The sequence below is a fragment of the Venturia canescens genome, chromosome 11, assembly GCF_019457755.1.
Source record: "Venturia canescens isolate UGA chromosome 11, ASM1945775v1, whole genome shotgun sequence".
Lineage (NCBI taxonomy): Eukaryota > Metazoa > Arthropoda > Insecta > Hymenoptera > Ichneumonidae > Venturia > Venturia canescens.
The window spans coordinates 3,429,175-3,573,353 of NC_057431.1; the positions used below are offsets into that span (position 1 = coordinate 3,429,175).

The 144,179-nt window shown below is 36.8% G+C and overlaps 9 protein-coding genes, 3 long non-coding RNA genes and 2 pseudogenes across 29 annotated transcripts; 4 read left to right on the forward strand and 10 right to left on the reverse strand.

The window, feature by feature from the left end:
* Positions 1–22,861: 22,861 nt before the first annotated feature.
* LOC122418362 (uncharacterized protein K02A2.6-like) lies at positions 22,862–30,019 on the reverse strand. Its single transcript, XM_043432521.1, has 3 exons — positions 29,803–30,019; positions 28,809–29,364; positions 22,862–23,117 (listed from the first exon to the last, which is right to left on the reverse strand). The coding sequence occupies exons 1-3, from the start codon at positions 30,017–30,019 to the stop codon at positions 22,862–22,864; spliced, it is 1,029 nt and encodes a 342-aa protein (XP_043288456.1).
* LOC122418364 (uncharacterized) lies at positions 27,956–32,076 on the reverse strand. Its single transcript, XM_043432524.1, has one exon. It carries the CDS (start codon positions 32,074–32,076, stop codon positions 30,604–30,606), a length of 1,473 nt encoding a protein of 490 aa, XP_043288459.1. The 3' UTR covers positions 27,956–30,603.
* LOC122418363 (uncharacterized protein K02A2.6-like) lies at positions 30,024–30,473 on the reverse strand. Its single transcript, XM_043432522.1, has one exon. It carries the CDS (start codon positions 30,471–30,473, stop codon positions 30,024–30,026), a length of 450 nt encoding a protein of 149 aa, XP_043288457.1.
* Positions 32,077–33,215: 1,139 nt separating the features above from the next.
* On the reverse strand, positions 33,216–35,274 carry LOC122417886 (uncharacterized). Its single transcript, XM_043431760.1, has 2 exons — positions 34,695–35,274; positions 33,216–34,554 (listed from the first exon to the last, which is right to left on the reverse strand). The coding sequence occupies exons 1-2, from the start codon at positions 34,749–34,751 to the stop codon at positions 34,237–34,239; spliced, it is 375 nt and encodes a 124-aa protein (XP_043287695.1). The 5' UTR covers positions 34,752–35,274; the 3' UTR covers positions 33,216–34,236.
* A 21,307-nt stretch (positions 35,275–56,581) lies between these two features.
* LOC122418001 (uncharacterized) lies at positions 56,582–59,440 on the forward strand. Its single transcript, XM_043431972.1, has 4 exons — positions 56,582–57,045; positions 57,838–58,231; positions 58,409–59,116; positions 59,238–59,440. Exons 1-4 carry the CDS (start codon positions 56,972–56,974, stop codon positions 59,418–59,420), a joined length of 1,359 nt encoding a protein of 452 aa, XP_043287907.1. The 5' UTR covers positions 56,582–56,971; the 3' UTR covers positions 59,421–59,440.
* A 55-nt stretch (positions 59,441–59,495) lies between these two features.
* On the reverse strand, positions 59,496–65,361 carry LOC122418000 (uncharacterized). 2 transcript variants are annotated; one of them, XM_043431970.1, is made up of 3 exons: positions 65,080–65,361; positions 63,785–64,727; positions 59,496–60,756 (listed from the first exon to the last, which is right to left on the reverse strand). In XM_043431970.1, the coding sequence occupies exons 1-3, from the start codon at positions 65,197–65,199 to the stop codon at positions 59,549–59,551; spliced, it is 2,271 nt and encodes a 756-aa protein (XP_043287905.1). In that variant the 5' UTR covers positions 65,200–65,361; the 3' UTR covers positions 59,496–59,548. The 2 variants fall into 2 exon arrangements, with proteins under 2 accessions (XP_043287905.1, XP_043287906.1); XM_043431971.1 differs by having other exon boundaries at positions 64,277–64,727; positions 65,080–65,360.
* Positions 65,362–65,775: 414 nt separating this feature from the next.
* LOC122418365 (uncharacterized) lies at positions 65,776–72,878 on the forward strand (annotated as a pseudogene).
* A 20,017-nt stretch (positions 72,879–92,895) lies between these two features.
* LOC122417820 (uncharacterized) lies at positions 92,896–95,758 on the reverse strand. Of its 8 annotated transcripts, XR_006262375.1 has the most exons (5): positions 94,779–95,457; positions 94,603–94,701; positions 94,447–94,496; positions 94,220–94,377; positions 92,896–94,079 (listed from the first exon to the last, which is right to left on the reverse strand). It is a non-coding gene; the product is annotated as an uncharacterized lncRNA (long non-coding RNA). The 8 variants fall into 8 exon arrangements; XR_006262370.1 differs by adding an exon at positions 95,622–95,758 and having other exon boundaries at positions 94,220–94,903; positions 95,122–95,162; XR_006262373.1 differs by adding an exon at positions 95,622–95,758 and having other exon boundaries at positions 94,220–95,032; positions 95,122–95,162.
* Positions 95,759–98,349: 2,591 nt separating this feature from the next.
* LOC122417819 (uncharacterized) lies at positions 98,350–100,343 on the forward strand. Its single transcript, XR_006262368.1, has 5 exons — positions 98,350–98,559; positions 98,699–99,036; positions 99,153–99,326; positions 99,631–99,888; positions 100,063–100,343. It is a non-coding gene; the product is annotated as an uncharacterized lncRNA (long non-coding RNA).
* Positions 100,344–101,353: 1,010 nt separating this feature from the next.
* Positions 101,354–109,436, forward strand: LOC122418366 (cobalamin trafficking protein CblD-like; annotated as a pseudogene).
* LOC122417813 (uncharacterized) lies at positions 104,896–105,982 on the reverse strand. The gene is made up of 2 exons (XM_043431616.1): positions 105,155–105,982; positions 104,896–105,058 (listed from the first exon to the last, which is right to left on the reverse strand). The coding sequence occupies exons 1-2, from the start codon at positions 105,847–105,849 to the stop codon at positions 104,896–104,898; spliced, it is 858 nt and encodes a 285-aa protein (XP_043287551.1). The 5' UTR covers positions 105,850–105,982.
* A 2,099-nt stretch (positions 109,437–111,535) lies between the features above and the next one.
* On the reverse strand, positions 111,536–119,091 carry LOC122417818 (uncharacterized). Of its 10 annotated transcripts, XR_006262361.1 has the most exons (16): positions 118,882–119,091; positions 118,405–118,742; positions 118,115–118,288; positions 117,552–117,809; positions 117,098–117,377; positions 116,895–116,978; positions 116,480–116,828; positions 115,597–115,963; positions 115,306–115,516; positions 115,071–115,228; positions 114,396–114,595; positions 114,022–114,280; positions 113,128–113,335; positions 112,648–112,764; positions 112,257–112,546; positions 111,536–112,021 (listed from the first exon to the last, which is right to left on the reverse strand). It is a non-coding gene; the product is annotated as an uncharacterized lncRNA (long non-coding RNA). The 10 variants fall into 10 exon arrangements; XR_006262360.1 differs by having other exon boundaries at positions 116,480–116,978; XR_006262362.1 differs by lacking the exon at positions 116,895–116,978 and having other exon boundaries at positions 118,882–119,090.
* Positions 119,092–126,956: 7,865 nt separating this feature from the next.
* LOC122417809 (uncharacterized) lies at positions 126,957–129,209 on the reverse strand. Its single transcript, XM_043431611.1, has 2 exons — positions 128,260–129,209; positions 126,957–127,911 (listed from the first exon to the last, which is right to left on the reverse strand). Exons 1-2 carry the CDS (start codon positions 128,993–128,995, stop codon positions 127,367–127,369), a joined length of 1,281 nt encoding a protein of 426 aa, XP_043287546.1. The 5' UTR covers positions 128,996–129,209; the 3' UTR covers positions 126,957–127,366.
* Positions 129,210–140,441: 11,232 nt separating this feature from the next.
* Positions 140,442–142,314, reverse strand: LOC122418369 (golgin subfamily A member 6-like protein 22). Its single transcript, XM_043432525.1, has 3 exons — positions 141,550–142,314; positions 140,835–141,331; positions 140,442–140,505 (listed from the first exon to the last, which is right to left on the reverse strand). Exons 1-3 carry the CDS (start codon positions 142,312–142,314, stop codon positions 140,442–140,444), a joined length of 1,326 nt encoding a protein of 441 aa, XP_043288460.1.
* Positions 142,315–144,179: the final 1,865 nt, after the last annotated feature.

A 144,179-nucleotide genomic window follows, 5' to 3' on the forward strand; every position in this document is an offset into this window, starting at 1 on the left:
AATACTAGAAACGAATTGACCCTCTGTATGGCAACAGGGTACAATCGCCCCTTTTTCGGAAAGTTCCTGAATTAGATTTGCCATCGTAATATTTTCCTTATCTGATCTCTGAATTGAACTTGGAGTATTGACTTGAAAAGGTATCGAAGTGAAAGGGATTTTACAACCACTAATCCAAGAAAGAATTCTCTTATCATTAGAATATTTTTCCCAAATTGGAAGAAAAAATCGTAATCTCCCTGGTAACGGACTCACAGTTTCCGTTATCGTCGTCGAAATTCCCGGTTGTCCTGCCTCTTGCGTGTGTCATCTCAATTGTATGTTGAGTCATCTCGATTCCGGTATGACTTCTGTTTCCGCTGGGATCGATAACTCTTCGACATAAATGACGATTTCTTCCCGCCTGAATTCGTTAATGACTGACGTTGTACATTCACCGAACGACCAAGCGGGGGCTTGAAGTTTTTTGACTGATTTTGTACCGAGTTCTTCTGTACCAACTTCAGTTCCTTACCAACCGAATTCAGATTCTTTGCGGTTTTCAATTTTTCTTCGAGATCTTCCCCGAAAAGCCACTCGTCTGGTGTTGATTCGTTCAACATGTCTCATTCAATAAGACATTAATATTTGCTAGAATCAGATTCTTTCGAATAATCGACTCATTTCTTTGCAAATCCACGAAAAGTCTACCAACATCACTCAAAATTTCCAAAATTTTTAGTTTGTTATATTTCCATTCTAAAATGTCTTGGAAATTCTTCCCGACAGCAGCTAAACATGCCGCGATTTTCGCTTGTTTCGCTGCAATCCTGTCATCTCTCTTTATAATCGGGTCAGATATTGACACCTTAACCTCCGGATTTATTTTTGGAACGTCAATTATCGTGGCATTTATAGGAAGTAGATATTTCTTTATTAAATTGGAAATATCTTCAGACGGTAACCCGTGTTTTAAAAGTTCTTTCCAACGTATAACTATTTCTTTGGAGATAGAAGCAGCGAGGTTACGATCTTCTGATAACCTCTTTCCTATGACTTGAAGAATTTCTAAGTCCATTGGCGTTTCTCCCGATATATCTTCGTCCTTTGAATTCTGTCCTTTTTGAGGAATTGTTATTTCTTTTGCCATTTGATCCTCATCTGTAATCGATATCTCGTTATTTTGAGCAGTACTCTCTTCATTGATTTCTGGCGACGAGTCTTTCGGAGGAAAATCATTCCCCATTCACGAATCCTTCCCATCTAATGAAGAAAATGATCGTCCACTTCGACTGCGAGAACGTCCTCTCTCCTTAGAATGTTCACTTTTGAAAGACGATGATCGATGACAATGACCTACGTATTAAAATTATACGTTAACGTAAAATCGTCATCGATCGAGAATGCAAAGACTCTCAGTAAGAGAGCTATGGGGATTCTGGACCAAGTAGTGGCGAGGGGGAAGCGGTGCGGGGGGACCCTCCACTCGGCCCCTCCACTTGATCCAGAATCCCCATAGCTCTCTTACTATAGCGTGTTCCCCCCGCAACCGAGGGTCCCCGTGCCATGAGTTAACCTGCCTATAGGTTCGGAAAGAGGGAAGGGAGGTGAGAAAAGAGAGGGATAGCTAGAAAGATGGTAAGTGTAAGAGAGAGAGAGAGAGATGGATAGATCAGTATGAATGAATAGAAAATGTATTTTATGTATAGCATGTTCTATGCAACAGAGTCCCCCCCTCCCGCAAAATCATACAACTCAGCAGAGATCTGGCTACAGACTTAGAGGGTAAAGTATTGGGGTGAGAGAGAAAAAGAAAGATGGTTAAATCGAGAATAATGAGGAGAGTGATAGAGAAGGATTGTCAAAAACTGAGGAAAGATGGTAATGAAAAAAGAATGATTCATTTGTATCAATCAATTTTTATATTATAATGACAAAATACATCTAGAATTAATTTTAACGCTTAATTTTTAAAACTATGAGTTTTTTCTTCTTAATGGTGATTGTCTGTTTTCTGAAACAGATTAAAAGAAAAAGAAACTTTGAGTCACAAAATTTCTCAAAAACAATGAGAATATGTGGAAAAGATCATACTTACTTTTCGTTACAACTGATTGCAATCCGGACAAATCTCTTGTGTTATGAGTTGAAAGAGTCTGGTCCCGCAGTCTTCGCAATATCCAACGGAAAGCGCGTCATAAGAACCACGCTCATGTTTACGGGTAATTGAAAGGATGGAAAAGCGATCTCCACCAATTTCCAAGATACAGACACCACACAGTTTTTCTCCACGTTCGGTCTTATAATATACGGAGATTGCGCAAATTTCCGATGTGCGGTCAAGAGCATTTTTTTGCTCCTCACTGAACACACGCTTAATTTTTTTTGATTCACAATTTTCACTCATTTTTTTTTTTTACTGTTTTTCAAGAATATTTTTTTCACCCTCACAAATTTATTGTTAAAATGCTTATAACAAGCAAAAACTATTCACATGGAATTGTTTCAGGTAGTCCGATGATTATACCCTTGCTCGACTCGCTCGGGAAAATGTTTGAAGACTAATGAGTGGAGTTTAAAATTTTGATGAAGCTCAGTATTTCCCTCATCTCCCCCCTCCCATCCTCAGATAATTTTTTGCTAGGTGCTATGGCGGAAAAAAGTGTTTTTTCCCACACAATTTTTGGGGGGAAAAATCCACGCCGCAAAGGGTGTCTTAGCAGACGTCATGGAGGTCCAAACCATTTTCGTCAACATATACCTGTATAGCATACTGACGATGCCGGATGTTTCTGATGAAAGGGAACACGGTCAATATATTCGAGTTTATTATCTTGAAGAGCTCCAACGACATTTCCAAATATTTTCAAAACTCATCAGCATCATCTCGACCGATAAGGGAGGCTCAATCTTGTAGCACCTCCCCCGCTCCCCCTCTCCTTCACAATTACTTTAACTTTTCTTCTTCTCTATTGGTGAGAAAAATCACTTTTTCCCCACATAGAGATAAATCAGAAGGTTTTTATTCTGAGGGCTCATCGAGAAGTATCATAGTTTTAGTCAGGTAGTTGTCCTGCTTGTACTTCAATAAAATTTTAGTGCTTCGCACCCATGGCTTTTGCGGGAGAAGAGAAGAACTTGTGTGAGCAAGCTGCATCGCTTCGTTCAATAGAAGAATATACTGCTTGGGAAAAGAAATGTGATGATTTGATTGATTTACTGAAAGCGGAATCTCAGGTGAAACGTATACGATTGAGACTTGGTTATTATCAATATGTGGCGGCTCAAATTATGCGTTTGGAAGGTTTAAAACATGTGACAAGTCAACGTTTTATCCACATTGGTGCGGGCAATTATAATGGATTGATCTGGCGAGAGACGGAGAGTGCATTCGCAAATCGCTTGATAACCGGTGCTGTGATCAATCAAAAACACATTGATCCAAGACTCTTCCTCTCAGACGCAGGTGAAATAGTTATTGAAAAAGTGCAAAACTTCATTGCTGAACATGATTTTGTGAAAGTGAATACGCTATTCAACGGTGATTTCATGACAGGGGAAAAACAAATGTATAAAAGCATAAATACGCGAAATGTAGAACTTTTCAAAACATCTGATTTGAGTGAGTGGTATGCTCAACATATTGTTGAGCCTACATTGACTTTGCTTGATGAATTTCAAGAACGTGACAGTGGGTGGTCTTTAACTCGCATATTAAATCTAACAGTTAATATTAATATATAAACCTTTGAGTGCGGGATGCCACATTAGATTGCCACGACATATAGCCTCGAAGAAGGCAATTGTCAATGTAAAATCTCAAGACAATGCATGTTTTGCTTGGGCCGTGGTAGCCGCTCTCTATCCAGCAGAGAGTCACAGCGACCGAACAGCGTCATACCCCCACTACTCCACAGTGTTGAATTTAGCCGGGATTTCTTTCCCCGTAGCCGTGAACCGCGTGAAAAAATTTGAAAAACTTAACGATCTCTCGATAAACGTATATGGAATGAAAAAGGATACGGTGGCACCAATTCATGTAACATCTAATAAGAAGGATAGACATGTGAACTTGCTGTATATTGAAGATCAACATCCTGGCAACATTGGACACTATGTGATGATAAAGAATCTAGCTCGTCTGGTGGGCTCGAGTTTAAGCAAACATCGGTCGTGCAAATACATCTGTGATCGGTAAGTTGTGAAAAGGAGTGGAGATAAATTTTAATCATAGATCTTGAAAAACATATAATCAATAATTTTTCAATTTTACAGCTGTCTACACTATTTCCCATCGATTGAGAAACTACATTCGCATGAAATAGATTGCGGTCAATTGAATGAATGCGCTGTGAAACTGCCCAACGAACTTGACAAATGGTTAAGTTTCACAAACACCAACCGAAAAGAGCGACATCCATTTGTCGTTTATGCAGATCTGGAGTGCATCCTCATGAAGACTGAAGATGAAGAGAAGAAAAAACAATATCATCGGGCATTCAGCGCTGGATATTATGTAAGCTGTTCATACGATGAAAAATTGTCGGGTTATTATTCTCATCGCGGTAGTAATTGTATAGAATGGCTTGTAAAGGAGTTGAGAGACTTGGCATTGAAAGTGGAAAAAATTTTATTGCGTACGATCCCCATGAATGAGTTAACACCGGCTGAATGGAAAAAATTTCGTGAGGATAGGAATTGCCATATTTGTGAGAAAGCGTTCGAAAAACAAGAGCAACGTGTGCGTGATCATTGCCATCTAACGGGGCAATTCAGAGGTCCAGCACACTCTAATTGTAATTTAAATTATCAAAATTCCTTCGTCATTCCGATAGTATTTCACAATTTGTCAGGGTACGATGCTCATTTTATCATCATAGAAGTGGCCACTGCATTCACGGGGAAAGTTGACGTTCTCCCTCTGACAAAAGAAAAATACATTTCATTTACAAAGACCGTGCAGACATCGAAAGACACACGGAAGAATATAAAACTGCGCTTCATTGATTCTTTCAAATTTCTAAGCACAAGTCTAGACAAACTAGCATCACTATTAACCATAGATAAACTCAAAATTTTAAAATCTCAATTTCAAAGTTTATCCGCAGATGATTTCATGCTCTTGACTCGAAAAGGAGTATTTCCATATGAGTATATTGATAGTATGGAAAAATTAGATGAGACCTGTCTTCCAGCTCAAGGTGCATTTTATAGTTCATTGACTGACGAGACAATCGATGATTCAGAGTATGCACACGCGAAAAATGTGTGGGAGAGATTTTCACTTCGAACGCTCGGTGAATACAGCGATTTGTATCTAAAGACGGATATTCTTCTATTAGCTGATATATTTGAAAATTTTCGTGATACATGCCTACAAAGATATACTCTCGATCCAGCACATTATTACACGCTTCCCGGATTCTCCTGGGATGCAATGATGAAAAAAACGGGGATTAAATTCGAGTTACTCACGGACATTGACATGGTGCTATTCATTGAGAGGGGTATACGAGGAGGTTTGAGTCAATGCTCTTGCAGGTATGCGAAAGCAAATAATAAGTACATGAAATCGTTCAATCCATCGGAACCCTCATCATATCTAATGTATTATGATGTGAATAACTTGTATGGATGGGCAATGACAGAATGTTTGCCTCATTCTAAGATTCAGTGGGTTTCTGATATTACAAATTTTAACATTGAATCGATCGCTGCAGATTCACCAATCGGCTACATCCTCGAAGTTGATTTAGAATACCCTGAGAATTTACATGATACACACGTCGACTTACCATTTTGTCCAACACATGATAAACCTCCGGGTAAGAAGCAGGAAAAGTTGCTTGCAACGGTCCATGAAAAAAAGCGTTATGTAATTCACTATCGTGCTTTACAACAGTGTCTAAATCATGGATTGAAAATTACAAAAATCCATCGAATATTGCAATTCGAGCAATCCCCCTGGCTTCAATCATACATTGAATTGAATACGTATTTTCGAACTCAAGCGAAGAACGAATTTGAAAAAACAATGTTCAAATTGATGAATGTTTAAAATAGTTATTAAATAATAAAGAGTAAAAAAAAAATAGATAGAAATGTTCATTGCCTACTGTTGCTAAATACTTCCCAAACGCACACAACCTGAACGATGAACCAAATACCGAAACCTGAGAGGAGGCCTTGATGCTTCTGTAGTTTCCTAGGTAACGAGGACAACACAATTTTTGTCTCGGGAGAGAAAGAAAAAATCACGGGTTGAGAGAAGATCATCGATAGAAAAAGAACGACATTAATTGAGAAAAATAAGGAAATCACAATTTTGGTATATTTCTATTGGTTCAGTTTTTTTGTCGTGATCCTCATAATCAAGGTTAGTTTACGACTTATTCATTTAACTCAACTATAGAATGTAAGGTGCAAGACATAGATAAATCTCAGCTCACACGGTTGCATCTATCTCAATGTCGAACCTCTATCTCACCGTGTGAGTCCTGTCTTGCACATCTCGTCATCTCAAATTTCGTAATTCTCTCTCAATCTCACAATTGAATACGGCTTATTCTCATCGAATTTCCCCTTCGATTCTCAGTATTCGATCACATGAAATCATGCTTCTTCAACACTCGGTATGGATCAATAATATACTTTTTTTCAGGGATTACCAAATGAGCGATTCTAAGTTCCACACATAGATTGAAAATTTTGGTCCTTCGAGCCGGATTTCAGTAAGTACGAGATGCACATCGAACATATCGAGTTTAGAATTGAACAACAGTCGGTGTATATGAACTTAATTACTCAAGCGTATCAAAATCTTATTCAACGATCAGTCAATCACATTAACCGAACGCGAATCTTAATTCGAATTGAATCATTAAAAGAACAGTGGGAGAACTTCACTATTGCTCATGATGCAATCAATTTAGCAATACGACAATTGAATGATCAAATGAAACATGAAATCAATCAACGTTCATATTTCAAAAATGACCTGTACACCAAAACATACGAGCAGTATCTCGAAAACTTAGAAAAAATGACTGATCTATTAACCAATCACTGCGAAATCGATCATAGACCGCAATCGTCATAGTCATCTTCGCAACCTTCAATTCAAACAATTACGTGTCAAGCACCTCGTCTCCCTCGAATTGACCTTCCCAAATTTAACGGGAATCTAGCAGATTGGCTCTCGTTTCGCGATCTGTTCTCATCGCTCGTGCTCGCAAATCCCACAATTTCATCCGTGGAAAAACTCCAATATTTGAAAACCAGCCTACAAGGATCAGCAGCGCAACTTTTGAAAAATACCTCTCTTGTCTCTGACAATTTTCAAAAATCATGGGATGCACTCATCTCATTTTACGAAAATAAACGACTGATAGTTCAAACAGCTTTACAATCGCTGTTCGCAATTAAAAAGGTCTCTAAGGAGTCAGCTAACGAAATTGAATATTTATACACATCGATCACTCAAATTGTTCGAACATTGGAAACGTTGGAAAGACCGGTTCATACTTGGGACGACATATTCGTATTTTTAGTAACTCAAAGATTGGATTCAGAGTCACTAAAAAATTGGGAAAATCAATTAGGTGTCTCAAAAGAATTACCAAGCTGGGAGCAGATGCGAGAATTTCTATTAACCCGAATGTTGTCATTACCAGCAGTCGAGAATTCTCAATCACAAAAATCAGTAACAGGTGTCCGTCAAGCAGTACGATCTCATGTCACCGGACATGACAATAATTCAGGGAGCTATTTGAATCAAATTAACTCCTGCTCTCTATGTTCAAATGATCATTATTTGTCCAGCTGTCCCGACTATAAAGGAAAATCTCCAAAGCATCGAAAAGAATTTGTTATCGACAAAAAATTATGCTTTAATTGCTTAGGACCACATCAAGTCTCGAATTGTAGATCGACTAAACGATGTTTTCAATGCGGAAAAAAACATCACTCTACCCTCCATTTCTCAATTCAACCAAAAACCACCGAAATCAAAGAAAGTAGTGAGACACATTCACTAGTGACAACTAGAACAAACCCATCCGTTCATCAGACTCTTTCATTTGGACAAAACAATCGTCAACTTATTCTATTACCAACAGCTCAAATTAAAGTACGCGATACATTTAAAAATGTATTACAAGTGCGAGCTTTATTAGATCAAGGATCAGAAATTTCACTCATAACTGAAGCATTAACTCAACGATTGAACCTACCACGACAATCAGTTTCGGTTCCAATTACAGGAATCGGAGGACATAGTTCTGGCAATACCAGAGGAATTGTCAAAATAGAATTTGCTCCGCATTTTAATGGGTCATTTACGAACATCGTTAAAGCTCATATACTACCCAAATTAACATCGTCAATTCCGTCAACACAAACCTCGATCTCACGATGGCCGCATCTTAAAAATCTTCAGTTAGCAGACCCTAATTTCATGCAGCAAGAAAAAATAGACTTATTAATCGGAGCTGATTTATATTCTCAATTGTTAAAAGGTCCCATAATTAAAGGTAACAAAACAACGCCCACTGCTCAGCTTACAACATTAGGTTGGATTCTCTCTGGACCTTTAACCTGTCAAGAAGCCGGAAAAATTCAAGAAAAGAAAATACTCAGCTGTTCAATCGATCAGAACCTTCAAACACTTCTGGAAAGATTTTGGTATCAGGAAGAAGTCAAACCAAAAAATGAAAATCCATTGACAACTATTGATCAACAATGCGAAGATCATTTTCGTCAAACGCACTCACGAGACTTCAACGGAAGATATACAGTCAGATTGCCGTTTAAAAATTCTATTGACAAATTAGGCAATTCACAACCAGCTGCTTATCAAATGTTGAACCATCTGCAACGGAAATTCGACTCATCACCATCGTTCTTATCGACCTATTCGAAATTTCTCTCGGAATATGAACAGTTGAAACATATGATTCGAGTTCCTGAGGGAATTCATGAACCCGAACACGTTTTTTATCTTCCTCATCATGGAGTCGTTCGTGAAACCAGTGTTAGCACTAAACTACGAGTTGTGTTCAATGGCTCGTGTAAGGTTACCAATGGAAAATCGCTTAATGAATTACTTCATACTGGACCAAAACTCCAAAATGAAATATTCGACGTCTTAATATGGTTGCGACAATTCAAATACATATTCAATGCCGATATTGAGAAAATGTATCGTCAAATTGATGTCCATCCTGAGGATTGGAAGTATCAAAGAATTTTGTGGAAAATTCATCAACAAATCATAAAATATGAGCTCACCACTGTCACGTACGGACTGGCTTGTGCTCCATATCTAGCTCTCCGATGCGTTAATCAATTAATCAAAGATGAAGGAAATAAATATCCTTTGGCAATTGACACGATGAATCACGGAAGATATGTAGATGATATTTTTGGTGGAGCTGACACTATTGAAAAGGCACAGGAAAAAGCACACCAAGTCTTTGAATTATGTATGGCGGGCGGCTTCCCTTTGAGAAAATGGAATAGCAATAGTACTCAAGTTCTTAATCTCATCCCATCTATTTTTTACACGACTAATTCCTCAATATCAATTCAAGATGATGTCATTCGGACTCTCGGATTATCTTGGAAACCGCAGTCCGATTCTCTGCAATTTAAATTCGCCCATTCACCGCCAATCAAAATAACAAAAAGATACGTTCTCTCTAAAATCGCTCAATTATTTGACCCACTTGGACTTCTATCACCAATTTTCATTCGATTAAAAATCTTTCTTCAAGAATTGTGGGCAATTAAATTAAACTGGGATGAACTCTTACCGGCAAATCAAATACAATCATGGAATCAAATCGCACATCTATTAGACGAGTTGGATAATATTTCAATCCCACGATGGTTAGGTACGAATACGGAAGCTCAGATTGAATTACATGGTTTTTGCGACGCTTCGCAATTAGCAATGGCAGCCGCAGTTTATGTCAGAACCGTGGATAGTCACCACAATGTTTCAGTTACACTATTATGTTCTAAAACAAAAGTTGCTCCTATCAAAAGAATGACTATTCCTCGATTGGAGTTATCGTCAGCTGTGATTCTAACGAAACTTACAGCACGGTGTCAACAAATTTTGAAATTGGTAGACGTTCCTTGCTATCTTTGGACGGATTCATCAATTGTTAATGTGTGGATTAATAGTCACCCTTCACGATGGAAAGATTTCGTTCACAACAGGGTTTGCTACATTCAAGAGACTTTGCCCACTGCTCAATGGCGACATGTACCAGGCATTATAAATCCAGCTGATTGTGCCACACGAGGAATGTCAGCAATAACACTTCGATCTCATACTATTTGGTGGCACGGACCACCTTGGTTGTCAAAAGATCCATCGCATTGGCCATCTCACAGTTCAGGCAATTCAGAGCCAATCTCAGCACCGGAACTCCGAATTATAACAAAACATTCTGTTGTTCATATTGGAATTCAAGTAGAAACATGGAATTTACTCAATCGTTATTCGTCACTTAATCGATTATTACGAATTACTTCACTGTGTCAACGATTTGTTAAACTCTTAAAGAAAACTACGATATCTTCATCAAATCGAGTGATAACTCCTTGTGAAATACACGAGGCAAAAAAATATTGGATAAAAATCATACAACAACAATATTTCGCACATGAAATTCAAACAATAATACAGGAAAAGAATCTTCCTAATTCAAACGCATTGATTCGATTAACTCCATTCATTGACGCTGACGGGTTGCTGAGAGTTGGTGGAAGATTAAATCATTCATCGTTAAATTCAAACGCAAAACACCCATACATTTTACCAAAAGATAATCAATTATCATGGCTCATTATAAAACATGCGCATGCCCAAACTCTGCATGGATCTACCCACGAGATACTCGCATATATTCGATCTCAATACTGGATTATTGGAGGGCGAAATCCTGTTAGATCATTTATCCTTAAGTGTGTTAAATGCACACGATATCGTCAATCAAATGCTCAACAACGAATGGGACAACTCCCATCCGCCAGAGTTACTCCATCGAGAGCCTTTCTTCATACTGGCGTTGATTATGCAGGGCCTTTCTCCATAAAAACTTGGAAAGGAAAAAATGCTCGATCATACAAATCTTGGGTAGCTTTGTTCATTTGCCTATCAACATCTGCAATTCACTTGGAATTGGTTACTGACTATTCTACGGAAGCATTTATCGCTGCTTATAAGCGATTTATCGGAAGACGAGGAATTTGTGCAACATTAAGCAGTGATTGCGGCACTAATTTCAAGGGAGTTGATCAAGAATTAAGAAAACTATTTACATCGTCATCCAAAGAATTGAACGAAATTGCATCAATTATAGCTAATGATGGAACAACCTGGAAATTTAATCCGCCATCTGCACCGCATTTTGGAGGAAAATGGGAAGCCGGAGTCAAATCAATGAAGTACCATTTGAGGCGAGTCATGGGTGATTCCTTATTAACATATGAAGAAATGACTACATTGCTTATTCAAATCGAATCAATTCTTAATTCCCGCCCGATCTGCCCTTTAACAAATGATCCTGATGATTTAACTGTCCTTACTCCTGCTCATTTTTTAATTGGCGAATCACTCACAGTGATTCCTGAACCCAATTTGGAACATCTTCAAGCATCTCGGTTATCAAGGTGGCAACTCTTATCACAAATGATTCAGAGTTTTTGGCGTCAATGGTCGCAAGGCTATATACAACGGCATCTGTCAATGTATAAATGGAATAAATCGTCACCCAATCTGTCGGAAGGAACTCTAGTTTATATTATTGATGAACGATATCCTCCAGGTAAATGGGCCTTAGGAAAAATCATTCAACTTCATCCAGGAAAGGATAACCTTGTTCGAGTTGCAACTGTGAAGACAAATACTTCTATTTTCAAACGACCAATTGTTAAGTTGTGCCCATTAAATATAGACTAATATTCGTTGCTTACGACAACGAAGGCGGGCGGCATGTTTAAAATAGTTATTAAATAATAAAGAGTAAAAAAAAAATAGATAGAAATGTTCATTGCCTACTGTTGCTAAATACTTCCCAAACGCACACAACCTGAACGGTGAACCAAATACCGAAACCTGAGAGGAGGCCTTGATGCTTCTGTAGTTTCCTAGGTAACGAGGACAACACAATTTTTGTCTCGGGAGAGAAAGAAAAAATCACGGGTTGAGAGAAGATCATCGATAGAAAAAGAACGACATTAATTGAGAAAAATAAGGAAATCACAATTTTGGTATATTTCTATTGGTTCAGTTTTTTTGTCGTGATCCTCATAATCAAGGTTAGTTTACGACTTATTCATTTAACTCAACTATAGAATGTAAGGTGCAAGACATAGATAAATCTCAGCTCACACGGTTGCATCTATCTCAATGTCGAACCTCTATCTCACCGTGTGAGTCCTGTCTTGCACATCTCGTCATCTCAAATTTCGTAATTCTCTCTCAATCTCACAATTGAATACGGCTTATTCTCATCGAATTTCCCCTTCGATTCTCAGTATTCGATCACATGAAATCATGCTTCTTCAACACTCGGTATGGATCAATAATATACTTTTTTTCAGGGATTACCAAATGAGCGATTCTAAGTTCCACACATAGATTGAAAAATGAACAATGCGGTGTTTGGCAAAACACTGGAAGACGTACGCACGCATGTACAAGTGAAAATTCTAACGCAATGGGATGGTCGATATGGTGCAGAGGCAATGATTGCAAAGCCAAATTTTCATAGTCGCAGCATATTCGCGGAAAATCTCATCGCAGTGGAATTGCGTAATCTCGAGGTGAAATTCAACAAGCCTATATATGTTGGAATGTCGATTTTGGACATTTCAAAGACATGCTTGTATGAATTTCATCATGATTTTATGGTTCCATTATATCATGACAAGTGTAAAGTTTTGTATACAGACACTGATAGTCTTATATATCACATTCACTGTGAAGATGTATATGAGGATATGAAGCGAAATATTGAAAAATTTGACTCGAGCGACTATCCAAGTGATAATGTATTGTAACGGTTCTTTTTCGTGTTAGAACACGCCGTTACGCGTAGATTCGAGCTTCTTAAAGAGTAAAAGGAGCAGGCATGAAAGAAAAACAAAGGTGCGGAGAAAGATCTGTAAAAAAATCAAAGAGTTTATTCAAAATTGATGATTTCGTGGTGGTTAACAAAAGAGAATCTTGGTTCGAGCCAAAGGAGTGTCTCCTTCTTGCTTTTGGTATTTTTCTTGTATAAAAAATATGATCGCACGCTAATGACTTGATCTCGCCTTTAAAGATTGATTCCGTCAATTAAAGAATTGATTTCGCAATTTCAGGAATTAATTTCGCAATTTAATTGTCGCAAGTTAAAGAATTATTTTCGCAATTTAAAGAGCAGGTTTCGCAAATTATATTTCGCAAATTAAAGAATTAATGTCGCAAATTCAAGAATACATTTCGCAAATTAAAGAACAAATTTCGCAAATTATATTTCGCAAATTAAAGAACAAATTTCACAAATTATATTTCGCAAATTAAAGAACAAATTTCGCAAATTATGTTTCGCAAATTAAAGTCTCCGCAATTAACGAATTTTGGCTACGCAATTAATTTTCCCAAATAAAGAAGTAACTTTCGCAAATAATTAAGTTTCGCAAATGAAGAATTGGATTTCGCTAATTGAATTTGAGTTTCGTGTTTTTAAAGAATTTTATGATTTCATGCAAAAAGTCAGGTAGATCTTTAATGGTTTGCCTTAAACGTTGGCACCTATCAACCGGAATTTAGTCCACCCAGGAATCTTAAGGCAGAACGAACCCGAACTGCCCCCGCCCTCCTGGCATGGAAGGAAGGATTCCCCCAAGAATCTTGTGACCGAACGGAGCCGAACGGTCACCGCCCTCTTGGCAGGAAAAGGATGGGTAATCTCGCAGAAATCTTGGTCCAGAATGGAATCGAACTGTCCCCGCCCTTCTAGTCAGATCGGTGCCCCAGAGTGGAAATCTTGAACCCAAACGGAGCCGAATGGGGCCTGCCCTTCCAAACTGAGTCGGTGGTGATCTACGTTTTGCAAAGCGGATTCTGAGTTGCGAAGTCAGAATCGGCTGGTGAATTGCGTGTGCGGATCTGAGTTGCTCAGTCTCAGATCGGCGTGCGGAAGCGAGTCAAGCGTGATGAGGGCAAGACTGGCTTCCGAGACTCGCTCTCGATGCCTTTTTATACTGGGCCGATACAACAACGCGAAATAATCATAATAATTTGGCGGGCTCGTGAGATTTCTGATTCGCTCGCTTATTAAGATCTCGAACCTTCGTTTGCTCTAAAATTCCTGGTTGGCTAATTTTATCCTCGGTGTGCTTTATTATTGGTCGCTTAATTTCGACCAATAGTGAAATTGCGTTTTAATGAACTGCGCCTGTGCAATAATTCATACTCGCCAATGGAGACTAAGTAATTTTCTTATTGGAGATTTGAAAAATTCGCCTATTGGCGGAGTTTTTTGATTGGCTCTTACGAGCCTTAGTCGCAGTGACGCGCGAAAACTATTTAAATTTGAATTGATTGCTTTGAAATTGATTGCTTTGAAATTGTTTGATAAGTTTTTCTTATTTTATGAAATTGATTTGCTCTGACATTGCCACTGGTTAGTTCGCACCAAAATTTCTTATTCAATTCAGTCTTTTGTTGTTAACGAGAAATGATTTATTCAATGAAATTAATGAAAATTGGTTCTTCTGGTGATCTATGTGGTGCGGGTCGATAAGCGAGCCCGTACGCGGGCGCCTCTCGTTGAGTGATACGCGTATCGCTCATTGCCGTCGGTAAGGCCGTACGCTCTATGATCTAGTTCGTCTCAGTATATGAAATACCGTTGGTCAATAAAAAGGTCCCAGGTCTCATGAAAGATGAGAACAATGGGGCTATTATGACTGAATTCGTGGGCCTTAGATCTAAAATGTATGCAACACGCGTGGAGGGTAAAAAAGAAACGAAAAAGGTGAAGGGAGTGAAGAGTAATGTTGTCGCTAGAACAATAACCTTTGACGATTATATGAAATGCTTAGAGCATGATATTGAAATAACTCGTAGTCAGTCTTGTATAAGATCATTTTTACATCAGGTATATACAATTTCAGAGACAAAAACTGCTCTGAGTCCTCACGACGATAAACGATATATCATTCCAGGAAGTGTACAAACTCTACCATGGGGACATTATCGAGTGCCATTGTAAATAATAGCTTAAGGAAAGTCATGAAAGCGAGAGAGAGAGAGATTTTTTTTCATTTCATTTTATTGCACCAGCATCAATCCATGAATTCTGGCTATCGTCGAAACCGAGCCATTTTACAAATATCTTATTGCCACGCCTCTTAACTACTTTTTCTATGAGATAAATATCAGGATATTTCACCTTTAAAAGTTCATGCTCGTAAAAACCACCGGCAATGACCTCGTCTTGGTAATCTTTTAAATGGTAAGTTATTGGGTTAGTTCTTCTTACACGGGAGACGGTAAATATTTCAGTTGTCCAATTTGGCGTATAACCTTTATCGAAAACATTTTTAAACTTACTTATACGCACTTTATCACCTATTTTAAATTTTGCTCGTTTTTTCACCACCTCTATTCGGTTATAAACGCTATGTAAAGTCGTTCTTCATTCGCGATGTTAACATCTTTCGGCTTCATTTTTGTCGTAATATGAATAGTATTATTATAATTCTTAATTAAAGTACTAAGAATATCTAACCATTTCCAATTGCCGCGAAGACTAAATTGTAGCCACATTTTATTTTTGAGTGTGCGATTGAAGCGTTCGCAAATCGAAGCTTTTAAATTGCTAAATGTTGAATATAAATTTATATTATATTTTTTCATTAAATTCTTAAAGTCCATATTGTAAAACTCTTTGCCACGGTCGACATGAAGATTTTTCGGTACACGTCCTTTGCGGAAAATTGATTCCATAACGGCGGTGACATCTTTCCCACTATTACTCTTCAACGGTGCGGCCCAGGCGAATTTGGAGAAAATATCGATGACGGTAAGTAAAAATTTATACTTGGAGTTGTATTGTGCGTATGCGGTCATACCCACAAGATCAGCTTGCCAAGTCTCATCCAGGCCGCGTATATCCACTCGTTGACGTGGATAATTTCGTCGAGCTGGCTTATGCAGCTCCTCCACCACGGCACGCTTCTTATCACTCATTTTCTCTCGTCAGTCGCAACACGTCTTACCACATTTTCATGATTGAGTATTGTTGGCTTTTTCTTCGATCGTTTCACTTCAGTTTAATTGTAAAATTTTGAAGTCACTTTTAAGCTTTGCAACTGCACTTTCCAAATTTTGCATCTCCTTTAACAGGATGGGGAGATCATCTTTTATTTGCTTCGCGATCGCATTTTCCAAATTTTTCATCTCCTTGCGTAGAGTGGTGAGATCATCTTTTACACGCTTCTCTAGAGCAGCCACATTCGATTCGCACCTTTGCGTCGTTATATGAGTCACACCATGAGTTATAGAATGAATGTGTTTACTTAATACACCGAGTGTTACAACATCTCTGGCATTTATTGGGTCGCCAACGTTTCCCAATCGTTTTCGTTCCAAATTAAAATGACCGTCTGGGGCTTTATTGAATCCAACACCTGGTTTACCCGGAGGACCTGCACCACGTCTACTCAGCTTTCGTCCAAACACATCGACTGTCATGTTGGGAATGCGGATGAAAGCAAGCCCTCACATGTTAATAAATGATTTCAGCTTCGCGCAATTCTTCAATAATTGAAATAATTTCATTCGAATGCGATGAGTTTCCGGCTGCTTGCGATGCGAGTAATAAGCGAAGACGATCCACTAGTTCATTCGGATCGTCCCAATGCACGTAGTCGATAGAGGTATGCTTGCGTGCCACCTTATACTTGGGCAGACCAACACTATCACCCCCACCACCACCTTTTTTATATCCACCATTGCTATGCAGCATATTGGATATATAATTTTTGAATTTATTACTTTTATCATGGCGTACTGCACCATTACGTTTATAAAATTTTCTATGAGCATTCGTTGAAATAATAATTTTTTGATATTTCTCCAAGTCATTTGGTGTTAAATATTTGAGCTCAGGCTCTTTTTTAAACAATAATTCGATCAAACCAATACTTTTTGGATACTTTTCCGCTCCAACTGATATATGATCGAGTTCAAAATGAATTGGTGAATTGCCAATCATCAATTTATTCTGAGCGAGATTTCGTACACCATACAAGCAGTCTAATTTCGTCTTGTTATTTCCACGTAGTAAACTCAAATATTCATTTATCAACTCATCAACATCTTTAGATGATTCATCATCATCATCATCATCATCATCATCATTATCATTATCTTCATTATCATCATCATTATTATTAGTTGAGGGCACATTCTCATCGACAATTACATCATGCCATTCATCATCATCATCATCATCATCATATTTTGGAGAAATGTTGTGTAACATGTTGTCTTGTATTTTTTCAAAGATTTGAGGCTCCTCTTCACCCCTCTTCTCCACCTTAACATTCACACGTTCCTTCTTAATTTTATCTTTTGGGTTTTTTGTATATGACACTAGCTCTTCTAACGGCTCAACAATCGGTTTAAACACATCATGCATTTTCTGCTGAACACTGTCTCGTCCACTTTTTAACATTCGATGTTTCCGTCTGATTGCATCACTTGCCTTGGCAAGTTCACTCAATACAGCCTTCTCCTTTAAAAGTTCTTTGCTCTTCATGTTGACATGAGCAAGTCAGACTTCAGACTGTTCTATAAACACTAAAGAACAATCATTTATTATCATCATTATCATCCTCAGTGAGGAAGAAATCAAATCCTCTTCTATATCTTCCAGCATTCATTTCACTATCCTTGTCAATCGTGATGAATCCATACTTTTCCGACTTCCAACACTTTATACACATGTTTTTGAAGCATGCATAAGTCATATCGGTATTCACATGATCATTATACACATGTTTGAGGTTCATGTCGTCTTGCTTGAACAGCACAACAAAATTTGCATTATCTCTCACAAGATGTTTCGGGATACGCGTGTACGTTTGACATAGATAAAAACTGTCTACAATCTCATGTCTCCCCATGGAAAAAAATGCTCGCACATTATCCTGCTTTTCACATGCTATATCGTCAAAGATAAATATTGAGTTTGGTCGAGCATCATTTGGTGCAATGACTTGTTCATGCTCGTTGAAAGGAAAAAATTTCACTCCATCCACGGGTTGAAGCATTTGCTCAAGCAATCTATATTTTGGCTGCTTCAACGATTTGGAGTAGAGATAAATGTTTTCAAATCTCAGACCATTTGGATGTATTAGTAGCGTGAGTAATGCATTAGTCTTTCCACAATTCGATGGTCCACAAAATATGGCGCGAATACTGTCGGGTAGTAGATTTCCATGACGCTTCTTCACACCCGCACCCGCTCCAACGACAAATTCATCGAAATTTATGATGGGGAGTTGACCACCACCACCACCACCACCACCTGAAACTTGTTTCTTGGGCACCATCTCATACGCGACCAATTGAAAACCCTATAAATACACCATTATAACATCTGCAATGATCAGTTAAGAACGACCTGTCCAACGGTGATGATCATACATCATAAGTCGGGTAAAGGTTTAATCAACGATCTCATCAACAATCTTCCCATAGAATTACATTTACCGGGCTATCAATATTGTGGACCTGGCACAAAGTTGGTCAAACGTCTTGCGCGTGGTGATCCTGGAATAAACTCGCTGGATACAGCTTGCAAAGAGCACGATATTGCATACTCGAAAAATCGACATAATTTAGAAGCGAGGCATTTGGCGGAAAAAGTTTTGTCTGAACAAGCGTGGCAACGAGTCATCGCAAAAGACGCTAGTATCGGTGAGAGAGCAAGCGCTTTGGCAGTAACGAACATTATGAAGGCGAAAAGAAAATTCGGTATGGGCATGGAGTCGTTGAATAAGAAGAAGAAGAAGAAGAAGACGAGAAAAACTGCAGCAAAAAGTGTTTGCTTGAAGAAGGTCATTAGTGCAGCACGAAAAACTATGATTCGAAGTGATGATCCTCGTAAAGTGGTCTTGTCCGCACTAAAAGGGGCTCGTGCCAGCGTGAAAGGTGTCAAAGTACGCACACCTCGAGTGTTACCTGTTCCCCCGAAAACCGGGGGTCTGCTACCCTTTCTCATTCCAATCTTTGCCGGTCTCAGCGCTGCAGGTGCTTTGTCTGGTGGTGCGGCCGCAATAACAAATGCTGTGAATAATGCTCAATCGGCTAAAGAACAATTGGAAGAAAACAAACGTCATAATCGAACCATCGAGGCGATTGCTTTGGGCAAAGGTTTAGTAATGAAACCATTTAAGCAGGGTTTGGGCCTTCATATTTCACCAAAAAAAAACGCATAATCACGCTACCACATCGGCCACTCACCAATCATGATCTACTAAAGTATGTGATAATCATGAAAATTTCAAATTTTCGAGGAGTTTACATGCGAGATACTCTACCTGCGAGTGGACCACTGAAACGCGAATCTGCCATTGTGAATTTGGATGAAAATGTTGGTCCTGGCACGTATTGGGTTGCTTTCAAAAAAACTGGTGGGAAAATCATGTATTTTGACAGTTTTGGAAATCTCCCACCTCCACCCGAACTCATGAAATACTTCAATGTTGGTAGCGTGAAATATAATTATAAAAAATATCAAGAATATAATACCGTAATATGCGGTCATTTATGTTTAAAATTTTTGTGTGGTCAGTTGAATCGTCGAGGCAAATACACACTATATAAATGAGGAATACAAGTCTAATAGTTTAGTTCTAATTTGTAAGCATCATGGATGATAGCTTAACAATCACCATATCTGGATCGTCATCTGTTCTCGAGGCGCAATTCTTTCCACCTATCGTGCTATCACCCGACAAAAATTATACTCTCGGCCTCGTTGAGCTACTCACATTCAATTCAATTCCCAATATCGACATTGGCTCGAATGAGTTTCATGTTGGACCACATACATTGATCATACCAACGGGTAGTTATGAAATAGAGGACATTGAAAATTACTTAAAATCTGAACTAACTCGTAAAAACATAAAAATTCAGCTCAAACCGAATAATAATACACTACGCAGTGAACTGGAGTGTGATCAACCTATACATTTTTCATCTAAAAACTCGATTGGACCCCTGCTGGGCTTTGCATCGCGCTCATTGGAAGCCAATAAAAGACATGTGTCTGATCTGCCAGTATCCATTCTCAAAGTGAACGCCATACGAGTCGAGTGCAATATAACCACTGGTGCTTACATTAACGGACAAAAAGTTCATACAATTCATGAATTTTTCCCATCTGTACCGCCAGGCTATAAAATCATTGAAGTACCATCAAGCGTCATATATCTACCTATTACAACTCGTTCAATCGACAATATACAACTTCGTATTGTTGATCAAGACGGTGATTTGGTAAATTTTCGCGGAGAAATCATCACCGTACGACTGCACATAAAATCTCGATGGGCATAGTTTACAATAGAGTGGACAATATTAATAAGCCACCGGCATGGAATTGCAGAATCAGTCATCGATCATCGCTCAAAGCGCTAACACCGCAAAATCGTCTACTCTTGAAGAATTTGGGTCTCAGAATTCGTGGGCTACGCGTGTGAAGAATTATCTACTTTGTGCATTGTGCATCTGTTGTGTGAAATGGAAGCGGAAATTGTAAACATTCAAACACCCGTAATGTTCGATGAATCCATTATACATTATGAGGTTCATGCTCATCAACCATATGCGTCATCAATATACAACAATAGCGATGAAATACGTATTTCAATCCAATATCAAGATTTATCAATTCTACCGAGCAAAAGTTCTATTCACATTTGTGGAAAATTGACAAAGCCAGATGGAGCAGCGTTAACTTCAACAAATTTCGTTAACAACGGCATTTGTCATTTATTCGAGGAGGTGCGTTATGAACTTAATGCAGTTGAAATCGATCGTAATAAGAATGTGGGTATTACATCCCTCATAAAAGGATACACCTCGCTTTCGTCGGCGAGGAGTACAATGCTTGAAAACACCGGTTGGCTTGATGTTGCGGAGATGAAACAAATTGCAGATGCGGCGGGCAACTTTGACATATGCATACCGCTGAGTATGCTGCTGGGCTTTGCTGAAGATTATCGAAAAATGGTTGTGAATGCAAAGCATGAATTGATTTTAACGAGATCACGTTCCAATGATAATGCAGTAATTCAAACGACTGCGCAGGATTATAAAATTACTCTACAAAAAATCGAATGGCTTGTTCCGTATGTTACCATAGCAGATCAGAAAAAAATTCAGCTTTTAAAATTCATCGCTAAAGACCCGCCAATTCCAATGAGCTTTCGCACCTGGGAATTGTATGAATATCCGATGCTACCTGCTACAACGAAACATGTATGGTCTGTTAAGACATCGACACAGCTGGAGAAACCTCGATATGTAATCTTGGCATTCCAAACAGGTCGGAAGAATAATAAACGGCAGAATGCAAGTAATTTTGATCATTGCAACGTGAGCGATGTGAAATTATACCTCAATTCACAATGTTATCCTTATGGCAATATGAATCTAAATATAGCACAAAATCAGTATGCATTGCTCTATGACATGTATACAAATTTTCAATCGATGTACTATAATAAGGAGGCTGAGCCGTGGCTGACGAAAGCAAATTTTTTGACATATGCTCCTCTCATAGTCATTGACTGCTCAAAGCAAAATGATTCTCTCAAGTCTGGACCTGTCGATGTATGTCTCGAATTTGAAATGAAGGAAAATGTACCAGCGTCAACGTGTGCATACTGCCTCATACTGCATGATCGTATCGTCGAATACACTCCCTTGAGTGGTGGGGTAAAAAAATTAGTATAAGATCATTGTTACGAGTTGACTAAACATCAGTCGCGATGGACTTTATCGTGGATCTACAAGGTTTCAAGGGACCCACCAACGACTTTATCCTCAAAGAAATATCAATTATTCGTGCTAACGACAAAAATGCTGAACCTCTTACATTATTCTTCGAATCGCCATATGCATGGCATACTCTACCAGCTAAATATAAGACAATGAACAAATGGTTGGAACGAAACTATCATGGAATATCATGGGACTATGGAAATCTACCATATGATACAACAAAAGTTATAATTCAAACCACCTTACAACGAGCCCGAGTAATATATGTGAAAGGATGTGAAAAATCTTTGTGGCTGAAAAGTTTGTTGGATCTATCAACGGAGATTATCGATTTAGAGACTCTGGACTGTCCATCGCTGCAGAAGTTGCCAAAAGTTCACGTCAATTGTCCCCACCACCACCACCACCACCGCCGAAATGAAAATTCAAAATATAACTGTGCGAATGAAAATGTGAAATCTCTAAGGAGTTGGTTATATGTATATCTAACATTATGTGAACGTGGGATTCTTCAATGAAAAATAAAACATTTTTTTCGATGATAATATGTGACTTTTCTTCGTTTTTATTATCAACTCCCTTCTCATCAGCGTAGCATACAATATTATGATTATTAAGATTATTCACAACGATGATACACTTCTTCTCCTGTTTTCACTCTGAAGATTTTGCAATATGTTTAAACTCAATTTTACTCTACTTGTCGGCAAATGTTTCCATATAGAGTTCCCTTGAACGAGCTGCCTCCAACAATTGTTTGAATCCCTCCACATCCTGGTCAAAAGCCTCGGCAAGTCATCCAGGTAGAAAGACTGAGAACTCGCCTCCGATGTCAGCGACGTATCGTTTGCCAAATTTGGTTTTCACCGATCGAATATTGTGGATTGGATAATCTGTTTTAACTTCAAGCTCGATCAACTTCTTCCACGGTAGATTCTCCAATGTGGCAACTTTGTTCAGAGATTTGAAGTCCATTTTCTTTTTTTTCGAAAAGTTAAAAAAATTGTGAGCGAGAGTGAGATTAACGTCCAACTCGGAGCTGATGTACAGGCTGAATGACAAAGCTCTCGATTCCCTTTTTCATTTTCAAAATCATCCATTTCCGCTCCCCCTCCACCTTCTCGATGCGCAGGTTCAAACATATCACCAAACTTCCACCTCCACATCTCGCACCCATCGTTATCATAATACGGCTCGGGAAAACAGGTTTTTTTTCCACTTTCTTGGATTTTCTTCTTTGTCTCCATTTATATACTTTTCCCTACAAAGATATTGACTTGAGCTCAGTTAGACTCTTCACTCTCTTCTCTACATTTTCTACAATTTCGACGTAGAGGTGCAGGACCATCTATATGATTGCCCACCGAATTGGTATTCCAATGTTCTTAGCATCGACGAAAAAATTTAATTTCACTGTCAGATTTGTAATATTCCGGCAAACGCTCCCACAATATGTCGGTAAAGTCGCTGAAATATTTCTTAAACATTGTTGGCGATATTATTTGAAGTTCTTCAGACGATATTTCACTAGGATCTCGAATGCGATAAACCACATATATATTCATAAGTTCTTCCATCATGTAACACTTTTCACAATTGCGACGTATAGGCCATGGAGCATCAATATGAGTTCGTACCCATGGAGGATTAAAATGATCTTGACACCAATGATATGACTGCACCTCACTATCATTTTGCAAATGTTCAGGCAATCGATCCCACAGAACGGGAATATATTTATTATAATATTTTACAAGCAAAGCCTTGAGAATCCATTCAAGTTCATTTTTTATCAGTAACCACGGCTCTTTTGACGGATGGACTGCATACATACTTGCACATCTATCCATTTTGAAATCTACTTTGGAAATGATTATTCTATGAAAAAAACGATACATAAAATGCATTTTCTATTCATTCATACTGATCTATCCATCCCTCTCTTACACTTACCATCTTTCTAACTATCCCTCTCTTTTTCACACCTCCCTTCCCCCTCCCGCCGAACCTACAGACAGGTCAACTGAACGCACGGGGACCCTCGGTTGCGGGGGGAACACGCTATAGTAAGAGAGCTATGGGGATTCTGGATCAAGTGGAGGGGCCGAGGGGGGAAGCCGCGCGGGGTCCCCCCGCACCGCTTCCCCCCTCGCCTCCACTTGGTCCAGAATCCCCATAGCTCTCTTATACTACTCTCATTGTCGTCAACTAAAACGTGGTTACATATGTACCGACCACTCGTCAGCAAGCTGCTGCGACTCAGGAGGTCAGAGCCTCCCGAGGGTCACGTTTCGTTCATGAGACTTAAAAAGCTCCCTCACATAGGTTAGAGCCGATGTGAGAATTTTTATCCATAAAATATCTCCTCTTATGGAGATATACATCTAAATGGATTCAAAATTTTGAAACTCACGATTCCTTCGTTTCCGATGTTTCTTCCTCTTCTTCCTCTTTAACAAACTTTCCAATTTCCGTATCCTCTTCTCTAAAATATCTTCTCCATCCTTATTTCCTTGATGATTTTCCATTTATATTGATTGGAAAAAAATTTTTTATGTGACTCTTCTTTGACACAAAGAAGAAGAATGAGCATCAAGAGTCGGAATCATATATTGTTACATCATGATCAGCACCCTTTGACATAATAAATTTCTATTAAATACAAAATAAAAGAAAATGTAATACACCAAAATAGGTCTTCTATAAAGCCAAATATCATATCAATGAACCCCTTTTGAATAACAATTACGTTCGTCCCATCTGGACGTAACACATAAAAATTATCAGAGCAAGGGGAAAGAGTTGGCCTAACGCAATAACACTAGAGTCACTACACACTATTACTATAGTCCCCTCTTGCGCATCCTTCGAAGCAACTGAGTCATACGCGCTGCACGCATCACACAAACCATAGGGCAATCCTTATCACACAGTGTGGCACGCGCATGGCAAGACTAAGAATATGAACAGAAAAACAAAAAGAAGATTTCTCAGAAAAGCCATAAAAATGGCATTACTAAAGCCACGAGTATCTTCTTTTCAAGGCCCTGGATAATGGGTCAACCTTGGAAACTCCAAGCTCACCCCTCAAGGCACAAAAGTCACGCGATCCCGATTTAGCAAACCAATCAGAAGAACAAGTAGCAGATGGGAGAAACCCTATAAAACGGGACATTCGGACACTGGAAAAGCAGTGTCGTCGTCGAAATCTTTTATACCGTTACTATGCCCGACTAGTTTGTGAAAAACAAAGGAAAAGAACTTAGTCAGAATTTTCGATTAGTTCTTTACTGAAATCCGGACATAGATAGTTTTTAAGAAATAAACTCAAGTTAATCTCACTGTCTTAGATATAAAGCAGATTTCCAAAATATATCACGCAATCAGTTAAATAAAATAATAACTATTTTAATCTAACTCGGACCGAGAATTTGTAATTGCTCTAAACCTACGACGACGCTTTGAACTCGGACCATTGTATCGGAACTCAAGAGGGAACAACCAGTACCTTCTAATAAAGAATCACACCAAGTAGGCTAGAAAGAAAAATCTAGTGAGTACTCCTTTATTCAAACCAAACCTCATCGCATCACCTCAAAAGGGCTCATCTGCATGCCTTCGGGGTTTAAATCAACCTAACTCACAAAAAGAAATATCATTCTTGCGCTCCCATACTCAACAGATGTGGCTCTCGTCCCTGAGTAAAGGACTTAAGTGTCTTGACCTGAAAGAAGAGTCAATCCCGTGTCGCGTACACCCCTTACTAATTCAAAATCTTCTACGGGGACGTAACAATATCTGATGTAGGACGGCTGTGAAAAATCGCTGTTTTTTGTCTTTAAAGATGTGGTATATTTGACACTGAGACGATGATACTACAGAATGATCTGAAGGAAGAGGCGCGAAATACAATCTACATCTATTTTATAACTGCGTTATAAAAATAATCTTTTAATGAAAAATAATATCGAATTTTTCGATGCGTTGTCCAGATAACTCTCGTTAATCAAGTTTCTCTCATAAGCTAGACTGAAGTATCCCTCTACATCAGCCTCAGCAATAATAAACCTATCCTCAAAATCTCTGGAGTTCCCGTAGCGCGGACTCTCGGATCGACTCGGCGACGTCTCGATCCCATAGCCCGTGAACGGTGAATTGCCTATTTCCTTGGATGCCTTGATTCTCGGAGCGACTCAGCGACGTCTCGATCCCATAATCCAAGGTCCGCACCTAACCTCTAAAAAATTTCCGGCTTTCCGTTGCACGGAGTTCTCGGATCGATTCGGTGACGTCTCGATCCCATAACACGTGGACGGGAAGTTACCTCTACCCTGTAGATGCTCGGACTCTCGGAAAGATTCGGCGACGTTTCGATCCCATAGCCCGCGCTCTATTTCCTACCTTTTCACATTTTTATTTCTTTCTTATTGTTGAGGAGGATTAAAATTTGTCCAATTATTAAAAATTAAATTCTCATTTGAAAAACATTGTCCGAAGTGGTCCAGGCAGGGAGATCTAGACCCATTTAGAAAATTACAATCCAAGAAGCGATAGGTAGAATTTGAGTTGTATGGAATCAAACGAAATTGAAAATTTGTAAAAGCGAAAAATACTCTTGGATTTATCGGAAAAATCGAGTCTAACGAATTATAGCACGAAATATTGAATCGAGAGGTTTTGAAGTTTGAGGCGTATCGAAAGATTAGAATAAACGCTACCATTAAATTTAAGACAGATTTTTTTTTTATTACTATTTTTGTACAATTGAATTTCCGAAAATTGAGAAATTAAAAATTATCTCAGACAGAGAATTTGAGACGTTTTCGGGTCTTTCGGGTCTTTTTCTCGCCAGATCCGATTAAACAAAGCAAGACAGTTTAAAAAACAAACAAAAACACAAAATTGTTTTAGAATCAGCGAGCCAAAGCGCAAAATTTCTTTTATTTTTGTCAGAATTCGGTCAAATAATTAAATAAAATTGATTATTTTATTTTTTACTAAAAAACACAGTGTCCGCGTTTCCTGCATACCTGCTCCTTATTATTTAGGTTGCTCGAACCGACGCGTAGCGGCATTCTGGCCAGGTCGGCGAGAGCGTTTCGTTACAATATGGATTATAAATAATGGAAAATGCTACAAAAAGTCAGCGGTGGCCCATTTGTGAATGGCATAAGAATTTATGTTTTCAAAATGCATGTGTTAAAAATGAGCAAATGTGTTGGTCTTGACGCACTTCATACTTTTCTTTTCTTCGGTTGGACCTTGCGGTGGGTACATGCAGCCTTCAAAAATTTTCTACATCAACATGTGTGCATCAACTTTTTATCTCTGGATATAGTAAAAATAATGCTTCAAAAAGTCATTGGAAGCCCATTATTCAATAAAATAAAAATTTCTAGCTTCTGAATCCAATTTATGAGGGATTCAGATCTACCTCATAACCGATTAAATCAAAATACTACTAAAAGGTACTCTATGTGAATTTTTTCAGGTTTTTAACGTCATAATTTTAGAAAATACTTTTTTTCCAAATGGATATATCTCGAAAACTTGAAGTGACTAAAAAAAAATGTTTTCACATAAAAGTTGTAGCCCATTATTCAATAAAATAAAAATTTCCAGCTTCTAAATCCAATTTATGAGGGATTCAGATGTACCTCATAACCGATTAAATCAAAATACTACTAAAAGGTACTCTATGTGAATTTTTTCAGGTTTTTAACGTCATAATTTTAGAAAATACTTTTTTTCCAAATGGATATTGTGGTGTCTGAGATGGTAATATTAATCGGAGAATAATAATGCACACGACACGATTGCGAGGTGGAAATATCTATATATTCTGTACAAACTTAGTAACACGTTTTAACTATACATAGCGGAGTACGACGTTACTTGATGGGGCTCCCGAGGAGGTCTGCCTAATCGGAGTACCAGATAGAGAGAGAAAGGAGAAACTCTGATTACCAGAGGGCAGCACTAAACGGTGTGCTTCGCAAAGACTCTACATCCCTCCACACCAGATTATTGTTAATACAATTAATCAACACAATTATATACCAGTCTTCATTCACGATTACAATTTGTATTTCCTTACGATTATTTCGTATCGCTCACGATTACATTTTCGTATTCGCTACAATCATATTCACTTAATATTCGTGTTGAAGTACATGGAAAAATTCGATGCTTCACTATACTATTTCTCTTACAAATCCAAAATTTGTCTCGGTTTCCTAATTCTCGATGACCTACGCACTGATTGTGCATTTATGGTCGCAGGTATTATCTGCTCTTCGGTATCTTTTTTTTGATTAACTGTTTCCGTGATATGTTCTGAATCGGCTGGAAAACCAGCAACTTCTTTTTTTCCTTCTGGTGTTATTTCCGTTACTGTCTCCTCCTTGTCCACTATACAATGTTTAATCTGATCGGAATGACGCTTGTGAATCTTATTATCGTCTGTTTTTACTGCAAAAGTGACTGGGGACAATTTTTCTGTTACTTCCGCCTTTTCCCACAAATTCTTCGCGTAATTCTATATCATTGTTACGTCTCCTTTATTACACACAAATCGCCTATTCCCTGGAAACACACGTTTTTGGCTTAATTGCTTATTTTCTATATATTTCCTAAGATCTGGTCTAACCAGATCTAGTCTTGTACGGCAATGGGACACAAAAAATCTGCGTGAATCCTATGATTCGGGCCTTCAGGCCATTTCCATGAATGTAAAACTGACCTTGGTGGATTGTCGGACCATTTTAAACACGAGATACACGATTTCGTGACATTTTCAATCTCTCTGTCGATATTTGGCCACCAAATATAAGAGCGAGCCAGTGCCTTCATTTTTACCACCCCCATATGACTAACATGTAGCTCTTGTAGCAGTTCCTCTCGCATGGATGGAGGAATTACTACTCGGTGTCCCCATAACAGACACCCTTCTTCAATAGTAAATTCCAATTTTCGACTATAAAAGGCACTGAACTCCTCACCCATTTTATCTGGCCAACCTTTCAAAACAAACTCACAGATGCGTTTTAAAATTGGATCTTGCATTGTCTCTCTTGCTACACGCTCTGTATCTAACGTCTTAACTTCATCAATAACGTAATTCAAATACGTATAATCTTCATTTTCCTTAAATTTCGATTCGTCGATTGGCAAAGGAATGCGCGACAGGCTATCAGCTCGACTATTATCGATTCCTTTCACGTGCTTGATTTCGAAGTGATACGCAGACAAAAATACCGCCCACCGCTGTACTCTAGTAGCGGCCATTTGAGGGTATCCTTTTTTAGAGCCAAAAATGTAAATAAGAGGCTTGTGATCGGTTTCTAAAATAAATTCTCTACCATATACGTACTGGTGGAATTTTTTTACTCCGAATACAAGACTCAAAGCTTCCTTGTCTAGTTGAGAATAATTTTTCTCTGCTTTCGTTAACGCTCTTGACGCGAAAGCGATTGGCTTCTCACTTTTGTCTGCGTATACATGTGACAAAACTGCACCAACACCAAATGGTGATGCATCACTTGAAATCTTTATTGGCAATTTAGCGTCATAATGTACCAATACTTCCGATGACGTCAAACAACGTTTTGCTTCCTTAAATGCTTTGTCCTGTTAACACTTCCATTGCCAAGCAACATTTTTCTGCAACAGATAATGCAACGGATTTAACAGTTGAGCATAATTCTTAATAAATTTAGAATAATAATTAATCATACCCAAGAACGCTCTTAGTTGGGTTATGTTCGTTGGAGCAGGAGCATCAACTATCGCTTTTATTTTATCCGTCGCGGCATGTATACCTGTACCATCAAGGATATAGCCTAAAAACTGAATTTTCTCGCTGCCGAAAATACATTTACTTTTGTTTGCGGTCAATCCACAATCCCTTAATCGGCAGAGAACGTCGCTTAATCTTTTGTTGTGAATTGCCATTGTGTTACCACTTATCATCAATATCGTCAAAGTAACACACAACGCCTTCAAGACCTTGTAATATCTTTTCCATTTCGCGTTGGAATAACCCTGGAGCAGATGCCACACCAAAAAAAAGTCGTTTGTATCTAAACAATCCTTTGTGAGTCGAAATAGTGACCAGCGGTTTCGATTGATCGTCCAGCTCCACTTGCTGGTAAGCTTGCGATAAGTCTATTTTCGAAAAATATTTTCCCCCATTTAGACTCGACAATAAATCCTGAATTCTCGGAACTGGATAACGATCGATTTTAATTTTCTGATTGATCGTCACTTTGAAATCCCCGCAAATTCTGATTTCCCCATTCGTTTTGGGTACAGGAACAATCGGGGTTGCCCAGTCACTATTCTCGACTTCATATATGATATCTTCTTTGATTAAACGTTCCAATTCTTTTTCGACCTTTTCCTTCATCGAATACGGCAACGGTCTCGCCTTACAAAATACTGGCTGTACTTCTTCTTTCAAATGTAATTTGAAACTTCCCCCTGTATATCTTCCCAATTTTGAAGAGAAAACCGAGTCGAAATTACGAATAATATCATCAATATTTTTTTTTACTTTGGCTTAATATCATTCCAATACGAGAATTCTCATTACTGTTAGTAAATCTCTCTACTGGTATTCCTAAGGCACAAATCCACGCTCGGCCCACTAGAGGAGGACCATCACCGGGCAAAACAAACAGTGGAAGTTTCAATTTCTTATTTTGATACTCTACTTCTACGTTTAATACTCCCAATGGCTCAATTTTATGCCCCGGGTGTGTCTTAAACCTTCGTTGTGTCTTATCGAGCGGCACTGTGCTCCACTCTCGTCTGTTGACAAATTCTTCTTCAGAAATAACCGAAATTTCGGACCCTGAGTCAACATGAAATTCAATTTCTTTGTTTTGCACCTTAATTCCGATTCTCCAGGGGGCAATAAATTGAATTGTTTCATTTTTCATCGCCGGTTTAACGTTACCCTCATTTAAATGAAAAAGTGTATCAAAATTCTCTTCCTTCTCACTTGTGTTCCATATAAAATTTTGTCTATTTTCTCCGTTCTTATTAATCTTGTCGGACTTTCCTTTTTCATTATTTTCTTTTTTAACTTTACACATTCGTACCAAATGACCCGGCTTCTGACAATTACGACATTTTAAACTACGATACCGACACGCCGTTGTTGGATGATTTGATCTGCCGCAGCACCAACATTTGACGCTGGATTCCCTGGTAGATGACTTTTTCGATCCTTTTCCCACAAAGTTGATTGAATCGACTTGGCCTTTCGACGACGCTCCCATTTCAGCCACATCCTTCGTGGCCATCTCCATCGTTTGAGCCAGTTCCACTGCACGGGCATACGTCAAATCGTGCTCGCTAAGCAGTCTCTTTTTGATACGTTCGTTTTTTACTCCCCAAACGAACTGATCTCGCAAATGCGATTCCAAGCTGCTGCCGAATTCACAGTATGTTGATAACCTTTTTAAATTTGCCAAAAACTCCATAATACTATCAGTGTCTTTTTGCGAACATTCTTTAAATTTGTAACGTTCAGCAATCACACTCGGTTTTGGTTGTAAATGATTTTTCATAATTTCATTTAACTCCTTCAGCGACTTATTTGCGGGCAAGCACGGTGTGCACAAGCTGCGCAGCAAGGCATAGCCCTCGCTGCCAATTAATGTGAGGAAAAGCGCTACTCCTTTTTCCGAAGCAATATCATTAGCTATGTAGTACTGTTCAAACCTCTCGATCCAGTGGTTCCAGTCGTCTTTCAAGCTATACTCTTGCAAATTACCGACTCGTCCAGTAATGAGCAGTTGACTCCTGTCGCTTTGAACCCCGGAATCGCCTGTCTGAGCCTCAGTACTACGGTTCGCTGCACTTTCCTTTGACTGCTGTTGCAAAAATTGTAGCCGTTGCTGAATTAGCTGCTTATTCTTCTCCTCCACCGCCGCTTTTTCCTTTTTTAATTGCACGAGTGCTGCTTCATACTTTTCCCGCAATTGTTCTATTGAGTCCGCCATTCTCTTGTCGAGGCACTTTCACAAACACGTGTTACTCACTGATCGATTTAAATCTATGCGATCGTATCACCTTACTCGCCGCACTCCGTTTCTTTTAATCCTCGTCGCCACTGTGGTGTCTGAGATGGTAATATTAATCGGAGAATAATAATGCACACGACACGATTGCGAGGTGGAAATATCTATATATTCTGTACAAACTTAGTAACACGTTTTAACTATTAGTCCAGTCAAAATGCAGGAATGGAGCAACTTTCGAGGGGAAATCTGCAAACTTGATCTAAGACTAATTTGATGACGCTGAATCGAATGGTGTAAATTATTTTGCGATCAACCCCCGGCAACATTGAGAAAATTAGGGTTAAAAGTTTAAAACGCTTATAACTCGAAAACTATCAAATTGATTAAAAAAATACTTGTACCATCGTTTTCGGGTGATAAAAATACGTAAGAAAGCACCCTGTTAATTTTCGATAACTAAAGAATTAATGGTTAAATAGTAAAAAACAACAGTGCGCTCGGGGTGAAAACCTCGAAACTTCGAAGGCTTCAAAACATATTAAATTTGTAGATAACTCGGGTTCTTTCTATTCTACGCGTTTCAGGAGGGTTTAATTGAACTTTGCAGAAAAAAATTATTTTTTTATACATTGTTTAAATATGGAAAAAATGCAATTGAATATTGAGAAAATACGCGTTGAGAACCGCTTTTAGAAACAGACGCACTGTATGCTTTGCCGTTCGCACTTATAGAGAGGTCCTCTCTATCATCCGGCGCATGCGTTAAAATGCGGTAGGCTCGGAAACACAAGTACGTAGAGTCTGTGTGAGTATGTGTGCATTTTGTTTTGGTTTTCTGTAGCACTCAAAACTGAAACGTCTACACGCGAACGATTTGAGCAACTGACGAACTCGGGAACGCACAGATACCCATTCAGCATTATTTTCTGAAATGTTGAAAAAAGGCATTCAAATAATTAAATGAATATTTTATGATATTTTAAATCATTATATTTTATTTACTATCAATATAGAGTAATAACGAATAATACAATAAAATAATTTATATCACGCGGTACGTAAATGGACGCTTTTGCGTACGCTTCGCGTACACAAAACCCCCATTTCCGCACCTCGTAATATAAAATTTCGTATAACACGCGTACGAAAAACTTTTTCGTCCTAGTGTTATAATGTACTATTATTATCTATTTAAAAAAATGTTATACTATAATGATGATTTATTGTAGTATCTACAATAATTATATATATCAGACACTCTGTACTATTTTGTGGCCATGACCGCTATTTTTGAATATATATCAGAACCGCTATTTTTATTTTTATTTTTTTATGCAATAGGATCTTCTGGAAGAAATATATAAATACAGATGATTTCCGCACATTTAAAGAATTACAACTTTTTCAAAAAATCAGGTTTTACAAAGTTTGGAAATGTTTAAAAGTTTATTCAGAAGTTTGTCATAATTTCCACGCATGACAATGTAACAATTTCATCCTATTTTGGCTTAGAAAAAGATAGGAAGAGATTTCCAATCCTGCTAAAATAGAATTGTACAAAAATTTCAGCTCTTCAAAAACTAGCAAATGAAAATATTAAAATTAGTATAAATATTCCTTGTATGATACGATGGAACTAAAAGAATTATATGATAGGTATATGATAGGACTAGAAGAATTAGCAAAATTATTTTACGTTTTACATTTTATATAACTAATGAATAAGACTTCATGACTCTGATTGCAACAGAGGAAACTCAAACTTTAGTCTTCATTTGTCAATTCTTATCAATTTTTTTTTTAAACCTCAGACTCCCTTTTAATGAATTTTCATTATTTGGGAAGCCTCATCATCGGCTTTGAACTGAAAATGTAAATAAAATTGAAGACATGAAACCATTTTTTGTTTTTTTTTTACTAATGAACGGATCGGGGCATTCCAAAGTTTTTTATTCGTGCATTGATTCTCTATAATTCGTCAACTGGACTGATTAGCGTTATTTTAAAAATTTTTGTTTTAGGAACAAAATACCAAAAAAAATCGATTTTTCACATTTCAATGTTGATACAAAAAAGGAAATAGGGAAGTGGTAATTTCAGAGCCATTTTTTTGGCCTCAATAAGCAAAAAAATCTGCAATTACATATTATAAAAATTATATTCGATTTCCATATCTTCTTCTTCTTCTTCGCCCTCACTTCCGTTTATCTCATCGTAATTATCAGGATCATCAGGATGTAATTCAGCAGCTATATTGAGGAATTCGCTGACTGGTAGTCTCTCGTCATCTTCATTTTGCTCTCCAGCAATATTTCCCATTTCATTTCTGATGCTATTGACGGCAACATTAGAGCATGATTGACCTTCACAATGCTTGCATAGCTGAGTGCACGGTAATCCCGATTTTCGGCAAGTGCAACGAGCAGTTTTGCAGTCTCCAGTACACGAACATGATACCTGCAACATAGATATTCAGGAAAATTGATGAAAACATAAACATAGTACATTTCGTGTGAATACTTTACAACGTTTAGTTAATGCACCGTCAGATTATTTTTAATATTTAAATATCTGTTTAAACATTTTGATGAACTCACCAGTGTCAACAAATTGTCAGGCGCTGAATTCTCAGGGTTCATAACAGGTACCATCATGGTGCTCGTTCGTCTCCAGCCCCAGTCTTCTGGATTTAATTCATTGCTCAACCACGATTGTATCTGGTAAAAAGTGCGTTTGACATGTTCACGCAGGACAGGTTGTGTTGGTGGCAATTGTGCTAATCGAATTTCTACGGAGGCATGAACAGCTAATGTTGTAAATTTCTGATATCGAGCATCACTGAGCGATTGGTCCGAATTTTTAAAGCTATATAAATGAGCAATTATTTGTTCCGCGGATTTACATAAACTTTCAATTGTACTCTCAGCATTGTAAAACGTTTGTACAATATTCTGTAGATCTGAATTTTTTTTAAGAATAGAAAAGAGGCTTTTCTTTCCTTTTCCATATATGGCACTTGTCGTGTCACAACCAGAAAATGCGTGAGCAAATAAAATAAACGGTTTCAAATCAGCGTGATCGTCTGTTGCATATAAAGTATCTTTTTTAGAATTTGGCGTGATTTTATAAAAAAAAATACGACTGCAATGTGTTAAAGCAATCAATAAAACCAGCAAATCGGTGTCATTACCAACAACTGCCACCTCACGACCTGTCTTTTGTCTCTGCTCAATCGCGGCTCTTGCAATGAGTGCATCCGCATCTTCCTGTGCAACTTTGACGTTTATGCCACGTGCACTCAAATATTGGGAGAGTAACTGTATCAATTTCATTTTGTTAAGTGTACTTGATAAAAATCTTGTCTGGCTCAAAGTGACAAGTGTACTCTCGGTGAAATCTACATTCGGTGCCATATTTCGTTGACGTCGGCGATACCTCTCATAAGATTTTATACCAATATGGTCATTGCTATAGCCATCAAAGACTACCCAAGAATTTTCTCCGTACTTACTGATGATATGTGAGTGATACACTTCACATATGACTCCAAACGATGCTCCATGTGACCAACTCATGCTGTGCAGTAAAAATCCTCCATCAATTACGAAGGTCACATTGCGTAAAATATTTTCTGTTTGGAGAACATAAGGTTTCAATATTTTATACAACTCGGACTTCGCTGTTTTTCTCATCAGACCCAACTCATCGAACAATGATAAAGAATAGGGCGACAGTTCGAACTCAAACGCTTTTCGCGTCTGTGCTTCGTTTCCATGAAACAAAACGGAAATCCGCTGAAACAGTAGAGTAGAGTCTACTGAGCTAAAAGTTTCATTACTGACGTGGGTCCCCACTTTGACTGCTGCCAGATTTTTTACTTTATTGGACGAAGACAATGAAATTTTGGCCACAGTTTTCCCTACCATCCATGCCATACCGTGTTTTCCTTTCTCAAATGCCAAATGACAATCGGTAGTTGTTGCACCGACAAGTCCGGTTGACAGAGAAAACAAAGAAGTTCGATGTTTAAAAGGACCGTGTTCTTCAAACCAAAATATAAACTTCTTGATGTCCTCATTATCTCGCTGAATGCGGTAGTTGGCTAGATCAACGTGTTGAGCACTAGTTATCGATTCAATGCCACAATAATCCTCTAAACACTCAATAATTAAGAACGACGATGGCATGACTGACAAAAATCTCGCAACAACACTCGGTGTAACGCCTCTGCCGTGCTTGAGCTCTATGCCAAAAAATCTGTTCAAGGTTTGCTCAATCGTCATGTCCGTCCACACACCGCACCAAGCTTTGTCAGACCTTCGCACTGTAAAATTCCCATCCGTTGTAAATCTCCGATATTCTTCATCAGTCATTGTCACCTCTAGGTTGACCATATCTTGGAGATAAATTTGAGCGCTTTTTGCGTAATTAAAATGGCCTGCAGCGTGGAAAATTGGCAACATATTACGAACACTTTGAAGGTGTAAATTCCAGTTACCTGAGCGTTCGGCTTCTATAAATTGTAATGCGATAACAATGCACTCAAAATATTGCACCCATAGCTGTGAAGTAGGTCCTCGATTTTTTAAAATGGTCAACTGTGCGATCAATTCCGATGTCATCATAGCGATTGAAGTTTCTACTTGACAGTCACCGATAGTCGGAGGTTCTGTGCTCCATCTTTGCAGAAAAGATTTCACATCTCTCTCGTATTGTGTGCGCACTTCATCTTCGGTTTCACGGCAAATCATCATTCCCAGAGCAGTAAATGTCAATATATGAGCACGTATCGCGCGAGCATAAGCGTGTCCCGTTAACATTTTTTTTACCGATGCTGGAGCATATGCAACTGCCCAAACGTCTTCGAGTCCGCTACCATCCATTATATGACCAATGGAGCCCAAATAAGACATGAGCAAGTGAAATCCGCCAAGGCGTACTACAACATCATCGAGCTCGCCTTCAGAAGCTGCAACTATCTCACGAGCTTTATGGTACAGTGGTTGATCGAATGTGACAAAACATGTTTTCTGATTAACACGTCGAGCATCAGCTAAAGCCGTACGTAAAGCTGTATTAATGGTACTCATATTGGAAGGGGGATGATTGATAAAGGGTAGACAAACAACTTTGGAAACGTTGTAAGTTGAATCAGCCGTCAAAACCTCCATAAAACCTCTCCAACTCGGTACATTCTCTATATCACAGTGCTTCGCCCATAGATATGTTGAGTACGCTGCTGGCAGTACGGGCGAATTTGTAGAAAACAGTTTTGCCGTGTCGGTGTATACAATGTTATCTAATCCGTTGCAATGGGCTGTCCATGGAATGGTTCGGATTATGCTCTGTGATGCTATCGTTGCAGATGATACATTCGACGCATTTTTCAATTTCTTGGTTCGACCTTCATAGCTTACATTTTCCTCCGGCGAGTATATAGCTATTCCTCCTAAACAATGATATGTGTTGTAGCCATCTAAAGTTCCAACATTGTGGTCGGTGTTGTCAAAGACATGCTGGACGCAAATGTTTTCCTCGAATACAAATTTCGGTGGGTCCATAATGACTGACGCTTCGTATTGCTGAAGTTGATAATATGAAACACAAGCACCCAATTTATGGAGGAGATCGATTATCAACTTTGATCCACACTTTCGATGAATATAAATTCCCAAGGCTAGCTGCAGATGAGAAGTAAAACCGGAACGCCGAACAAGAGATAATATGGAATGCGCTATCGCGCTACGTTGCACGAAATATCGTTCGTCGTGATCTTCTGTAAGGTTCAGTAAATCTGGTACAATTAGTGTATCAATAAAAGTACGAAGCAGTGGAGGAATGTCTTGTTGGACTGAAGAAAGGAATCTACCAGCAGGCGGGTAAACATCGTGTTCATAAACATGACTTTCAATATCTTTCCGGATAATTTGTGCTGCAGCGTTCACTAACGCTTCTTTCTGATTTTTTTTAAGAGAATTGGGATCAGTGTACCAGTCTCCACATAATTTTGTTGTACTAAAGCATTTGTAGAAAATTAAAGTATCGGTGCCTCGTTTCTTCAAAATGTAGATATCCCCACCATAATGGTCCATCAACATCCGAAACATTCTGTCATACGTCGTTTTTCCCCTCATGACACGGTCTAATTCCGCCGCCGTAAATTTTCCTTTTTGTGATTTTTCTATGTACTCTGTAACTTGTCGAAATGCCGACTGTACTTCCGCTTCTCTCTCTGCACTAGCTGAGTTGTCACATGGGATTTTCGAAAACATCTTTTGGCATTTATGATGGTATCGTGCACCCACAGCAACTAAAGATACGACATCGTTTAATCGATTCATCACTTCGATAGCTATGGAATCGCCTCGCAGTTTGGCTATATCAAGAAGCTTTTCCTTTATGTAATTATTCTGCACCATGTGGCTTTGCTGGTGATTACGATCCCATGGCATACCACATATCAAGCACAATTCACGGAAATTAAATTCATTTTGCGCAGTTACTGAGTCCGAGGTCTTCGATGATGTAAAAGATGGCGCAGAACAAGATGCCTTCAAAGATTTCAGTTTTGCTGCTTTTGCAGCCACACTTTTAATTGACGCCATCAAATACCACTTACGGCAGGTGCTATGAACGACTAGCGAGTCGTTATTGGTCCATATCTCCCATTTTTTATCACCTAATTCTCGACTTTTCGTAATGAATGATTTAAGACCCCTCGATCCAACTTTGTCAATTTGCGATGTAGCCATGTTCAGTGGCTCGTCGCATATAGTGCATGTTATAGGTGGATCCATTTTCAGGGGATGCTGAAAAAATTGAAAAGATTTGTCTAATTACTGTTAACGAACAGTATTACAATTTTCATTTATTTTACTCTAATAAGGATAAAAATTAGGAATGGTATTGAAAAAAGAGTAAAAACGAATTAGAAATGTCGATTTCATTTCTTTTCGAGTAATCAGATTTAGTTTCTATACATTGATCTTTACTTCATAATAATTGTATAGAGTATCATAATTATTCTTCAAAATACGCATAAAAATATACGAGTCGTTTAACCAAAAACTGAACAAAAGTCGCATGTCTTTTGGAAAAAGTATGCCACTTGTGGCTTCGTTTGATTTTTTGCTTTTTTTTTCATCGCGCTCCTCGAAGTTACAGCAGCTCGAAATTTTGAATTGTTGACTTTTTGCGTGAAAATATCAACCCTTTGATTAATTTTTCTAAACACATAATGACGTTATTTTTAGATGGGAAAATGCGACTTCTGATTAAAATATATCCATATTCTCTGGACCCAAGAAGATTCCATAGAAGATATCATAATTCAAAAATCACTTAGTGTGTTTTTTGTATCATTGTACATTTTTAATTTTTTTTCGGATATGTGAAATTTTTTTACAGTAGCATTTTATTATATTGTTTTGAAATTTTTTAAAATTAACCGTAACAAGACCAAGTCGAAAATTATCTTATGAGCTATTGACTTGTGTTATATGGTTCCACATCAATCTTCAATTGAAATTTATCGGAGTCATATTCAATCGAAAATTGATGTGGTAGGCCGCATTACACTAGTCAATAACTCAACACAATTTTTAATTTGATTTTGTTGTGATCGATTTATACAAATTTTCTAAATAACAATCAAATTCTATCGTAAAGATATTTGACCTTTCCGTAAAAGATATTTTCAAAAAATTTAAATATGATGAAATAGTAGTACAAGTGATTTTTCAGTTATAGTGTCTTTTCCGAAATCTTCTTTGGACCAGAAAATATGGAGTATATTTTTATCAGCAACGAAAATTTTTCCACTAGAAAATTACTTCATTGGATGTTTCGAAAAATGACTCGGAAATTCGACATTTTCAACAGAAAAAGTCAAGTGTAAACGTTTCTAGTGCAATAACTTCAAAAGAAATTCATAAAAATTATTATAAAAAATGAAGCGAGTTCCCGGGTGGCATGTATTATGAAAAAGAATTTACAGTAACGTATGAGTCAGACCACCTAAGACAATTTTATGCGGTGCTTGACGGAATCAAACATGCACAGATTTAGCCAAAAATATTGAATCCCTTCGGATTTTCCAACAGACATAAAATCGAATATCATCACGAGAAACAGTGATCGGATTATTCAACTAGCAGACTATCGAAAAACGAAAAAAAATCGCTTGTCAATTTTATAAAACAGGCTTTTGAGTGGAGAAGTCAAACTTTTTTTGCTTCTCTATTTCTATTTCTACGACTTTTTTGTGCTCAGTACGTCATTTTGAAAAACATTTTTATAATTTTTTCACCTCACAGAAGCACTTTTGCCGAAAATATATGGGAATTTCTGATCGGTATATAAATTTGAAATGAAGAGTCGTACTGACTTGAAACGCTTCTCATATTTCTTCATCGATTTCCTTCACACATTTTATCCACTTCGATTTATTTGAAGGGAAATGGTTCATTCAGCGTTATCAAAAAATATATTGATTTTAAACACTTCAGAGAACGTGTCGTACGGGAAAGATGAAGGCGGTGCCCATTCAAAACACTTTATTAACTTTTTTTTCGAATTCTCAGGGAATACTAAGTACGTTTTAAAGAATGTATTAATAACTATTTTTTTATACAAAAAAGTTATTCATCATATATATTTTCCGTAGACTGAAAACATGAAATATTTAATTTGTTTGTATTGAAAACACATTTTTGAAGATGTCCTTGTTATTCCTCGAGAATTTTCGAGCGCTTCAATTTATCGTTTACAGCACTTGTTTCAACGTTTTTGAAATGAAGACATTGTGGTTGGTTTAAACAAATTTTTGACATGCGAGTCTACATTCAATGATTTTCGGGTGCAATTAAAATCGCCGTAACAGAAATAGAAAAGTGCAATGAAGCTAAAATTGCTTATTTCAAAAGCCTGTCCGTTAAATTGACTACCCATTATTTTTAGTTAAAATATTCTTTTTTGTCTGATTGGAAAACCAAAATGTCTGCCTGATACTTTTGGGCAAGTGGCTAAAAACAACTATTGCGAAAAAAAATTCTAGACTACAAAGAAAAATAATCAAAATAGACGATAAAAATTTAACTTACCTCAGTGGATGTTTTCTCACAAAAGATGAAAAGTTCACTAAAAGATTATTGCAAATAAAATAAAAATTATAACTGCACACTTTCGTCTAGACGAACGTTATATTCAAATGAGTTTTTCACTCCGTCACGTCATGTGGTTTGTTATAGAATGAAAGATTGAAAATTATTACAGGTATACGAAATAATTTTATGATTTAAACTAGCTACAACTCGATGCGAATATATTGCCCCTGCGCAGATTCCTATTTCTATATACACATGTTAGGGCGTCGCGCAGGACTGTCTAGACGATAGGCCAAAAATCCAAAAGACGACTTGGGACCGATTTACTGAAATCTTCCTTTCTCTATCTTTCTTACTTTCTGCCCGTCCTTGTCGCACTCATTGACGCGGCTCACGTCTCAACACGTTGTGCGAGCCACGCGTGCGCACAAACGCACTCTAATGAGTGCGACAGAGATGTACGCATATCCTCCATCCTTCTTTACGTCCCCAGTGGTGCTCGATATGCCAAATTTTGTCTTAAAAACCATTTTTCTCACTTATTTTTTAATTATCGGAAATTAATAGGGTGCTTTCTTACGTATTTTTGTCGTCCGAAAACGATAGTATAAGTATTTTTTCAATCAATTTAATAGCTTTCGAGTTATAAGCGTTTTAAACTTTAACCCTAATTTTCTCAATGTTGCCGGGGGTTGATCGCAAAATAATTTACACCATTCGATTCAGCGTCATCAAATTAGTCTTACAAGGAAAGGTACTTTAGTGTCCGCCTCCGATTTTGATAATTTTTTTCTATGTTATAGTCCATCCAAAAATAAGAGACACGTATTTTTTTTTATCGGCCGAAAGTTATTTTTAAGGGGTGAAATCAACCCTCAAAGTTCGGCATGTTTTGCGTCTGGTAGAGTGTTTCATATAGAAGCACTCAACCGATCGAAACGAAACCAATTGCAAAATGTTTGGCATGTCAAATAACCCATATGACATGTCCATCTTCTTATGCACCCTTACGGCAAAGGGATGAACCACCCCCGAATGTTCAGAATTTTTTCGTATAACAAAAACTTACAATCCAAATTTAATAAAACAAACGCCATTTTGCAGAGCAAAAATAAAAAAAAACCGACGTGGTTTCGGGTTTTCCTTAGATCAAAAAAATTAAGGGGGTAAAACACCCTTAAAATATCAAATTTTGTTTTGAGCACTGGCCCCTTCCAGTTTTAGTATTCTTTTCATAGAATGTAGCTTATCAAAAAATAAGAAACACGTATTTTTTTTTATCGGCCGAAAGTTATTTTTAAGGGGTGAAATCAACCCCCAAAGTTGGGCATGTTTTGCATCTGGTAGAGTGTTTCATATGGAAGCACCCAACCGATCGAAATAAAACCCATTGCAAAATGTTCTGCATGTCAAATAACCTATATGACATGTCCAACTTCTTATGCACCCTTACTGCAAAGGGGTGAACCACCCCCGAATATTCAGAATTTTTTCGTGTAATAAAAACTTACAATCCAATTTTAATAAAACAAACGCCATTTTGCAGAGCAAAAAAAAATAAAATCGACGTGTTTTCGGGTTTTCCTCAGATCAAAAAAATTAAGGGGGTAAAACACCCTTAAAATATCAAATTTTGTTTTGAGCACTGGCCTCTTCCAGTTTTAGTATTCTTTTCATAGAATGTAGCTTATCAAAAAATAAGAAACACGTATTTTTTTTATCGGCCGAAAGTTATTTTTAAGGGGTGAAATCAACCCCCAAAGTTGGGCATGTTTTGCATCTGGTGGAGTGTTTCATATGGAAGCACCCAACCGATCGAAACAAAACCCATTGCAAAATGTTCTGCATGTCAAATAACCTATATGACATGTCCAACTTCTTATGCACCCTTACTGCAAAGGGGTAAACCACTTCCGAATATTCAGAATTTTTTCGTATAATAAAAACTTACAATCCGATTTTAATAAAAGAAATGCCATTTTGCAGAACAAAAAAAATGGACGTGTTTTTTGGTTTTCCTCGGATCAAAAAAATTAAGGGGGTAATCTTGAATTTCACTTTGCGAATCGAAATGTTTACAATCCAATTCATATGGTTCCTTTATCATTGCGTATCGACCTAAAAAGTAAAAAAGGCACGCCAAGTATTAAAAGGTCGTGACCGTCGTTTTAAATGATTTTCTATATTCGCATTGTCAATAAATAAATTTAAAAAAATGTTCAACTGTGAAAAAATATGAGATCTATTGTAACATATACAGTGAATGAATTACGTTTCCTGTAAGAATTCAGAACTTTGGAAATAAAAAAAATAATGAGATGATTTTCTAACGTAGCCAAGTACAGTGAATGAATTAAGGTTATTGTGGAATTCATTCGTGTACACTTTTAGCCCTAATCCCTCACTTATTCAGAAAAATTTTCCAGCAAACGTCACAGAGCAACAAAGGTTTCTCGAATGATTCTGCAATTATTAAGAGATTATCATCTGTTTTTATGCTAGCTCGGATTATAAACTTAAAACAGTTTACGCGTACAAGTGCATGCATTGTATCTATACGATGAACTGCACAAATTCATTTTCAACATTACACACAAGCTTGGCGTGCATGGTTTTCAATCGGAAGCTCGGGAAGATACAATTGTTCAAATTTACTATGAAAACAAAAATTAATTAGAATTGTATGAACGAGTGTGAAAAAAACCGATCCCCCAATAAAATAAGAGGGGCCCTGTTATATAATGATTTGGTAAACAATACAGATGGGTGAAATTTGTGGATAAAATTGAACAATTAAACGAACGGATAAAGAAATGAAATCAATCAATCCCTTTATATGCCTTTATCTTGTACGGATAGATACGGCCATTCTTTCATGCCCATACGCATTTTAATTTATCCACGCGTCACTTTCACTCGTTTGTCCGTACACTCTTTTTTTACCAAATGGGCAGATGATTGGATGAATTACACAAGTATTGAAATGGATGAACAAAGAAGTAAGCTGTGTAAACATTGATTTGAGAAAAGAAAACGCGTTGAATACGAAACATTTGGAGTAATGAATTTATCAGTCAAACTAGTCAAGAATAGATATTTTTCTTTGTGTACACAGCGCGGGATTTCACGTCGAACTACTCAATAAAATAGTTGGATGGAAAAGGGATGGCAAATTAAAAAACAATTACATGAGAGGATCATCAAGTTTTCTTCAAATATATGGACGGATGAGGCATTCCTTCGCCGAGCTTCCGATTGAAAACCATGCACGCCAAGCTTGTGTGTAATGTTGAAAATGAATTTGTGCAGTTCATCGTATAGATACAATGCATGCACTTGTACGCGTAAACTGTTTTAAGTTTATAATCCGAGCTAGCATAAAAACAGATGATAATCTCTTAATAATTGCAGAATCATTCGAGAAACCTTTGTTGCTCTGTGACGTTTGCTGGAAAATTTTTCTGAATAAGTGAGGGATTAGGGCTAAAAGTGTACACGAATGAATTCCACAATAACCTTAATTCATTCACTGTACTTGGCTACGTTAGAAAATCATCTCATTATTTTTTTTATTTCCAAAGTTCTGAATTCTTACAGGAAACGTAATTCATTCACTGTATATGTTACAATAGATCTCATATTTTTTCACAGTTGAACATTTTTTTAAATTTATTTATTGACAATGCGAATATAGAAAATCATTTAAAACGACGGTCACGACCTTTTAATACTTGGCGTGCCTTTTTTACTTTTTGAAGTTTTAATATTTACTGATTTCACTTCTTTTTGCGAGACGTGACAACTATATAGGAATCGTATTTCATTCACTATATTTGTCAACTTCAGAAAACGATCTCATTTTTTTTTTATATTTTGAAGTTTTTTATTGATAATGCAAATATAGAAAATTATTGGAAACTACGGTCGCGACCTTTTAATAATTGGCGTTCTTTTTTTACTTTGTCAATTATTTTTTTTCTAACTTAGCTGATTTTTTAGAGGCGTGACAATATTTACTTAAGAGAAAAAATACATTCCTCGTCTTCGACGAAAATTTTTAAAACGATTTGTTTCAAGTTGAGTGCTTTTCTCTATGTGCCAAAAGCAATCGACACAGCCAATTTTTCTATGTAGACGGACGAAAACTGTGCGGTTATGTTCATGTGAGTTGAAACCTTTTACAAGCAATAATGGTGACGATTTTGATTATCCATTCAGCAAATCGAATTTTCCAATGAAAGATTGGGAAATTCCTATGCAATGGGATGATATTTTCATTTTCTATTCCTTTTTTTGAAAAGCTCCACTTGTTTACTTGGAAAAATGATTTTTGAAACTATCTTCATCTCATTCATGGATTCCATGTTGACATGGATACTGTCAATGGTTTGCAATGTCCAAGGAGATGTTTCCATGGTATTCAATGTCTAAGACCACAGCTTTATGGTTATTGGTGTCCAGTGATATTTTTTCATGGTCTTCTGTAACGTCTGAACCTGCCTCGTCAATGTAAACTATTAAATCGCAGATCTAGATATCGATGACTATGAGGAAATATATCGTAAACCATTGCACCGTTTACCTAAATATCGGGAAATATAAAATTGTCGAATATATATTGAAAAATACGAAGGCATCCACCTAGACATCGAAAACTCTATAGTCGCCAAACTAGACTTCGAAAACTATAGAGCCGACGACCTAGATATCGAAAACCTTAGAAAAACTCACCACACTATCGGAAACTATGGAGCCATTGACTTTCATATCGGGAACCATGGACAAATTCACCTTAACATCGGAAACTATGGAGCTATGGACCGGAATAGTGAAAACTATGAAGTCGTCAACCTAGTCCACGAAAACAATGGGAAAACATACCTGGACATTGAAAACTACGGAGCCGTTGATCTAGACCTCGAAAAGCATGAAAAAACATACCAGCACGACGAAAGCCATGGAGAAATATACCTAGCCATCGAAAACCATGGAGCTGTCGACGTAGACATCGAAAACAATGGAACCGTCGACCTAGACCATGAAAACCATGGAGAACCATAACCAAACGTCGAAAACTATGGAAATGTTGACCTAGCATCAAAAGCCATGACGGAATATACCTGGACCACGAAAACCATGAAGGAACATACGTAGACATTTAAAACTATGAAGAAATATACCTGGACATCCAAAACCATGGAGGAATATACCTAGACATTGAAAAATATGTAGACACATACCTAGACATCGAAAAGTATGGAGTCATCGACCTAGATCGCGGAAATGATGAAGAAATATACCTAGAGAACGAAAACTATGGAAACTCAGACCTAGCCATCGAAAACTGTGGAACCATCAACTTAGACCACGAAAACCATGGAGAAACATACCCAGACATCGAAAACCATGGAGGAATATACCTGAACCACGAAAACCATGATGAAACATGCCTAGACATTGAAAACCATGGAGGAATATACCTGGACCACGAAAACCATGAAGGAACATGGTTTTCGTGGTCCTTCATACTTGGTCATTGAAAACTGTAGAGCCGTCGACCTCGACTGCGAAAACCATGAAGAAACATACCTAGACCACGAAAACCATGGAAGAATCTACGTAGACCACGAAAACCATAGAAAAACATATCCAGACATCGCAAACCCTGGAGGAATATATCTGAACCACGAAAACCATGGAGGAATCTACCTAGACCACGAAAACCATGGAGCAATGTACCTAGACCACGAAAACCATGGACAAACATATCCATACATCGAAAACCATGGAGGAATATACCTGGACCACGAAAACCATGAAGGAACATGTCCAGACATTCAAAACCATGAAAGAATATACCTAGACATCAAAACCCATGGAGGAATTATCCTAGACCACGAAAACCATGGAGAAGCATACTTGGACATCGAAAACTGAGGAGCCGTCGACCTCGACCGCGAAAACCATGATTAAACATGCCTAGACATTGAAAATCATGGAGGAATATACCTAGACATCGAAACCCATGGAGGAATTATCCTCGACCACGAAAACCCGAGAGAAACATACCTGGACATCGAAAACTGTGGAGCCGTCGACCTCGACTACGAACACCATGAAGAAACATACCTAGACCACGAAAACCATGGAGGAATCTACCTATACCGAGATAACCATGGAGGAATATACCTGGATGACGAAAACCATGAAGGAACATGCCTAGACATTGAAACCATGAACAAACGTACCTAGACCACGAAAACCATGGAGGATTGTACCTAGACCACGAAAACCATGGAGGAATATACCTGGACCACGAAAACCATGAAGGAAAACGTCTAGACATTGAAAACCATGAAGGAAAATACCTAGACATCAAAACCCATGGAGAAATTATCCTAGACCACGAAAATCATGGAGAAACATACCTAGACATCGAAAACTGTGGAACCGTCGACCTCGACCGCGAAAACCATCAAGAGACATACTTAGACCACGAAAACCATGGAGGAATATACCTTAGACATCAAGAACTATGGAGAAATACACTCGCACATCAGAAACCATGGAGGAATATACCTAGACATCGAAATCCATGGAGGAATTATCCGAAACCATGAAAACCATGAAGAAACATACCTGGACATCGAAAACTAAGGAGCCGTCGACCCAGACCTCGGTAACCATGAAAAAACATACCTAGACGACGAAAGCCATGGAGGAATATATCTGGACATAAAAAACTATGGAGTCGTCCACCTAGAAATCGAAAATCCGATAGAATGTACCTAAACCTAGTCCTCCAAAACCCATGAGCTATCGCCCTAGACATCCTCGAAAAATCCAGCGGCGTCGACCAGAATTTTATATTTTTTTATTTTTATTATTTATTATTTAATGTTATTCGTATTATTCAATTTTTTTATTTTATTATAATATTATCATTTTATATTATATATTGTATAATATAATATATATATTATATTATATATTAATTATAATAATATTTTATTATTAATTAATATTAATAAATAAAATATATATTATATAATTATATACATATTTTATGCGCAAACCAGGAGCTGGTATTGCCCCCGCTGTGCGCCCATTCTCTGTCTCTCTCGCTCGGCGACGCAGAAGGAGAGGGGGTAGCCGCGTTCAGCGTAGTGCGTGACGTAGAGTGTGACAAAAGTAAGAAATCGTGCAAAGGACGTAAGTCCAAATGTAAACAAGCGTAACTTACGCCTCTCTGTCTCTAAGAAAATGAAAATCCCGAAATGATGGATTTTAAATCCCTAACGTTACATATCTCAGGATTTACTGGACGGATTTACTTGCAACAAAGACCAATGGAAAGAGAAAAATCGAAAAAAAATCGTCACAAATTTTCAAGTTCTTTTATGAAATGGTTTATTTGTGAGAGCCATTTGAAAATTCTGTGACGTCATAAAACCGGCATATTCGCGTATATAAGAGTAGCGGCAGGGCTCGCGCTGGCTTTTCTTTTGCGCTGCAGTTTTTCCTTTTAATACTTGGCGTCGAGCCGCTACCGCGTCTCTTGATATGTTGAATAATATTTATTTCACATATTCATTGGCTGACATCATAATCGTATAGGGAATCGAATACTTTGACATGCTTTACGTGAGAAGTGTTAGTTTTCGTTCTATTTATATAAGTTTCTATTTTGAATGATTTACGAAAACAAAATAAAACTCAAATATCGAGAGCCGCATTGACAATTCCCCGCCCAGAAGGCAATCAAAGCTGACTCAAGCCTTGCCATATTCTTATCCATATAAAGAATCGCTATAGCGGCTCGTAGCCATGTATTCTTAAAAAAGCCAGCTCGCTCAGCCTAATGCTTGAGAGATATCCGAAAAAATAAAAAAAATCTGTTTTTCTGATGATGTCAGATTAAGCCACCCACTCAAGATGAAGAAGCTAAAACTGACTTTATATTACTCCAGAAGTTTAGTTGCTGTTTGATTATTTATCTATCACTATCGTGTCCGCTATTGTGAATAACGTATTGTCATGAACATTTCTATCAACCCAATGAACGTAATAAGACTGTTGCTTCTTACATTTGAAGTAATGAACATTCCTGACAGTCCTGTTAACAATAATGAAGTGGAATTGAAAGAAAGTTTCGAGAGAATTCTGAAGGCTTCTATGGCAGAGTTTAATCGGTTAGAAATCGTGGAAGATACGACATTAGATTTTCAAGAACCGTTTAAAGATGTCATAGTAGAACCTGTAGAACGAAAACTAACACTTCTCACGTAAAACATGTCAAAGTATTCGATTCTCTATACGATTATGATGTCAGCCAATGAATATGTGAAATAAATATTATTCAACATATAAGTCGATATGCAATGATAAAGGAACCATATGAATTGAATGTCAACATTTCGATGCGCAAAGTGAAATTCAAAATTTTAGGACTGGTTTACCCCCTTAATTTTTTTGATCCGAGGAAAACCAAAAAACACGTCCATTTTTTTTTGCTCTGCAAAATGGCATTTCTTTTATTAAAATCGGATTGTAAGTTTTTATTATACGAAAAAATTCTGAATATTCGGGGGTGGTTCACCCCTTTGCAGTAAGGGTGCATAAGAAGTTGGACATGTCATATAGGTTATTTGACATGCAGAACATTTTGCAATGGGTTTTGTTTCGATCGGTTGAGTGCTTCCATATGAAACGCTCAACCAGATGCCAAACATGCCCAACTTTGGGGGTTGATTTCACCCCTTAAAAATAACTTTCGGCCGATAAAAAAAAATACGTGTCTCTTATTTTTGGATGGATTATAACATAGAAAAAAATTATCAAAATCAGAGGCGGACACTAAAGTACCTTTCCTTGTTAGATCAAGTTTGCAGATTTCCCCTCGAAAGTTGCTCCATTCCTGCATTTTGACTGGACTATATACTCAGCGGAGTACGACGTTACTTGATGGGGCTCCCGAGGAGGTCTGCCTAATCGGAGTACCAGATAGAGAGAGAAAGGAGAAACTCTGATTACCAGAGGGCAGCACTAAACGGTGTGCTTCGCAAAGACTCTACAGATATATCTCGAAAACTTGAAGTGACTAAAAATAAATGTTTTCACATAAAAGTTGTAGTTTCGTGTTAGCTTTCGAGCGGACGACTCGAAATAATTTCGACGTTCTGGTAACGATGATTTTTTACCGAAAGAGGAGGGATTATTTTTTTATTCGGAGACAGCCATTTATTTCTGGCTGAAAAAATTACAGAGTTTTTCAGTTTGTTTGACGATATCGCAAAACAATCACCAGAGCGGCACGGATCGAAGTTCTAGGGTAAAAAAAATATTATCAGAAATATTAATTTTTTTTGGCGATTGTTTTGCGATATCGTCAAACAAATTGGAAAACTCTGCAATTTTTTCAGCCAGAAATCAAGAGACTCGGTAGAGTCTCGGGACAAGTACATTGACAGCCCTGTCGTCTGCTGGCCTGAGGCTCTCGCCGAGACTATCTTTTCTCTGAATAAAATGATTCGCGGTGGTGGGGGTAACAAGTACATTGACAGCCCTGTCGTCTGCTGGCCTGAGGCTCTCGCCGAGACTATCTTTTCTCTGAATAAAACGATTCGCGGTGGTGGGGGTAAAACTGGCATGTCATTTTCTAGAATTGCGGAGCTCAAGAGATGTTTTGTTAGGCGAAAATTAGTTTGGAGACTAAATTTCAAAATCTCTTTCGAATGAGCCCGAAACCAACCCGATCAGTAGCGTAATTGCTGAGAAAAAACTTTGCACAGGCTCAAGATTATGCAAAAGTTACTAACACATTTAGAAATTTGACATGTCTGTATATAATACCATCAAAGGCCTCATGTCCCTCGGTCTAACTTCGCGGCGGTGTCGCGGACTGACGTCACATGCCGAGAGCTCGAAAGTCACCAGCCGAAGTTTCACGTCATGTTGACGTTTGGGGTTATGATGTTATCAAGTGCGTGCGGGATAACTAAAAATAATTTTCGTCATCTGCTAACGAAGTGCATATTACTATTTAGTTCGTTAAATTTTGTGATATACTAAACCAGTATCAAAGCGGCCGCGTAAATGTAGTCTGTGATATGTGTGCGAAAAAGGATATAAAAAATGCGCGATGCATATGTCAACGAAAATTTTTCAAGATTTCATTATTTTGCTCGACTGGAAATAAGCGTTAACTAAAATAATCTTTCAATTTAATCACAGTGCGAGAAATATTGTCCAGTGTAAATATATCGTCAGTGGCTAGGTTATATATATGAAGGCGTCAGGTTATATATATGAATAAATACAACTGAAACCCACAGAACTGTTAGAATGATGTTGTAAACTTTAATTGAATAAATGTTTTCTAATTTATTTCTCATGTTTCCCATATTTTGCTTCATATTCAGTTTGGCTCTGCCCTCTCCGATCCTTGTTTTCACTCCATTGGTTTGCAGCGGATCGATACATATCATTAATTGATTGCCTAATATGTGTCCTATGATTTTCTACTATTTCTTCATGCTGATTGTGGTAACGTGATTCAAGAGGTTTCCAGCTATGATCATCAATCTCACAATTTGTACATCAGATTTTCAAAAAAAAGTCTGGTCTTGATATAAGTGTAGTTATTCTTTTTCCACCTGGTCTGTCGAGTAATAAATTTTGAAACTTGTTCCAAAAAGTCTTTGTATGCTTTGTTTGCTGATCATATGAAAAGTCGAATCTTTGGAATGCAGTAGGCAAACACAAATTTTGACAACAATACTTATGAAATGACATGTATGTTGAGTATTCCCACTTTGCAAATTACAAATGTGGAATTATTAGTGAAAAGATTCATTACGCTAAGTCTACAGTTGCTCAGTTTTGGATGCGATCAAATATAATGCCTGCTAACATCCATGGGAACATACAGAATTTCTGAATACAATGTTCGCTATGTCATTTCAACGTAACATCATGACTTTTGCCAACTTTTCTCTATAATACTATAGATTTGGATTATTGAAATACAGCAAAAATCTGCGAATTATAAAATTGATATACTGTGCCACTCATTTTACTTTATAACACTAACTGTAACATATATGTGAAGTAAAAAACTCATCACAGAAGTCTTCAGTTGCTCATTTATGGATAGATTTTAAATTGCTGTCTTCAAAATTTATTGCGCAGATACATTGAATCACAGCAGATACCTGCGAACTCTGAAATTTCTGTGCATAAATATGTGTGTTAAGTATCACCCCTTATATTTGATTATGAGAATGAGTAATAGAACTTGGTTTAGCAAGTTTTAAAGTATTTCTTTTTAAATACTATTGAAGTTTGTATTACTGCGGTATGAAGCGAATACCTCCAAACTTTCATATTTTTGTGTCGCAGCATGTGTGCCAATCATTTAAATTTTTTACTCCAACCGTAACATGTAATCTCAAAAATTCATCACATACGTCTTCAGCTTTTCTAAATTCCTAAATTTTCCGTTTTCTATTTTATTCTGAGTTTTTAAACTTTTAAAGTCATTCCTGAATTCTCCTGAAATTGTTTTTCTCCAAAACCAATGCAGATACCTTAAACGTCTTTGAATTCCGTTGCTCTGTTGAATTAAGTACACTCAGTTTTTTTTGCTTCTTTGAGTTCTGACATAATAAATGTTTTCGGATGCTTTTTTTCAGCAACTATCAAACTGTAGATAATTGGATCTCAGCGGCCACTTGCAAACTTTGGAAATATATTTCATCGGGGGCATGTTTTGGATGACACGAAAATGTCTAGATTCAGAATGCAAAAGCGACATTTAAAAATGTCCAATTCTGTTGGATTTGTTGTGTCTTGAATTTGATCTGTCTTTCCTCTTTTCCTTTCTTTTTTCTAACGTTATAAGCCAGAAATCACATCTCAGCCCGCAACACGCATTGCTACATGCTCTTGAGTTCCCAATGGAGAAAGCATATTAGAAGACAAGGGGAAAAATCGCCAAAGTCCAAGGACAGACCTGTGACGAAATATTTTCAGTACAATTTCGACGAAAAATAGGTCTTTTTCGTGAAAACCAACGTTATACGCCGAAAATTATAAACAATTCATAGAAATTTAAACTAAAATCTTATAGTCATCTGAACATAAATAAGGATCTTTTGAGAAAAAAGACGTGATATCAAACCATAAACTTCCCCTAGGGAAAAAAAAGGTTGGGACAAGTACATTGATGGTCCCCCGTTTGCTGATAATTTCACCCATAAATAAAACTTTAAACAAAATTTTTTTTTAATTGTAAAAAAAATTATTTCATAAAAAAAACTACAGAACAATTCGAAAAAATCTTTACAAATCTTGACAAAACGTTATATTAAAAAAAAACTAATCTGCATCTATTTTTTAAAATGTCAAAAGAATCAAATAACAAGTAAAAAATAACAAACCGAAAAATCGCCCTTGAAATCATTTTGGAAACCGATGCCTCATTCTTCTTATTTGATTCGAACAGAAAAATCAATTGAAAAAAATTCCATCCAATTTACGTGCAGCACTAAAATTTATGATATCAATCGGTGGACAAGTATTTTATTAGTGACTCCAAATTTCGACATTATTGAATTGTTCTAAGAAGCTTTCAAATCCAAAAGAATCACATGCAAGCTAGTCATTTCTTACTCTATGGTGGCAGAGACTTATAAGAAAATCGATTCTTCTCAGACTTTCAGGATCCTCTGGTATTATTCACAAAATTCGACGTCGATTGGATCGATACAAATTATGTTTAAATATGTGTTAAAAGTACTTGTCCGGCCCATCACTTTCCAATTAAATTGTTTATCCAAATAAAAGTCAGGGCTTGTCTAGAACTGATGGATCACAAGTATTCATGCATGCAGATAGAATTGAGAGAATTATCTTCAAGTAATTTTTACTTAATTGCACTAATTTAATAAAGAACGGAAACAAATTATTCCGCAATATAGAAGGGATATTCTTGTGCATCGATAAATGAAAAAAATTGTACATAATGTATATGTTCAAGCTTCCAAAATAACTCTGCAGTTTACATTCGATGACGGCAATTTTTACTTCCCACTTATTCTTCCAGCGAACGAGTTCCATTCGGAATAAGAACTAATCTATACTATTATTAAGAACATTAAATTAATAATGAATCGCATTTCAACAAACTTTTAACAAGATTCTGCCGTGCCATTTCGTTTTTTTATGATTGATTCTTTATTGAATGAATAGTGATGGGCCGGACAAGTACTTTTAACACATATTTAAACATAATTTGTATCGATCCAATCGACGTCGAATTTTGTGAATAATACCAGAGGATCCTGAAAGTCTGAAAAGAATCGATTTTCTTATAAGTCTCTGCCACCATAGAGTAAGAAATGACTAGCTTGCATGTGATTCTTTTGGATTTGAAAGCTTCTTAGAACAATTCAATAATGTCAAAATTTGGAGTCACTAATAAAATACTTGTCCACCGATTGATATCATAAATTTTAGTGCTGCACGTAAATTGGATGGAATTTTTTTCAATTGTAAATGGCTGTTTCTGAATAAAAAAATAATTCCCTCCTCTTTCGGTAAAAAATCATCGTTACCAGAACGTAGAAATTATTTCGAGTCGTCCGCTCGAAAGCTAACACGAAAATACAACTTTTATGTGAAACCATTTTTTTTCAGCCACTGCGAGTTTCCGAGATATATTAATTTGAAAAAAAGGGTATTTCCTGGAATTATGAATTTAAAAATCTCAAAAAATTCACATGGAGTGCCTTTTAATAGTACTTTGATATAACCAGTTATGAGGTAAATCTGAGATGGAGAACATCCCTCGTACATAATATCTGAAAATGGTCAATTCTCTTGGACTTGGTGAGAATTATGTTTTTTTTTCTCTGTCTCTTTTTCTGTCAAATTTTGAGGAAAATCAACGTAAACATTTGTTTTATTAAAAAGCTTTCATCTCTTTTTTATTCGCAATGATTTCATCCAAAAAATTCAAAATAAAGTTATTTATAAAAATAAGGCGGAAAAGTTCTCCAATGATACGAAATATTCATAAACCTTATGGAAAATGATGTCAATCTCACAAAGTTGTGAAAACATTCGAAATCGTTGAAAAATTAAGAGAATCTTTTCAAACATTCGGAGAATATTAAACCGTTATAAATTGCACAAAACTTGACGAAAATCATTCAAGAAATTTTTTTTCAACATTACATAAAAACATTCGAAAACTTTTAAAAACTTTATTGGGAAACATTTTGTATGGTTTAGAACTACCACAGAAAAAAGATTTGATACCAAGCCGTAAAAATTCTTTCTCGAGAAAAAATTCGGACAAGTAAATTGGTAATCGCTCGTTTTCGCATTAAACCTCAAAAAATGTAAACAAAAATTTTCAAACCTCGCAATGAAAATGATTTCAAATCGTCAAAAAATATCAAATATATTATAGTCCCACAGTGGATAATATTATCCACCAATTATATATAGAGAGCTTGTTGCTTACTGCCCTTGCTGCTATCTTCGCTTCCGTTAGATAGTTCTGTTCCGTCGTCCAGCTGTCTATTGGTTAAGTAAGGAAAGGTCGGTCATGTAGGACTCGCCATTAGTGGATAATATTATCCACTAATATACCCATTATGCGGTATTTTCAACGTTTATAAGAGTATTGAAGAGAACTTCAAACATTCGACACACAAAACAAATATCCATGGTCTAAATTGTTAACTATAATTATTTGTCTCCATGCGGCTTCTCATTTAATATTTAATAAGAAATGAAAAAAACATTATTTACGAAAATTTTATTTATTCCAGCATGACAGAGCATTCCTTGATAAATCAACCAAATTCTACATTCCACACTCTGTTGATTTTGGTTCTTGAGCTCATCAATAGCAAATTACACGAGATAAAAAAAGACTATTTTTAAATATTACAACTCTGTTGAAAATGTTGAAATTCTTGTCTCCTAATAGCTAATATTTTTTCTTAATTTTGCAGAAAAAAGGTAGGTAAGAAACTACAAGAATATATTGATGTGACGAATACTTTTATCTCGTATGTAAACATTTTTTCAAAGATTGCTTCAATCGAATTTTCAATTTTCTGATCGCAGAGTATAGAGTTGTCATTTTTATTCTTTGAACTTAGCGTGATTCATTAGAACTCTCTCAAGTTCCTTATGGTTCCCCCATAAGAATGAATATTCCAAATTACCCTTAAATACTTGGCTTTGAATCGATATCATAAATTTTAATGCTACAAATGAGATGGAATTTTTTGTCAATTGATTTAGCGTTTAGAATAAGATAAAAAGAATGGGGCATCGGTGTGAAATTTTTTTCGAATTGTTCTGTTGAAATGATATTTACACTTGGTGTTTTATAATTTTTTTATGGATTTTTTTTTACACGTTTCCTCGTACGATCAGGAAACAAGGGACCATCAAATGTACTTGTCCCAACCTTTTTTACCCTAGGGGATCTATATATTGTGTAATATTATCATATGGTGTATGGGCCGCTTTACAGAAAAAAGAAAGAAAGAAGCCGCCCGTTAAACTGGACTTTAATGTATATCTGAATTCGTTGCTCTTAGTTACGAAATAAAGTATTTGTTGTATATCGACGAAATCGTGTCACTTTTTTCCAGACGTCCATCTGTTTGACAGCAGCGTTTGATTCTATTACGCACTGACATTGATTTAAATGATTAATTAATAAGTATTCGACTTTGAGCGAAATAATGGGATCTTCGTCACCCGAAAACGTTTCGAATTTGATTGCAAAACCTGAGGAGAAATACCCACCAGAACCCAGGTATTTTTTGAATCGATATTTTGTCATCAATCTCATAGGAATGCCTTCTATTTCGGAATTACTAACAACCGGAGTCTGAGAGACCTACAGAAAAACATGCAACGGTGGCGAATATACATTCAATATAGCCCTGAATTCTTATCTTACATGTACATATATATATATATGATTCTGGAAATACAATCTTCCGTTGGTAAAACCCGAAAAAAAGCTTTTCTTCCACGAAAATTTGCTCACTACGGATTTGTTCACGATAATATTTTAATTTTTGAATTAAGAATATGAATCGCACCATATGTTGGAGATTGAGCATGTCAGTTTAGATTAACCTTTAAACGACGGGTCTGTGGTCGGGCACTCCACTTGAAAAATTCATCGATATTATGCACAAATTTCGTGTAAAAAGAAAGGTCGATAAAAAAAAACGTAAAAATCCCCGTCCTTAAAAGGTTAAAATATCACGCAATTCTCAAAATTTTTTACTGGAACATACAGTATCACTAATTTACGAAGAAGAGAGACGATTTAGGAATGAATCCGAAAATCTCAATTTTTTTGAAATTTCCAATATCATCGGTATTCGGTTATACGAATAAAAAATTCTACTAAAATCCTAAGTTTACACGGCGCTCTTATTTTGGTTTAGTTATATATATATAACTATACCGATATATAAATATACCCGTCTGCATATACAAAACCGGAATAAAAGCTCCGTATAAACGTAGTCATTGTCATTTTTTATTTTGAGATATCCCCTATATGTGCCATAGCGAAAATGTTAATTTTCAGATATGTATCGAAATACCGGAAGCAAATAATAGACGCTTCAAAGCAAGGAAAAAGCGATCACAAGACAATGGGAATGCCAGTCATGGACTCAGACATGCCTGTTCAATATCTTAAAAAACGGAGTACCCCAAAATCTTCAAAGAAGCTCCCAGTTGGTCACCAGCTGCGTCGTCGTTATAATCATCAGAGTGAATTAGTAGCTGAGAAACTAATAAAGCAAACGGAGTTTGAGAAACGTCGGATCTACCAAGATTTTGCAATGAAAAACGCTGAAGAGGCGAGAAAATTACGGTTGAATAAGACCAGACGAGGGTTGTTTTGCGTCGACGACCGCTTCGGTAATTCCTACCCTGTTATGGCCAGTGGAATGTTTCCCGTTTACAGAAACAGGGAGGTAAATTTTTTCTACCTTTTTTCAAATGAAAAAATAAATAAATTTTATGCAAGTGTAAATGAATTTATTCTGAGAATGTGTCAAAGGAAATTTATGTATCAAAAAAATATGAAAAGAGCGAAGGGACCACGAATAACCATATCGTTAATAAAATTTTCAATTTTATCATTTTTTTAGTGTTTTGGAAAGGTACCGGGTACATATCCACCACCATTAAAAACTCTTTCGAAACATGAACGGGAAAGCAGTCTGATAGATGAACCAACAGCTGAATTCGGGAAATTGAAGAAGAATGATACATTAAAGAGTTCGCCGAGACGCAGTCGGTCCCCAGGTAAAATACCGCAGTTGGAAAAAAAGTACCATGAAATGAAAGGTCGAGGAAAATCGCCAAAAGCAGTGACGCGTAAAAATAGAGCGATTGAGAATACACCGAAAGTGTCAAGAAAAATTGAGCAGTCACGAGGAATCACGAAAAAAAAAAGTCAAGAAAACAATGCAAAAACAGATCATCGACAGGTGGACTCAATAAAAAAAGAACCAACTAAGCCGACAGATGTCGGAGGTACTGGAATAAGTGCAGACGAGAGCGGAAAAGCGCTAAAGAAAGATGATCAAGTGACGGTTACTGATTCAAGCTCATGGGATGCCAAAAATAATGGAGGACGAAAAGTAGAAAACGATAAGCGCGAAAACTCCGAAAGTTCCACAAGTGAAGCAGAATCAAAGGATGGAAGAGAAAGCGAGGAGAGTTATGTAGACACTGAAACGACAATTTCTTCAAAAAGTGAAAAAAGCGAGACTTCGACATCGAGGATCACTATTCCGTACCAAAAACCTCGTTGCCGTTACGTTACCGAAGACGAACGAGCCGAGCTGCTCAACGTTTGTTATTCAAATAAAATTATCACTTCTGCAGTCATTTTCAATTTATTGTGATTCGCTTTGTAACTGTTTTTCTCTTACGAATGCTATAATTCTGAGGCTTGTTTATTTATCTGAACAGGGCATGAAGAAAAAGTGGGACGATATGATGAATAAATTTCAGTGTCTACCTTTCGTAACGGATACACAGCCGAAAATGAAACGAAAATCATACATGGAACGAAAATTGTTGAATTTGGAGAAGGATATAAAAACGATCGAGCAACATCCTTACATTTATGTATACAGTGATTCGGAGGATTAAATAACCCGTAATTCGAAGTATTTTCTCTCAAATATTCTTTTAAATATTATTAATACTAAAAAATAAATACCCACAAACAAATATACCTCAATTTTATTGAAAACTTCATTTTGACTTTGAGAAACTGACTAAAATTGCTGCCATGTTTCTGTGATAAGCGAGTCATCGTGTTGATCTCGATTTATAATAACGGCAAAAGTTTGTGTATCGTTGACGCTACGTTTCTTAACTTTTTCACTGGTAGATTCCTGGGATCCGGCAGGATTCTTTGTATGTTCAATATTTCCAACTGGATGCTTCGAAAGATTGTTCCATTTAGTCTCCATCTCGTCGAGAGCCGAAGATTGCATCCGGTAGTCGTAAATTGGAGGCACGTCGCAATATATACATCGAACTTGTGGATAAATTTGATCGAGGAACGTATGATACAAACGAGTGCAGACAGGACAAGATCGGAAATTAATATGGGTGATTTGGAGCAGACTCAGAGAACATCTGGGCAATTTGTGGCCAGAAGGACAAGACTCTATGGTCCACGGCAATTCAGTTAAAATTACACCACACAAATTGCATGTCTCAGTTTCAACAGAACCTATAAGATTTTCGCTCGCCCGAAAACCATGCAATATTTTCTTGATTGTGCCCCCTGAATTAGTCTCGTCTCCTTCCTCACCAGCAAGAAACATTTCCATGTACATTCGCAAAAAACTTGCGCTGCGCTTCTCATTCTCGTTAAGACACGAAAATCCTTTTTTTATGAGACGGTTCAGAAAATCGCAACCACTTAGCAAAAAAATAAGTGGTTCAGCTTCGGAAATATGGCCGACGATTTTTCCAACGCTCTTCAAAAATTGTCGTTTTTCAAGAATTTCCAACATCGAGGTCAGCCACATTACAATACGAAGTTCGTGGACATCCAGTGAATCAAAGTTGGTTTCAATTTTTGGAAAAATTTTCGCTGGCTCAAAGCCATTTTTTGCCGCAATAATTCTCAAAGATTCGAGACAATCCCAATAATTTCGGATTGGAGCTTTCAAATGGAGCTGATTTTGAATCAAGCGCCAGGGATTCCATTCTTCGTTCGAAAGTCGGAAAACTTGTAGCACACTTGGCTCTCGGTTTATCAAATGATCGAAGATGCAGTCAGGACTCGTGACGCTTAACAAAATCGTACTATTCCGGGAACTTACGAGCCCGAGGTATTGGACTCTATTGCTTTTCAAATCATGGCTCACCGCCTCACAACTCAAATTGTCTTCTTTTGGTATGGTAACAGCAAATAGTTTACTATTTTGAGTCGTTACCACTACTTTTTCTCTGCTCACGATTGTTAAACCTGCAAATCGTTCATAAAACAGTAAATTAACCAAAACGTCATGAAATTTTCACTATCTAAATCACGAATCGATTTAAGATGATGGATCAGTCGGTAATCACACCTCGAATTTTTGAAATTGAAACTCTTTGACATCGTTCGTCCGATTCAAATAATGAAAATGTCATCGTACGCAGCACGATCGCAAAAATCCGATGACATTTTTATTTTTTCGATCAGACGAACGACGTGGAAAAACTTCCTTTTCAAAATTTGCAGTTATCTCTCTCGCACTCACGGTTGTGATTACCGACTGATCCATCATCTTGCATATTATGGCGATTAAAAAAAAATCGACAGTTTTTTCTCGGAGTTCCTACGGGAATCGATAGTACACCAAAAAAATTTAACTTTGACAAAATTCCAGATTCAAAAAAAAATTTTAGATAGTCCTCAAGCCACTTTTCGAGTTTTTTCTTAAAAACTAAAAATTTTTGCAATTTTGCATTCATTAGTCTACATTTATTTTCGGACCAAATTCAGTCAAAATATCTCCCTGCTTTCTATAACAAATGGGGAAACTAGAAAATTTCCCAATTATAACATCTTCTGCGGTGACATACGAGACTTTGAATTCCGTAAAACAAAGTTTTATTTGGTATGTCGTCATTTTTGTACGATGCCCTGTCAAGTTTTCGTGTATAAAAATATATATCTGTATGAAAAATACAGGAAAATTAGAAGAAACTGCTTGAGAAAGCGCAAAAATGTTTGTTATAACATGTAATTTGGAAAAACTATGTTTTTGCAAAAAATTTTCACTCCTTTTGGAAGGACGAAAAAAATGATGATTTGTAGCAACACGTTTTTCAATCTCATGATTTATAGCCGAATGTATAGAAAGAAGAAATAAGTTATGGGAGGCAGAAATTTGTTGAGAGTGACAACATTTTATAAGATTTCTGATTTCATGGAGCATTAACACTTTCTGCTATAGGGTATTACACCTTTTCTTGAAAACTGTTTCAAAATAATCCTGAGATCGTAATAAACCAGTGGAATTTTTATTTAAATTTTATAAGACCGAAAAGTGTTTTAAAAACTATTTTTTATTTATAATTTTCAATTTTCGCGCGGAAACGCTAGCCGCCATGTTCTTTCGGTTTGTGACGTCACTCCGTTAGTAAACAATACGATTGCGAAAGACCAAGTAACAAGATTTGTGAATATAATGAGTTATAATAGTATATAATTGGTGTCTTGTGCCTGAATGCGATAATACAAGTGTAAAAATGTCACAAAAATTGTGGATTCATCGCCACCATCAACATATTTATCATTAGTAGATTTGTACTTTTTGCTTTCACAAAACCGTCTTCCATGATGTGATTTTAATGAAAATGAATGATTAAAGTCCACAAACATACATAATAACTTGTAAAATTTTTAAATAACACAGAGCGCACGATAAGAATCTATCGGAGTGACGTCACGTTGGAATCCAATATGGCGGATGGCGTTTTAAACATTTGAAAAGCAGATGAAAAAGGACGATTTTTAAAATTGAATTATAAAAATTACATTGCATTTTTATGAATAAATATTGACGTTTCTCGTTTACTTTTTACGAAATCTATCATAAGCATGCATCTTTATATATTTTTTTACATGGTGTAAAATACCATATATTGACAGCAAAAAAAAAATTGGCTTCGTGATTTTTAAGAAAAAACAGGAAAAACTCGAAAAGTTGCTTGAGGACTACCTAAAATTTTTTTTGATCTGAAATTTTGTCAAAATTACATTTTTTTGATATACTAACGATTTCTGTTAAGCTCTGAAAAAAATATCAATTTTTTTTAATCATCCTAGTACGGCGAGTTCCCAATGCCTTGCATTAAGTGCCAGAGGAGATTAAGGAGTTCCAGTACAGAAGTCTAAATATTAAAAAATTGATCAAATTTGGTGATAATGTTCTTCAACATCAAGTGTGAAAACACAAATTTTTTCAAAATTTTCTTCTACTTAGTTATCGAGTAATTACTCATTAAAGCAGATTTCTTATGCCCGGAATGTATACCTATATATATGGAAAAGCTATGCTTATACATGTGAACTTTAGTGATCAATTATTCGATAACTGTGTAGAAGAAAAATCTTAAAAAATTTGTATCGTCAAATTTGACACTAAAGAATATGTTCACCAAATTTTATAAAATTCTGAACTTTTTGAAATTTTTAATGTTTTTAGCATGGTTTAGCATAGCAACATTGTATCGCCTGTATCGAAACTCCTTAATGAAAAATAGAGATTGAAATCAAAGGAAATTCGCAAGAAAATCTGACTTGGACCGTCAACAGAATTTTCGGCATCTGTTTCCTCCGTTCCAAAGATCTTTTTGTAAAAATTATAATTATTCATTGCATATACATCAACAGTATGAAAAATTTATTCTCTGTACGAGAATTTCCCTTTTGTATGCATGTTTAAAAATATTTGAAACTGTCTGATTCTTGGCGTACAAGAAGTTCTATCTAATTTTTGTTCAAACAAAAATACTACGGAATTTTTATATTTTTCAAAAGTCACTATCTAGAGCCTTAGAAGATTCATTTGAATATTAGAATTGACTTCGCTAGATGACCCCATTGGAATTGTAGAGTTTAAATTGGAGTTTGGGAAAAAATTCTCTTCAAAGTTCTCACAATTACAAAAAGCATCAAGTCAGCATAGAATCCAGCTATATTAAAATTCAAAAGAATCTTCGGTTTTTCTGTTCTATAATTAGACATTCAGCCCGCTATTCTATATGCTAATGGAAAACTGAGTGTCTCAATGTATCAACATTAATGTATAATGAATATAGAAAATCTATCATTTTAGATATTTAGAAAATGGTTCTGTATTGTTACAATGGCATACCATTGAAAATTACTCTGCAAGTTTTTAAAAAATTTGTTTTATTATAATCAAAAATAGTTGCAAAACTTGACTGGTTTTAGGGCTCTCATTTAGATTTCCTTTTTCATATGGATTGATCAAAATTACCCGTGATAGAGAATCCATTTATTCTGAGGTATCTTCTTTGGTAGCACTCTCCATTATGATTGAGGCTTAGAGCGATGAGGCAAGAGGACTTTGTTAAAAGTACTACATGATTTCCATCAACTTTGGCAAATAATTGAACGGAAGTAATTTTTACAAAATCGGAGCAAACCTCATATTTTAACAATCGATTTTCTTCCAATTTTCCCTCTATTTCGTCGAGAATAAGGCCGTGAATTCTGCCATCACCGTAAGCAACGATAATTACGTGGGACTTTTGTTGCTTAAGCGTAATCCACAGCAACTGATCAATTCTCACTTTTGCCTCTAACCAGCGTTTATAAACAATCCTAGGTTCTTCGCTCCTTTCAGCTAGCTCATCTACCTCTCGTACTTTGGCAACAACTATTTCAGAACTTCGGAAAGCAACTGCGAGCCAAGCAAAGTTTTTCTTGTCCCGATCTTGAAAAATTGAACTCCAAGTGGCAGTAGTACCCAAAAAACGTCTCAAATGATCTGCCCACATTATTTCCTGTTCGATCTCTGCTGCTAAAATGACTGGGTCTATTTTTGATTCAGCCTCAACGAGTTTTTTCCATCGCTCCGTTAGATTCCACATGGATAACCAGTCATTGCCCAATTTATTGAGGATTTCAACACTTCCATGCAATGTAATGATTACGCATAAGCATTTTCCCGGCTTTGCTAAGCTCATCGGGGACCAAGCAACATTAATTATTCTTGGTATTGGCTTTGTTTTATCCTCCAGATCAGGGGTTAGAGCCTCCTCTAAGAAAAGCTCATAAATTTCATTGTGTTTCATCCGTCTCAAGTTTTCAGTGACAATACTTGCATACGATTTTGTTGGCAAATAATCTGAAGGATAAATGAAACTCCTTGCCAGCCTCAAAAATGGATACATACATGTTGGATGTGGCACGAAATCCTGTCGAAGAATGCTCATTTATTAACTCATTTCAAATTCAAATTATTCCATTTAAATTTTTGATACTATTTTCAATGTATTTTTTTGTGAATAGGTCTGTTCGCGCTGGCTGAACTTTCTGCACTTTCTATATATATAGTGATATCGTAACTCACGAAAGTGCAGAAAGTTCAGCCAGCGTGAACAGACCTAATAAGTTTTCACTTATTACTATAAATGCGTAAACTTTAAAAATAAGAAAAACGAAATGGCCTATATCTTTCTTTTATTGAACCATTTTCTGTTTGATTTAAAATATATAACACGAAACATGAGGAATGAAATGAAAACTCAATGGGGAAAATTAACTTACAAACACATGAACTCCACGATGTGTTATTAATGAAATGTGATTATCTTCTGACCAAGCAAGTACGAAAGAACCTGTCACCACAGGCGATATTGAAAGATTGTATAATTCGCTAGCCTCCATAATAAATAATTACTATTTTATTTGATGGTATAACATCAACTCCCTTTTTCTTCCGTCGTTCGATATGTTTTGATATGGAGAATATACGGAGGAAGGTTTTCGGGAGCTTTCCAGCAAGTAACACAAAGCGCCATTGACTGTGACTACGTTCGTTTACTTTTAGACCCGCTACCCCCGCTACATACGGTCAATAATATTGCACAGTAATGTTTCAATACTACCTCCGTTAACTTGGCCCCCACATTTGATTATTTCAAACTTTTATTAATGCAAATCGTTTGAGAGTCGTTAGAGAGAGTATGAAAGAAAAGGAAAATTGTTTGAGAGTGATTATTTTTTTCGTAAAAACGATTTTATATTTTGCCGTAAAACTGGTCCCCATCCTTTTTATCTCCTGGAAAAATTGACTTAGATGTTTCATTTTTTTTTTAATCGTTTGGGAATCGTTTGAGAGAGATTGAGAGTGAAAGAAAACCGTTCGAGAGTTGATATTTTAATGGATATTAAATTATTTATAATTAGGTGATTTCACCTAGGGTCCCTAGAACTGGGACACTTCCGACGTGCGCAGCGGGTATGCGCAGTGCACTTGCGCAAGCACATGCTGTAATAACATGCATATGGGATCAGCTGCTTACAGCAGTCGGCAGTGATAATCAACAAACCTACATTTTATACTAATATATTTTAACGTTTTCCAAGTACACTATCGATCAGATAAAATTAACTGCCGGACTGATTGATCGCTACAAAATATTAAAAGTTTTATCCCTTTTCACCAGCCAAGATGCTGAGGATTCATTAAAATCAGTTATAAGGTAAGTTTTTTATTATATTTCCTCTTTGGAACAGCTTTACCAGCTGTTATTTCCAAACTCCTGCAATTTGCTCATTGTCGTGTTTCTTTGAGAAAATTTGAAAAAACATCCGAGGAAATCAATGGTCGTGCATTTACAGAAACGAAAACATAGGCGAAAAATACTGGAGCAAAATACAGGATTACGAGCCTTGCCCGCGTTTCGCTCATCAGCTGGTCTACAATTACGTGAAAAAAGTTCACTATTTGTTCGGTGGGAATCCAGGGCGTTCTTGCTTACCGAAATTACGGTTCGACTACTTTTGGCAACTCCGCTCTGCCGACCATCCCGCAAACAAATATTACGAAAATGCAAATTAATCATACGAAACACTATAAATATTTGACAATTCAACAATCCAAACCAATTGGTTATCGCAATATTTGTTTCAATCATTTACTAATATCTTTCGTCGTACTTGAAGAAGAAACTGAAAAATTTGAATTCGAGTCAGAAAAATTCTCATTTCTTTTCGCTGGGCTACTTTTTTTTTTTTTTAATTTTGTAAAGACGAAAAGTTATTGGAATACATTTATATTTTGGACTTATCATTCAAGAAAGAATTTTTTTCTAAATAGACAACTCATTGGCGATTGACAATGATCAATCGAATTTGGAGTAGAGGAGATTAGTGAGCGGTTCAAAAGGAGCAGTCACTGCGTGGCTCAAGAATGTCCAAAATTATTGCGCAAAGGTCTTCTGGAGTTGGTCCCTGGCTGTGTCGAAGTGGCCTCACCGCAGTTTACCATTTTCTGTTGGTCAAAAATAAAATGATCAAAGTCACCTGTGGAGCAGGAAAATGGAAACTGAGAAACTGGCTATAGTCGTAAGTTTTTCCAGTTGTTACCAGCTTACCGGCTGTTTTCTCCAAACTCCTGCAGTTTGCTCATTATCGTCTTTATTTGAGAAAATTTCAATAATTCATCATGAAATTTTGAAAAAACACTAATTTTTAACAATTGAAATCTAAACTATTCTTATATGCATTTTTTTTCCACGGTTACATAAATATTCTTGTGATTGGTGATTCATCATTGGCGAAATTTCAGCTGTGTTTTGCACTGTTCCAAGAGCTATAGCAACAACCGGGCGAGGTTCGTTCGGGGCTGGTTTTAACAGCGGCTGGTACATCCGATCAAGAAGCTGGAGAACGTAGGTTGGAAGCTGGTGCTATGGTTTTTATGACTGCTGTAACTGCCAGCCATTGAATTACGAAGATGCACAATCCGAAGTTCAGCCTCCACCCTTCTACAAGGACGTTTCATCGTAAATCAAGCTGGTATAGTTGAATATTTTATTCTGGAACTTCTTTGTTCATTTTTCAATTATCAATTCTCATTGTTTTATTCTCTGAAAAATTATTCTTAAAGTTTTTATTTCGATTCATTTTGTTTGTAGGAAAATAATTTTAGAGTTGAGATATATGATAGTGAATTTATTCGGGGTGACGCTGAAGAGTAGAATTATGCAATACTTCCTAAGGTATTGAAAGCACAATTTTATTGAGACACAAGACGCATGCTTAAAAATTTGATGTTCGCTGCACAGACTGGGCATCTCTGGGAACAATCAGTACTTGGGAGGATGTTGTTGGTTATCCAATCGTTAACGTGAAATCCGTACTCTGTTTTCATCAAGGAATGAATGCATTGATGAGGAATTCATGCAGAACTTTTTTAGAGAAACTTGTTGAATATAGCCTCAAAAATTGATATTCCATTACTGAATGTATCGCAGTAAAATACTTCCGAGAAATTACATCACACCTGTCAGCTTAGTCAAAGATGAGTCTGAGTTCTTTGGCTTAGTGTTGTATAGGCTAAATATTCTCGACAAAGCGCTGAAAACACCTGACAATTCGTACAAACTCATCAAATCCGATACGAGCCTCTGTGTGGTAAATATTTGACTTTTGCAAATCAATTTGAACTTCTCTACTCGATATTTCTCTTTTTGAATTGTAATAATGATATTTTATTATTTTGTGAAATATCATTCAATTGTGTTCCTATATACAATGAAATCAAAAATCGTCATTGTATCTTCGTAACCAGGTTAGAAAATTAGATTATGTTCGGGAGCTTCGTGATGCTCTACCATTTTTTCTTTCTTTATTTCGGGGACTATTTATTATCTTCTTCGGAAAAGTGGAGCTCGATTTTCCGAAAAAAATGATTCGTAGTACATATCCATATTTTCGGTAAAATAGATGAGTTTAAAGCAAATCGTACCATAAACTATGCCTCATAAACTATTGTTTGTGAAAGGGGATCGTTAAGATTTATTCTGTGTCGGTATTTTTATTATGTTCAAAAATGTAATAACAAAAGTTTAATGCTACTGGAATCTGAAAAGAAGCTCACCTATCTGGTTTTGATTTGTTACATATAAAAGTTTGAGTGTTCTTACAAATCTGGATGACACAGAGTTGGCGTCAATCCAAATTGGGAATTTATTACCAAGGAGTGCAGGTCGTGGATGGTTAGATGCAACCAAAACAGCATATGTCGAAAGTCGTTCTCCATCTGTCAGTGGCGACAATGAGTCGTCAACCGAATTCGCAGTAAAGGAAATTAGTGAGTGGTTCAAAAGAAGCAGTCACTTCAAAAGAATGTCCAACATTGTAGCGCAAAGGTTCCCTGGAGTTGTTCCCTAACTGTGTCGAAGTGGCCTCACCGCAGTTTACCATTATAACTGTTGGTAAAAAATTAAATTCTCAAAGTCATCCATGGAGCAGGGAAATGGAAATTGAGATGCTGGCTATATTTGTACGTTTTTCCCTTTTTTATCGACTTATTCCAGCAAATTTTATAAAGGTTTAAATATAAAATTCTTTAAATTATTACAGTTTGTTCTAACAGCATCTGACACCTGCACGCAGTCAAAGGTGGGCGGTTATTGGGCTGATTTCATAAATAGCGGACAACCCTATCTCAATCTCCTCAAAATTAGTACCTCATACAAAACTGATCAACGGTTCCGCTGCTTGGGCTTCAAAATAGAGCAAAAGAATCATTATCAAATAATATCCATTGATAATGATCCGTAAGAGTTTTCCGGTACGTTCTCTTCTTTGCTATTTTTATTTTGTTCAGGTATAGAACGAGTTCCATAACTTTTCGTTCGATTTCAGGAAGTATCTATACAACCGTTTCTTCGAATATCGAGTTCCTCAAAGAATGCCGCCTTAACGATCATCTAGATCAGTCTCGTACCCCCCTTTTGAAGAGAATGTGATACGAACCTGATAGTTAGTCAACTAAAATACAAGAAATATCAAGAGTTTACTTTAATGTGAGTATTGCTAGCGAATAAAACGATTGAAAAGTGTAAACACTCGCTTTTTCGTGGTAATCTGAATGACCATTAAGAGATCTGATTAAAAAGTTCAATCTATATTTTCAACATTCATCAACGTCCTTTTTTCTGTTTTCCAAAATTTTTTAAACGATCTCATTCTCTTGATTGAGCTACTCGAAAGACTAGGCTCGTGTAAACCTTTAGCGATTGAGAAATTACTTTTGCTGACTACATTTTCGTACGGAAAGCGATTTAAGTGGCATTAACAAAGGATAGCATTAACATTATTTAATTTAACTTTAAGAATGGAACATTCATTATCATATACTCTGTCCATACATTCAATGATATTTCTCAATTTTTGTTAGAATATAAACAGTTATGACAAAGCCAACACGAAATAAATTCTAAGAACGGTCAACTTCATTGTGAAAAATGACACTAATCAATTTATATTATTGATTGACAGGGGCTCCGAGCAATCAGGGGATAAAAATCAAGTAACGATTCTTGCTGAAGTCTTGTGACAGCTGGAAAACGCAACGGGATTCATTGAACGGAAGTCCTGGTCAATTTGATGATTTAGGTGTACCGCTTGTTTGCAGTATAACTTAAAGAATTTTAATCATACTCAGGATATCGTTGATGCTATTATGAAACGGGTGAGTTAATCAGATATAAATTATATTCGTGTTATTTTTTATTTATTGAAGATACAAAAATTCACGTTCTTATTTATATTTATTTGAAATATTTCTCTTTCTCAATCGATCAAAGAAAGTAACTTTCGATACATTGAAGCTCGTTTGTGCGCTCATCTCGACACTGTGGATACCCCTTCTGATGATGGAAAGAAATCAAAAGAGATTTGAGAGGCAACAAGGGTGACTTGAAAAGGCCGTTTGAAAAAGCATGGAAAGGTTACGATACCAAGTACGCAGAAATGGAAAAAGAATAGAAGCAACACCAAGTACCCAGAGCGTGACCTCATCCGCTCGGAAGTTACACCCGCTGAAATTGCTGACTAAATGGAAAAGGAGGGACGATTGTTTCAATTACAGATTTGCGAGGTTAGTTATATAAAAAAACAAACGTCAGTTGGACAAAAAAGGAAAACTATTTAATCCTCATATTTTATTTTCTAGTATCTGATTAAGGTCAATGAAATCAAAACGAAAAAGGGTATCGTACTTTTGCAGCATCTTGCGTTTACGAAATCATTTTTTTTTCTACATGATACTTTAGGAGTAAGCTCACGGAGAAAATTTCTTTTCCCCATCCATTTCCTGATCTCCCCCATGTTAAAACACTCGAAAATAACTGAAAAAACGTGAGAAGACGGCGAAAAGAAATTCAACGATTTCAAAGTATAGATTTTGTCTCTGTCACACGTTCAAAAGTTAATTTTTCAGTCAAATTAAAATTGAGAAATATCGTTATTATTTCGTATTACCTTCAGAACAGCCTAAAGCTTCTAATCCAATCGTTAAAAAGCAATATTCCAAAGGGATATAATATAATAATATTATGTAAAAATAAATAATAGATTTTTCGATATGGCCCATTATTGAAATCCGGTTGCAGCTGCTTCAAAACTCTGAGAACACCATTTACTAACCGTTTGAGAGTAAATAAAATAATGAATATTGCGAAAAAATTGAAAGTACAATTGAATTGTTTATGATGGCAAAATTTACGTAAAGATCGTTTTTTGTATTTCAGATTCGTTCGCAAATGTCAAACGATGGCCACATGAGATTGACTAAAACTGCAATATAGTCAATAGAGTTCTCGCGGATAACAAAAATGATGCTCCTAACCAGAAAGTTGTACTGACCAAAGATATTGAACGTTTTCCCACCTAAATGGATATTTAACTCGGTTAAATATCCATGAGACCTTGGTTAAAGGCATCGTCAATGTTGAAGAGGTATTGTCTGGTCTTGTCTTGTCATTTCCTCACTTTTTTTCGAGATGTTCTTTTCTAGGCTGTATGGTTGTATAGGATTTTTTATGAAATGTCCTGCAGTCGTTTATGTGAAATTGATCACAATTACAACCGATGGTAAAAAAGTAAACTCGAATTTCGAACAGAATTTCAAATCGATAATTTAACTAATATTTTTGTACCTGTATGAAATCAAAACTTTTGGAGATGAAGGAAAAATTGTGACATTTGTTGTAACCCTTGAAAGCAGATTGAAAAAAAAAACTGGATTTCGTTTTAAACTTGACTTTCTATTTTGCTGATTCAAGAATTTTTTCATCCGTATGCTGGGCTTGACATAAGTAGAATGTTTGCTGATTCCTCGGAAGAACGACAAAAAAAAAGGATAAATTTATACCAAATCCGCGAGATTTGGCAAAGCGCTTCAATTGGTCGATAAAATAATTTAATGACATCCTAGATGTGAGGAATGCGACAAATTAGCTGAATAGCGGCTGCTATATCGTACAAATGGAACATGATGATTGGCCAAAATTCATATTGATATTTCATGATATTTCCAGGCGATCCAAGGCGATTCGACGACGACGTCACTAGTAGCGGCAGAGTTATCGGCAACTCCAATGGCAATTCGCATGGGAACCTCGAGTGATTGGACCGGTGGCTTAACGAGATCCAATCTAAAACATAATGCAAAAACCGTGATGACGGGAAAAAGCGAAACTCGAGGACGAGGGAATTGTTAAAACGGAGGTCTGAGTGAGAGAAGATAATACACGGAGACAACTTCAAAGACGGGCCAACGAATCCCATTATCGAGTGGAAGGACAGAGAGGAAAAACACGATACAAATGTAATATAATTTTTGTAGTATTCACGTATATCCTACATATAGTGTATAAAAATGAACACGTATATAAATAATTGATCAATGGGTATAAATAACTCTATGCGAGTTATGTAATCGTTCCGAAAAATGCTGCTCAGCACTCGTTTTTCATATACCAATATCGCGAGCCAAATTCAAGATACCATTGAACAGCTTATTATGGAAAAATTTACATGAAGATTGTTTTTTCTGTTTCAAGATGCGAAGCACTGTGATACATTACGAAAAATGTATTTACCAACGAGAAAGTCACCGAAAATAATACCAACGTATATACTCCAATTGATGCGCAAATGATAGACGTGTCAGTGGGGGAAACTTGAGATCGACAACCTTCTTTACTTTCCATTCTATGAATATGGATTTATCTGTATTTGTTAACAAACTTGTAATTCATCGTATCCATATACATATTCGATATATACAAATTCGTAACACCATTTCCTTACTTCTTTCGTTTGATCTTTCAGCGAAAATGCATTTAAAAAACGAATGCGAATATGGATTTGTCTGTATGTGTTAATAAACTTGTAATTCATCGTATCCATATACATATTCGATATATACAAATTCGTAACACCATTTCCTTTCTTCTTTCGTTTGATATTTCAACGAAAATTCATTTAAAAAACGAATGCGAATATGGATTTGTCTGTATGTGTTAATAAACTTGTAATTCATCGTATCCATATACATATTCGATATATACAAATTCGTAACACCATTTCCTTTCTTCTTTCGTTTGATATTTCAGCGAAAATGCATTTAAAAAACGAATGCGACATAAAAAGACACTAATAACTTACTCCAATAACAGAAGTGAGTCTTGGGTGCAGTGACGTATTCGCATGATCAAAAAACTAACGATATTTTTTTATAATTCAAATAAAAATTTATTTTGAAAACTAAATTAAAAATTGCGTTTCCACACCTGATTCAAAAACCACTTTCCAACATACGCGACTCTTGGTAGTTTTATTCAGCTCGAATATTTTTAGTTAATGCGTAAAAAGGCATTTTAACGTCCCATTTTTCACTCAATTACCTCTTTGAACGGTTTAAAATTATTAATTGAGCCTCACCATGCTGAGAAAACCTGGAAACACCCAAGAAAAGAAGAAAAATTCTAGAAATATTCCGCAAAGGTAAGTTTGAAAAGTGAATTGGAATATACGTTTCTCACAGACGCGAAGGCTTCAGCATTCTCATACCTCACACTCCGGGAAGGTCTCGCTTGGTTTATTCAGTGGCTGAAAAGTTACAGTATAAAAGATAATAAGGAAACGATAGGAATGGAAAAAAATGTGAGGTCGAGGATAGCTGTACATTTTTATCTGACTCTAAATTAATAATTGAGTAAACTTAAACGGTGTGAATACGAGATTCCACATCGCAAATTGAAACTTCAAAAACCATCCGATGAGGACTTTCAATTATATGGAATTTGAAGTGAATGATTGCTGAAGATTCTCAGAGGAAAATGTTGAATCATACTATCCCAATTAAAAAAAAAAAAAAATTTAGTCGTCTTGAGAAGGTGCTAACGAATTCCAGGCTAGCATATACGATTGAAAAATTTTATATAATTCACTAATTCGATTCATTATTTCTACTCACTTTTTTTTCTAAAACCTTCGCGAAATGATAGAGAAAATGAAAAAATCGAGCTGGAATATATGATTCAATAAATTGCGTCTACACAGGAAATTTTAGTGTGGTACAATTACGTAAAGCAACGCAATGTAGCTGAACGAAAAAGAAAATCAAACAAATATGTAAACCAAACGTTTCGAAAAATGAAGACGTAAAAACGGATATTCTTTTGGTTTGATTTGCAAGCTAAGGTTATTCATGAATAAAGAAATCTGAGAAAATTAAAAAACCATTGGGATTTGAATTTTTTTTTACAAGTAATATTTACAAAAATGTAGAAATAAATCTATAAGGTTCACACCTGACAGTTTGCAATTTTTTAGACTTTTTCCTTTAGCTTCGAAAAGTGGAATATATTCATATTGATTCTCGCCATCATTTCTCATTTATTATAAGATACTCAAAATAATTTTATATAGTTTTTCCAAAGTTGTAGGGTTTTCTTTTAAAGATGAACAACATAGAAAAAAGATTCAGAACCAGGAAAAAAATTCTATAGAAATAATAAACGCAAATTGAAAAGTTCAAAAAAATTCAACAAAAATAAAAAACAATCGAAAAAAATTCTGTAAAGAAAAATAAAAAATTTTCAAAAAAAATCATAAATATTGAACAAATTGAAAAATGTACTATCCAAGTTACATGCAGTATAAAAATGTATGATATTAATTGGAGGCCAAGTTTTTATTAATAATTTGGAATATTTATCGAAAAAATTGGAAACTGTAATGAAATTCATGATAATTATTTTCACGAAAAAAGTTAATGAAAAAAAAGCCATAACGGAAGTTACGTGCAGTACTGAAATATATTATATCAATTCGAGGTCAAGTATTCATCAGTTATTCGAAATATAATCTCCGGCGACAAATGAGCGTTGAGAATCCTTGTCGGGCTCACAACGTTTTATCAAGAGACGCGGTAGTGGCTCGACGCCAAGTATTAAAAAAAAAACGAAAGTTCAAAAGAAAAGTCAGCGCGAGCCCTGCCGCACTCTTATATACGCGAATATGTCGATTTATGACGTCATAACGTTTTTCAAACCGTTCTTACGGATAAACCATTGTAGTTAAAAATCTGAAAATTAATGATAATTTTTTTTCGATTTTTCTCTTTCAGTTGATCCTTATTGCAAGTAAATCCGTTTACTCAATCCCAAGATATGATGATTTAAGCAATTAAAATCGAATGTTTCGGTACGCTCTAGTCGCTTGGAGTCAGAAAGACTTAAGTAGCGTTTGTTTACCTTTGGACATACGTCCTTTGCACGAAACGTTACTTTTGTCCCGTTTCGTTTCGCCCAGTCCACTGAACGCGATATCCCCTTTACTCGCGCCCGATCGAGCGCGAGAGACACCGCGCGAAGACTCTGTCCCACTCGTCGTAGCGTGGCGAGAGATCTATACGCATATCCAAAAATGTTCTCACGTTCTTTTTAATGCTACTGCACCGCTGGTTTAGATATTTGGATGCAACAAGGCGCATTTTGAAGAGAAGACATTTAGCTTTACTTTGGTGTATTCGAAAAGTCTCTACGACTTTCATTACGGGTACTACATCGTTTGAACAAACATTGATATTTTCGTTCGTTTGATTTCTTTTTCAACTGGGCCGCAAGTTCAGATAAAACAATTTGTCTCCTCAATTTTTGATATATTTTTTTTTTTTATTTTTCAGTGGAACCTCGAGTACATTGATTGTGGTAACTGTAGTAAAACAACGGGGTTTTTTGGAAAATTCGGAGAGAAAAAATTTTACTTCTTCAATTCCAACACATTCAAATTTTATCAGATTTTTTTGCTAATTTTTGTCAACCAAAAATTTCTACATGGTACGTTAATAAATTGATCTGGAATTTTCGAGAACTATGGAGCCGTATTAGAATATACAGAGTGGAAAAAATTTCATTTTTACATTTGATTTTTTATTATTAACCGGTTGACTAGTAAGCTCTTTTTCTGGTTTTCGTGCGAAAACTGGCACGAGTCAATAAATTACCGAAATACATGAAAATTTGTTTCTTGGGATTTTCGAGGTTGCTGATTTCATTCCCAATCTTAATTTTCATGAAGCTACCTTCGAAAAGGATGAAAATAAGGGTTGAAAGTGAATATTTCTGTTTTGCTAGCGGCATATTTTTATGTTATATTACATGGAAAATCCAAATTTTTTAGGAGGAAAATGAATAAAATTCACTATCCCCGAGGGGGTGAAAAATGAGGGTTAGAGGTAAAATTTTCAGATTTTTCAATGGAAAATTTTTGCGTTATATTACATAAAAAATGTTCGTTTTTGAGGGTACCAGATTCTTTCATCGAAGTAAAATAAAATTCGCTACCTGCGAAAGGGTGAAAAATAAGGTTTGGGGATGAAATTTTTAGATTTCTTAATAGGGAGTTTTTGTGCTATATTACATGAAAATTCTGAGTTTTTTAGAACACTAGACTCTTCTATTGAAATGCACCCCCAACCCTCATTTTTCACCCCTTGGCAGATCGGGAGTTTTGGTTTATTTCGATAAAGGACTTTCATGCTCTACAAAAAACATACAGTTTCTATGTGGAAAAGCATAAAATTTCTCGTGGAAAAATCTGGAAATTTCTCCCTCAAACCTTATTTTTCACCCCTTAGGAAATAGTGATTTTTTTTTCATTTCAATAAAAGAGTTTCGTCTCCTAAAAAACTTGCAATTTTCATGTAATGTAAAAAACTTTCACATTGAAATATCTGAAAATTTCACCCCCAACTCTTTTTTTTCATCCTTTCGCGGGTGGTGAATTTTATTTTATTTCGATAAAAGAATCTGGTATCCTCAAAAACGAATACTTTTTATGTAATATAGCATAAAAATTTCCCATTGAAAAATCTGAAAATTTCACCCCAACCCTTATTTTTAATTTCTTCGGGGATAGTGAATTTAGTTCTATTTCGACAAAAGAGTCTAGTGTGGAACTTGGAATTTTCGGGCAATATCGCATAATAACTTTCCATTGAAAAATCTAACAATGTTAGCCTTAACGCTCGATTTTCACCTCTTTCAAGGTGAAAATTATGCCCAGAAGTCGATTCGGCAACACAAAAAATCCTTGTAAACGCTTTTTCATACCAATCGGTTGAAAATTTGAAACAAGATTTCAATATGTACGCATATCATACATTATTACCAGAACTGACCCAACTTTTTTTGTATTTACCAGTCAACAGGTTATTCGCTCCGTGCGCGTAAAGTAGTGCGCTCGCACTACTTTGAAAGTGAGCGTGTGTCGTGTATACGTGTTCCCCCAAAAACGCCGGAGTTCCATTTACGGTGGTGCTGGCAGTATGCATGAATACACTAATACTATTAGTGCAGTAGTATTAGATTTTTGGCTTCGCCCACGTACATAGAGCGAATATGTGGTATGAGATGCCAATGCTCGTTTTTTAAAAACTTGTGAATTTCGTGAATTGTGAAAAAAAGTGCTGTACACCAAAGGTAGTTTCTTTGATATGAACATTTTATGAGTACTTTTTACACAATTCACAGTATTTTTTCTATGAGTTTCTCAAGAATGCATTTCAGTGTTTCGTGCCATGTCTTATTATAAAGAAATCGATCAATAAAAAATTCAAAAGCAAAAATGACACTTTTTCTACGTTGAATATTCTAATACGACTTCATGATTCTCGAAAAACCTAGATCAATCCCTAACTGTTTGAAGTAAAAAATTAAAAAAATCTGATATCATTCCCATGAGCTGAAATTGAATAAAAGGTAAAACTTTTCCTTCAAATTTCATTAAAAAACCTCATTGTTTCAGAGTTACGACAATCGAGGTACTTGAAGTTTCACTGAAAATTGCATGGCGGAAAATGTTAAAAAAAATTTAGTGAATAAACAATCGGTGACGCGACTCTTTTTACGTTTGAAATATCGAGTGAAATTTAATATTTCTCGCGATACGTGGGAATTTTCAAAATTTTTCTTTTGCTAAAAACGCGATGATTGAGCGAAAAAATCGTTTCCAATAAAAAAATCGAATCTAAAACCTCAACTTTTGAGGATTCGCTCGTAGAATTGAGGAGAAAAAATTTCATGTGAAAACGCGGTCCAATTGAAAGGGGAATCCAACAAACCAAAAATCAACGTCTTTCGAAATGACGTAGCACCCGTAAAAAGGGTCGTAATGACTTTTCGAATAAACCAAAGTAAACCAAAATGAACCAAAGTAAGCTCTTCCCTTTAAAATGCTCCTTCTTGCATCCGAGATCTAAACCAGTGGCCTAGTAGAAAAAAAAAGAGCGCGGAACATTTTTGGTCTTTTATTCGGAAATTTTTCCTCGGTAGTGAAAACACTTGGAAAAAAGTAAAAAAAAGCGCGACAAATATTGAAAGACCGCAACCTTAGTTTTGAATGAACTTCACATATTATCATTGTTAATTTGAAATTTTCTTCCTTATTATTTGTTTCATGATAGGGAAAAAAATATAAGACCATTCTAATATAGACAAGATTTACATCATTTGAAATTGACTAAACAGTTTTTGTCCGTCAACATAGAAAAAATAAATATTTAGTAGCGTTGATTGCTTTTGCCATCTGAAGGTAGTTACTCAACTTTAAACAAATCATTTGTAAAAAATTTTTTGGAGATAAGAAAAAATGTATAATTTTCCAAAATATTTACTAATTGTCACTCTTCTAAAAAAAAAGCGAAATCACTATAAAAATACTTCAAAAAAGTAAAAAAAGAACGCCAAGTATTAAAAAACCGCCCCTCTAGTTTCGAATGATCTTTACTATATTTTCAGTAAATGAAAAATTTCCTTACCCATTATTTATTGCTAAAATGACATAGTAGGATGATCAAGATAAGAAAAAAATATGAGATCATTTTAGCATAGCCAAGGATTTTGAATAAATTTCGATTTCTGCAAAGAATCATGTTACACCTCCGACTGTACTGGCTAAAGAGTTTTGTGACTTCAAGCGTTCCCAGAATGATTTTGCGATTAAGATATTGTTATTCTAATTTAATGCACAAATTCACTGTCAAAATTACACATAAACTTGGCGTGGATGGTTTTCAAATGGAAGCTCGGCGAAGGAATGCTAATGCTCCATCTGTCTGCATCTAGAGCGAATTTCAATGCCCACTAATTCATTTGTTTCTTATTTCGTTATCCTTCATCCAGCCACGTATGAATTTTTTACTTGTCTACCTATCCATATACTGGTTCATCATAAGTATTCTGTATCCCATTCTCTGATTCATTCACCAGATTGTCTATTTCTTTTATTCCTAAAACCATACTTTCTCCACATTCTATTCGTTTGTTGATTCAATAATTTAAACCATTCGCCTGGATATTTATTGTGTAATAATTCATTAAATCATTCATATTTGCTAATTATTTTATTTTCTTTATTAATCTCTTTCATCTATACACTATCTCAGGAATCTATTTGATTCATCAAACCATTAATTTTGAATAGTATATTTGATCAATCGTGTCTTCCCGAGCTTCCATTTGAAAACCATCCACGCCAAGTTTATGTGTAATTTTGACAGTGAATTTGTGCATTAAATTAGAATAACAATATCTTAATCGCAAAATCATTCTGGGAACGCTTGAAGTCACAAAACTCTTTAGCCAGTACAGTTGGAGGTGTAACATGATTCTTTGCAGAAATCGAAATTTATTCAAAATCCTTGGCTATGCTAAAATGATCTCATATTTTTTTTCTTATCTTGATCATCCTACTATGTCATTTTAGCAATAAATAATGGGTAAGGAAATTTTTCATTTACTGAAAATATAGTAAAGATCATCCAATTATCTACAGTTTGATAGTTGCAGAAAAAAGGCACCCGGAAACATTTATTAGGTCAGAATTCAAAGAAGTAAAAAAAACTGAGCGTACTTGATTCAATCAAAATTACTAAAAAATTAATGGAAATAAAATCATTAAAAATTCACATGAAAGTCATTCGTTACTTCAACAAGGTACACACTTTAAAGAATCGATTCCCCTCCGACTTTCAGGATCCCCTGCTATTATTCACAACATTCAACTTCGATTGGATCGGTACAAATTATGTTCAAATACGTCTTAAACGTACTTGTCCGGCCGATCACTTTTTATTCAAATTGCTCATTCGAAAATAAATCAGGGCTATAATGACAAATATAATAAAATGGAAAGAAATAAAAATAATATCTCCAAGTAATTTGAACTTGATTGTTCGCAAGTCCGTATAGCAATATCCACTTCTCATTTTCTTCAGTGAACACATACCATTCGGTAAGAACCAATGAAAATGAGAAATAATCAGGCACATTACTAAAAATTTTCGAACCTACTTAGCCATGCAATGTTTTTTTTTCTATAGTCACGTACACATTTTGATAAATATCACTAGTCGAGTACGACACGTGGATTCCTGAAATTTGGAGAAAAATGATTTTGTTGTGAATTATGACTCCATATAATATAAATAGATTAATCAACTTCATCTTCCATTTTCGTTTCATTTTGACAAGAGCGATTCGAAGGAAAATTATTTTCTCGGGAATTACTGTTCCTTAATATTAACACATGCATTAACTTCGTTTTTGATTTGTTTTCGAATGAGCAATTTGAATAAAAAGTGATGGGCCGGACAAGTACCTTTAAGGAAGTTGAGGCTGTACAGTCATTTTTTTTACCCAAAAGTGATTACCTGTACCGTTCAAAAGTTAGGCCAGTTTACAGTTTGGCAATGTTGCATACACTTTAAAGAAAAGTTGGGGAAAAAAAGACGAAAAACTGGTGAAAGCTCAGTCGAAAACACGAACAGTTGTTACGTCCCAGGAGGGAGGATTAGTTGGGGGCGCACAGTCGCCGATTTAGAGAAGCAGAGTGTACGCTGAGTACCTCTGCCAGTGAGTCTTCTTTGGGTCTTGTGCGAGGCCCGAGAACATATACTATATTTTCAGGTATACGTGACCTTTTATTGAGGTTGTGCCCGCGAATTGGAGGGATTTTCCAATTGTTGAGCGGTGTCGAAGGCTTGATGAAATAAGTACACTCGATGATATTTTGTTTATTACAAAATATTCTGATGTGTTTATTGAGACACTTATGCACTTATTTACTTAACAAATTAAGAAATTAAACTGTTAAACAAAGAGTTAGCTATTATTCGGAGCTCTCTAAGATGAATTAGGATTTAGAGAAAGGAGAGTTCTCCGATGTTAATGTCTTTATAGTTCGATGCTAACTGACTAACAACTAAGATTCTTAGCCTAGTTAGAGTTCGAGAGGAGGATGTGTTTTTTGGGGGTAGGATGCTGTAGAGGGGGTTTGTTCTTTGTGGTTTTTTAGTTTGGATTGGGTAAAAAGTATCGTCTGATTTGATGATTGGATTTGAATATGGGGGAGACTTTTCCGGAGATATGATTGGAGGAAAAGTCGCTCGAGATTTCTTAGAATTAGGGAAAGTGTGTTGAGCGGAGTTCTGAGATGTGCACGTGTTGCACTTGAGATAAGAGCATCTGTTTTCGGGACTCGTGGGAAACGCGAGTTTCGGAACGCGTCTCTGGAATTTTGTGTGGATTTAGGAAATGCTGCATTGATAATAAATTCAAGGATAGGAAATCGGTCTTGGAGTGTTTATTTCTGGTTTCCCGTGCTCGTCTTGTGGGATTGTTTATGGCGCCGGAACGTCGGGGAGAGTCTAGGGCACGCGTTGTGAGTGTTTAAAGAATGGACAGTTGAGGAAAAAAATATGTGCGAGCACCGAGTGTCTCGCAGGATGTATTTGTTATGGATGGTCTGGATACGCTCTGTGTTTATATATATTCTTACAAGGAAAGGTACTTTAGTGTCCGCCTCTGATTTTGATAATTTTTTTCTATGTTATAATCCATCCAAAAATAAGAGACACGTATTTTTTTTTATCGGCCGAAAGTTATTTTTAAGGGGTGAAATCAACCCCCAAAGTTGGGCATGTTTGGCATCTGGTTGAGCGTTTCATATGGAAGCACTCAACCGATCGAAACAAAACCCATTGCAAAATGTTCTGCATGTCAAATAACCTATATGACATGTCCAACTTCTTATGCACCCTTACTGCAAAGGGGTGAACCACCCCCGAATATTCAGAATTTTTTCGTATAATAAAAACTTACAATCCGATTTTAATAAAAGAAATGCCATTTTGCAGAGCAAAAAAAAAATGGACGTGTTTTTTGGTTTTCCTCGGATCAAAAAAATTAAGGGGGTAAACCAGTCCTAAAATCTTGAATTTCACTTTGCGCATCGAAATGTTGACATTCAATTCATATGGTTCCTTTATCATTGCGTATCGACTTATATGTTGAATAATATTTATTTCACATATTCATTGGCTGACATCATAATCGTATAGAGAATCGAATACTTTGACATGTTTTACGTGAGAAGTGTTAGTTTTCGTTCTACAGGTTCTACTATGACATCTTTAAACGGTTCTTGAAAATCTAATGTCGTATCTTCCACGATTTCTAACCGATTAAACTCTGCCATAGAAGCCTTCAGAATTCTCTCGAAACTTTCTTTCAATTCCACTTCATTATTGTTAACAGGACTGTCAGGAATGTTCATTACTTCAAATGTAAGAAGCAACAGTCTTATTACGTTCATTGGGTTGATAGAAATGTTCATGACAATACGTTATTCACAATAGCGGACACGATAGTGATAGATAAATAATCAAACAGCAACTAAACTTCTGGAGTAATATAAAGTCAGTTTTAGCTTCTTCATCTTGAGTGGGTGGCTTAATCTGACATCATCAGAAAAACAGATTTTTTTATTTTTTCGGATATCTCTCAAGCATTAGGCTGAGCGAGCTGGCTTTTTTAAGAATACATGGCTACGAGCCGCTATAGCGATTCTTTATATGGATAAGAATATGGCAAGGCTTGAGTCAGCTTTGATTGCCTTCTGGGCGGGGAATTGTCAATGCGGCTCTCGATATTTGAGTTTTATTTTGTTTTCGTAAATCATTCAAAATAGAAACTTATATAAATAGAACGAAAACTAACACTTCTCACGTAAAGCATGTCAAAGTATTCGATTCCCTATACGATTATGATGTCAGCCAATGAATATGTGAAATAAATATTATTCAACATATCAAGAGACGCGGTAGCGGCTCGACGCCAAGTATTAAAAGGAAAAACTGCAGCGCAAAAGAAAAGCCAGCGCGAGCCCTGCCGCTACTCTTATATACGCGAATATGCCGGTTTTATGACGTCACAGAATTTTCAAATGGCTCTCACAAATAAACCATTTCATAAAAGAACTTGAAAATTTGTGACGATTTTTTTTCGATTTTTCTCTTTCCATTGGTCTTTGTTGCAAGTAAATCCGTCCAGTAAATCCTGAGATATGTAACGTTAGGGATTTAAAATCCATCATTTCGGGATTTTCATTTTCTTAGAGACAGAGAGGCGTAAGTTACGCTTGTTTACATTTGGACTTACGTCCTTTGCACGATTTCTTACTTTTGTCACACTCTACGTCACGCACTACGCTGAACGCGGCTACCCCCTCTCCTTCTGCGTCGCCGAGCGAGAGAGACAGAGAATGGGCGCACAGCGGGGGCAATACCAGCTCCTGGTTTGCGCATAAAATATGTATATAATTATATAATATATATTTTATTTATTAATATTAATTAATAATAAAATATTATTATAATTAATATATAATATAATATATATATTATATTATACAATATATAATATAAAATGATAATATTATAATAAAATAAAAAAATTGAATAATACGAATAACATTAAATAATAAATAATAAAAATAAAAAAATATAAAATTCTGGTCGACGCCGCTGGATTTTTCGAGGATGTCTAGGGCGATAGCTCATGGGTTTTGGAGGACTAGGTTTAGGTACATTCTATCGGATTTTCGATTTCTAGGTGGACGACTCCATAGTTTTTTATGTCCAGATATATTCCTCCATGGCTTTCGTCGTCTAGGTATGTTTTTTCATGGTTACCGAGGTCTGGGTCGACGGCTCCTTAGTTTTCGATGTCCAGGTATGTTTCTTCATGGTTTTCATGGTTTCGGATAATTCCTCCATGGATTTCGATGTCTAGGTATATTCCTCCATGGTTTCTGATGTGCGAGTGTATTTCTCCATAGTTCTTGATGTCTAAGGTATATTCCTCCATGGTTTTCGTGGTCTAAGTATGTCTCTTGATGGTTTTCGCGGTCGAGGTCGACGGTTCCACAGTTTTCGATGTCTAGGTATGTTTCTCCATGATTTTCGTGGTCTAGGATAATTTCTCCATGGGTTTTGATGTCTAGGTATTTTCCTTCATGGTTTTCAATGTCTAGACGTTTTCCTTCATGGTTTTCGTGGTCCAGGTATATTCCTCCATGGTTTTCGTGGTCTAGGTACAATCCTCCATGGTTTTCGTGGTCTAGGTACGTTTGTTCATGGTTTCAATGTCTAGGCATGTTCCTTCATGGTTTTCGTCATCCAGGTATATTCCTCCATGGTTATCTCGGTATAGGTAGATTCCTCCATGGTTTTCGTGGTCTAGGTATGTTTCTTCATGGTGTTCGTAGTCGAGGTCGACGGCTCCACAGTTTTCGATGTCCAGGTATGTTTCTCTCGGGTTTTCGTGGTCGAGGATAATTCCTCCATGGGTTTCGATGTCTAGGTATATTCCTCCATGATTTTCAATGTCTAGGCATGTTTAATCATGGTTTTCGCGGTCGAGGTCGACGGCTCCTCAGTTTTCGATGTCCAAGTATGCTTCTCCATGGTTTTCGTGGTCTAGGATAATTCCTCCATGGGTTTTGATGTCTAGGTATATTCTTTCATGGTTTTGAATGTCTGGACATGTTCCTTCATGGTTTTCGTGGTCCAGGTATATTCCTCCATGGTTTTCGATGTATGGATATGTTTGTCCATGGTTTTCGTGGTCTAGGTACATTGCTCCATGGTTTTCGTGGTCTAGGTAGATTCCTCCATGGTTTTCGTGGTTCAGATATATTCCTCCAGGGTTTGCGATGTCTGGATATGTTTTTCTATGGTTTTCGTGGTCTACGTAGATTCTTCCATGGTTTTCGTGGTCTAGGTATGTTTCTTCATGGTTTTCGCAGTCGAGGTCGACGGCTCTACAGTTTTCAATGACCAAGTATGAAGGACCACGAAAACCATGTTCCTTCATGGTTTTCGTGGTCCAGGTATATTCCTCCATGGTTTTCAATGTCTAGGCATGTTTCATCATGGTTTTCGTGGTTCAGGTATATTCCTCCATGGTTTTCGATGTCTGGGTATGTTTCTCCATGGTTTTCGTGGTCTAAGTTGATGGTTCCACAGTTTTCGATGGCTAGGTCTGAGTTTCCATAGTTTTCGTTCTCTAGGTATATTTCTTCATCATTTCCGCGATCTAGGTCGATGACTCCATACTTTTCGATGTCTAGGTATGTGTCTACATATTTTTCAATGTCTAGGTATATTCCTCCATGGTTTTGGATGTCCAGGTATATTTCTTCATAGTTTTAAATGTCTACGTATGTTCCTTCATGGTTTTCGTGGTCCAGGTATATTCCGTCATGGCTTTTGATGCTAGGTCAACATTTCCATAGTTTTCGACGTTTGGTTATGGTTCTCCATGGTTTTCATGGTCTAGGTCGACGGTTCCATTGTTTTCGATGTCTACGTCGACAGCTCCATGGTTTTCGATGGCTAGGTATATTTCTCCATGGCTTTCGTCGTGCTGGTATGTTTTTTCATGCTTTTCGAGGTCTAGATCAACGGCTCCGTAGTTTTCAATGTCCAGGTATGTTTTCCCATTGTTTTCGTGGACTAGGTTGACGACTTCATAGTTTTCACTATTCCGGTCCATAGCTCCATAGTTTCCGATGTTAAGGTGAATTTGTCCATGGTTCCCGATATGAAAGTCAATGGCTCCATAGTTTCCGATAGTGTGGTGAGTTTTTCTAAGGTTTTCGATATCTAGGTCGTCGGCTCTATAGTTTTCGAAGTCTAGTTTGGCGACTATAGAGTTTTCGATGTCTAGGTGGATGCCTTCGTATTTTTCAATATATATTCGACAATTTTATATTTCCCGATATTTAGGTAAACGGTGCAATGGTTTACGATATATTTCCTCATAGTCATCGATATCTAGATCTGCGATTTAATAGTTTACATTGACGAGGCAGGTTCAGACGTTACAGAAGACCATGAAAAAATATCACTGGACACCAATAACCATAAAGCTGTGGTCTTAGACATTGAATACCATGGAAACATCTCCTTGGACATTGCAAACCATTGACAGTATCCATGTCAACATGGAATCCATGAATGAGATGAAGATAGTTTCAAAAATCATTTTTCCAAGTAAACAAGTGGAGCTTTTCAAAAAAAGGAATAGAAAATGAAAATATCATCCCATTGCATAGGAATTTCCCAATCTTTCATTGGAAAATTCGATTTGCTGAATGGATAATCAAAATCGTCACCATTATTGCTTGTAAAAGGTTTCAACTCACATGAACATAACCGCACAGTTTTCGTCCGTCTACATAGAAAAATTGGCTGTGTCGATTGCTTTTGGCACATAGAGAAAAGCACTCAACTTGAAACAAATCGTTTTAAAAATTTTCGTCGAAGACGAGGAATGTATTTTTTCTCTTAAGTAAATATTGTCACGCCTCTAAAAAATCAGCTAAGTTAGAAAAAAAATAATTGACAAAGTAAAAAAAGAACGCCAATTATTAAAAGGTCGCGACCGTAGTTTCCAATAATTTTCTATATTTGCATTATCAATAAAAAACTTCAAAATATAAAAAAAAAATGAGATCGTTTTCTGAAGTTGACAAATATAGTGAATGAAATACGATTCCTATATAGTTGTCACGTCTCGCAAAAAGAAGTGAAATCAGTAAATATTAAAACTTCAAAAAGTAAAAAAGGCACGCCAAGTATTAAAAGGTCGTGACCGTCGTTTTAAATGATTTTCTATATTCGCATTGTCAATAAATAAATTTAAAAAAATGTTCAACTGTGAAAAAATATGAGATCTATTGTAACATATACAGTGAATGAATTACGTTTCCTGTAAGAATTCAGAACTTTGGAAATAAAAAAAATAATGAGATGATTTTCTAACGTAGCCAAGTACAGTGAATGAATTAAGGTTATTGTGGAATTCATTCGTGTACACTTTTAGCCCTAATCCCTCACTTATTCAGAAAAATTTTCCAGCAAACGTCACAGAGCAACAAAGGTTTCTCGAATGATTCTGCAATTATTAAGAGATTATCATCTGTTTTTATGCTAGCTCGGATTATAAACTTAAAACAGTTTACGCGTACAAGTGCATGCATTGTATCTATACGATGAACTGCACAAATTCATTTTCAACATTACACACAAGCTTGGCGTGCATGGTTTTCAATCGGAAGCTCGGCGAAGGAATGCCTCATCCGTCCATATATTTGAAGAAAACTTGATGATCCTCTCATGTAATTGTTTTTTAATTTGCCATCCCTTTTCCATCCAACTATTTTATTGAGTAGTTCGACGTGAAATCCCGCGCTGTGTACACAAAGAAAAATATCTATTCTTGACTAGTTTGACTGATAAATTCATTACTCCAAATGTTTCGTATTCAACGCGTTTTCTTTTCTCAAATCAATGTTTACACAGCTTACTTCTTTGTTCATCCATTTCAATACTTGTGTAATTCATCCAATCATCTGCCCATTTGGTAAAAAAAGAGTGTACGGACAAACGAGTGAAAGTGACGCGTGGATAAATTAAAATGCGTATGGGCATGAAAGAATGGCCGTATCTATCCGTACAAGATAAAGGCATATAAAGGGATTGATTGATTTCATTTCTTTATCCGTTCGTTTAATTGTTCAATTTTATCCACAAATTTCACCCATCTGTATTGTTTACCAAATCATTATATAACAGGGCCCCTCTTATTTTATTGGGGGATCGGTTTTTTTCACACTCGTTCATACAATTCTAATTAATTTTTGTTTTCATAGTAAATTTGAACAATTGTATCTTCCCGAGCTTCCGATTGAAAACCATGCACGCCAAGCTTGTGTGTAATGTTGAAAATGAATTTGTGCAGTTCATCGTATAGATACAATGCATGCACTTGTACGCGTAAACTGTTTTAAGTTTATAATCCGAGCTAGCATAAAAACAGATGATAATCTCTTAATAATTGCAGAATCATTCGAGAAACCTTTGTTGCTCTGTGACGTTTGCTGGAAAATTTTTCTGAATAAGTGAGGGATTAGGGCTAAAAGTGTACACGAATGAATTCCACAATAACCTTAATTCATTCACTGTACTTGGCTACGTTAGAAAATCATCTCATTATTTTTTTTATTTCCAAAGTTCTGAATTCTTACAGGAAACGTAATTCATTCACTGTATATGTTACAATAGATCTCATATTTTTTCACAGTTGAACATTTTTTTAAATTTATTTATTGACAATGCGAATATAGAAAATCATTTAAAACGACGGTCACGACCTTTTAATACTTGGCGTGCCTTTTTTACTTTTTAGGTCGATACGCAATGATAAAGGAACCATATGAATTGGATTGTAAACATTTCGATTCGCAAAGTGAAATTCAAGATTACCCCCTTAATTTTTTTGATCCGAGGAAAACCAAAAAACACGTCCATTTTTTTTGTTCTGCAAAATGGCATTTCTTTTATTAAAATCGGATTGTAAGTTTTTATTATACGAAAAAATTCTGAATATTCGGAAGTGGTTTACCCCTTTGCAGTAAGGGTGCATAAGAAGTTGGACATGTCATATAGGTTATTTGACATGCAGAACATTTTGCAATGGGTTTTGTTTCGATCGGTTGGGTGCTTCCATATGAAACACTCCACCAGATGCAAAACATGCCCAACTTTGGGGATTGATTTCACCCCTTAAAAATAACTTTCGGCCGATAAAAAAAATACGTGTTTCTTATTTTTTGATAAGCTACATTCTATGAAAAGAATACTAAAACTGGAAGAGGCCAGTGCTCAAAACAAAATTTGATATTTTAAGGGTGTTTTACCCCCTTAATTTTTTTGATCTGAGGAAAACCCGAAAACACGTCGATTTTATTTTTTTTTGCTCTGCAAAATGGCGTTTGTTTTATTAAAATTGGATTGTAAGTTTTTATTACACGAAAAAATTCTGAATATTCGGGGGTGGTTCACCCCTTTGCAGTAAGGGTGCATAAGAAGTTGGACATGTCATATAGGTTATTTGACATGCAGAACATTTTGCAATGGGTTTTATTTCGATCGGTTGGGTGCTTCCATATGAAACACTCTACCAGATGCAAAACATGCCCAACTTTGGGGGTTGATTTCACCCCTTAAAAATAACTTTCGGCCGATAAAAAAAAATACGTGTTTCTTATTTTTTGATAAGCTACATTCTATGAAAAGAATACTAAAACTGGAAGGGGCCAGTGCTCAAAACAAAATTTGATATTTTAAGGGTGTTTTACCCCCTTAATTTTTTTGATCTAAGGAAAACCCGAAACCACGTCGGTTTTTTTTTATTTTTGCTCTGCAAAATGGCGTTTGTTTTATTAAATTTGGATTGTAAGTTTTTGTTATACGAAAAAATTCTGAACATTCGGGGGTGGTTCATCCCTTTGCCGTAAGGGTGCATAAGAAGATGGACATGTCATATGGGTTATTTGACATGCCAAACATTTTGCAATTGGTTTCGTTTCGATCGGTTGAGTGCTTCTATATGAAACACTCTACCAGACGCAAAACATGCCGAACTTTGAGGGTTGATTTCACCCCTTAAAAATAACTTTCGGCCGATAAAAAAAAATACGTGTCTCTTATTTTTGGATGGACTATAACATAGAAAAAAATTATCAAAATCGGAGGCGGACACTAAAGTACCTTTCCTTGTTAGATACGAACTATGTATCGACAAATGATGATAAAGGTTAGAAATATACTTGTGATAGCGTTTGAGTTGAAAAGAAAAAGTGATGGGCGTTTAGCGTAATGCTAGGACGTAACACAGTGACGATCCTAGCCTCAAAAAACTGCACGGAAAACAGATTATTATTAATATAATCTCAGGAAATCTAATAAATCTGAAAAAAAATTGACATTATTCAGCAAGCCTTGCTCATGTTGCCCAAAAAATTTCATATTTTTAGCATCATTTTTAACGAAGATATCACTGAATGTGTCTTGACTTCCATAAGATTACATGTTATTTGGCCCAAATTGTTATTGATTTTTCTCAGCAACGACGCTCCTAAACTGTCTGAAAATTTAACTGATTTTTTTTTACACTTCACTTTATAAGATGCAATCGGTTTAAAAGCGGTGACATCATTTTCATTCTAATGCCTCAACTTCCTTAAGACGTATTTGAACATCATTTGTACCGATCCAATCGAAGTTGAATGTTGTGAATAATACCAGGGGATCCTGAAAGTCGGAGGGGAATCGATTCTTTAAAGTGTGTACCTTGTTGAAGTAACGAATGACTTTCATGTGAATTTTTAATGATTTTATTTCCATTAATTTTTTAGTAATTTTGATAAAACGTTGTGAGTCCGACAAGGATTCTCAACGCTCATTTGTCGCCGGAGATTATATTTCGAATAACTGATGAATACTTGACCTCGAAGTGATATAATACATTTTAGTACTGAACGTAACTTCCGTTATGACTTTTTTTTCATTAACTTTTTTCGTGAAAATAATTATCATGAATTTCATTACAGTTTCCAATTTTTTCGATAAATATTCCAAATTATCAATAAAAACTTGGCCTCCAATTGATATCATACATTTTTATACTGCATGTATTTATTTTATTTTTCTTTACAGAATTTTTTTCTATTGTTTTTTATTTTTGTTGAATTTTTTTGAACTTTCCAATTTGCGTTTATTATTTCTATAGAATTTTTTTCCTGGTTCTGAATCTTTTTTCTATGTCATCCAAAAACAAGGGACCATCAATGTACTTGTCCCAACCTTTTTTTCCTTAGGGGAAGTTTATGGTTTGATATCACGCCTTTTTTCTCAAAAGTTCCTCATTTATGTTATGACGGTTATAGGATTTTAGTATAAAATTCTATGAATTATTTGCTTAGTACATTTTTATAGATTCCATTCTCATACGAACATTTTTTATGGGATAATCCTTTTCATGAAATTATCAGCAAATAAGGTGGAATTTTTTTCAATTTCGTTTTATTCAGAGAAAAGATAGTCTCGGCGAGAGCCTCAGGCCAGCAGACGACAGGGCTGTCAATGTACTTGTCCCGAGACTCTACCGAGTCTCTTGAACAGACGCATGAATTCTTGAATGTGTTGGGAACTTTTGCATAATCTTAAGCCCGTACAAAGTTTTTTCTCAGCAATTACGCCACTGATCATGCTGATTTTGGGTGGAATCGAAAGAGAATTTATTAATTAATCTTCAGTTCAATTTTCAAAACCTCAGATGACTCATAACTTCGGTAATTCAAAAAAATCACTTGCCAATTTTACCCCCACCACGGCGAATCGTTTTGTTCAGAGAAAGTATACTCGGCGAGAGCCTCAGGCCAGCAGACGACAGGGCTGTCAATGTACTTGTCCCGAGACTCTACCGAGTCTCTTGATACCCAACTCAATGTTTTATCAATCAATAAAGTTTGAAGAATAGTTATATAAATATTTTATATCACGCGGTATGTAAATGGACACTTTTGCGTACGCTTCGCCTACACAAAACCCCCATTTCCGCACCTCGTAATATAAAATTTCGTATAACACGCGTACGAAAAACTTTTTCGTCCTAGTGTTATAATGTACTATTGTGCATGCCATTTAATAAATTAAAGATGGTCATCGAATTGATAATAAATTTTGGTAAAAACTTTTTCAAAGTAAAAAAACGCCAAGTATGAAAAAGTGGTATTCCAGTAACAAATTGGCATTTTGGTTTCTAATTCGATAAAAATTGGAATCACAATTTTTCAATAGAATTCAACAATTATAATGGAATAAAACATCGTTGCAAATTTGCATACACGAATAGTAATCACTAGTAGTTATTTATGTTACTACTATTTTTTAAATTAATATTAGAATGACTATTTATTAACGGGATAATGAATCAAATAAAAAAAATATACAAAACAAAAGTACAGCATCCGATGGATTTTTTATTTACTTGAGTGTAACATCCAAAACATTGTTTCTTCCAGACCATTTTCGATGTTTTGTCGATGATACATTGTATGGTGCGTTGTATCAATGCCATCGCCAAATGAAAGCGCGCAATCATTATTGTTCCACGCGCGAAACCGTGAGCATCCATAGTTGTTTCTATTTCGTTCTACTTTTTATTTTTAATTTTTTTTCGTGTTGCTTCCCGTATTCAACAATAATTTTCTTATTTCCTTTCATATTTTTTTTGTGTTTCGAATTCATGATTGTCCGGTGCTCACGTTTTTAAACTCTTTTTAATCCATGGTGTTCATCAAAAGTTTCTGTTTTTATACGCGCGTAGTGTATTTTTAATTCGTAAGAGGCCCTTGTGCCTGTGGAAGAAGCCGTGCAAAGTTTAAAGAAGTTTATTTCTTACTTTACTACATCGGAACTGCCGAAGTATTCGGACAAAGTATGGGAAAAAATTAGTAAAGATCTTAATGACAGGTGGAAATCACATAACGTTTATAACAACGTAGTTCAGGATCGCCGGAATATCCTCTCTCTTGCACGAAAGGAAAAAGGTTTTAATATTCCATTGCCCAAAGATGAAACGGACACGAAATCTGTTACGAGTGCAAGCGAATCTACAACGTCCGGATGCGACGACGAGTCGTACGTCGATCAGAGAAATGCACCGGAAAAAGGTCAACAATTATTCACAGTGCAGCTCTCAAATGAAGAATGGGATGCAATAAGTCCTCCAAAGAGTACGTATTGAACATTTTTCCTTTCAGTTAAGGGAATATGATATTATGATAATACTAAATTTTACAAAATTTTTTAATGTTTTGAAGATGTTTTATTTTTTGAGATCTGACAATTGTGACTTTTCTAAAAATAAAATTTATTTATAAATGTCAACTGGAAAGCGCAAGAACTTTTCAAATAGGCATGATAAATGTTATTGAACCAAAATTTCACTTATATATGGCAGATGATATTTGACTAAATGATTAAACCATGTTTCATTACGTGAAATATTTTTAATAATTTTCTTTATATACCAATTTATAGGAAATTCCGTATTTTAGGCGCCTTTTTGTTGAAATTTAACTTAGTATATAATAAAAATTGTGAAGTATAATGAACTCGTAACAAAATAAGTTTCGCAGACAGCGCGTTTTCATTTTAGGGTTTTCAAATTTTTAATCTTGAATTTCTAGCCAATAGCGCTAATATTTTAGAAATTTTCACCCAAAATAAAATCTGGAAGAGAAAAAAACAGTTACTTGAATATGTATCAATGAGATTGCAATGTCAGATTGAAATTAAGTCAGAACACAAAAATATTGTCATTACAATTATTCAATATTGATTAACCATTTCAGTTCTCCCTTTTGGAAGTCAAGAACCTACGCTGCAGAAAGGAGTCTGGAATAATGTCATACCGATTGCTATTTCACATCAAACGAAAATCCCATGTGCATACGTTTTTAAACGTTCCAAGGTTTCAAAAGCTACAAGCTGTATGACTAATTTTGTCACAATTTGGGGTCGATGTAAATCAAAATCGTGTAGAAATAAGATCAAAGCTTACATCAAAGAGAAACCAGCCGATGACGACAGTGTTAAGCTCGAATTTTTAACGCGAGATACGCGGAATGATGCTACCCATGAGGTTGTGAAGCATCCACTGAATGGGAAATATAGAGAAGATGTTCAAAAAAATTTGATACATGAGGGTTCATCAAATTTTTGCAAACGCAAGGCACGCGAAGAGATGGTTCTTGGAGATAACGAGCCGCCGTACCTTCCAAATGTAACAGTGCTGCGTCAAGCAAAAAAGCAGGGTGTTGACAAAAATTTGGGACTTGACTCACTGAAAAAAAAAAGATCTCAATTCTTCGATTGAAGCCATATCAGAGCAGCCAGAATTCATGGGAAAAATTGAACTCATTGGATCATTTCCTTTTGTCGTCGTTTATCGCACTCCATCTCAGCTTCACGCATATAAGGAATACTGCAAAAAAACCACAAACAGCACATTAACGATTGATGCAACCGGCAGCTTAGTCAAAAGAATTGATCGGAACAATAAATCAAGATGCGGCCCAATTTTTTTGTACAGCATGGTAATTAATTTCGACAAGTTGACAATACCAGTTCATCAGATGCTGTCGGAAAGGCATGATGGACATTCGATAATGACGTGGATTTATCTTTTCATACGAACGGGTGCTCCAAAACCAAAAATAGCGATATGCGATTATTCAAAAGCTCTTCTCTATGGAATGTGCAGGGAATTTAACGAGACGTCACTGAAAAATTATATTCAGAAATGTTTTGAAAAATTAATAGCGAACGAACCAATCAATTTCCCTACTTACCTACGTGTTGATGTTGCACATATACTACATGCTGTTTCGAACTGGAAATGCTGGAGAGCCATTGCACACATTGGAGTTAAACAATTTTTCCTCAGATGTGTTGCATTCATGATACAAGTATCAGACGTGGAATATTTCAAGAAATTGTTGACTTACACATTTGCAGTTGCAGGTCAAAAATATTTGGATTCTACTGTAAAAATTTCAAGCAAGCAAAACAAGACTGATGAAGAAGTTTCATCCACAAATAGTGTCCTAGAAATCAGAAACAATCTTGAAACTTTAATGTCAAAAACAGGTATCGCCATGAGAAAGTTTGGATCCGACACTACCACAGACAGTGAACATCTCCGGCCGGTTGACGATCTCTACGATTATGTCAGAAATGAGTCCGATGGTAGTAAAGTAAAATCCATTGTAGAATGGGTTGACAAAATATTGACAACAGCTACTTCAACTGTAACAAATGGACATGAAATGAATGCGTTTTATGTACCTGCTTTCATTCCCTTAATGAAGAAACTTGCTGTAGAATTTCCAGTTTGGACAAACTGCACAACCCCTAAAATGGATGACAATGCTTCGTCTGCACCAATTGAAAGTTATTTCAATAATCTTAAATCAAATGTTTTGAAAAAAGGGCTACGACGCGCTGATAACTTCCTGGTTACTCACTTAAGAGACATAAGGTGGAAGTCTGCTTTTTGTCGCCAACACTGCAAGACACAAAAATGAAGAAACATTTGAGACAACAGTATCTGAAAAAATAGTATGTGAGGAATCAGCATTGGATGCAAGATGGTCTACACAATGTGTCCAGTTATTGTGAGGAAAAATCTGAATTTGCCAACGGTGTTATCTCGAAAAATGATGACGAAGATCAAGAAGGAATTGTAGATGTACCCGATGTATGGGATCATTCGTATGGTCGGAATGAAAAAGTACTTTTGACGCTTGCGATAGAGCCACAAAATGATGTTCCATGTACGAATAACGAGAAGATAAATGCGGATTCAACTAAAAAAAGTACATACTTTGGAGCATTACCAGAAATACGATATATTAACAGCCGAATTGATAAAAAACCTGCTACAAGTAAACAAAAAATGAAATCATGTTTTCTGGAAAATGGCTCAAAATTATCGCAGCCTGTTAAGATAAACAGGAAAACTTACTTCGTACAGTCAACTTGCACTTTCGACTCTGTGGCGCAAATATTACTATCAGGTGCTGTCGATCACCCAACTTACGACTCAGCAATTAAAAAATCCAGCAATACTATGCTTCAGTTTGTTTCCCAAACATTTAAACATTGAACCCTAGGGAAAAAAAGGTTAGGACAAGTAAATTGATGGTCCCTTGTTTCCTGATCATATCATGAAAAATGTGAAAAAAAAATTCCATAAAAAAAATTATCAAACTAACTGTACAGAATTTCAAAAGAACCATTAAAAAAAAATTCACAAATCCTGAAAAAACATTACATTAACAAAAATACAAATCAGTAATTATTTTTTTAAGTGTCAAAAAAATCAAATGAAACGTAAGAAATAAAAAAACGAAAAATCAAAATAAAATATTTTTAAAAAATCAATTGAAAAAAATTTCCATCTAAGTTACGTCCAGCATTAAAACTTATGGTATCAATTCGAGGCCAAATATTTAATGATAATTCAGAATATTCATTCCTACGGGTACCATCAGGAACTTGGAAAAGTTCTTATGAATCAAAAAAGTTACCATTTGAGTTACGTGCAGCACTTAAATTTATGATATCAATCGGAGGACAAGTGTTTTATTAGTAATTCCGAGTTTTAACATTATGAAATTGCTCTATAAGAAGCGTTTAAATCCAAAAAAAATCACATCAAAGGTATAGTAATTTGTTACACTATGTTGGCAGAGACTTGGAAGAAAATCGATTCTTCTCAGACTTTCAGGATTCCCTCGACGTCGATTTTAGATCGGTACAAATTATGTTTAAATATGTGTTAAAAGTACTTGTCCGGCCCATCACTATTTATTCAAATAAAAATCAATCATAGAAAAACGAAATTGTACGGCAGAATCCGGTTGAAAATTTATTCAAATGCGATTTATTATCAGTTCAATATTCTCAATAAAAGAATAGGTAAGTTCTTATACAGAATAGAATTTGATCGCCAGACGAAATAAAAAGGAAAAATTGCCCTCATTGCAGTATAAACTGCGAGGTTATAACAGAAGCTTGAACATATTTATTGTGCAAATTTTTTTTTATTGATCGATGGACAATCTCAGATAGACAGTTTCCAGCACCGTGACGGCACGGTGACTACGCGGCATGGTACGCGTGCCGTTACATACGCGTTATGTCTGTCCGAACATGACTGATTTCTAACGCCACGACGTAACGGCACGGCGTGCTTATACCGTGCCGTTACGTGCTGCATTCGCATACACTTCAGAAGCGGCACGGCAACAGCACACAAAAGCGTCACATGATGCAAGCATAGATGTTGCCGAGACTGCACAGTGCCGGCACGGTGTGTACGCTCTGTGGCGTCGAACGCTGCAGCGCTGAGCCTAATCGCGGTGCTGCTACCGCCCATCATCTAATGCAATGCAGCGCTTCGCTGTCTGCAGGGTCGTTGAACGGTTGAAATCATTTTTCAAGTCTCTATTCTCCATACGAGTCAAATGATAAAAGTTCTAAATCAAGAGACTCGGTAGAGTCTCGGGACAAGTACATTGACAGCTCTGTCGTCTGCTGGCCCGAGGCTCGCCGAGACTATATTTTCTCTGTAATAAAACGATTCGCGGTGGTGGGAGTAAAACTGGCATGTCGTTTTCTAAAATTGCAGAGCTCAGGAGATGTTTTATAAAGCAAAAATTGGTTTGGAGACTAATTTTCAAAATCCCTTTCGAATGAGCCCGAAACCAACACGATCAATAGCGTAATTGCTGAGAAAAAACTTTGCACAGGCTCAAGATTATGCAAAAGTTACTAACACATTTATGGATTTGCCGTGTCTGTATAGAACACCATCAAAGGCCTCTTGATGTCAGCTATAACCCATTTCTATGGAAGCTCGAGTCCCGGGATCCCGGCTACAGAAATAATGAGTTGTGATTGGTCAGGATACTCGCTGTACCGTTCCAGCGGAATAAAGTTTATGAATATATCAAGAGACTCGGTAGAGTCTCGGGACAAGTACATTGACAGCCCTGTCGTCTGCTGGCCTGAGGCTCTCGCCGAACTATCTTTTCTCTGAATAAAACGATTCGCGGTGGTGGGGGTAAAACTGGCATGTCATTTTCTGGCATTGCGGAGCTCAAGAGATGTTTTGTTAAGCAAAAATTAGTTTGGAGACTAAATTTCAAAATCTCTTTCGAATGAGCCTGAAACCAACACGATCAGTAGCGTAATTGCTGAGAAAAAACTTTGCACAGGCTCAAGATTATGCAAAAGTTACTAACACATTTAGAAATTTGACATGTCTGTATATAATAACCTCCGTTAACTTGGCCCCCCCATTTAATTATTTTAAACTTTCGTTAATGCAAATCGTTTGAGAGTCGTTAGAGAGAGTATGAGAGAAAAGGAAAATTGTTTGAGAGTGATTATTTTTTTCGTAAAAACGATTTTATTTTTTGGCGTGAAGCTGGCCCCCATTTTTTTTATCTCCTGGAAAAATGGACTTAGACGTTTCATTTTTTTTTAATCGTTTGAGAATCGTTTGAGAGAGATTGAGAGTGAAAGAAAATCGTTCGAGAGTTGATATTTTAATTGATATTAAATTATTTATAATTAGGTGATTTCACCTAGGGTCCCTAGAACTGGGACACTTCCGACGTGCGCAGCGGGTATGCGCAGTGCACTTGCGCAAGCACATGCTGTAATAACATGCATGTGAGCATGTGGGAGTGGGATCAGCTGTTTACAGCAGTCGACAATGATAAACGGATCAATCAACAAACCTACATTTTATACTAATATATTTTAACGTTTTCCAAGTAGGCTATCGATCAGATAAAATTAACTGCCGGACTGATTGATCGCTACAAAATATTAAAAGTTTTATCCCTTTTCACCAGCCAACATGCTGAGGATTCATTAAAATCAGTTATAAGGTAAGTTTTTTATTATATTTCCTCTTTGGAACAGCTTTACCAGCTGTTATCTCCAAACTCCTGCAATTTGCTCATTGTCGTGTTTCTTTGAGAAAATTTGAAAAAACATCCGAGAAAATTGATGGTCGTGCATTTACAGGAACGAAAACGTAGGCGAAAAATACTGGAGCAAAATGCAGGATTACGAGCCTTGCCCGCGTTTCGCTCATCAGCTGGTCTACAATTACGTGAAAAAAGTTCACTATTTGTTCGGTGGGAATCCAGGTCGTTCTTGCTTACCGAAATTACGTTCGACTACTTTTGGCAACTCCGCTCTGCCGACCATCCCGCAAACAAATATTACGAAAATGCAAATTAATCATACGAAAATATAAGTTCGAAAAACTCGCCATGACGGACAGCATCGAGGCTCTCTAGTATCTTCAAAATGAAGTTTCCGATATCATTGATAACGATAACGAGGAGCAAACCAAAGAGGTTTTTTTTATTCATTGAATAAGCGATTTTATGAAAAATGCAAATTTTCGTATCCACTAATTTCGTTATTTATAACATTTAGAGTTGATCAAAATTGTGTTTTTTTTCCAACACAGTTTCAACTACTGGCATCCGTCACATTCCGGGAACAGGAGGAAAAAACGCAAGAAAACTTCATGTCCGTCGAACCGAATTGTATGGCAAGTTGACAGAATTTTTTTCCGAATTGCTCACGCAGCCTCGGGACAATTTAATTGATTTATTGCCATTATGATGAACGAGTGAAACCGGTGAGATTTTTTATGAGCCATTTTCTCATTTAAATAAAAAAAAATAAAAAACACTACAAATATTTGACAATTCAACAATCCAAACCAATTGGTTATCGCAATATGTGTTTCAATCATTTACTAATCTCTTTCGTCGTACTTGAAGAAGAAACTGAAAAATTTGAATTCGAGTCAGAAAAATTCTCATTTCTTTTTGCTGGGCTACTTTTTTTTTTTTTTTTTTTAATTTTGTAAAGACAAAAAGTTATTGGAATACATTTATATTTTGGACTTATCATTGAAGAAAGAATTTTTTTCTAAATAGGGTAATCGACAACTCATTGGCGATTGACAATGATCAATTGAATCTGGAGTAGAGGAGATTAGTGAGCGGTTCAAAAGGAGCAGTCACTGCGTGGCTCAAGAATGTCCAAAATTATTGCGCAAAGGTCTTCTGGAGTTGTTCCCTGGCTGTGTCGAAGTGGCCTCACCGCAGTTTACCATTATAACTGTTGATCAAAAATTAAATGATCAAAGTCACCTGTGGAGCAGGAAAATGAAAACTGAGAAGCTGGCTATAGTCGTAAGTTTTTCCAGTTGTTACCAGCTTGCCGGCTGTTTTCTCCAAACTCCTGCAGTTTGCTCATTATCGTCTTTTTTTGAGAAAATTTCAATAATTCATCGTGAAATTTTGAAAAAACACTAATTTTGAACAATTGAAATCTAAACTATTCTTATATGCATTTTTTTTCCACAGTTACATAAATATTCTTGTGATTGGTGATTCATCATTGGCGAAATTTCAGCTGGATTTTGCACTGTTTCAAGAGCTATAGCAACAACCGGGCGAGGTTCGTTCGGGGCTGGTTTTAACAGCGGCTGGTACATCCGATCAAGAAGCTGGAGAACGTAGGTTGGAAGCTGGTGCTATGGTTTTTATGACTGCTGTAACTGCCAGCCATTGAATTACGAAGATGCACAATCCGAAGTTCAGCCTCCATCCTTCTACAAGGACGCTTCATCGTAAATTCAAGCTGGTATAGTTGAATATTTTATTCTGGAACTTCTTTGTTCATTTTTCAATTATCAATTTTCATTGTTTTATTCTCTGAAAAATTTTTCTTAAAGTTTTTATTTCGATTCATTTTGTTTGTAGGAAAATAATTTTAGAGTTGAGATATATGATAGTGAATTTATTCGGAGTGACGCTGAAGAGTAGAATTATGCAGTACTTCCTAAGGTATTGAAAGCACAATTTTATTGAGACGCAAGACGCTTGCTTAAAAATTTGATGTTCGCTGCACAGACTGGGCATCTCTGGGAACAATCAGTACTTGGGAGGATGTTGTTGGTTATCCAATCGTTAACGTGAAATCCGTACTCTGTTTTCATCAAGGAATGAATGCATTGATGAGGAATTCATACAGAACTTTTTTAGAGAAAATTAAACTTGTTGTATATAACCTCAAAAATTGATATTCCATTACTGAATGCATCGCAGTAAAATACTTCAGAGAAATTACATATCACACTTGTCAGCTTAGTCAGAGATGAGTCTGAGTTCTTTGGCTTAGTATTGTAGGCTAAATATTCTCGACAAAGCGCTGAAAACACCTGACAATTCGTACAAACTCATCAAATCCGATACGCGAGCCTTTGCGTGGTAAATATTTGACTTTTGCAAATCAATTCGAACTTCTCTACACGATATTTCTCTTTTTGAATTGCGATAATCATATTCTATTATTTTACGAAATATTATTCAATTGTGTTCCTATATACGATGGAATCAAAAATCGTCAATGTATCTTCGTAAACCAGATTAGAAAATTAGGTTATGTTTTGAAGCTTCGCGGTGCTCTACCATTTTTTCTTTCTTTATTTCGGGGACTATTTATTATCTTCTTCGGAAAAGCGGAGCTCAATTATCCGAAAAAAATAATTCGTAATACATATCCATATTTTCGGTAAAATAGATGAGTTAAGAACAAATAAATCGTACCATAAACTATACCCCATAAACTATTGTTTGTGAAAGGGGATCGTTAATGAAATTTATTCTGTGTCGGTATTTGCATTATGTTCAAAAATGTAATAGCAAAAGTTTAATGCTACTGGGATCTGAAAAGAAGCTCACCTATTTGGTTTTGATTTGTTATATACAAAAGTTTGAATGTTCTTACAGATCTGGATAACACAGAGCTAGTATCAATCCAAATTGGGAACTTATAGCACCAAAAGGATTTAGATTTTATGTCAGGGAGTGCAGGTCGTGGGTGGTTGTTAGATGCAACCACAACAGCTTATGTCGAAAGTCGTTCTCCGTCTGTCAGTGGTGACTACGAGTCGCCAACCGAATTTGCAGTAAAGGAAATTAGTGAGCGGTTCAAAAGGAGCAGTCACTGAGTCGCCCAAGAATGTCCAAAATTGTTGCGCAAAGGTTTTCTGGAGTTGTTCCCTGGCTGTGTCGAAGTGGCCTCACCGCAGTTTACCATTATAACTGTTAGTAAAAAATTAAATTCTCAAAGTCATCCATGGAGCAGGGAAATGGAAATGGAGAAGCTGGCTATATTTGTACGTTTTTCTCTTTTTTATCGACTCATTCCAGCAAATTTTATAAAGATTTAAATATAAAATTCTTTAAATTATTACAGTTTGGTCTGACAGCATCTGGCATTTGCACGCAGTCAAAGATGGGCGGTTATTGGGCTGATTTCATAAATAGCGGACAACCCTATCTCAATCTCCTCAAAATTAGTACCTCATACAAAACTGATCAACGGTTCCGCTGCTTGGGCTTCAATAGTGCAAAAGAATCATTATCAAATAATATCCATTGATAATGATCCGAGAGAGTTTCCCGGTACGTTCTCTTCTTCTTTGCTATTTTTATTTTGTTCAGGTGTAGAATGAGTTCCATAACTTTTCGTTCGATTTCAGGAAGTATCTATACAACCGTTTCTTCGAATATCGAGTTCCTCAAAGAAAGCCGCCTTAACAATCATCTAGATCAGTCTCGTACCCTTTTGAAGAGAATGTGATACGAACCTGATATTTAGTCAACTAAAATACAAGAAATATCAAGAGTTTACTTTATTGTGAGTATTGCTGGCAAATAAAACGATTGAAAAGTGTAAACACTCGCTTTTTCTTGATAATCTGAATGGTCATTAAGAGATCTGATTAAAAAGTTCAATCTATATTTTCAACATTGATCAACGTCCTTTTTTCTGTTTTCCAAAATTTTTCAAACGATCTCATTCTCTTGATTGAGCTACTCGAAAGACTAGGCTCGTGTAAACCTTTAGCGATTGAGAAATTACTTTTGCTGACTACATTTTCGTACGGAAAGCGATTTAAGTGGCATTACCAAAGGATAGCATTAACATTATTTAATTTAACTTTAAGAATGGAACATTCATCATCATATACTCTGTCCATAAATTCAATGATATTTCTCAATTTTTGTTAGAAAATAAACAGTCATGACAAAGCCAACACGAAATAAATTCTAAGAACGTTCAACTTCATTGTGAAAAATGACACTAATCAATTTATATTATTGACTGACAGGGGCTCCGAGCAATCAGGGGTTAAAAATCAAGTAACGATTCTTGCTGAAGTCTTGTGACAGCTGGAAAACGCAACGGGATTCATTGAACGGAAGTCCTGGTCAATTTGATGATTTAGGTGTACCGCTTGTTTGCAGTATTTATTCATTTAAAGAATTTTCATCATACTCAGGATATCGTTGATCCTATCATGAAACGGGTGAGTTAATCAGATCTAAATTATATTCGTGTTATTTTTTATTTATTAAAAATACAAGAATTCACGTCTTATTTATATTTGAAATATTTCTCTTTCTCAATCGATCAGAGAAAGTAACTTTCGATACATTGAAGCTCATTTGTGCGCTCATCTCGACCCTCCCAATGATGGAAAGAAGTCAAAAGAGATTTGAGAGGCATCAAGGGTGATTTGAAAAGGCCGTTTGAAAAAGCATGGAAAGATTACGATACCAACGGTACGCAGAAATGGAAAAGGAATAGAAGCAACACCAAGTACGCAGAGACTGACCTCATCCGCTCGGAAGTTTGAACAGTAAAAGCAGTCGACTTTATTTGTTCTACATTCTGAAGTAATTGCCAAATTTTCTTCGTACCTTAATAGCGTGAATTTTTTTTTCTGTAGTAATTTTCTAAAATAATAATTTCTTTTTTAAATAAATTCCAGATATCGCGAAAATGCATCTAAACTGTTATGTTGACAGGAAGTCCAGAACGAGAAAACTTGCCATTGGTTGATGTAAATTATTATTATTTCGAGTTATTTCGGTGACGTTCATGAAACTAGAACCGAATTCCGTTGAATTAATTTGTCAATCATTTAAAGTAAAAGATATGAGTAATAAAATTACCTATTTAACATCAGTAAACATAATAATTTGAATATAAACCATGAGATGAATTTAACTCGATTATATGTAGAAAAGCAGATCATTAATTTTTATAAATGTCTGTTCCATTCAAATTTCTTTTCAGTATAAAAAAGTTTGTCTCATTTTACTTTTTGCTACGAGCATTCTTTTGAACTTTTTTTCATTTGTTTCTCTAAAAACAATCACTTTTTGCTCGCATTTTATTTGCTATAACGCTTTCAATTAATGAAATTTCACTCAACACATAACATTTACTAAACTTCGTTTTCGACGATCATCTAGCGGGTCAATATTTGGAGAGAGATAGCATTACGAATCACGAGCAGATCGAGCAGATGATACGAGAAACAGAAGAAGCACACCTGTATAAAACAAAAATGCATAGCAATTGAATTCGAAATGGGTTTTTGTTCAGAGAATAAGAACTTATACAAATTTTCAAATTATTCGAAACTTTTTCAACTCGTCGAATGTTTTACCCCGTTATTTCTTCTGGACAATCAGGAATGAGGAGTAATTTAATAATGTATTACCGAACCCGATGCAAAGAATCAAAATAATAATTCAAACATCTTAATTTTGCGAGAGAAAAAAGAAAATTAAGCCAAACTTTAAATTGAAGATTTAAATAAAAAAATAAATAATCAAATAAATAAAACTCTGTTACACATATATTTATATATATATATACTCACATCAGATACAAACATCCTAAAATCAAAAGAAAGAGCAATATTTGTATAAGGGCCCAAAAAAGTTATAGCTCATCCATGAACCTCAAGCGTTTGAAGCCATGTAATGGAAGTCTTCCGCAACATTTCACTTATTCCTCCTTCTTTGATGGAAAATATTTAAAGCAAGCAGTCCAGGGGATTTAACGATTTTAATAACTGCCCAGCACCATAATTTTTTAATATTTTTATTCATTTGAGAATTCTTGCATCTCCCTCATATCTCTCTTGAGGATTACAGAAATGATTCCCTGCAACCCTTTTGACTAGCAAAGAGCAAGTGAAAAAGCTTAATTTATTTAGTTATTTTATAATATAAAATCTAGGTTACGCGAGTTTTGTTTTTTAAACCGTTTATCTAATAAACCTATTAACATGGTTTATAATTTAACATTACACGGATCGCAAGAAATCGTATTTATGGAAGCCGAACGTAGATGACGAGATGTGGTTCTATTTCCATTGCGGCTGATTGGAGTGTTTTGTTTATTTCCATGTCGTCGTAGTGCTCCCAATTTGTCGTATTACGAAATGAATATGCAGTGAAATGACCTGGTGTAAATTTGATTGCACCAATTAACCTAAAACCAATTTAAAAAAAAATATTCAGATATTAAATTATTTCATTAGTTCTATTATACGTATGGTCTGTGTCAGAAATATTGAAAATATCTTACCGATATTGCACATCGTTTCCTTCGACATCTTTGAAGTTCAACGATACAGGAATATCAAAAAGCTTGCACCGCATACCGTATTTGTCACTCGGATTGTTACGGACGTCCATATCGATGAATAAATGAATTCCCAGCCGACTAGTACGGGTCATCGATGCGTTACAGTCTTTTGTAAAACATCGTAATTTCGTAAGACGCGGCCAAAAGTTCAGCGCCACTTTCAGAGCGCCGAATCCGGTTTTTGCAATTATTTTGTGATTCGGTGACATAAGGACCGATGTGTACTGTCGTTTGCACAGCCGAGAACACTCTTCCGTTATATACACACTCGGTTCTGTTCTCAAAGCTTTATCCACGAAATTATAAATACTGTCATATCCGCTTAATGTATATGACAGAACATTATTTTCGGTTTTCACATTCGGTTGAGGGGTATACCAATTTAAAAGGAGGCGCGCTCGATCGGTGTAAGTTTTTCTTATGACTCCAGTATTCAATGTTTGGGAAACAAACTGAAGCATAGTATTGCTGGATTTTTTAATTGCTGAGTCGTAAGTTGGGTGATCGACAGCACCTGATAGTAATATTTGCGCCACAGAGTCGAAAGTGCAAGTTGACTGTACGAAGTAAGTTTTCCTGTTTATCTTAACAGGCTGCGATAATTTTGAGCCATTTTCCAGAAAACATGATTTCATTTTTTGTTTACTTGTAGCAGGTTTTTTATCAATTCGGCTGTTAATATATCGTATTTCTGGTAATGCTCCGAAGTATGTACTTTTTTTCGTTGAATCCGCATTTATCTTCTCGTTATTCGTACATGGAACACCATTTTGTGGCTCTATCGTAAGCGTCAAAAGCACTTTTTCATTCCGACCATACGAATGATCCCATACATCGGGTACATCTACAATTCCTTCTTGATCTTCGTCGTCCTCATTTTCCGAGATAACACCGTTGGCAAATTCAGATTTTGGTACCTGCCCTCCCCAATTTTCTACTGACCATAAATCAGGGTCATGTTGAGAAGTCGCTGGAGATTCCGAACTAACCTCACAATAACTGGACACATTGTGTAGACCATCTTGCTCCAATGCTGATTCCTCACATACTATTTTTTCAGATACTGTTGTCTCAAATGTTTCTTCATTTTTGTGTCTTGCAGTGTTGGCGACAAAAAGCAGACTTCCACCTTCTATGTCTCTTAAGTGAGTGACCAGAAAGTTATCAGCGCGTCGTAGCCCTTTTTTCAAAACATTTGATTTAAGATCATTGAAATAACTTTCAATTGGTGCAGACGAAGCATTGTCATCCATTTTAGGGGTTGTGCAGTTTGTCCAAACTGGAAATTCTACAGCAAGTTTCTTCATTAAGGGAATGAAAGCAGGTACATAAAATGCATTCATTTCATGCCCATCCGTTACAGTTGAAGTAGCTGTTGTCAATATTTTGTCAACCCATTCTACAATGGATTTTACTTTACTACCATCGGACTCATTTCTGACATAATCGCAGAGATCGTCAACCGGCCGAAGATGTTTACTGTCTGTGGTAGTGTCGGGTCCAAACTTTCTCATGGCGATACCTGTTTTTGACATTAAAGTTTCAAGATTGTTTCTGATTTCTAGGACACTATTTGTGGATGAAACTTCTTCATCAGTCTTGTTGTGCTTGCTTGAAATTTTTACAGTGGAATCCAAGTATTTTTGACCTGCAACTGCAAATGTGTAAGTCAACAATTTCTTGAAATATTCCACGTCTGATGCTTGTATCATGAGTGCAACACATCTGAGGAAAAATTGTTTAACTTCAATGTGTGCAATGGCTCTCCAGCATTTCCAGTTCGAAACAGCATGTAGTATATGTGCAACATCAACACGTAGGTAAGTAGGGAAATTGATTGGTTCGTTTGCTATTAATTTTTCAAAACATTTCTGAATATAATTTTTCAGTGATGTCTCGTTAAATTCCCTGCACATTCCATAGAGAAGAGCTTTTGAATAATCGCATATCGCTATTTTTGGTTTTGGGGCACCCGTTCGTATGAAAAGATGAATCCACGTCATTATCGAATGTCCATCATGCCTTTCCGACAGCATCTGGTGAACTGGTATTGTCAACTTGTCGAAATTAATTACCATGCTGTACAAAAAAATTGGGCCGCATCTTGATTTATTGTTCCGATCAATTCTTTTGACTAAGCTGCCGGTTGCATCAATCATCACTGTGCTGTTTGTGGTTTTTTTACAGTATTCCTTATATGCGTGAAGCTGAGATGGAGTGCGATAAACGACTATAAAAGGAAATGATCCGATGAGTTCAATTTTTCCCATGAATTCTGGCTGCTCTGATATGGCTTCAATCGAAGCATTGAGATCTTTTTTTTTCAGTGAGTCAAGTCCCAAATTTTTGTCAACACCCTGCTTTTTTGCTTGACGCAGCACTGTTATATTTGGAAGGTACGGCGGCTCGTTATCTCCAAGAACCATCTCTTCGCGCGCCTTGCGTTTGCGAAAATTTGATGAACCCTCATGTATCAAATTTTTTTGAACATCTTCTCTATATTTCCCATTCAGTGGACGCTTCACAACTTCATGGGTAGCATCATTCCGCGTATCTCGGGTTAAAAATTCGAGCTTAACACTGTCGTCATCGGCTGGTTTCTCTTTGATGTAAGCTTTGATCTTATTTCTACAAGATTTTGATTTACATCGACCCCAAATTGTGACAAAATTAGTCATACAGCTTGTAGCTTTTGAAACCTTGGAACGTTTAAAAACGTATGCACATGGGATTTTCGTTTGACGTGAAATAGCAATCGGTATGACATTATTCCAGACTCCTTTCTGCAGCGTAGGTTTTTGACTTCCAAAAGGGAGAACTGAAATGATTAATCAATATTGAATTATTGTAATGACAATATTTTTGTATTATGATTTAATTTCAATCTGACATTGCAATCTCATTGATACATATTCAAGTATTTTTTTTTCTCTTCCAGATTTTATTCTGGGTGAAAATTTCTAAAATATTAGCGCTATTGCCTAGAAATTCAAGATTCAAAATTTGAAAACCCTAAAATGAAAACGCGCTGTCTGTGAAATTTATTTTGTTACGAGTTCATTATACTTCACAATTTTTATTATACACTAAGTTAAATTTCAACAAAAAGGCGCCTAAAATACGGAATTTCCTATAAATTGGTATATAAAGAAAATTATTAAAAATATTTCACGTAATGAAACATGGTTTAATCATTTAGTCAAATATCATCTGCCATATATAAGTGAAATTTTGGTTCAATAACATTTATCATGCCTATTTGAAAAGTTCTTGCGCTTTCCAGTTGACATTTATAAATAAATTTTATTTTTAGAAAAGTTACAATTGTCAGATCTCAAAAAATAAAACATCTTCAAAACATTAAAAAATTTTGTAAAATTTAGTATTATCATAATATCATATTCCCTTAACTGAAAGGAAAAATGTTCAATACGTACTCTTTGGAGGACTTATTGCATCCCATTCTTCATTTGAGAGCTGCACTGTGAATAATTGTTGACCTTTTTCCGGTGCATTTCTCTGATCGACGTACGACTCGTCGTCGCATCCGGACGTTGTAGATTCGCTTGCACTCGTGGCAGATTTTGTGTCCGTTTCATCTTTGGGCAATGGAATATTAATACCTTTTTCCTTTCGTGCAAGAGAGAGGATATTCCGGCGATCCTGAACTACGTTGTTATAAACGTTATGTGATTTCCACCTGTTATTAAGATCTTTACTAATTTCTTCCCATACTTTGTCCGAATACTTCGGCAGTTCCGATGTATTAAAGTAAGAAATAAACTTCTTTAAACTTTGCACGGCTTCTTCCACAGGCACAAGAGCCTCTCGTGGCATTACGAATTAAAAATACACTACGCGCGTATAAAAACAGAAACTTTTGATGAACACCATGGATTAAAAAGAGTTTAAAAACATGAGCACCGGACAATCATGAATTCGAAACACCAAAAAAATATGATAGGAAATAAGAAAATTATTGTTGAATACGGGAAGCAACACGAAAAAAAACTAAAAATAAAAAAGTAGAACGAAATAGAAACAACTATCGATGCTCACGGTTTCGCGCGTGGAACAATAATGATCGCACGCTTTCATTTGGCGATGGCATTGGTACAGCGCACCATACAATGTATCATCGACAAAACATCGAAAATGGTCTGTAAGAAACAATGTTTTGGATGTTACACTCAAGTAAATAAAAAATCCATCGGATGCTGTACTTTTGTTTTGTATATTTTTTTTATTTGATTCATTATCCCGTTGATAAATAGTCATTCTAATATTAATTTTAAAAATATTAGTAACATAAATAACTACTAGTGATTACTATTCGTGTATGCAAATTTGCAACGATGTTTTATTCCATTATAATTGTTGAATTATATTGAAAAATTGTGATTTCAATTTTTATCGAATTAGAAACCAAAATGCCAATTCGTTACTGGAACACCACTTTTTCATACTTGGCGTTTTTTTACTTTGAAAAAGTTTTTACCAAAATTTATTATCAATTCGATGACCATCTTTAATTTATTAAATGGCATGCACAATAATACATTATAACACTAGGACGAAAAAGTTTTTCGTACGCGTGTTATAATGTACTATTATATTACGAGGTGCGGAAATGGGGGTTTTGTGTACGCGAAGCGTACGCAAAAGCGTCCATTTACGTACCGCGTGATATAAAATATTTATATAACTATTCTTCAAACTTTATTGATTGATAAAACATTGAGTTGGGTATGTTCATCTTTAAAAGAAAACCCTACAACTTTGGAAAAACTATAGAAAATTATTTCGAGTATCTTATAAAAGTACTGTAATTATTTAATTATTAAAGGAACAAATTTTGAAAATTTTCGAAAACAATTGGAAACGCTATCGCTCCGGTAAAGACTCTCTGGCAGCGTCTCGTCATAACATAAATGTACTTGTCTCAGAGTCGCTGCCGCGACTCTAGATAAATGAGAAATGATGGTGAGAAACAATATGAATATATTTCACTTTTCGAAGCTAAAGGAAAAAGTCTAAAAAATTGCAAACTGTCAGGTGTGAACCTTATAGATTTATTTCTACATTTTTGTAAATATTACTTGTAAAAAAAAAATTCAAATTCCAATGGTTTTTTAATTTTCTCAGATTTCTTTATTCATGAATAACCTTAGCTTGCAAATCAAACCAAAAGAATATCCATTTTTACGTCTTCATTTTTCGAAACGTTTGGTTTACATATTTGTTTGATTTTCTTTTTCGTTCAGCTACATTGCGTTACTTTACGTAATTGTACCACACTAAAATTTCCCGTGTAGACGCAATTTATTGAATCATATATTCCAGCTCGATTTTTTCATTTTCTCTGTCATTTCGCGAAGGTTTTAGAAAAAAGTGAGTAGAAATAATGAATCGAGCAATTAGTGAATTATATAAAATTTTTCAATCGTATATGCTAGCCTGGAATTCGTTAGCACCTTCTCAAGACGACTAATTTTTTTTTTTTTAATTGGGATAGTATGATTCAACATTTTCCTCTGAGAATCTTCAGCAATCATTCACTTCAAATTCCATATAATTGAAAGTCCCCATTGGATGGTTTTTGAAGTTTCAATTTGCGATATGGAATCTCGTATTCACACCGTTTAAGTTTACTCAATTATTAATTTAGTCAGATAAAAATGTACAGCTATCCTCGACCTCACATTTCTTTCCATTCCTATCGTTTCCTTATTATCTTTTATACTGTAACTTTTCGGCCACTGAATAAATCAAACGAGACCTTCCCGGAGTGTGAGGTATGAGAATGCTGAAGCCTTCGCATCTGTGACAGACGTATATTCCAATTCACTTTTCAAATTTACCTTTGCGGAATATTTCTAGAATTTTTCTTCTTTTCTTGGGTGTTTCCAGGTTTTCTCAGCATGGTGAGGCTCAATTAATAATTTTAAACCGTTCAAAGAGGTGGTTGAGTGAAAAATGGGACGTTAAAATGCCTTTTTACGCATTAACTAAAAATATTCGAGCTGAATAAAACTACCTAGAGTCGTGTATGTTGGAAAGTGGTTTTTGAATCAGGTGTGGGAACGCAATTTTTAATTTAGTTTTCAAAATAAATTTTTATTTGAATTATAAAAAAATATCGTTAGTTTTTTGATCATGCGAACACGTCACCGCACCAAAGACTCACTTCTGTTATTGGAGTAAGTTATTAGTGTCTTTTTATGTCGCATTCGTTTTTTAAATGCATTTTCGCTGAAAGATCAAACGAAAGGAGAAAGGAAATGGTGTTACGAATTTGTATATATCGAATATGTATATGGATACGATGAATTACAAGTTTATTAACAAATACAGACAAATCCATATTCGCATTTGTTTTTTAAATGCGTTTTCGCTGAAAGATCAAACGAAAGAAGAAAGGAAATGGTGTTACGAATTTGTATATATCGAATATGTATATGGATACGATGAATTACAAGTTTATTAACAAATACAGACAAATTCATATTCGCATTCGTTTTTTAAATGCGTTTTCGCTGAAAGATCAAACGAAAGAAGAAAGGAAATGGTGTTATGAATTTGTATATATCGAATATGTATATGGATACGATGAATTACAAGTTTATTAACAAATACAGATAAATCCATATTCATAGAATGGAGAGTAAAGAAGGTTGTCGATCTCAAGTTTCCTCCACTGACGCGTCTATCATTTGCGCATCAATTGGAGTATATACGTTGGTATTATTTTCGGTGACTTTCTCGTTGGTAAATACATTTTTCGTAATGTATCACAGTGCTTCGCATCTTGAAACAGAAAAAACAATCTTCATGTAAATTTTTCCATAATAAGCTGTTCAATGGTATCTTGAATTTGGCTCGCGATATTGGTATATGAAAAACGAGTGCTGAGCAGCATTTTTCGGAACGATTACATAACTCGAATAGAGTTATTTATACCCATTGATCAATTATTTATATACGTATTCATTTTTATACACTATATGTAGGATATACGTGAATACTACAAAAATTATATTACATTTGTATCGTGTTTTTCCTCTCTGTCCTTCCACTCGATAATGGGGTTCGTTGGCCCGTCTTTGAAGTTGTCTCCGTGTATTATCTTCTCTCACTCAGACCTCCGTTTTAACAATTCCCTCGTCCTCGAGTTTCGCTTTTCCCCGTCATCACGGTTTTTGCATTATGTTTTGGATTGGATCTCGTTAAGCCACCGGTCCAATCACTCGAGGTTCCCATGCGAATTGCCATTGGAGTTGCCGATAACTTTGCCGCTACTAGTGACGTCGTCGTCGAATCGCCCTGGATCGCCTGGAAATATCATGAAATATCAATATGAATTTTGATCAATCATCATGTTCCATTTGTACGATATAGCAGCCGCTATTCAGCTAATTTGTCGCACTCCTCACATCTAGGATGCCATTAAATTATTTCATCGACCAATTGAAGCGCTTTGCCAAATCTCGCGGATTTGGTATAAATTTATCCTTTTTTTTTGTCGTTCTCCCGAGGAATCAGCAAACATTCTACTTATGTCGAGCCCAGCATACGGATGAAAACATTCTTGAATCAGCAAAATAGAAAGTCAAGTTCAAAACGAAATCCAGTTTTTTTTTCAATCTGCTTTCAAGGGTTACAACAAATGTCACAATTTTTCCTTCATCTCCAAAAGTTTTGATTTCATACAGGTACAAAAATATTAGTTAAATTATCGATTTGAAATTCTGTTCGAAATTCGAGTTTACTTTTTTACCATCGGTTCTAATTGTGATCAATTTCACATAAACGACTGCAGGACATTTCATAAAAAATCCTATACAACCATACAGCCTAGAAAAGAACATCTCGAAAAAAAAGTGAGGAAATGACAAGACAAGACCAGACAATACCTCTTCAACATTGACGATGCCTTTAACCGAGGTCTCATGGATATTTAACCGAGTTAAATATCCATTTAGGTGGGAAAACGTTCAATATCTTTGGTCAGTACAACTTTCTGGTTAGGAGCATCATTTTTGTTATCCGCGAGAACCCTATTGACTCTATTGCAGTTTTAGTCAATCTCGTGTGGCCATCGTTTGACATTTGCGAACGAATCTGAAATACAAAAAACGATCTTTACGTAAATTTTGCCATCATAAACAATTCAATTGTACTTTTAATTTTTTCGCAATATTCATTATTTTATTTACTCTAAAACGGCTGGTAAATGGTGTTCTCAGAGTTTTGAAGCAGCTGCAACCGTATTTCAATAATGGGCCATATCGAAAAATCTATTATTTATTTTTACATAATATTATTATATTATATCCCTTTAGAATATTGCTTTTTAACGATTGGATTAGAAGCTTTAGGCTGTTCTGAAGGTAATACGAAATAATAACGATATTTCTCAATTTTAATTTGACTGAAAAATTAACTTTTGAACGTGTGACAGAGACAAAATCTATACTTTGAAATCGTTGAATTTCCTTTCGCCGTCTTCTCACGTTTTTTCAGTTATTTTCGAGTGTTTTATTATGGGGGAGATCAGGAAATGGATGGGGAAAAGAAATTCTCCCCGTGAGCTTACTCCTAAAGTATCATATAGAAAAAAAAATGATTTCGTAAACGCAAGATGCTGTAAAAGTTCGATACCCTTTTTCGTTTTGATCTCATTGACCTTAATCAGATACTAGAAAATAAAATATGAGGATTAAATAGTTTTCCTTTTTTGTCCAACTGACGTTTGTTTTTTTATATAACTAACCCCGCAAATCTGTAATTGAAACAATCGTCCCTACTTTTCCATTTAGTCAGCAATTTCAGCGGGTGTAACTTCCGAGCGGATGAGGTCACCCTCTGGGTACTTGGTGTTGCTTCTATTCCTTTTCCATTTCTGCGTACTTGGTATCGTAACCTTTCCATGCTTTTTCAAACGGCCTTTTCAAGTCACCCTTGATGCCTCTCAAATCTCTTTTGACTTCTTTCCATCATCGGAAGGGGTATCCACAGTGTCGAGATGAGCGCACAAACGAGCTTCAATGTATCGAAAGTTACTTTCTTTGATCGATTGAGAAAGAGAAATATTTCAAATAAATATAAATAAGAACGTGAATTCTTATATCTTCAATAAATAAAAAATAACATGAATATAATTTATATCTGATTAACTCACCCGTTTCATAATAGCATCAACGATATCCTGAGTATGATTAAAATTCTTTAAGTGAGGAGTTATACTGCAAACAAACGGTACACCTAAATCATCAAATTGACCAGGACTTCCGTTCAATGAATCTCGTTGCGTTTTCCAGCTGTCACAAGACTTCAGCAAGAATCGTTACTTGATTTTTATCCCCTGATTACTCGGAGCCCCTGTCAGTCAATAATATAAATTGATTAGTGTCATTTTTCACAATGAAGTTGAACGTTCTTAGAATTTATTTCGTGTTGGCTTTGTCATAACTGTTTATTTTCTAACAAAAATTGAGAAATATTATTGAATTTATGGACAGAGTATATGATGATGAATGTTTCATTCTTAAAGTTAAATTAAATAATGTTAATGCTATCCTTTGTTAATGCCACTTAAATCGCTTTCCGTACGAAAATGCAGTCAGCAAAAGTAATTTTTCAATCGTTAAAGGGTTACACGAGCCTAGTCTTTCGAGTAGCTCAATCAAGAGAATGAGATCGGTTGGAAAATTTTAGAAAACAGAAAAAAGGACGTTGATGAATGTTGAAAATATAGATTGAACTTTTTAATCAGATCTCTTAATGGTCATTCAGATTATCACGAAAAAGCGAGTGTTTACACTTTTCAATCGTTTTATTCGCCAGCAATACTCACATTAAAGTAAACTCTTGATATTTCTTGTATTTTAGTTGACTAACTATCAGGTTCGTATCACATTCTCTTCAAAAGGGTACGAGACTGACCTAGATGATCGTTAAGGCGGCTTTCTTTGAGGAACTCGATATTCGAAGAAACGGTTGTATAGATACTTCCTGAAATCGAACGAAAAGTTATGGAACTCGTTCTACACCTGAACAAAATAAAAATAGCAAAGAAGAAAAGAACGTACCGGGAAACTCTCTCGGATCATTATTAATGGATATTATTTGATAATGATTCTTTTGCTCTATTTTGAAGCCCAAGCAGCGGAACCGTTGATCAGTTTTGTATGAGGTACTAATTTTGAGGAGATTAAGATAGGGTTGTCCGCTATTTATGAAATCTGCCCAATAACCGCCCATCTTAGACTGCGTGCAGGTGTCAGGTGCTGTCAGAACAAACTGTAATAATTTAAAGAATTTTATATTTAAACCTTTATAAAATTTGCTGGAATAAGTCGATAAAAAAGGGGAAAACGTACAAATATAGCCAGCTTCTCAATTTCCATTTCCCTGCTCCATGGATGACTTTGAGAATTTAATTTTTTACCAACAGTTATAATGGTAAACTGCGGTGAGGCCACTTCTACACAGCCAGGGAACAACTCCAGGGGACCTTCGCGCTACAATGTTGGACATTCTTTTGAAGTGACACGCAGTGACTGCTTCTTTTGAACCACTCACTAATTTCCTGTACTGCGAATTCGGTTGGCAACTCATTGTCACCACTGACAGATGGAGAACGACATTCGACATATGCTGTTTTGGTTGCATCTAACCATCCACGACCTGCACTCCTTGGTAATAAATTCCCAATTTGGATTGACGCCAGCTCTATGTCATCCAGATCTGTAAGAACACTCAAACTTTTGTATGTAACAAATCAAAACCAAATAGGTGAGATTCTTTTCAGATTCCAGTAGCATTAAACTTTTGTTATTACATTTTTGAACATAATAAAAATACCGACACAGAATAAATCTCATTAACGATCCCCTTTCACAAACAATAGTTTATGAGGCATAGTTTATGGTACGATTTGCTCTAAACTCATCTATTTTATCGAAAATATGAATATGTACTACGAATCATTTTTTTCGGAAAATTGAGCTCCACTTTTCCGAAGAAGATAATAAATAGTCCCCGAAATAAAGAAAAAAAAAATGGTAGAGCATCACGAAGCTCCCGAACATAACCTAATTTTCTAACCTGGTTACGAAGATACAATGACGATTTTTGATTTCATTGTATATAGGAACACATTTGAATGATATTTCACAAAATAGTAGAATATCATTATTGCAATTAAAAAGAGAAATATCGAGTAGAGAAGTTCAAATTGATTTGCAAAAGTCAAATATTTACCACGCAGAGGCTCGTATCGGATTTGATGAGTTTGTACGAATTGTCAGATGTTTTCAGCGCTTCGTCGAGAATATTTAGCCTATACAACACTAAGCCAAAGAACTCAGACTCATCTTTGACTAAGCTGACAGGTGTGATGTAATTTCTCGGAAGTATTTTACTGCGATACATTCAGTAATGGAATATCAATTTTTGAGGTTATATTCAACAAGTTTCTTTAAAAAAGTTCTGTATGAATTCCTCATCAATGCATTCATTCCTTGATGAAAACAGAGTACGGATTTCACGTTAACGATTGGATAACCAACAACATCCTCCCAAGTACTGATTGTTCCCAGAGATGCCCAGTCTGTGCAGCGAACATCAAATTTTTAAGCAAGCGTCTTGCGTCTCAATAAAATTGTGCTTTCAATACCTTAGGAAGTACTGCATAATTCTACTCTTCAGCGTCACTCCGAATAAATTCACTATCATATATCTCAACTCTAAAATTATTTTCCTACAAACAAAATGAATCGAAATAAAAACTTTAAGAAAAATTTTTCAGAGAATAAAACAATGAAAATTGATAATTGAAAAATGAACAAAGAAGTTCCAGAATAAAATATTCAACTATACCAGCTTGAATTTACGATGAAGCGTCCTTGTAGAAGGATGGAGGCTGAACTTCGGATTGTGCATCTTCGTAATTCAATGGCTGGCAGTTACAGCAGTCATAAAAACCATAGCACCAGCTTCCAACCTACGTTCTCCAGCTTCTTGATCGGATGTACCAGCCGCTGTTAAAACCAGCCCCGAACGAACCTCGCCCGGTTGTTGCTATAGCTCTTGAAACAGTGCAAAATCCAGCTGAAATTTCGCCAATGATGAATCACCAATCACAAGAATATTTATGTAACTGTGGAAAAAAAATGCATATAAGAATAGTTTAGATTTCAATTGTTCAAAATTAGTGTTTTTTCAAAATTTCACGATGAATTATTGAAATTTTCTCAAAAAAAGACGATAATGAGCAAACTGCAGGAGTTTGGAGAAAACAGCCGGTAAGCTGGTAACAACTGGAAAAACTTACGACTATAGCCAGCTTCTCAGTTTTCATTTTCCTGCTCCACAGGTGACTTTGATCATTTAATTTTTGATCAACAGTTATAATGGTAAACTGCGGTGAGGCCACTTCGACACAGCCAGGGAACAACTCCAGAAGACCTTTGCGCAATAATTTTGGACATTCTTGAGCCACGCAGTGACTGCTCCTTTTGAACCGCTCACTAATCTCCTCTACTCCAAATTCAATTGATCATTGTCAATCGCCAATGAGTTGTCGATTACCCTATTTAGAAAAAAATTCTTTCTTCAATGATAAGTCCAAAATATAAATGTATTCCAATAACTTTTTGTCTTTACAAAATTAAAAAAAAAAAAAAAAAAAAGTAGCCCAGCAAAAAGAAATGAGAATTTTTCTGACTCGAATTCAAATTTTTCAGTTTCTTCTTCAAGTACGACGAAAGAGATTAGTAAATGATTGAAACACATATTGCGATAACCAATTGGTTTGGATTGTTGAATTGTCAAATATTTGTAGTGTTTTTTATTTTTTTTTATTTAAATGAGAAAATGGCTCATAAAAAATCTCACCGGTTTCACTCGTTCATCATAATGGCAATAAATCAATTAAATTGTCCCGAGGCTGCGTGAGCAATTCGGAAAAAAATTCTGTCAACTTGCCATACAATTCGGTTCGACGGACATGAAGTTTTCTTGCGTTTTTTCCTCCTGTTCCCGGAATGTGACGGATGCCAGTAGTTGAAACTGTGTTGGAAAAAAAACACAATTTTGATCAACTCTAAATGTTATAAATAACGAAATTAGTGGATACGAAAATTTGCATTTTTCATAAAATCGCTTATTCAATGAATAAAAAAAACCTCTTTGGTTTGCTCCTCGTTATCGTTATCAATGATATCGGAAACTTCATTTTGAAGATACTAGAGAGCCTCGATGCTGTCCGTCATGGCGAGTTTTTCGAACTTATATTTTCGTATGATTAATTTGCATTTTCGTAATATTTGTTTGCGGGATGGTCGGCAGAGCGGAGTTGCCAAAAGTAGTCGAACGTAATTTCGGTAAGCAAGAACGACCTGGATTCCCACCGAACAAATAGTGAACTTTTTTCACGTAATTGTAGACCAGCTGATGAGCGAAACGCGGGCAAGGCTCGTAATCCTGCATTTTGCTCCAGTATTTTTCGCCTACGTTTTCGTTCCTGTAAATGCACGACCATCAATTTTCTCGGATGTTTTTTCAAATTTTCTCAAAGAAACACGACAATGAGCAAATTGCAGGAGTTTGGAGATAACAGCTGGTAAAGCTGTTCCAAAGAGGAAATATAATAAAAAACTTACCTTATAACTGATTTTAATGAATCCTCAGCATGTTGGCTGGTGAAAAGGGATAAAACTTTTAATATTTTGTAGCGATCAATCAGTCCGGCAGTTAATTTTATCTGATCGATAGCCTACTTGGAAAACGTTAAAATATATTAGTATAAAATGTAGGTTTGTTGATTGATCCGTTTATCATTGTCGACTGCTGTAAACAGCTGATCCCACTCCCACATGCTCACATGCATGTTATTACAGCATGTGCTTGCGCAAGTGCACTGCGCATACCCGCTGCGCACGTCGGAAGTGTCCCAGTTCTAGGGACCCTAGGTGAAATCACCTAATTATAAATAATTTAATATCAATTAAAATATCAACTCTCGAACGATTTTCTTTCACTCTCAATCTCTCTCAAACGATTCTCAAACGATTAAAAAAAAATGAAACGTCTAAGTCCATTTTTCCAGGAGATAAAAAAAATGGGGGCCAGCTTCACGCCAAAAAATAAAATCGTTTTTACGAAAAAAATAATCACTCTCAAACAATTTTCCTTTTCTCTCATACTCTCTCTAACGACTCTCAAACGATTTGCATTAACGAAAGTTTAAAATAATTAAATGGGGGGGCCAAGTTAACGGAGGTTATATAATACCACCAAAGGCCTCATGTCCCTCGGTCTAACTTCGCGGCGGTGTCGCGGACTGACGTCACATGCCGAGAGCTCGAAAGTCACCAGCCGAAGTTTCACGTCATGTTGACGTTTGGGGTTATGATGTTACGAAGTGCGTGCGGGATAACTAAAAATAATTTTCGTCATCTAACGAAGTGCATATTACTATTCATTTCGTTAAATTTTGTGATATACTAAACCAGTATCAAAGCGGCCGCGTAAATGTAGTCTGTGATATGTGTGCGAAAAAGGATATAAAAAATGCGCGATGCATATGTCAACGAAAACTTCAAGATTTCATGATTTTGTTCGACTGGAAATAAGCGTTAACTAAAATAATCTTTCAATTAAAACAGAGTGCGAGAAATATTGTCCAGTGTAAATATATCGTCAGTAGGCTAGGTTATATATATGAAGGCGTCAGATTATATATATGAATAAATACAACAAAAACACACAGAACTGTTAGAATGATGTTGTAAACATTAATTGAATAAATGTTTTCTAATTTATTTCTCATGTTTCCCATATTTTGCTTCATATTCAGTTTGGCTCTGCCCTCTCCGATCCTTGTTTTGACTCCATCGGTTTGCAGCGGATCGATACATATCATTAATTAATTGCTTAATATGTGTCCTATGATTTTCTACTATTTCTTCATGCTGATTGTAGTAACGTGATTCAAGAGGTTTCCAGCTATGATCATCAATCTCACATTTTGTACATCAGATTCTCAAAACAGTTTCTGGTCTTGATATAAGTGTAGTTATTCTTTTTTCACCTGGTCTGTCGAGTAACAAATTTTGAAACTTATTCCAAAAAGTCTTTGGATGCTTTGTTTGCTGATCATATGAAAAGTCGAATCTTTGGAATGAAGTAGGCAAACACAAATTTTGACAACAATACTTATGAAATGACATGTATGTTGAGTATTCCCACTTTGCAAACTACAAATGTGGAATTATTAGTGAAAAGATTCATTACACTAAGTCTACAGTTGCTCCGTTTTGGATGCGATCAAATATAATGCCTGCTAACATCCATGAGAACATACAGAATTTCTGAATACAATGTTCGCTATGTCATTTCAACGTAACATCATGACTTTTGCCAACTTTTCTCTATAATACTATAGATTTGGATTATTGAAATACAGCAAAAATCTGCGAATTATAAAATTCATATACTGTGCCACTCATTTTACTTTTTAAAACTAACTGTAACATATATATGAAGTAAAAAACTCATCACAGAAGTCTTCAGTTGCTCATTTATCGATTGATTTTAAATTGCTGTCTTCAAAATTTATTGCGCAGATATATTGAATCGCAGCAGATACCTGCGAACTCTGAAATTTCTGTGCATAAATATGTGTGTTAAGTATCACCCCCTATCTTTGATTATGAGAATGAGTAATAGAACTTGGTTTAGCAAGTTTTAAAGTATTTCTTTTTAAATACTATTGAAGTTTATATTACTGCGGTATGAAGCAAATACCTCCAAACTTTCATATTTTTGTGTCGCAGCATGTGTGCCAATCATTTAAATTTTTTACTCCAACCGTAACATGTAATCTCAAAAATTCATCACAAACGTCTTCAGCTTTTCTAAATTCCTAAATTTTCCGTTTTCTATTTTATTCTGAGTTTTTAAACTTTTAAATTCATTCCTGAATTCTCCTGAAATTGTTTTTCTCCAAAACCAATGCAGATACCTTAAACGTCTTTGAATTCCGTTGCTCCTGTTGAATTAAGTACGCTCAGTTTTTTTTGCTTCTTTGAGTTCTGACATAATAAATGTTTCCGGGTGCCTTTTTTCAGCAACTATCAAACTGTAGATAATTGGATCTCAGCGGTCACTTGCAAACTTTGGAAATATATTTCATCGGGGACACGTTTTGAATGACACGAAAATGTCTAGATTCAGAATGCAAAAGCAACATTTAAAAAGGGCCAATTCCGTTGGATTTGTTGTGTCTTGAATTTGATCTATCTTTCCTCTTTTCCTTTATTTTTCCTAACGTTATCAGCGGAAAATCATATCTCGGCCCGCAACACGCATTGCTCCATGCTCTTGAGTTCCCAATGGACGAAACATATTAGAAGACAAGGAGAAAAATCACCAAAGTCCAAGAATAAACCTCTATCGAAATATTTTCAGTATAATGTCGACGAAAAATAGGTCTTTTTTCGTGAAAACCAACGTTAAACGCCGAAAATTATAAACAATTCATAGATATTTAAACTAAAATCTTATAGTCATCTGAACATAAATAAGGATCTTTTGAGAAAAAAGACGTGATATCAAACCATAAACTTCCCCTAGGGAAAAAAAAGGTTGGGACAAGTACATTGATGGTCCCTCGTTTGCTGATAATTCCACCCATAAAAAAAACTTTAAACAAATTTTTTTTTTAATTGTAAAAAAAATTATTTCATAAAAAAAATACAGAACAATTCGAAAAAAATTTTACAAATCTTGAAAAAACGTTATGTTAAAAAAAAACTAATCTGCATCTATTTTTTAAAGTGTCAAAAGAATCAAATAACAAGTAAAAAATAATAAACCGAAAAATCGCGCTTGAAATCATTTTGGAAAGCGATGCCTCATTCTTCTTATGAGATTCGAACAGCTAAATCAACTGAAAAAAATTCCATCTAATTTACGTGCGGCATTAAAATTTATTATATTAATTCGAGGCCAAGTATTTTCTAATGAATTGAAAAAAGTTACCATTTGAATTACGTGCAGCACTAAAATTTATGATATCAATCGGTGGACAAGTATTTTATTAGTAACTCCAAATTTTGACATTATTGAATTGTTCTAAGAAGCTTTCAAATTCAAAAGAATCACATGCAAGCTAGTCATTTCTTACTCTATGGTGGCAGAGACTTATAAGAAAATCGATTCTTCTCAGACTTTCAGGATCCTCTGGTATTATTCACAAAATTCGACGTCGATTGGATCGATACAAATTATGTTTAAATATGTGTTAAAAGTACTTGTCCGGCCCATCACTATTCATTCAATAAAGAATCAATCATAAAAAAACGAAATGGCACGGCAGAATCTCGTTAAAAGTTTGTTGAAATGCGATTCACTATTAATTTAATGTTCTTAATAATAGTATAGGTTAGTTCTTATTCCGAATGGAACTCGTTCGCTGGAAGAATAAGTGGGAAGTAAAAATTGCCGTCATCGAATGTAAACTGCAGAGTTATTTTGGAAGCTTGAACATATACATTATGTACAATTTTTTTCATTTATCGATGCACAATAATATCCCTTCTATATTGCAGAATAATTTGTTTCCGTTTTTTATTAAATTAGTGCAATTAAGTAAAAATTACTTGAAGATAATTCTCTCAATTCCCTCTGCATGAATACTTGTGATCCATCAGTTCTAGACAAGCCCTGACTTTTATTTGGATAAACAATTTAAACGGAAAGTGATGGGCCGGACAAGTACTTTTAACACATATTTAAACATAATTTGTATCGATCCAATCGACGTCGAATTTTGTGAATAATACCAGAGGATCCTGAAAGTCTGAGAAGAATCGATTTTCTTATAAGTCTCTGCCACCATAGAGTAAGAAATGACTAGCTTGCATGTGATTCTTTTGAATTTGAAAGCTTCTTAGAACAATTCAATAATGTCAAAATTTGGAGTTACTAATAAAATACTTGTCCACCGATTGATATCATAAATTTTAGTGCTGCACGTAATTCAAATGGTAACTTTTTTCAATTCATTAGAAAATACTTGGCCTCGAATTAATATAATAAATTTTAATGCCGCACGTAAATTAGATGGAATTTTTTTCAGTTGATTTAGCTGTTCGAATCTCATAAGAAGAATGAGGCATCGCTTTCCAAAATGATTTCAAGCGCGATTTTTCGGTTTATTATTTTTTACTTGTTATTTGATTCTTTTGACACTTTAAAAAATAGATGCAGATTAGTTTTTTTTTAACATAACGTTTTTTCAAGATTTGTAAAATTTTTTTCGAATTGTTCTGTATTTTTTTTATGAAATAATTTTTTTTACAATTAAAAAAAAAATTTGTTTAAAGTTTTTTTTATGGGTGGAATTATCAGCAAACGAGGGACCATCAATGTACTTGTCCCAACCTTTTTTTTCCCTAGGGGATACCTACCATCCATAAAAAAAACTTAGAAACCGATGCCTCTTTCTTCTTATTTGATTCGAACAGCTAAATCAATTGAAAAAAAATTCATCTTATTTACGTGCAGCATTAAAATTTATTATATCAATTCGAGGCCAAGTATTTTCTAATGAATTGAAAAAAGTTACCACTTGAATTACGTGCAGCACTAAAATTTGTGATATCAATCGGTGGACAAGTATTTTATTAGTAACTCCAAAGTTCAACATTATGAAATTGTTCTAAGAAGCTTTTAAATCCAAAAATATCACATGCAAGCTAATCATTTCTTGCTCTATGGTGGCAGAGACTTATAAGAAAATCGATTCTTTTCAGACTTTCAGGAGCTTCTGATATTATTCACAATATTCGACGTCGATTGGATCGTTACAAATTATGTTTAAATATAAGTTAAAAGTACTTGTCCGGCCCAACACTATTTATTGAAATAAAAATCAATCATAAAAAAACGAAATTGTACGGCAGAATCCGGTTAAAAATGTTTTGTAATTTCTTTTCGTTTGAAGGAAAACAACACCTCGTATTTCTAATGTTTATTTTACTACACGTTATAATGTAACACAGTATGATATCTCTCTCTTCTAACACTTTGTCCGCTCGTTCTGCTTGTTCGCTCGGAAGTGATCTCGTACCGGCCTATGTTACGAGAGTGTGAGGCAAGGGGTAGGGGAAAGCAAAGGAGAGGGCCGTGCGACAAGGGCGCCATTATTCCAACACTCCCTCCCGCACTTGCGTCGGCTCTCGTTATTTCTTACCACCTGCAACCAATATGGAAAACATAATTAAGTATTTATTCCAGGTTCCAATTATTCTTAATTAATTTTTTTCCGTTCGTTCGCAATTTCTCTCTTTCATTCATAATACAGCTAGCTAGTCGGTGATGCAGTTCAAATGAAAGGGGTTTTGTCATGATATCTGCTAGCTGTCCTTTTGACGATATCCATTTAATTTCTTCTAATTTGCGTTGAACACATTCTCGGATGTAGTGTTCCTTGATTTCCGTCATGTGTCTCAATTTGCCATTCCAATTCATTTTTGCTCTAGCTTCAGCTGCTTGATTGTCACACCAAAGTGTGATCGGGCAGAAGGAGTCACTAAGGATCAGTTTCATAGAATTATCCAATGCAATCAGTTCTTGGCACGCCTCGCTCATGGCGACATACTCCGCCTGACATGTCGACAGAGCGACATACGATTGCTTGTGCGTCTTCCAAGCTATTGCGTCCCCGTACAATCTGACGACATAGCCACTGGTCCTAAGAGAGCCCTTGCAGTCAGCAAAGCTCGCGTCTGAGTAAGCTTCCATATCGTTCCGATTTCCAACGAAGGTTAATCCCAGACTCTTTGTACCTTTGAGGTATCTGAATACCCGTTTGACCATTTGCCATTCGTTGTCTGTTGGATTTATCTGGTGTCTGCTTAACGCATTTACCGAGTACATTATGTCTGGTCTCGTAGCATTAGCCAGGTACAGAAGACTCCCTATCGCTTCGCGGTACAGGCTGTTTTCTACTGGCTTGCTCTCGTTAATGTCTTCTCGTGATTTCCGTTCCTTGTTGGCCACCTGCGTGGTAACCTTCGGAGTACGTTGCGGATGCATGTCTTCGAATTTGAATCTCTTCAGGATCTTTGTAATATACGTCTCCTGCTTTAAGAGAATCTCTTGTTTTTCTCTCGTTCTTTCTACCTCGATTCCCAAGAACGTCTTCGGAGTACCGAATTCTGTGATTTTAAATTCTCTTTTAAGTACTGTCTTGACCTCGAGAATCCTTTTCTCGTCGTTACTCGCCACTAGCATGTCGTCAACGTACAGTAGCAGAATCAGGAATTTGCTTCCTTCTCGCCATGTGAAGAGACAAGGCTCTGTATCATGCGACGTCAACCCAGCTCGTTTTGCTATTTCGGTGAATCGAATACTCCATCGTTTGGGACTGATGCGCAATCCATACAACGCTCTTTGCAATTTACATACTTTTGTACGCCTTGTTATCTCGTCATGTTCTGTGCCCTCCGGGATCTCCATTTAGATATCCTGGTCTAGTGTTCCATATAAAAAAGCAGTTTTTACATCAAGTTGCACGACATCCAGATCGTATTTGTTGATGATGGCAAATACAGATCTCACCAGAGCTAAGCGAGAAACCGGTGCATACGTTTCTGTGAGATCGTACTTCTTGAGATCCTTAAAGCCTCTTATGACGAGCCTAGCTTTATATTTTGTATAGCCGTCTGTTTCAGTTTTTCTTTTAAAAACCCATTTTGAGTCTATCACATTGGGTTTTATATGTTTTGACCCAATATCCGCTTTGTTAACCAGTGTCCAGATTTCATTCTCTTCCATAGACGCCAACTCCTCCTTGATCGCCTCTTGCCATTTAGCCTTTTCTCCCGTTTGCATAGCTTCTCGATACGAAGATGGATCTTGGTTGATTTCAGCCAACAGAGCGTGGTAGCTCGGGTCGTCTATTTCGTTCGTCCCCTCAGATTTCTGTACTTTTCCCGTTTCAATTAGCTCTTGGTCCGCAACCGCATCGTCATCTCCTCTCATTGTTTTAGACATCGCGTTTTCGAGATTAATCGGAATTTTCCTAGGTCTGCCTCGCTTTCTTTTGACCTCTCCCTCCGGTTTTGAGGACTTTGATAAATTTTCTCTCGTTTCTTGATCGAATTCAACAAACCAATTTTCTCTGTTACCTTCAACCGATTCGAACTCCCAGTCCTTAATGCTTTGTTTACGGTATTTATCCCCATAAACCAGTTTCTCGTTAAAGCGTACGTCTCTACTCTCGTAAAATTTTCCTTCTTCAGGTCTGAGCAAAATGAATCCAGAAGGAGTGTAGCCTACCAGAATCGTTCGTTTCCCGATGCTCCCGAATTTCGGCCCCGTGTTTCTTTGGACTTTCATGTAAGCCAGACATCCGAACCGTTTTAACTGAAAGACATCGAAAATCTTCTCGGGTGCAAATTTCTGGATAGGTATCTCCATATTGGTCGACTTATGCGGGGTCCTGTTGTATGTATATGTGGCTGCTCCGAGCGCCAGATCCCACATGTTTTCAGGAAGTTTCGAATCAAAGATGAACGAACGCACCTTTTTCTGGATCGTTTGATTGAATCGCTCAGCCGTTCCATTGTGTTCGGGCGTGTACGGAGTCGATAGTCGGGATTCGGCTCCGATTTTATTGAGGATTTCGATCGTGTATCCTCCGGTAAATTCGGTGCCCTGGTCAGATTGCAAGTAGCAAACCTTCGCATCGTAACCCAAAAGATTCCTTGCACTCTTAATGAACACTTCTAGGCATTCCCCGGTTTCACTTTTCGTTTTCATAGGATAGGTCATCGCTAATCTCGAGTAGTCGTCCACAAATACCGAAATGAATCGATAACCCTTCGGATGTGTCTTAGGACTTATAGGTCCCATCGTATCCGAGTGTATTCTCTCTAATGGTCTTACCGCTCATTCTCTCGTTTTGTTGAAGGGTAATTTATTGAATTTCGCTATCATGCAAATTTCACACTCCTTGATCGACTCATCGAATTTTGCGTTTTGCAAACTTTTATTCTCCGGAAACTTCCTTTGTAAAGACTTCAGGTAATCTATAGATGCGTGTCCGAGTCTTACATGCCACAACAAGGCCTTATTCTAGTCCAAGAATTTCTCATACCTCTCGTTGAATGGTGTTTCATCGCTCGTGAATTCTTCAGACTGAATGTCCTCAACATTGCCGAGTTTTCGATCCCAAATCGATAGATCGGAGTTGAAATTTTGAATACTCGGGGTAACTATTTCGCTTATACCTTCCTTACCGTTGAGGCTTGTCTTTTCGTTTTCCGGTACGCTCGTCTTCGATACTTCCGTCAAAGAAATCTTTTCTGTTTCAGTAGCCTTATTCTGAGCCTCAAATTTGGTTGATATTGGATCTTCGTCTATCGATATAACATCCTTTGCTTTTGCCACACTCCGAGTCATATATCGGGTTTCGTTTTCTGAGCTTTCTGTCGTTAAATAAGCCACTGATCTCTTCGTTTTACTCTCGTTCGAACCTGGGAATTTACCACTCGTTTTATCTACTTCTAGCTCAATTTTCCAGAAAGGTTTCTGATAGATTTCCTTGATAAGCGACTCGTGTGACGTAGGATCAAAAATATCGATTTGTTGGTTATCCATGTAAATGCTCAGTCCCATATCTGCGAATTTTCGTAGGGATAAGAGATTTTCAGATAAGGCTTTGGCACATATAACATCCTCCAATCTCATAGACTCGACATTATTTAACTTAACTTCTACCGTGCCAACTCCCTCCGATTCTAAATCGGCGTGTGCCTCTTTATTTGCACACTTTATCGAACTTTTCTTCGTATGGTCAAAAGTTTTGAATATGAGCTTGGAGTTCGTTAGATGCTCCGTTGCGCCCGAGTCAGCCAGAAATTTTGTAAAGGTAATATTACTCTCAATCTCACTTTCGTTAATTTGCGAATTCGTTGGAGTCATTGTATTATAATTTATCAAATTAATTTCTGTACTTTCAATCTCACCTTTACGCATTTTGCTACCATTTTGGTTTTCTTTCCCATCGTCTTGGTTTCTCTGGTCCTTGTTCTTTTGTTGGCCACTCCGTCCTTTGTCAACCTTCGCTCGTTTTGCAGAATTTTCTCGATTTGATCCTCCAAACTTACGCTTGCCACGGAAGCTGCTGCTGTTCATCGGACGATGAGCGTTTTTGCTGTGGTGTTTTGACGATGACCTATATTTCGATGACGTAGCCGATTCACTCTGCTTATTCTTCCGTATCGTGCACTCTCTCGCAATGTGTCCAATCTTTCCGCACTCGTAACATTGAGGTTTGCCTTCATGTGGACATTCGTCAGCGTGATGACCCTGACCGCCGCATCCATAGCATCGGTTCTTCGAATCGTGTTTTCTTATACTCAGTGCCGCAGGTTTCGTGTCGTCTGTTTGTGTTTTGTTTGCTTCGTGCTGGATGATGAATGCCTTTAACTGATCGTAGGTAAGGCCTTTTCCAGTTGAATTCGTGGTCACAAAGTCAATCGACTGAACTTGTGGTATAGCAGTTGTGATCGCGTTGAAGAATGCATCCCTCTTTTCGTCATGTGAAAGTGGATTCACGTTTGGGAGACTGTCATAATTTCGCACTAATTCTTCAAACCGATCCCAGAATTCCGCAGCTTTCTCTTTGGTTGGAATATATTCAATGTTGTACAATCGTTTTCGGATTGTCATGGAGGTCAAATTCGTCTCATATCGTTTCATTTCCTTGATCTTGTTTACAATTTCGATTGGATCCTTGATTTTATCGATTTTTGAATAATACTACTGATCCAGTCTGTTGATCAGGATGTCTCTAACTTTAAACGTATGTTTCTCTCTCGTTGCGTTGTCCACCGTAAAGTTGGGTTTTTCGTTCGGATTGATAATATAGAGCAAATCCAGAATTCTCAATTCCGACGTGAGAAAATCCATGAAATGTTCATATTTTGTTTGTTGTGTCAATTTATACTCTCGTTTGCTCGTGTCTTTGCCCACTAGTTCGACTCGTATTTTCTCGCTTATTTCCTTGACAACATCTGTTCCCGAAGTACTTGGACGATCTACGTATGTATTTGGGATTTGACCAGTTTGTCTCATTTCATTCCTTATCAGCTCGATTATTTCGTCGCTGCGAATGACCGGCTCAGCATTTCTCGCTTCTGAGCTCACTGCAGTAGATTCTGGTTTTCCCTCTTTCCTCTCGTTTTGTCGTTTGTTGCTTCCGGAATCTTGATAGGGAAAAAAAGGTTGAGACAAGTACATTGATGGTCTCTTGTTTCTGGATGACATAGAAAAAAGATTTAGAACCGGGAAAAAAATTCTATAATAAAAATAATAAACGAAAAATTGAAAAGTTCAAAAAAATTCAACAAAAATAAAAAACAATCGAAAAAATTCTGTAAAGAAAAAAAAAAAAAATTCATAAATATTGAAGACATTGAAAAATGTACTGTAACGAATTTTTCCCGGGGAGGTACGATTCGTCCCTTCCCGGCTCACTCACCTCGCCTCGCGCTACTCTCCGGCTGCGAGAACGGACTGGGCGCCAGGTACAAAGTACCGCCGAATGAATCGACTTGAATTTCGTCGGATCTCGCGATGGTAACGTCAGGCAAAATTAGAATATAGAGAGCACGAGGGAAACAAGTGACCGAGGACGGTCCGGCTACTCAGCTCAGCTGAGGTACAAAAGGTAGAGGGGGGGGATCCTTGGGAGAGAGTAACAATTCATAACGCAACAAAAAAAATATAGCCGACACAAATCAAGTAATTCAGAAAAGGTTTCACAATTTATTCGAAAGCTCGATGAATAGATCAGAATACAGCGAGAGACATATTAGAAATAGAGTGGATGCGATATAAAACAAAACCGGGGGGGGGAAGTAAGTCGCTAACGAGTCCGAGCGTACAACGGTTAGGTCTTGCGCCGCGACGATGGAAATTCGCGTACGGCGGGCGCGAATCCGCCGGGTGAAAACGATTAGCGATTCGCCCCGCGATCTCACAGGTGCCGTAGATAGACGACAACCGATGCTCTGACATGGCAGGTAACAGGTAGCCAGTAACCCGACAAGCGGGGCTGGAGGTAATAGGCAAAAGATAACCCACGTCAGAACGAACGGTGTCGCAGGCAATGCAAGGCAAAAGGTAGCGGCACCCGGTCGATCGAGAGGGGGTTAGAAAATAAAGTAATAGAAAAATTAACGTTGGGACGATATGAGACGGATTGAAATTTAGGGCGTAACGCCACTCGCAAAATATATCGGAAAGTGATCAAAATACGACACGCAGTAGACATCGTAGCGTGAAGGCTCAGGCAAAAGAAAGACTCGAGAAATATTCAACACAAAAGATAGAAAGTACTGCCGTATAAACGACGCGCGACCGCGCGAACGAACAGGCCGGCGAGAGCCTCAGCGCGTGCAGGGAGAGAGAGAGAGAACAACGTAACTGCGTGGAAAGTCCCAGCGCTTAATACTACATTACATCAGACTTGAACTCGATATTTTCGAAATATTTGAATGAACAAGACTTTAATTAATTAACGCGAAGACCAAATGGACTGTGAGTTCGATAGTCAAGTCGAGCCACGCAAAACTGCCGTACTAAAGAATGAACACGGGAAGTATCGGCCACAATCTCGCTCGATACTTCGGCCCCGTGCCCGACTACAACGGCCAAAACAAAAAAAACTCTACAGAAACCGGAACTATATTCCGAAACTCAAAAAGGACTCGACTTAACTACCGAATTCGATGGAGAAAGAGACGTGGACTTACCGAGGAACACGCTCGCCGCACCAGGACCAAGAAAACTCGACTCTGAGAAGGCTCGGTTGTGGACTCGTCGTAACGATGCTCGAAGAAAGACTAATTGGTGCGTGCGAGCGGTCCTCGCGATTCGGCGTTATCCCCACCACGAGGCCCAGGTACTGCAGCGCTTCACGCGTTAGGCGCGAACCCGAGCGCGAACTCGGGGTTCGCGCTGCCGCGCGGGATTTTCAAACGGGGATTGCGTCAGAGTCGTAATTGCTGTTACGTTTGTTGCACGATCGTATCGAATACTGACTCCTCCGCTGCTCTCACCTTTCCCGCTCACTCGAAACACTCCTCCCTACAAGATGACCGTGATCCGGGTGTCTTTCCTCTTGGGGATCCGGCGGGCAGCTCCGGAAGGCTGAGGGGAGGCCTCCCTCACGATTCCTGACGTCTAGGATGCGTGGTGGGCCCACAAAATAACCACCAGGCAAAACAGCACCTCACCTCCGGAAAACTCCCCCAGATCCCACCTGACGAGGCGCCGGTTCACGCGGACTTTGACACCCGAATCTACGGTAGTGCGGGCGGTGCAACTCGGGGTTGCTACGGCGGGAAATACACGGGCGGCGTTCATGAAATGGCCAATGCCAGCGTGTTATTTCAACCGCCCGCAGGTCGAGATTGTTTTTCGGTGCTCGTAGACGGTGTGGGAGGACGGGTCCTTGCGAACGAGATCGGCTCGAACAGCCGGAGAGACAGCCGTCAAGTTTTAATTGTTAGGCCCCTGTGGTAGCGACAACACCAACTCGCTCCAATATCGAACTCCACTGTCAAAACGCAACGTCATTATTATTCAAAAACAGACAAACTAAAATTCTCTCTCCACCCTGCACTCGGAGGTAAAAGGTAGTCACAGAAGGTAATTAACGCTCGGTCGGTAATATAGGCGCATTCTAAGCTAAACTTAAGAGCTACGTGGTGCTGAGTCTCACTCCGAACATCGCCCGACGAGTCGAGGGACGTCAAAAGGGCCGTAAACCCGGTCCACTGGTCGACAACGTCCGTACGAGTGGCGGGGCAGAAATGTCACGTCACAGTACTATCCAAGTTACATGTAGTATAAAAATGTATGATATCAATTGGAGGCCAAGTTTTTATTGATAATTTGGAATATTTATCCAACAAATTGGAAACTTTAATGAAATTCATGATAATTATTTTCACGAAAAAAGTTAATGAAAAAAAAGTCATAACGGAAGTTACGTGCAGTACTAAAATGTATTATATCAATTCGAGGTCAAGTATTTATCAGTTATTCGAAATATAATCTCCGGCGACAAATGAGCGTTGAGAATCCTTGTCGGGCTCACAACGTTTTATCAAAATTACTAAAAAATTAATGGAAATAAAATCATTAAAAATTCACATGAAAGTCATTCGTTACTTCATCAATGTATACACTTTAAAGAATCGATTCCCCTCCGACTTTCAGGATCCCCTGGTATTATTCACAACATTCAACTTCGATTGGATCGGTACAAATTATGTTCAAATACGTCTTAAACGTACTTGTCCGGCCCATCACTTTTTATTCAAATTGCTCATTCGAAAACAAATCAAAAACGAAGTTAATGCATGTGTTAATATTAAGGAACAGTAATTCCCGAGAAAATAATTTTCCTTCGAATCGCTCTTGTCAAAATGAAACGAAAATGAAAGATGAAGTTGATTAATCTATTTATATTATATGGAGTCATAATTCACAACAAAATCATTTTTCTACAAATTCCAGGAATCCACGTGTCGTACTCGACTAGTGATATTTATCAAAATGTGTACGTGACTATAGAAAAAAAAACATTGCAGTAGGTTTGAAAATTTCTAGTAATGCGCCTGATTATTTCTCATTTTCATTGGTTCTTACCGAATGGTATGTGTTCACTGAAGAAATTAAGAAGTGGATATTGCTATACGAACTTGCGAACAATCAAGTTCAAATTACTTGGAGATATTATTTTTATTTTTATCCATTTTATTATATTTGTCATTATAGAAGAGCCCTGATTTGTTGTCGAATGAGCAATTTGAATAAAAAGTGATGGGCCGGACAAGTACGTTTAAGACGTATTTGAACATAATTTGTACCGATCCAATCGAAGTTGAATGTTGTGAATATTACCAGGGGATCCTGAAAGTCGAAGGGGAATCGATTCTTTAAAGTGTATACCTTGATGAAGTAACGAATGACTTTCATGTGAATTTTTAATGATTTTATTTCCATTAATTTTTTAGTAATTTTGATAAAACGTTGTGAGCCCCACAAGGATTCTCAACGCTCATTTGTCGCTGGAGATTATATTTCGAATAACTGATAAATACTTGACCTCGAATTGATATAATACATTTTAGTACTGCACGTAACTTCCGTTATGTCTTTTTTTTCATTAACTTTTTTCGTGAAAATAATTATCATGAATTTCATTACAGTTTCCAATTTTTTTGATAAATATTCCAAATTATCAATAAAAACTTGGCCTCCAATTGATATCATACATTTTTATACTGCATGTAACTTGGATAGTACATTTTTCAATGTCTTCAATATTTATAAATTTTTTTGAAATTTTTTTATTTTTCTTTACAGAATTTTTTCGATTGTTTTTTATTTTTATTAAATTTCACGAAGAACTAAACGGTACAACTCTCCGAAATGTTATCCAGAAACGCTATAGTTATTGTTCAGAACGATTGAATGAACTGGAACTCATTAGAATATGACAGCATCTCTTAGTTGGAGTATCCTTTTACCTACAGTAATCATTTGTTAAATTTCACGAAAGACTAAACTCTACCACTCTCTGAAATGTTATACAGAAACGCTCCACTCATTCTTCAGAACCATTGAATAAACTGGAACTGGTCAGACTATGGCAGCATCTTGGTTCAAGTATTTTTATCAAAAATAGTAATTTTAATAATTCCATGAAGCGCTGGAGGCTAGAACTTTGTGAAGATATATCTCCAAAAAGCGTTGGTACAGATACAGTCCAGTCATCATTCTGAACCATTGAGTGAACTGGAACTCGCACGATTATGACAGCATCTCATGATTAAAGTTTCTTTCTATCAACAACAATAATGTAGTAAACGTCACGAAATGCTAAAAGCTAGAATACTTTAAAAAGTAATACAAGAACACTTCAGTCACTATTCATAACCATTAGATAAACTGGAACTCGTAAGAGTATGACAGCGTCTCGTGGTTAGAGTTTCCCTTTATTCATAATCATCGTTTATTAAAATGCATGAAATGCTCAAGGCTAGAAGACGTTGAAAAGTTATACAGGACCACTCGAGTCGCTATTCAAACCATTAAATAAACTAGAACTAATTAGAATATGACAGCATGACATTCCAGTCATCATTTAGAATCCGTTGGATAAACTGGAACTCCTACGAGTATGATAGCATCTCATGGTTGAAGTTTCTTTTTATCACCAACGATAATTTTAAAAATTCTGTGATGCGCTGGAGGCTAGAAATTTGGAAGATTATACAGGAATACTCCAGTCACTATCTAAAACCATTAATTGAATTAAAACTCACTAGAGTATGACAGCATCCCATCGTTGGAGTTTCCTTTTACGTATTGATTAAATTTCGCGAATTGTTAAAGGCTAGAACTCGCCGAAAGTTATATAGAAACGCTCTATTTATTGTTCAGAACCATTGAATGAACTGGAGCTCATCTGAGTACAATAGAATGTCTCGGTTAAAGTTTTATCTTATCAACAATAATAACACCGGCACACAAAACAAAACTGGTCAGTGCCTAGAATCGTACCCATCAACCTCTTCGTAATTTAGCCTGCTGAATCTGAATCTAAGATTGGATTGGCTGATACATACCAGAAACTTTGAGTAAATTCCAAAATACTGCAAAAATAGAAAAAAATCGCTGTTTCAAGCATGATAAAAGTTGTCCTCGGACTTAATCGGGGATGCATTTTATGTAATTTGATGCACTGAATCTGAATATAAGGTCGGATTAGCCGATACATACCAAAAACTTTGAATACATTTCAAAAATTGCAAAAATGGCAAAAAATCGCTATTTCAAGCATGATAAAAGTTGTCCTCGACCTTAATTGGGTATTCATTTTATGAAATTTTATACGCTAAACCTGAATCTAAGGTCGGATTGGCCGATACATACCAAAAACTTTGCGTTAATTCCAAAAACCAGCAAAAATGGCAAAAAATCGCTGTTTTAAGCATGATAAAAGTTGTTCACGACCTTAATAGGGGATTCATTTTATGTAATTTTATGCACTGAATCTGAATTTATGGTCGGATTAGCCGATACATACCAAAAACTTTAAGTAAATTCCAAAAAACAGCAAAAATCGCAAAAAAATACTGTTTCAAGCGTGATAAAAGTTGTTCTCGACCTTAATGGAGGTTTCATTTTATGCAGTTTTATGCGCTGAACCTGAATCTAAGATCGCATTGGCCGATACATACTAAAAACTTTGCGTTAATTCCAAAAATCAGCAAAAATGACAAAAAATCGCTGTTTCAAGCGTGATAAAAGTTGTCCTCGACCTTAACCGGGGATGCATTTTATGTAATTTGATGCGCTGAATCTGAATCTAAGGTCGGATTGGCCGATACATACTAAAAACTTTGCGCTAATTCCAAAAAACTGCAAAAATAGGAAAAAAATCGCTGTTTTAAGCGTGATAATAGTTGTCCTCGACCTTAATCGGGGATGCATTTTATGTAATTCAATGCGCTGAATCTGAATCTAAGCTTGGATTGGCTGATACGCCCCAAAAATTTCGAGTAAATTCTAAACAAGAGCAAAAACTGCGAAAAATCTCTATTAACAGCATAATAAAAGTTGTCTTTAACCTAACACGGCGGTGTTTTTTATGTAATTTGACGCACTGAATTTGTATCTGAGGTTCGATTGGCCCACACACCCCAAAATAGTGAGTAAAATGCAAACATCGCTAAAAATGGGTCAAAGTCGCTAACATGGGTATGGAAAAAGTTTTAGTGATGCAGATCGAGTACGCTGCATTTTTATTTTGATGCGCTGAAACCGAAACTGGTTATCGATTTAACTCGTACTTCTCCAAAATTTTGCTTTCTAGGAAAAAACTGGCTAAAATTGTTCTTTACGAATTTCGAGCAACTCAATCCGACTGCGGTTGCTAGTAGTCCCGAGAATGCATACTTCCGCTCGTGAAAAATAACCAAAAATAGCAAAAAAACGTAAAAAAAATAGTTTTTTAAATGTTCTAAACATGAATGATTCATCTTGAATCATACACAAAAAAAAGATCTATATAATCTGTATTCAATAAACTAGAAACTGGGGAAGATAGTATAAAAAAGTTTAATATAAAACTACCGCAGGCATGATTGTTCTTTAGTTTGAATTCTGCGTAATTGATTTTTTTTTTTCATTTTCAGTAAGTAACAGGAGAAGATAAAAATTATCACCGATCTTAAACCGCGTTCTTCTCTGTTAACGGATTCTTTTCTCTTCGATTGAGATATGTAGCGGCTTTCTCTTCTTCTTTCTCTCTTTAGCGTCCAGCAAAAATATGCCATTATATTGATATTCCACCTTCCCTGATACCGATTCTCCATTTCACTGATATGTCTTATAAAATCTTTCTTCTTGTTCTTCACTTAGATCTCCAAGGTTTTCAGGAAAATAGTCGAGATGGGAGTGTAGAAAGTGCAGAATGATATTCATCAACCAGCCCACTTTTCTAAAATTTTCCAACAACTTTTTAACTAAATTTTGATAATTATCACTTTTCGTATTTCCCAGCAAGTTTTAAGAAACGTTTTTGAAACTTTGCCAAGCTTTTTTCTCAGTATCGTTTATTTTTTTTTTATGAAATTTCCGTCTTCAAACAAACTACGAATTTTTGGTTCATCAAATATACCCCCCTAATTCCGCATCCCTCATCGCGGGTAGCTTTTCTCCCAAATACTGGAAACAATTGCCATCTTTGTTCAGAGCTTTTACATACTGCGTTATAAGAACAAGCTTAATGTGAAGTGGAAGTAGTATATCAGCCGATCTGACTCCAGATTCAGATTCAGCGCATCAAATTACATAAAAACAGCCCCGATTAATGTCGATGACAACTTTTATTATGCTTTTAACAGCAATTTTCCACCATTTTTGTTGTTTTTTGGAATTTACTCAATATTTTTGGAGTGCATCGGCCAATCTAACCGTAGATTCAGATTCAGCGCGTCAAATCACATAAAGAACATCTCCGAGTAAGTCGAGGACAACTTTTATCATGCTTTTAACAGCGGTTTTCCGCCATTTTTGCGGTTTTTTGGAACTTACTCAAAATTTTGGAGGTATATTGGCCAATCCGGTTCCGGATTCGCATTCAGCGGGCCAAAATATATAGATATTGATGGGTCTGGTTCTAGGTTTTAACCACTTTTTTTTTGTGTGACGGTGTACTTTTAATAATTCTATAAAGTGCTGGAGGCTAGAACTCTTTGAAAGGGTATACAAAAACACCTCAGTCATCATGAAGAACTATTGAATCAACTGGATCTCATACGAATACGACAGTATCTCATGGATGAAGTTTCTTTTAATTAACAACAATAATGTAGTACATTTAACGGAATTAACAAAGACTAGAATACTTCGAAAAGTTATACCAGAACACACCAGTGACTATTCAAAACCATAAAATGCTGGCATATGTTTCGAAGTTGAAGTATCTTTCTACCGGGAATAATCATTTATTCAATTTTACGAAATGCTAAACTCTAGAACTCTCTGAAATGTTATACAGAAACACTCCAGTCATATATATAGCCTTTATTTTTCCCTTTCGGGTTACAGCTCGACTTCCTTAACATTCCATTTTTACACCTTTTTACATTTTTCGATATACATAATTTACACATAATTTACACATTTCCTTATTCTACACCCTTCTTCTCTTTAGCCTATTTGCCTTCTCGCCCTTAACCTATACACGCTCCAATTCGAGAGAGAGAGATATCATTCACACCCACACACATTCCTCACTCCTCTTACACCATTGCACGCCGCGCGCGACCTCCGTTTCCGCTGCACCTTTTTACTCCCTCCCTTCTACCCTCTCCACTCCTCAATCTTCTTCATCCACTCCTCCCCTTGACCCTCCCCTCCCAACACCTCTTCCCTCATATTTTGCCAACCCTCCTCCGCCCCCCACCCCGTACATTCCTCCATCACGTGCTCCCACGTCTCCCTGCTACTCGTGCACATCCTACACTCCCTCCCTTCCCTCTGCTCCCAGTACCTCCCCCCTCTCATCTCGTCCCCTAGCCTGAACCTGGCTACCCTCCCCCATCTCTCCTCCTTCCACCCCTTTTTCAAATATCCCGGGATCCCTCTCTCCTTCACAAACTTGTAATCCCTGTTACTCCTTGATTTAATTATCCTCTCCCATCTCCCCTCCTCCTGCCTTACTCTCTCCTCCCTCACTATATACTCCCCCTTCATATCCCCACTCTCCCATCTCCTCTCCACCTCCTCCAGATCCCATCCCATCCTTAAGTAAAACTCCTTCCTTTCACTCTCCCATCCTCTTGCTTCCTGCCTTCCGCCTGCCCTTCTCTTCATCTCACCCCTACATCTTCTCGCCAATTCTCCCCCTTTCCCCGTCTCCAATCTCTTCTCGTATCCCCATGCTCTCATCCCCGCTCGCACCTCCAGCTTATCCCTTTGCAGTTCTTCCCTCACCATATACCCCGCCACCCCTCTCGACACCCCCAGCACCCATCTTAAATACCTTTCCTGCAGCCTCTCTACTATCTCCCTTCCCTTCCACCCCCAAATCTCCACTCCATAACCCACTACTGGCCACACCAACTTATCGAAAAGCCACACTCTCCTTCCCCAATCGCTACCAAACTTATTTTTTCCTATCCCCCATACCTTCCCCATTATCTTCGCCGCCTTCATCACCCTCTCCTCCACCTGCTCCTCCTGACTTCCATTCGCTCTCACCACATAACCCAAGTACGTATACCTATTCACCTCTTCTATCCTTACTCCTCCCCATTGCCATACCACCTTTCTTTTTCTTCCCCCTCCCACCCTACACCTCATCACCTTCGTCTTTCCCGTATTCACCTCCAGCCCTTTCCCCTCTATGTACCTCTCCATCGTCCTCATCATCCCCTTCATCTCGTCCTCATCCTTCGCCAACAATACCACATCATCCGCATACGCCAGCGAATATACCTTCCCCCCACCCCCCAGCTTCACCCCTCCCCACCGCCCTTTTTCCAGCTCTTCATCCATGTCCGCCAGCATCAGCGTAAATAGCTGCGGGCTCAGCGGACACCCCTGCCTAACCCCTTTCTCTGTCCAAAACTTCTCACCTTTTTCCCCACCCACCTTCACCCTCGCATACGTCTCCTTCATCACCTCCTCGCACCTCTCAATTAGCCCCTCCCTTACCCCTCTCTTCCTCATACTCTCCACCAGCTTCGCCCTATCCACCGAGTCGAAGGCCGCCTTCAAATCAACAAACAACAGCACCACCTTTCCCCTCCTTTTCGTTATTTCCCTATTTATCAAATAGTTCAGTACGTATACGTTATCCATAGTTCCCATCCCTTCCCTGAATCCCGCCTGACTCCTTGGCATCATCCCCTTCCCCTCCACCTCCATCCTCAATCTTTCCGCCAATATCCCTACGTACACCTTATACGCCGTTTGCGTTAGAGTCACCCCTCTATATTCCTCTACCCTTTTCCCCTCCCCCTTCTTCACTACTGGCACCACTATCCCTTCCTTCCAACCTTCCGGCCACCCTTCCCCCATCCACACCTTCTCACACATCCTCTTCAGGCTATTCACTACCCTCTCCCCTCCGTACTTCCACACTTCGTTCGGAATTCCATCCTCCCCCATCGCTTTTCTGTCCTTCAACTTCCTTATAGCCTTCTTCACCTCTTCCGTTGTTATCACCGTTTCTTCTTCGTCCTCCCCTTCCCTCCTCCTTTCCCCCAGTCTCACCCTTCTTTCTGTTACCCCTCCCAGCCCCTCTCTAAAGTACTTATCCCATTCTTCTCTTCTTATCTTTTTATTCACCCCCTTTCTCCTCCTCCTCCCCCTATTGACTACCTCCCATACCTGACCCTCCGTCCTTATCTCCTCTATCTCTCTTTCCCATCTTTCCCTCTCCTTCATTTTCTTTTCTTCACAAATTCTCCTGAACTTCTTCTTCTCTCTCCTGTACCTTTCCTCTTCTTTTCCCTCTCTCTTCCACCTCTCCAGCTCCCTTCTCGCCTCTTCCTTTGCCCTTCTACATTCCTCATCCCACCATCCCCCACTCTGCCCCTCCGCCCGCTCTTCCTCAGTCTTCCTCATCGCCCTCTTTATTCTCCCCCTCATTTCCTCCCATCCTTCTTCTACCCCCTCTGTATCCCATTCCCATCTCCCAAATTCCTCTCGAAACTTCTCCACTCCTTTCTCTGTCCACATTCCTCTTCCCTCCTTCCTCTTCCCCACTCCCTTCTTACTCGCCCCTCTTCTTCCCCCCCTCCCCTTGAGCCACACTACCACCGGCATGTGGTCGGAGTCCACCCTACTCACCACTTCCAATTTCCTCACTCTTTCCCACACTTTCTCCCCCACTACCACGTAATCAATTACCGACTTACCCCTTCCCCCCACAAACGTCCACTCCCCCTCTCTATCCCCCTCCACACTTCCATTCACTATCCTCCATCCTCTCTCATTCACGAACTTGCACCATTCTTTTCCTTCCTTCGTCACTATCTCGTCCCTTGAACTCCTCACCGCTTCCCTCTCCCCTACCCGCCATCCGTCCCAACCTCCGCCTTCCCTTCCAGTTCTCACGTTCATATCCCCCCCAATCACCACCTTCCCCCCCCCTGCTCTTTCCATCCACCGGCTCATCAGCTCCTTTTTCCTCTCCATGTCCCCGTTTACGTACACCCCCACTATCATCCACCACTCCGTCCCCAACTTCACCCTTCTTTCCATCCATCCTTCCTCCCCCGGCTCTGTCCCCCCTTCTTCTTCCTCGATCTCTTCCTTCACCCCGAACGCCATACCACCCTTCGCCCTTCCCCTTCCCTTCCCTCTCTTCGCTCCCTGTATCACCCACCTGAATCCCTTCTTCCATCCTTCCCTTATCGCCCCCCACCCCTCCTCCGTTGCCCACGTTTCCGACATAACCACCACATCCCATCGCTTTATACCCTCCCAGAACTCCTCGTCCTTATTCATCACCCCCGCCACATTCCAAAATCCCACTTTATATACCTCTTCTATTTTGCTTTCTCTCACCACGTTCCCCCTTCTTTTGACTGCTCCCCTGGCCTCCCCCCCGTCCCTTTCCCTCATTCGTTTCCCACACTTTCCGTGCACCTCCCCTCTCCCTCATTCCACACCAATACCTTTCCATCCACCCACATCCTCATATATCCTACCCTCACCCTCTTTCCTTTTCTCCTCTCCTCATATGCCTGCCCTTCTACCAGCCATTTTATTCTCCTTTCCTCTTTTGTCAGATCATCCTCTATCCTTTCTCTATTCCCTCTCAACTTTACTTTCGCTTTCATTATTTCCACCTTCTTCTCCCTTCCCTCCAGCCTTATTAACACCATCCCCCTCCCTCCCTCATCCACCCTCCCTATTCTTCTCATCTCTTTCCTGCCTCCGTCCACTCCTAATCTCTCCCATATCTTCTCTATCTCCCTCTCCCACTCCACCCCTTCAGCCACATTCACCCCTCTCACCACTATATTGTTTCTCCTTTCCTCCCTCTCTCTCCTCTCCAGCTCTTTTTCCACCTCCCACACTCTTCTCCCGATCCTTTCCCCACCCTCTCCCCCCTCCCCTCTTTCCTTCTCCAGTACCTCCACTTTTCGCTCCAATTCCTCAATCTTCTTTTTGAACATTTCCCTCTCCTCTCCCCACTGCCTTCTCATCTCATCATGCTCCTTTCTCACCTCTTCCGCCCACCTGTCCACCTTACTCTCTATTCTCCCACACTCTTGCCTTAACTCCTGCTTCAACAACTCCTTCATCATCTCCCCTACCCTTCTTACTATCTCGTCCGCCTCTCCCTCCTCTCTCTCCGGCGACCTCGCCAGTTTTCTACTTCTCTTAAACGCCTCCACCTCCCCTCCGTCTTCCCCTCTCGCCATTCCTTCCTCCCTTTCCCTCTTCTTCCTGTCCCCTGCCAGAATCGCTTCCATTATATTCCCTACACTACTCGCTCTTCCCCCCCCCCCCCTCCATGCTCCTCACTCTCATTACCCCGTCCCCCATTCCTCTCTTGCTCTGCTCACTCATTTCCTTTATATCCACTATCTCCACTCTCCTTCTCTATTTCCTTCTTTATCCTTTCTTTCCTACCTTACCTATCCCGCCTCTACCTTACCAACCTGCTCCTCTTTCCTACTTTCGCCGTTCTCCACACGCCGCTGACCTACTTTTCCTCGCTCGCTTACTCCCAACTTCTCACACCTCACTCTCTACCTACTTCACCCTAAGCCACTAAGCCACTCTAACCTCTATCTTTTCGTCCCCTTTTTATCCTCGGTTTTTTCACTTCTTCCCCCACCTTCCACTTACGCTCTTTTGCCCTCCACACTCTTACCGCCGCTCTTCCCCACTTTTCCACCCTCACTTTCTCTCCCCACACTGTTTCTTTGCTCTCTTTCCCTTTATTTCCCGCACCTTATTTTTCTCCACTGTTTCCCCACTGTCACCGGAAACGGAAGTCAGTTCAGAACGATTGAATGAACTGGAACTCATTAGAATATGACAGCATCTCTTAGTTGGAGTATCCTTTTACCTACAGTAATCATTTGTTAAATTTCACGAAAGACTAAACTCTACCACTCTCTGAAATGTTATACAGAAACACTCCAGTCATTCTTCAGAATCATTGAATAAACTGGAACTGGTTAGACTATGACAGCATTTTATAGTTGAAGTTTCTTTTTATCAATAATAATAATTTTAATAATTCCATAAAGCGCTGGAGGCTAGAACTTTTTGGAAAAATATACAGAAACACTCCAGTCATCATTCAGAACCATTGAGTGAACTGGAACTCGTACGATTATGACAGCATCTCATGGTTAAAGTTTCTTTTTATCATCGACGATAATTTTAATAATTCTATAAAGAAGAATTGAATAAACTGGAACACGTACAGGTACGACAGCATCTCATGGTTGAAGTTTTCTCTTATTTATAGTAATATTTCATTTAATTTCACGAAATGCTAAAGGCTGAAACTCTTTGGAAAGTTATACAGTAACACTCCAGTCATGATTTAAACCGTTGAATAAACTGGAACTCGTCAGAGCACGGTAGCATCTCATTGGCAGAATTCAACGAATATTTAATTGCAACGACCAGCTTACTGGGCAATAATACGAGCCCCGGGATAGGTCAGATTAAGCATTTTCAATCGATGCTGTCAACCTTCTCCAATTGGTTTATAAAAACTTCAACCCATCCAAAGCTCACGAACAAATCTAAAATCACATACCATTGCAGCAAGCTTGAAAGAAGAACAAAACCAATTTTTAGCATTACTCATTCTGAATTAGAAACAGTCCTCATTCAGATATTTTCACGTTCTAGTTTCAAAATAATTTTTATCAAAACAAACCTGGAAATTCAAATCAGAAATCGAAAAGAAGTCGAAAAAATCGAGAAAATTTCTCTGTTCATTTCCTCTATCTTTACGAATATGAACCGGTTCTCAAAAAAATGTTTGTTTTTTTTAGTAGAAATCTATACTATACAAATTACGATAAATTTTTCATGAGATCAAAGATCTCAATTCAATCTGTGGTTCGACCAAAAAAATGATCAGTAACGGCTATCGTTTAAACTGATCGCTCGATGGGGAAAAAAACTAATAAATCACGTAAGTATATATAAGTATGCTGAATTTGTCAGTTTTGAAATCGTGTTTTGTTCAATGTTGTTACGATTTTTCACCAATCAATTTCTAGGCGTTTAATTTTTTTTATCAAGGCTGCAATGGAGGAATTCTCTGTCAAACCGGCTACTTTTTTCGATCACCTCAGATCTACCTCAT

What these genes read in the sequence shown, in the direction of transcription:
- LOC122418369 (XM_043432525.1), bottom strand. Translation starts at nt 142,314, where the DNA reads ATGGAAGCGATTCTGGCAGGGGACAGGAAGAAGAGGGAAAGGGAGGAA. An exon ending in AGAGGAGAAAAGGAAAGAGG is followed by an intron (nt 141,332 to 141,549) that starts GTGAGGGTAGGA and finishes GTGATGAATAAG; the next exon opens with GACGAGGAGTTCTGGGAGGG. An exon ending in GAAGGAAAAGAATGGTGCAA is followed by an intron (nt 140,506 to 140,834) that starts GTTCGTGAATGA and finishes AATGGGATACAG; the next exon opens with AGGGGGTAGAAGAAGGATGG.
- LOC122418001 (XM_043431972.1), top strand. Translation starts at nt 56,972, where the DNA reads ATGGGATCTTCGTCACCCGAAAACGTTTCGAATTTGATTGCAAAACCT. An exon ending in AAATACCCACCAGAACCCAG is followed by an intron (nt 57,046 to 57,837) that starts GTATTTTTTGAA and finishes GTTAATTTTCAG; the next exon opens with ATATGTATCGAAATACCGGA. An exon ending in CCGTTTACAGAAACAGGGAG is followed by an intron (nt 58,232 to 58,408) that starts GTAAATTTTTTC and finishes TCATTTTTTTAG; the next exon opens with TGTTTTGGAAAGGTACCGGG.
- LOC122417886 (XM_043431760.1), bottom strand. Translation starts at nt 34,751, where the DNA reads ATGATGGTACCTGTTATGAACCCTGAGAATTCAGCGCCTGACAATTTG. An exon ending in CTGACAATTTGTTGACACTG is followed by an intron (nt 34,555 to 34,694) that starts GTGAGTTCATCA and finishes TCTATGTTGCAG; the next exon opens with GTATCATGTTCGTGTACTGG.
- LOC122418363 (XM_043432522.1), bottom strand. Translation starts at nt 30,473, where the DNA reads ATGAAGGAAAAGGTCGAAAAAGAATTGGAACGTTTAATCAAAGAAGAT.
- LOC122418364 (XM_043432524.1), bottom strand. Translation starts at nt 32,076, where the DNA reads ATGGCGGACTCAATAGAACAATTGCGGGAAAAGTATGAAGCAGCACTC.
- LOC122418000 (XM_043431970.1), bottom strand. Translation starts at nt 65,199, where the DNA reads ATGGAGGCTAGCGAATTATACAATCTTTCAATATCGCCTGTGGTGACA. An exon ending in ATCGTGGAGTTCATGTGTTT is followed by an intron (nt 64,728 to 65,079) that starts GTAAGTTAATTT and finishes ATTCTTCGACAG; the next exon opens with GATTTCGTGCCACATCCAAC. An exon ending in AAATGGATTCTCTATCACGG is followed by an intron (nt 60,757 to 63,784) that starts GTAATTTTGATC and finishes AACGATTTGCAG; the next exon opens with GTTTAACAATCGTGAGCAGA.
- LOC122417809 (XM_043431611.1), bottom strand. Translation starts at nt 128,995, where the DNA reads ATGAAACGATATGAGACGAATTTGACCTCCATGACAATCCGAAAACGA. An exon ending in TGGTAGCAAAATGCGTAAAG is followed by an intron (nt 127,912 to 128,259) that starts GTGAGATTGAAA and finishes GAAAATTCGCAG; the next exon opens with ATATGGGACTGAGCATTTAC.
- LOC122418362 (XM_043432521.1), bottom strand. Translation starts at nt 30,019, where the DNA reads ATGGCAATTCACAACAAAAGATTAAGCGACGTTCTCTGCCGATTAAGG. An exon ending in CCAACTAAGAGCGTTCTTGG is followed by an intron (nt 29,365 to 29,802) that starts GTATGATTAATT and finishes GCTCTAAAAAAG; the next exon opens with GATACCCTCAAATGGCCGCT. An exon ending in TGGTCCGACAATCCACCAAG is followed by an intron (nt 23,118 to 28,808) that starts GTCAGTTTTACA and finishes TTTGTCATTCAG; the next exon opens with CCTGTACATCAGCTCCGAGT.
- LOC122417813 (XM_043431616.1), bottom strand. Translation starts at nt 105,849, where the DNA reads ATGAAATCATGTTTTCTGGAAAATGGCTCAAAATTATCGCAGCCTGTT. An exon ending in GGAAACGATGTGCAATATCG is followed by an intron (nt 105,059 to 105,154) that starts GTAAGATATTTT and finishes AATTGGTTTTAG; the next exon opens with GTTAATTGGTGCAATCAAAT.